The sequence below is a fragment of the Pristiophorus japonicus genome, chromosome 4 (assembly GCF_044704955.1).
Source record: "Pristiophorus japonicus isolate sPriJap1 chromosome 4, sPriJap1.hap1, whole genome shotgun sequence".
NCBI classification, from domain to species: Eukaryota; Metazoa; Chordata; class Chondrichthyes; family Pristiophoridae; genus Pristiophorus; species Pristiophorus japonicus.
In genome coordinates, this window is record NC_091980.1 from 95,107,710 (window position 1) to 95,251,888 (window position 144,179).

Here is a 144,179-nt window from a genome sequence, read left to right on the forward strand (position 1 = left end):
TCTCCTCCAAGGGTGTGAGTTTATGCAGGCAAGACTGTCCCCTGCCAGTTAAGCTCTGTAGCACCACCTTTTCCTGCAAGAGAAAGGGAAGTGTGTCAGTGAGTGTTGTGTGAGGTGTTTTGGTGATGTGCCTGTCATGGTTGAGTGTGTTCAAGCTGTGAGATGTGGGTGTGAGGCTTGCAGCAATGCTAAGTGTAAAACCTCGCTCCTGTCAAGCCCGTGTGGTAGCTGATAAGCAACAGACACCCCAGAATTCACGCACAGGCATCTTCCATCTGTTTAAATGAAGTTCGGGACCTGGAACATCAGGACCTTCATGGACAATCCCAACAGCGACAGACCGGAACACAGTACTGCTATAGTTTCCCGGGAACTCAGATGTTTCGACATGGACATCGTCACCTAAGCGAGACTCGGCAGGCAGAGGAAGGCCAGCTCAAGCAACAAGGTGGTGGTTACACCTTCTTCTGGAAAGGTAAATAAGAAGAAAAATTCCGTCTCCATGGGTAGGCTTCGCCATAAAAAATGAGCTAGTTGGGCATCTCAGAGACTCCCCTTGTAGGTTAAACGAATGCCCCATGACCTATCGGCTCAGCCTAGTCTGGAATCAGTGCGCTACGGTCATCAGTGCGCGTATACCCCGACACTGTAAGCTACAGACGAGACCAAAGAGGAATTCTACTCCAGCCTTGAACAATCCCTGTCCCAAGTTCCAACGGGTAACAAACTAATCCTCCTTGGCGACTTTAACGGCAGAGTTGGAAAGGACACAGACCTCTGGGGAGGTATGATCGGCAGAGAGGGGGCAGGGAAAATCAACTCCAATGGTACTCTCTTCCTGATGAAATGCTTAGAACATGGCCTTGTCATAACCAATACCTTGTTCCATCAAAGAGACAAGTACAAGGCTTCATGGCAACACCCTCACTCCAAGCACTGGCATCTGCTAGACTACGTCATTGTTCAAGCATTGACGTGCGCATTATCTGCGCCATGACAGGAGCTGATGACTGACTGCTAGACTGACCATTGCCTAATCCGCTCTGTCATCTCCTTCAATGTAGTCCCAAAACAGTGGTGGCAACAGAAACGATGCCGCAGGAAAATCAACACTGGAGCACTCAAAGACCCTGCTAAGAAAGCCCTATTCAGCCAGCGCCTCACAATTAACCTCAAGACTCCCAGTGATCCAGAGACTCAGAGTGTCCACAGCACCAGGTCTGCCGTCAAGGCCTCCATAATTAGCACCTGTGAAGAGACGCTCGGTCATTCGACCAGGAAACACCAAGACTGGTTCGACGAGAATGACCAGGAGATCCAGGAGCTAATAAGCCGCAAGCGCAAGGCATTCTTGAACTGGAAACAGCAACACAACTCGAGAGCAAGAAAGCAGCTCTATAGACGTCTGAAGGCCAAGTTCCAACAAAAAACTTGCAACCTAAAGAACAGATAGTGGGTGGAGAAAGCGCAGGAGATCCAGCAACTAGCCGACAACCACGACATGCGTGGATTCTTTAGCATAGTCAAGACCACCTATGGCCTAAGCTCCTACCCCACTGCGGGCCAAGAAAGGAGATGTATTCATCAAGGACAGGGAGGCAGTCAGTGCCCGCTGGAAGGAGCACTTCAAAGATCTCCTTAACCGAGACTCTGTCTTCGACATGAGTGTTCTCGACTCCATCCCGCAGCATGCTACCCGCCACCATCTCAGTACAACCCCAGCCCGGCATGAGGTAGAAAAGGCCATCCAACAACTGAAGAACAAGGAGTAGATGGAAACCCCGCCGAGGTTCTAAAGCATGGCGGAGAAGCACTATTGGCATGAGTATATGAACTCAATTGTCTTATTTGGAAGGAAGAGAGCATGCCAGGAGATCTCAGAAATGCCGTAATGGTGACCATCTTCAAGAAAGGTGACAAGTTCAATTGTGGTAGTTACAGAGAAGTATCCCTGCTGTCTGCCACAGGGAAAGTTATCGCAAGAATTCTCCTCAATTGACATCTCTCAGTGGCTGAAAAGCTCCTCCCAGAGTCGCAATGAAGATTCCGCCCACTTAGGGGAACAAAATGGATACTGCGCGTCAAATTCAAGAGAAATGCAGGGAGCAGCACCAACCTCTGTATATGGCCTTTTTTGACCTGACAAAAGCCTTCGACACTGTCAACCATGAGGGATTATGGAGTGTCCTCCTCAAATTCGGCTGTCCTCAAATGTTTGTCACCATCCTCCACCTACTTCATGATGACATGCAAGCCATGATCCTGACCAACAGATCCACCACAGACCAAATTCACGTATGGACCGGGGTCAAGCAAGACTGTGTCATCGCACCAACGTTCTTCTCGATCTTTCTTGCTGCAATGAGCTCCACGCTGGAGTGGAGCTAATGTACAGAACAAACTGGAAACTGTTCAACCTCCACCGCCTCCAATCCAGTTCCAAGTCGTCCCATCCTCGTTCATTGAATTACAGTGTTCAGACGATGCGTGCGTCATGCACACTCGGAGGTCGAACTCCAAATCATCATCAACACCTTCACTGAAGCGTACAGGAGCTTGGGCCTTACACAAAACATCAGTAAGACAAAGTCCTCTACCAACCTCATCCCTCTTTCTACAAATGTCGTTGATACTGATGTAGACTACGACCTCTGGCTGTCCACCCTCCTCCCTTAGGATGTTCTGCAGCTGCTCTGGGACATCCTTGACACTGGCACCAGGATCATAATTCTGTATAAGTGTACCGGTAATTAAAAATATTACTAAGACATGCAGTGAAGATATTTAAGAGTGAAGTGAAAGAGCTGAGTACTATTCAACTGTTCTCCCACGCCCCCCCGCCCCGCCCGGCCACCCCCTCCCCTAGTCAGCTGCTGGTAAGTGTCATTTTATAGGCTGCACCACTGCAATTGAGCTGACCCAGGAAACCAGGCTGTAACTGTCTCTGGAGACCACTGATGGGCACAAATTTCCTTTAAATGGACAACTGTGGTGTAACTCTCACTGTTGACCTGTCTGACTAGCTTTTTTCTCCCCAATCATTTAATCTGGACTAGGTTCCCTTTCATTAAACTGAAATTGGCTAATTTCCAGCCTACTATCTTTATCTTGAGCTCATCTTTTGCTTTATCTATTTCCAATGTGAATCTAATTAGATTTATAGAATTTGCACAATGTCGGTTAGTAATCAAGCTCCATTGTAGAAACTAATTACATTTCATTGCTATATTTCTGTAAATGAATGGAATATGCCACACTTCCTAACACATTCATTTATTTAAAAGAAGGCAAGTGAATTAGAGCATTATGTGGCCAACGTCAATAAGAAGATCTAAGTTGTTGATGGATTCTCCTTTACAAAGTACAAATGAACAGGATCCTTGATACTTATATCAATAGTAACCAGAATTCAAAAACAAGAGAATAAAGCAAAATCAAATATTTAAACATAGGTCTTCCTGTTACATGAATAACAAATGATTCTGTGTAATAATACCATTATCACCAGGAGTTTCTGTGTTCGATTTCCTGCACTGGTGGATTTATACCTGGAAATGTACTAAAAATGTTCTTAAATCTACTGATGTTACACAGTCAAGAGCCAATCTCACCATCCCTCCTCTAATGTTCATAACTATTAGCATCCTCTATAGACAATCCTACTGGAGGGAGGGAAATCCAATATTGCTACAACAGCTGTAATGATCATGGCAGCCAATATGTGTCTGCGACCATGTGGCTCAATACAATGTTCGAGACTGGTGCTTCTTCAGGGTACTGAGCCCACAGATTTAAAGTTAAGGTATTAGTGTCTGTGATCCACTAAAGGAGATTCTGAGGGGAATTATCCTCCATAATCCTGAACATAATCGAGCAGGATTGCAGCAAAGAATGTCAGACAATTGAGGCAACTTACTAAAGCCTCACTGCCCATCCGGTATTTCCTTCCTCACCCCAATCCTGGCAAGGACCATTGCTGTCTGCTCTTTCCCTGCCTGCCATATGTAAATACTGGCAGGGTGTAGGGCCTGGGGTGCCAACAGATTTTTCTGCTTCCTGCCACATTTAACACTATTTGTTGGGGCTGCCGTCTGGAGGCAGCTATAGGCCCCAGGAAGTGGTGGTAAATAACCAAATGGAGGGAGAGGGCCTTGGAGCTGCGTACTTACTGAAGGTTTCAGTGGGAGGCCTAATTCCAATCTTTGGGGCATTTCTGCCCCTTTAAGTTCCTTGTCTGATCCGGTGCTGCTGCAGCATTCTTGGCCAAAAGCCACTATACATATCTAATGAGTTTTGATCCAACAAAATGGGTTGGGACTAGGACAGGCATGGAGGGATGGTAGAAGTACCCTTCTGCTGAGAAAGTCTGCACCAAAGTGGTAAATCCAGGCCTATGAATGGAGACACAGTCTTTCCCGGTCCCACTCAAACTTCCATCTTAGTTAGGCCTCGTGCTAAACTTAGGAAAGTGGATTTTCGGCTTCTGTGACTGTACCTTCCCAATATCTAGGTAAATGATTGCAAGAGATCAAACAGAGCTCTTACATTGTTACCTTTCTAGAATATATCCATACAATCCAAGTTGCCCTGCAGTCTGTCCTCATCTTCCACCATATTAATCACTATTTTGGTATCATTAGCAAACTTTGAGATGAAGCTATTGACACTCTTCCAGAAAGTGTTGAAGAATATTGGTCCCAACATTGAAGCCTATGTCACAACCCTGCAGAATATTTTCCATTTTACACAAATCCTTTGTTTCCTATTATCCAGCCATAATGCAATCCACCTTAGCACACTACCACCAATACCATGCCCACTAATTCACTCAACTACTGTTCCACAAAGCACCTTATCCAAAGGCTTTATGAAAATCCAAACAAACCACATCCAAAGGGATCAAAATTCGGTACCGTCGTTTTTGAGGTAGTGACACCACCTGAGTGCTGATTTTACCGCCAGGCCTTAGGTGCAGGCTCCAACTACCAAATTCAGTTTTTAGGCCCAAAGATGCGAGACCAGCACTAAAAAGTGGCATTGCACACTCATCCTCGGGCTGGAGCTCAGGAGGCCGACTGAATTTCGCATTGGTAGGCTGCAGCCATGCTAGCTGGAAAATGGGAAGAAAAAGGAAGAAAGGAAAAAAACCTCAAACTTCTCCGACCCACACACAAACTTCCCCGTGGTTACAATTAATGAAAAAAGGAAGAAATAAATAAAGAAAAAAAACTAACCTTGATCGCTGGCCGATTCCGCCCAAGTTCTGCTGTTTGCTCACCAGTGTTTTCAGGCTGTATGGCCGCCTGCCGGTATGGCAGCTGTACAAAGTAAATAGCGCGACAGAGGCGTCAAAGTTGCATTGTATGCTAGATGACATCACCACGCGGGTGGCATTGCTTCTTGGCGCCTCTGCCAAAGAGCCGACTTCATTTCTACGCAGGCATGGATGCTGCTTACCGTTGAAGGTAGGCCTTTACTGCCCGTTTGTCACCTCCCACACACAGTAACAGGCAGAGTTTACGACCGAATTTTAACTCCATAGTCTTTTCCCAAACTTAATCCTCAGTTGCTATATGAATAAGTTCTATTAAGTTGGTCTGGCATAACTTCTATTTTGTAAATTCATGCTGGCTCTTGCAGTTTATAGATCCCTACGTGTTTAACAGGTTTCTCCTTCTCAATCAATTCTCGTATTTTCCCTTGTACCAACATGAGTCTAACTGGTCAAAAGTTACCCAGATTCTCCCTTGGATCCCCTTTTGAATAAGGCACTGCATCTGTCATTTACATGTTTCCTTATATTGGCTTTTATTCTCCTCTGTTGCAGAAAAAAAAATTATTTGAATGCTTTCACATTATTCCTAATAGCTGGAATGACCTTCCCTGCCATCCACCCTTTATTCTTCCGATAGCTTTGTGTTATACGTATTAGCACTGCCTTCCCAATTTCTCTTTGTTTGTTCCACTTAATTAATTACCACTCCAATCAATTTTTAACCCTGCCCTTTCACCTCTATCCATGTGTGCATCCTTCTAAAATCTGTCTTCCCAGATTAAATACTCCAACACTACTTTTACTTTTTTCCTTCCCTTTCTTTATCCTGAACCTTATGACCCTGGGATCACTATTCTCCAGCTACTCCCTGACTTAATTCCTGCTACAATGTCCTCATTATTGGTGATCTGCAAGTCAAGTACAGCCTCATTTCTCATCCCTTCTATAATACATTGTTTGGTGTAGCATTCCTTTACCCTCATCTTGTAATTCCTGACTTTTAACCCCGAACATAATCAAACAGCCACTCAATATCTTGGTCATTAAAATCACCTATCATTAAAACAATACCTTTGCAGGGTGCCCTGAAATAGATCATCAATGTTGGCTGTCTGGTCTGTGGCAAATTCCCATCAGTAGTTTTCCTCATTTAGTTCTATTCACAAAGATTAAGGGGCAAAATTTGGTAGTGCCGCATTTGGGGCGTTAAGTTTAATCTGTTTGAACATTTAGCCCCCGGCAAGATGGGCTGCAAAATTGTGGGAAATTGGGCACTTCCACCTCAGAAATGCAGGGAGGTGGTATCTGAAGTGCTAATGGCCTCAGTCGGGTGCTGCACCCGATTTCAACTGACATTCATTCAGCGATAATCAGCCTGCTCATTCCAGTTCTTAACAGGCCTGTCGTTTCAGGCAGCATCTGGTAATATTCATCATTGCTGGAGTTGACTGAGAGCTGAAAGGAAGGTGTACAATAGCTGCTCTAATATCTCTTAGAAGGGCCACCTGTTTCAATAACCTGGCATTGGAGACATTGGTGGGGGCAGTGGAGGGAATGAGGGATGCACTGTACCCATCTGTGAGAAGGCCAACACCACAGGTTTTTAGGGCACAAGCAGAAATATCATCTTGGTGCTGTAATGGATCAATGGTTGCTCGCATGGAAGCTCAGATTGCTCTCATACAGTCTTAGCTTCATGCCACTCAATGTCTTGGTGCTGTCATCAAATGTCAGCTGCTTGCCACGTAAGCTCTGACTGCTGCCATCTGTAAGATTTGGATCAAAGGCCACACACAGATTACCCATAGGGTCTTAGGAGTTGTAAGGCGTTTTATTAAACAGTAACAGTTTTAAGCATACGCAGATACTACATGCGATTGAGATAGATATTGTAGACATACAACCTGTGACAGATGAGAGTGATCTACGGCCCCGGAACGGAATGGCCGACGGACGGACGGTGAGGTTGAGCGGTAGTCTCAGATTGCTGGATCTCTGCAGCCTGCGGAAATGGTCACTTCTGTTGGGTCATCCCTCGAGCAGTTGGAGGTGTTAGGCCATTGACCAGCATTGATCCATCTCAGAGACTAGAACTTGACCAAGGTGTTCGGCTATTAGTCCGCATGCATCCACCTCGGGGAAGCCTTCGCCCCTAACTGCCTGCTTTTCCCTCTCGGTTGCCCGTTTTTATATTTTATTTCGATGGGCTGGTGGATGCCTGGTGTCAATCATTTTTACCCATCCCATGGTCCAAGTACAAAGGAGAGGGTACCTCTGACAGCCCCCTCCCATCTTCCTGAGGTCAGCTTTTTTCTTATCCCTGTTCTAAAATGTCTTGTTATATTTCTAAAGACATTTTGCATATCCTACTAGCTCTGTACTGTCTTCCTTATCAGTTTAGGTATGTCTGCTGGGAGGCCTGTCTTTGTGATAATCTGAGATCTCTGTGCCTGCTAAGCTGGCACAAGTACTTATTTTATAAAATAATTATTTATTTTATAATTCACAATTTCTTCGGATTCATGATTTCTTACACATCACTGCTGGGTCCACCACAGTCACAGCAGCTCAGCAATCTGTCCTGCAGCAGATTGGTAGGGATGCTGAGGTACTGCTCCAGGGGAGTATCAGTAGGTCAGTGGAGCAGGAACCTGCTGTCCTCTTTCAGGATGACATATTCCTGATTCCACCACTGCCACTCCACCATTGCACTTGTCACTGCTTGTCACCCAGCCAGCCCACACTGCCACTGCCAAGCCTAAGGTGGCACAGTCTACAGCTGGGTCTACCAGGCCCAGAGGTGGTCCTGCAAGGCCATCTGTAGTCTCTGGCCCTGACACACAACAGCTTTCCACCAGCCCTGCTGCAGCCACACGTGACACACTGCGGAGGAGTATTAGAATAGTTCACGAAAGAGGGGCTATAAGGAAATGCACAAGGTTGATGAATAAATACACAGTTATACATGTTGTTGTTATTTCATAAATGTTGATTGAAATTTTTAATGTTTGCTGCTGTCTCTCATTTCAGCCTTGGGGTTTTGGTATGGAAGGGCAAATTGATGTGGTGATGGGGACGCCCACAGGAACAAGGAAGTGGAATGGAAATCAGTGGAAACGACCTCTGATGAGAGGGTTAAGGATCTCCGTTGCAGGATCGGGATGGAGTTGCTGCCTCTTCCATCGTAGCTGTTGCTGCTCCTCCTCATCCTTGTGTTGTTGCTCCTCCTCCTCCTCCTGAGGTGGTGCGGCTATGCCTGGTAGCAATGGCTTTACTCTCATGATGGCCAGATTGTGCAGCATGCAGCAGACAATGACGAATAGGGACACCTGCTCAGACGAGAACCGGAGGACTCCTCACGAGCGGTCAAGACAGAGGAACTATTGTTTCAGCACTCTGATAGTCTGCTCAATGATGCTCCAGGTGGTGGCATGGTTCTGATTGAACAAGTGCAGGGCAAGAGTGCCGGAGTTGCAGAGGGGAGTCATGAGCCAGCTGGATAGCAGATAGCCCTTGTCTCCGAGCAGCCAGCCGCGAGCTTCATTTGGGGGCTGGACCAGAGCTGGGACACAGGTCTGGCACAGGATGAAGGCATCGTGGCTGCTGCCAGGATAGCGGGCATTCACAGTGAGTATTCTGCGTGTGTGGTCTCACACCAACTGAACATTCAGTGAGTGGTAGACTTTGCAGTTACAGAAGATCTCAGAATTGTGATGCGGTGCCCGCAAAGCGATGTGGGTGCAGTCAATGGCACCCTGCACCATGGGGAAGCCCACTATCCTGGCAAAGCCACATGCACGCTTGTGCTGCCTCTCTCTGCTCATGGGGAAGGAGATGTAGTTCCTCCTCCTTCTGTACAGAGCATTTGTGACCTCATGGATTGAGCGATGGACGGCAAAATGGAAGATGTTGGAGATGTCTCCTGTTGGTCCCTGGAAAGGTCCATTGGCATAGAAATTGAGAGCGATGGTGACCTTGACTGCCACTGAGTCGTGCTCACCCTGGTATAAGGTTTGAGGTCTGGTTACAGCAGATGGCAGAACTCTGTGACCACATCCTTGCTGAAACCCAGCCTTCGTACACAGTGTTTCTCAGTGAAATTGATAGAGGAGAACTACTGCCATAATACCCAGGGAGAGTAAGGCCTCCTGTTGACAGTCCAGTGGTGCCTTCTTCCTCTGGCAACATGTTGTTCTCCCTATGCTGCCGACTCTGGTTCTCCCTGTGATGCTGCCTCTGGTTCTCCATGTCCTGCCGCCTGTCTTTGTCTGTGCCTCTCCCTGTGCATCTCCCTGTGCCTTCTCTGTGGCCTGCTCCATGGGCCTCTCCCTGTGGTGCTCCCTCTAGTTTATTTTGCCTTTCTCTCTCCCTCTCTCGATGCCTTTCTCTCTGTAATTGGCGGTGCCTTTGTCTTCGTCTAAGCATCCTCTGACGGTGACGTCTGAGCAGGAGGTCGAGTGCCCGCACAGCCCCCATGAAGCGACAGAAATGTTTTAACTTCAAAGTTATACAGGGGGAAAGTTAGAAGACAGAAGAAACTTTGAGGTAAAAATCACTGCTATTGGTCCACAAGCCACTCTGCCTATCTGTTAGAAAACAGAAAAAAGTAATGGCCGACCAAAAATAGTTTCCAAGATGGCGCCTTTAAAGAGCGCTGCTCCATCTGGTTCCCGACTGCAACTCGACAGCTGAAGCTGTCATCAGCGCTCGGCTCTAAGGTAAGTTGCGCGGGTCAATTTAACATCCGGGGCAGAAAGGAGGCAATGTGCATGGCGATGATGTTATCATCACCACATGCAGTCCAGCGGGGCACTCCCAGCAGGAGCAGGACGCTACCTCATAGTGCCTCCATAAAACCCCCTTCCAATTCCACATGGGGCGATTTTTGCACCACGCCAGGGCAAAAACCATTTTGCGCCCCGTTAGCACCGGCGCTAACTCCCGTCAACAGGAGGGGTGATATTGCCCCCTAAATCTCTCCCTTGCCCCCTCAATGCCCTGGTTCTCCTACATCTATATGCTGTCCTTTATTTAAACTGTAACTCTTCACCCCTCCACCGACATTTCATCTTTCTTCTAAGCATTTTATAACCTTCCAGTATAATATCCCTTTTTTTTGCTCTGTTCCCCCACACCACGTTGCCAAGATAATTCGATCAAAGTAAAAATGAAGGTAGTGATGGTATCTGCCAAAGAACAAGCAAGCTTGCGAGCTACACATCAAATAGCATAGCCTTTAATCAGTTCAGCTGCATTTAGCTATTGATAACCATCAGCATAATTAGCTATTAAATATCCAGATGATATTTTGAAAACTGCCATTATAAATCATACTGTCATGTATTCAACTATTATTGTAACCCATGTATAAGCTGACCTACATTGTACACCTTGTGACCACAGGGGGCGAACTTGTGGGAGACACTCCTAACCTGGACTTTCCGGTAAAGTGGAAGCTCCACCCACACCATCTGTCTCTTGAGGTCTTGGTAATAAAGATAGCTGGTCACAGAGTGATCTTCTCTCAAGTATGGGCCTCGTGTGCATTTATACTGTATAGTAAGAACATATTATTGGTGACGAGTAACTGGGATTTGGCGAGCATGGCCACTAGCAGCACAGAAGAGAGGTACTGTGTTGGTGATGATTGGGACGATTTTATTGAGAGACTACACCAAAGTTTTGTCACTAAGGAATGGTTGGGACAGGATTTGGCCGACAAACGCAGGGCTCATCTCCTGACGGTTTGTGGATCCAGAACGTACTGCCTGATGAAGGACCTTCTAGCGCTAGAGAAGTTGACGGACAAGACGTTCGAAGAGCTCAGTAAGTTGATCGGGGAACACCTTAAACGGGCGAGCAGCATGCACATGGCGAGACACCGGATAGATACGCACCGGCGGAGAGCAGGGCAAAGCATTCCAGACTTCGTGGCAGATCTCCGGTGACTGGCGAGCCTATGTAAGCTCCCAGATGCATGCAGAGCGGAGATGCTGCGAGACTTTTTTATTGAGGGCATCGGGCAAGCTAGGATTTTCAGGAAACTGATTGAGACCAAAGTCTTGATCTTGGAAGCGGCAGCTCTGATAGCCCAGACAATTATCTCTGGAGAGGAAGAGACCAGAATGATTTATGGCAAAAACCTTGGCTCAAGTGCGGCAAACGACCAGGGAGTCAACATTGTTAACACAGCACACAGTTGGCTAGGCAGACAAGGGCAATCGGACATGCCCCAGCATGCAGTCGAACCCAAAGGGGGAATTCAACAGAGACAATGGCTAGCTGAACGGCGATTCATGCCATCGCAATGGACAATGCGGCCAGTAATGCAGCCATCAACACCTGTTAATGGTGCGTTTAAGGACAGTTACAGAGATAGTCAGAGACGATCGACTGGTAATGGACCTTTTGTTTCCAACAATGGGGCCTCTAGCTCATGCTGGAGGTGTGGAGGCAAACACCCAGCCAGAGCTCGCAAGTATCAGCAATATACCTGCAGAAATTGCAATGTCAGCGGTCACTTGGCGCGTATGTGCAGGAAGCCTGCAGCCATGTTGATGTACGAGGAAGACGGGCTCTACGAGGCCAAATGAATACTGGGGGAAATCACTGGAAGCTGAAGTTCAGCGAGTTCATGTGGAGCACATATACAGTTCATATACCAGGATGCCAGCGATAATGATGAAAGTGCTCCTCAATGGCATCCCAGTATTAATGGAGCTAGACACAGGGGCAGCCAGTCCCTGATGAGTATCAAACAGTTCAAAAGGTTGTGGGTGTCCAAGGCCAGGAGGGCAAAATTATTGCCGATTGACGCACTGCTACAGACATATACAAAGGAGATCATTCCGGTGCTAGGCAGTGCCACGGTAGTCGTGACCCACAAAGATTTGGATAACAGGTTGCCACTCTGGATTGTCCCGGGGGATGGTCCCACACTACTGGGGAAGAGTTGGCTTGCTGTCATGAACTGAAATGGGGCGATGTCAATGCAATTTCTTCTGTGGAGCAAGTATCATGCTCACAGGTCCTGGACAAATTTGACTCATTATTTCAACCCGGCATCGGCACTTTCATGGGGACCAAGGTAGTGATTCACAAACCTGGATGCCAGGCCAGTATGCCACAAGGCCAGAGCGGTGCCGTACGTGATGCGGGAAAAGATAGAATGCGAATTGGACCACCTGCTGAGGGAAGGCATCATCCCACCAGTCGAATTCAATGACTGGGCGAGCCCGATCATGTCGGTGCTCAAGGCAGATGGGTCGGTCAGGATATGTGGCGATTACAAGGCCACCATCAATCAGGTGTCACTCCAAGACCAGTACCCGCTACCGGGCGCGGAGGACCTCTTTGCGACGCTATCCGGTGGCAAACTTTTTTCAAAATTGGACCTGACCCCAGCTTACATGACCCAGGAGCTGGCGAGTGAATCGAAGAAGCTGACCACCATCATGACATACAAGGGGTTGTTTGAGTATAACAGATGTCCGTTCGGGATTGATTCAGCCACCGCGATCTTTCAGCGAAATATGGAAAGCCTCCTCAAGTCGATTCCAAGGACGGTGGTTTTTCAAGATGACATCCTCATCATGGGTCGCGATACTGAAGAACACCTCGACAACCTGGAGGAGGTGCTACGCAGACTGGACCGGGTAGGGCTGCGACTGAAAAAGGCGAAGTGCGTCTTCCTAGCTCCAGAGGTAGAATTCCTGGGGAGGAGGGTAGCAGCAGACAGGATCAGACTGACTACGTCCAAAACGGAAGTGATTCAGAGAGCACCCAGACCCCGTAACACGACGGAGCTGCATTCATTCCTGGGGCTCCTGAACTATTTTGGCAACTTTTTTCCCAAATTGAGCACGCTGTTAGAGCCGCTACACGTGCTCCTACGCAAAGGTTGCGATTGAGTTTGGGGGGACAGCCAGGAAAGGGCTTCTGATAGGGCACGCAATTTGTTATGCTCCAACAAACTGTTAACGTTATATGAACCGTGTAAGAAACTAGTTTTAACGTGTGATGCGTCATCCTATGGGGTCGGGTGTGTGTTGCAGCATGTGAATGCCAATGTTCAGTTACAGTCGGTAGCTTATGCCTCCAGAAGTCTGTCCCGGGCAGAAAGGGGCTCCGGGATGGTAGAAAAGGAAGCGCTAGCATGTGTATATGCAGTAAAAAAAATGCACCAGTACCTGTTTGGTAGGAAATTTGAGCTGGAGACAGATCACAAACCCCTAACCTCCCTTTTGGCCATCAACAAGGCCATAAATGCGAATGCATCGGCCCGCATACAGAGGTGGGCACTTACGTTAGCTGCCTATGACTACACAATTTGGCACAGACCGGGCACTGAAAACTGTGCCGATGCACTCAGCAGGCTATCACTAGCCACCACTGAGGAGGCAGCTGAGCAATGATGCTGAGATGGTCATGACTGTTGAAGCTTTCGAAAGCGAACACTCACCTGTGACAGCCCGTCAGCTAATGTCTGGACAGATAAAGACCTGCTACTGTCTTTAGTCAAGAAATGTGTCCTGAATGGGGACTAGGCAGCCACGTACGGGGCATGCCCTGAGAAGTTTAAACCGTTTCATAGGCGCAAGGGTATATTCTCGATTCAGGCCGATTGCCTACTGTGGGGAAACCGAGTAGTCATGCCCCAGAAGGGCAGAGAGGTGTTTATCAGAGAACTTCACAATGAGCACCCAGGCATTGTCATGATGAAGGCAATTGCCAGGTCACACATTTGGTGGCCAGGGATAGATGCAGACCTGGAACTTTGTGTTCGCAGGTGCAACACATGTGCTCAGCTGGACAACGCACCCACAGAAGCCCCCCTTAGCCCCTGGCCCGCCAAGCCATGGTCACGCATCTATGTGGACTGTGCAGGTCCTTGCATGGGAAAAATGTTTTTGGTTGTAGTAGACGCCTGCTCCAAATGGATTGAGTGTGCCATTTTAAATTCTAGCACATCCTCTGCCACGGTAGAAAGTCTAGGGGCAATGTTCGCCGCCCATGGTCTACCGGATGTCTTGGTCAGCGACAATGGCCCGTGCTTCACAAGCACTGAATTCCAAAACTTCATGGCAGGCAATGGAATCAACCATGCCAGAACGGCACCGTTCAAGCCGGCCTCAAACAGCCAGGCGGAACGAGCAGTGTAGATAATCAAACAGGGGATGCTCAGAATCCAAGGGGGTTCCCTACAAAGCCGCTTATCATGCCTCATGTTGGCCAATAGATCCCGACCACACTCGCTCACAGGGGTTCCACCCACAGAGCTGCTAATGAAAAGGATGCTCAAAACCAGGTTATCCCTTATACACCCTACTATGAAAGAAATTGTTGAGAGGAGGCATCAGTCACAATGTGACTATCATGATAGGAATGTGAGGGCGCAATGTATTGATGTCAATGACCCTGTTTTTGTCCTTAATTACGCTGCAGGGCCCAAATGGCTTGCAGGCACTGTGATTGCCAAAGAGGGGAATAGGGTTTTGGTAGTTCAACTTACCAATGGACAAATCTGCTGCAAACACGTGGATCAAACTAAAAGAAAGTTCAGCAACCCCATAGAAGAAGCAGAGGAAGAACACGACGTAGAGTTTACTCCACCACAGGTGACCGAGCACCGGAACCAAATGGAGGAGAGCCCAGTCACTGTGGGCAGTCCGGACAGGTCTGAGGCACTGCAAACAGCAGACACTCAGGCCAGCACCCAACAACCGGAGCCCCAACTCAGGCGTTCTCCAAGGGAGCGTAAACCACCAGAGAGACTTAACCTGTGATCCCAATAAGACTTTGGGGGTGGAGGTGATGTCATGTATTCAACTATCATTGTAACCCATGTATAAACTGACCTAAGTTGTACACCTTGTGACCACATGGGGCGAACTTGTGGGAGACACTCCTAACCTGGACTTTCCGGTATAAAAGGGGAAGCTCCACTCACCGTCTGTCTCCTGAGGTCTTGGTAATAAAGGTAACTGGTCACAGAGTGATCTTCTCTCAAGTATGTGCCTCGTGTGCATTTATACTGTATAGCAAGGACATATTACATACTAAATACAATTTAAAATGGCATGGTCTTAGAGTATGACATTGTGACAATATTGATGAATGATTGAAGAACACTGTATTTAATTGGAGTGTTTGAAATTGAGTTTGTGAAGGTTCTCTTAGGGGGTGCATATGAAGGACATGACATTTACAAGAGGGCACTCATGTACACCCCCCACCCCTCCAAGCTATGGTATCATATGTTACCTATTGGGCAGGAGGGGCACACCCTAGATCATAAGACATGGGGATCACTTATGGAAGTGATGAGTACCGCTGAACCCAAGAGATAATCTAAGGCAGACCCAACATTTGAAAGCGAGAGTAAGCAATTGCAAATTTGAGGCAAGAAGGTTTTTACACAATTGTAGCAGTTTTATAAAAAGAAATGACAATCAAAATTAATTATTCTGAAATATATAAAGTTATATACAAAATTGTTTATATTTGGTGTATGTAAATTATAGATTAACATTATTTTGAGAATTTTAAATTTGTGTGTCAGCTTCTTCGCTGATTGTCTTTTCTGAAAATGTTGTTTCAATCAGGGGGATAGTTAGAGGAGTGATGCCTCAATGTTGGAGAAGTACAAACAATAAACAGGGGAAAATGAAAATGTCAAGTTGTGCAGAGATTTGTGGTACAGTGCAAAAGAGGCTATGGTGGCAAGTAATAGCAAAAGATAAATAACAGAAAGTGTTGAAAAGTTTGAGAGAATCTTGTTGTGAGGATGTGGCCCATAAGCTGTCCAGAAAATGCGTCAACATAATTTAGCTGGTCCCTAGGGTTCCATACTGGGACTAGCCCACAAAAAAGGCCAGACTCAAAATTAGGAGCAGCACTGTGAGGTTGTGACTGTGAGAGGGAAAACAGCTGCAGGCTCTGAGAGAGGTTCAAGAGTCAATGCTCAGATAAGAAGGCTGCAGATTTCCCAGGAGAAAGCTAAGATATTGCTCCTGATGATTGCGTGAGATTGGCCGGAACAGTGCCCAACGCCAAAGGCGGAGAGTTCAGAGCAGGACTGGGAAGGGAAGATAAAGTGATTAGCCAGTAGAAGCTAATCTGACTGTGCAGCTATATATGGTTCAGAAGGTTCAGAAGGTGTAAATAAAAGATGATCCTGCTGACTTACATAAGTATTCATTTATTATGAACACATTATAACTTTATTGTAACAGATTCTACTGTATAGAATGCAAGATCATCAAATACTTGATTTAAAACATTCAGCATTTGATTAGTTGCCTTGTATCATCACTTTTGCCACGGGTTTTTCATAATTGAAATCCAATTTTTATTTGCTAGCCAGGTTAATAATTAAAGAATTTCTTATTGAAGTTAACTGCACAGCTATGATTTTCATTTAAATAAATTAGATAGATATGTAAGATGGTGCAGCTGCATCTATTACCTCTTATCCTTGGAGATACACATCCCAATCCAGTCTAGAGAATGTTTTTCTTCTTATCAATGACTTGCAAAAGGCACAATGTTGTTTTACAGTGACAGTTAGGAGAGGATGAGATGTTGGGCTAGAATTTCCCCAGCCAATCGCATGTTTTAGCGCAGTTTATTCATGTTAAAAGTGCTTTTTTGGTCCTTAAGATGAATTGCACAAAATTCTCCAAACCTTAAGAATGGCATTTTGAAAATATCGACAAAAAGCAGATCGCCCTGGTGCAACGTAAAATAAAAATACGTTGCACCAGGGCAATCCGCCTAAGTTTAGCCATTCGGCGAACCTGTTTTTGGCAGAAAAAAAACGCACGAGAAAAGCAGGCATTGCAGCCTCAGAAACGTCATTAAGTAGGAAAACCTACAAAAAAGGTAAGTTCAAGTTTGTCTTTTTTAATTCTTTTGCAGCAATTACTTAGTTAAGGGTCTTGTAAATGTTTTATCATTTTTGATTTTTTGTTTTATGCAATTTTTTTTGTGTTTTCTCCTCTCCCAAGGCCGGTATTTTTCACGTTGATAGGCCTCGGGCTAAAGTTGGCGACATCGCAGTTTTTAACATGAATCGCCTTGCAACGCCGTTTTTTAAGGACAGGTGTATTTTGTGGACGAATTTACCCCCATAAAAAATGGTGAAATTTGTTTTCTTATTTATTTATTTATCAAATAATGACAGGCTGGGGAATTTCTAGCCCCTAAGGTGTTGCCATAATAATGTTGGCTGAGTATTTTTTCCTTACCATTTCCCTTCCTATTCTATCACTTCTACCTTCCCAGGTGGCATTGTTTCATGTATAAGTCTGTATGATGAATGTTGGAAAGCTATTCATCATAAAATGAATCACAATTAAGCTCAGATCTGTTCATAAGTGCACTTTCAGCATTGGCCTGGGGACAGCACTCAAAATCATGAACCCTCAAAGCATGCACTCAGAGTGTTGCAGTACGTCATCAACCAGGTCAATTTGCAAACACTTTAAAACAAATGGAATTGTTACTTTGGGAGTGAGATATGTCAAAATAGGTTACATTTTAAAACTAAAATGAGTGACATTTGACAGGTTTGGAATCAAAAAAATATTGGAAATAAACAGCCGGTCCATGAGCATCTGTAAAGCAAAAAGACAGATTAATGTTTCAGCTAAAAACTTTCTCCAACATTCCTGTGCAATAAATCTGTGAGGGTACCTTTGAGATCTGGGAAGAACATTACATGGAATTGGCATCCAATAAGCCATTGCAAACACCTGTCTGCATGGAGCTGAGAAAAACTGCTGGATTGTACTGCACAGATAGAAGGCCTTGATCTGCATCAGCAAGGTAATGGAGCAGCAACAAGTATGAACTTTATTCTTCTTCAATTCCAAAAAGCTGCTCTAGGTCAGAAGAAGGGCAACAACAATGGGGCAGAAATTCCAATCTCCCGGGCCCGTATGAAGTTTCTACGGACCTGGGAAGGTATCGGAAAAGCCGGTTTTCAGTGTGTGCATGTGCTGAAAACCTGCTTTTCCGGTCTGTCAAGCTGGAGCTTGACAGATCATCCGCAGATCGGGAGCAAGGACATTTGCTTGGGCAAGATTGCAGGATTTACCCAGCAAATGTCCTCAAAAATCTTGCGCCTGATAAAAGCAGGCACATAACCTACTTTTACAGGTGCAAGTGTTTAAAAATACACAAAATCATTTTAAAATAAAGTTATAAAAACACATTTTATTGTTTAAAGACCCTCCCCACTATGGTAAGTTTATTTTAAAGCATAATTAAAAAAACTTTTTTAAAAATCGGAGTAATATTTTTTTATAAGACATTAAGAACTTTAATTTAAATGAATCTTAAATATGTAGTGTATGTTTTCTATTTTTTATTATTATTTTAGGTGTTTGGGGGGGGTTTCTCATTCATAATAATGGGAACTCCAACTTATGGAATTCCCATTATTATGAATGAGAAAATACTGTACCTTGATTGGCTGCCCAGAGCCATGTGACTTCAGCTTACGGACGTCCCTACGAGCATGCGCTGCAACGCGCAGGGAGTGAAGGCCTCAGGATCGGGATCTCAAGCGGGTGCAGCAGGAACAGGTAAGTGTGCATTTTAAAATCTTTTTTCAGTGGTTTGGCCGCGGGAAGACCTCAACCAGGATTTTTCGGCCAATAAGCTTGATGAACAGTGTCAGCAATCACCATCTCATCTTGAAGCTGCCCTTCTAAGGCTGAGGAATAAAATCCTCCTGAGGGAAACATAAGCTTGGTATTCCAGAGCATTATTGTCGACAAGAAAGGGGATCCCAGTGAGCATGGAAATTACCAAGAATCCTCTCTGATAAAAGTGACTTTTAACCAGGCTCTTTGAGTTTTCACTGCGCATACATTGAATGTTCTGGGGTCCTTCGAGTAAGGAACAGGCTAGATTACGCTCTTTTAAGTAATGTGTAGGACAGCTAGTGGCTTTATTTATATTACAGAGCATCTTAAGGCTTGAGAAGCCCATCTTCATTGCTTTCAGAAATTTGGAAAGACTTTTAACTTAGTCCCTCATACAGTCCTAATGGAGAAACTGGAAGCTATGGGAGTGCATAGCTACATCTTGGATTTTATCTGGGATGCATATTCCTGCTTCATGATCCAGGCAATGGTAGATGAAAGACATAAGAACATAAGAAATAGGAGCAGGAGTCAGCCATTCTGCCCTTCGAGTCTGTTTCGCCATTCAATAAGATCATGGCTGATCTATCTCCAGAACATAGTCGACGTATTTACTGAGATGTACGAAAGCATGGGCCTTATGCTAAACATCCGTAAGACAAAGGTCCTCCACCAGCCTGTCCTCACCACACAGCACTGCCCCCCCAGTCATCAAGATCCACGGCGTGGCCCTGGACACCGTGGACCGCTTCCCATATCTCGGGAGTCTCCTATCAGCAAGAGCAGGCATCAACGACGAGATGCAACACTGCCTCCAGTGCGCCAATGCAGCCTTCGGCCGCCTGAGGAAAAGAGAAGACCAGGCCCTCAAAACTGCCACCAAGCTCATGATCTACAGGGCTGTAGAAATACCTACCCTCCTGTATAGCTCAGAGACATGGACCATGTATCATAGATTTTTAACCAATAAGAGAATTAAGGGTTACGGGGAGCGGGCGGGTAAGTGGAGCTGAGTCCATGGCCAGATCAGCCATGATCTTGTGGAATGGCGGAGCAGGCTCGAGGGGCTAGATGGCATACTCCTGTTCCTAATTCTTATGTTCTTATGTACAGTAGACACCTCAAGTTGCTGGAGAAATATTACCAACGATGTCTCCGCAAGATCCTACAAATCCCCTTGGAGGACAGGCGCACCAACATCAGCGTCCTCATTCAGGCTAACATCCCCAGCATTGAAGCACTGACCACATTCGATCAGCTCCGCTGAGCATGCCACATAGTCCGCTTGCCAGACATGAGACTCCCAAAGCAAGTGCTCTACTCGGAGCTCCCTCACGGCAAACGAGCCAAAGGTGGGCAGCGGAAATGCTACAAGGACACGCTCAATGCCTCCCATATAAAGTGCGACATCCCCACTGACACCTGGGAGTCCCTGACCCAAGACCGCCCTAAGTGGAGGAAGTGCATCTGAGAGGGCGCTGAGCACTTCGAGTCTCAACGCCGAGAGCATGCAGAAATCAAGCGCAGATAGCGGAAAGAGCGTGCGGCAAACCAATCCCACCCACCCCTTCCCTCAACGACTATCTGTGCTACCTGTGACAATCTGTGGCTCTCTTATTAGACTGTTCAGCCACCAAAGAACTCACTTCAGGAGTGGAAGCAAGTCTTCCTCGATTCCGAGGGACTGCCTATGATGATGATGATGATGGCTGATCTACCTCAACTCCACTTTCCTGCACTATCCCCATATCTCTTGATTTCCTTAATATCCAAAAATCTATCGATCTCAATCTCAATATATCCAACAACTGAGCTTCCACAGCCCTCTTAGAATTCCTAAGATTCACCACCCTCTGAGTGAAGAAGTTTCTCCTCATCTCAATCCTAAATGGCTGAGCCCTTATTCTGAGACTGTAACCTCTGGTTCTAGTCTGCCCAGCCAGGGGAACATCCTCCCTGCATCTACCCTGTCAAGCCCTGTAATATTTTTGTCTTTTCAATGAGATCACCTCTCATTCTTCTAAACTCTGGAGAATAAAGGCCTAGTCTACTCAATCTCTCCTCATAGGACAATTCCCCCCATCCCAGGAATCACACTGGCGAACCTTCGTTGCACTCTCTCTATGGCAAGTACATCTTTCCTTATGAAAGAAGACCAAAACTGTCCACAATACTCCAGGTGTGGTCTCACCAGGACCCTATATAACTCAGTCCCTGAGGGAGGGAGGGGATTAGTAGCAACATGTGCTTGTGAGTGTGCTAGGCTCATGCAGCAGAGCCTGGTCTCCAATTGTCTTGGATCCCCTTGCCATTGGACCAAGACCTTGCTCTGTCAAGTTCATGTGGTACCTGGTGTACAACGGCCACCCAACGTTAAAAGAATTCACGCACAGGCATCTCCCACCCTTTAAAATGAAGTTCCAGACCTGGAACATCAGGACCCTAGTGGACAACCCCAACAGCGACAGACCGGAATATCATACTGCTATCATTGCCCGGGAACTTGGAAGCTGCAACATTAACCTCGCTGCCCCGAGCAAGACATGGCAGGCAGGAGAAGATCAGCTCAAGGCACAAGTTGGTGGATAGACCTTCTTCTGGAAAGGCAAACAAGAAGAAGAATGTCGTCTCCAGGGGGTTGGCTTTGCCATCAAAAATGAGCTAATTTGGCATCTTAGAGATTCCCCCTACTGGGTAAATGAACACCTCATGACCCATCGGCTCACTCTAACCCGGAATCAGTATGCTACGGCCATCAGTGCATACGCCCCAGCCCTGGAAGCTACAGACAAGGCCAAAGAGGAATTCTACTCCAGCCATGTCCCAAGTCCCAATGATTCTCCTTGGCGACTTTAATGCCAGAGATGGCAAGGACACAGACCTCTGGAGAGGGGTGATTGGCAGAGAAAGGGTAGGGCAAAACAACTTCAACTCGAAATGCTCAGACATGGTCCTGTCATAACCAACACCTTGTTTCATCAGAAAGATAAGTACAAGACTTCCTGGCAACACCCTTGCTCCAGGCACTGGCATCTGCTAGACTACGTCATCGTCCGAGCAAGGGATCATAAGTGTTGTGTCCTTACACACTACTATAAATTCACACGAGATACATTCTGCAGACAAAGTCACTCTGTGACCTGACTTTTATTCACAGGACCAAGAAGTGATGAAGGTGGGTGGAGCTTCCCCTTTTATACCTGAAAGACCAGGCTAGGAGTGTCTCCCACAAGTTCACCCCCTGTGGTCAAGGTGTGCATTTCTTAAGTGTATATAGTATGCAGTGTTGTTACATGAAGGTTACAGTTACATGAAGGTTACATACATGACATCACCTCCCTCCCCCCCCCCCCGCCCCCACGTCTTGTGGGATCAGAGATTTAGTCTTTCGGGCGGTCGGGCTCTGGTTGTTGAGCCTTGGCATGCATCTCTGTCCTGTGGTGATTCCGGCTCGTCCTGGCTGGCCGCAGGGACTGTGCATGCTGCTGAAAGTTCTTGTTGCTCATTCACTGGCGGTGGTGTGGGCAGCATCTCATGATCTTCCTCAGGTCCCTCAGTGTCCATGCTGAACCTTTTTTTTTACTTGGTCCAGATGCTTGCGGCATATCTGCCCATTGTTAAGTCTGACCACTATGACCCTATTCCCCTCTTTGCCAATTACTGTACCCTCAAGCCACTTGGATCCCAAAGCGTGATTAAGAACAAATACAGGGTCATCAGTTTCTATACATCTCCCCTTTGAGTTACGGTCATGGCACTCATTTTGGGACTGGTGCTTGCCCTCAACAATGTTTGACAGGACTGGATGAATGAGGGACAGCTGAGTTTTTAGTGTACGTTTCATGAGTAGTTCCGCGGGTGGGACTCCCGTGAGCGAATGCAGGAGGCGCGATAGGCGGCATTGAAGGGAGGGTCCTTGAATCCGGAGCATGCCTTGTTTTATGATTTGGACCGCATGTTCCGCCTGGCCATTGGAGGCCGGCTTGAACGGTGCTGTCCTGATATGTTTGATGCCATTACCCGACATGAACTCCCGGAATTCATAGCTAGTGAAACACGGGCCGCTGTCGCTAACCAGGATGTCCGGCAAGCCGTGGGTCGCAAAGACTGTATGCAGACTCACCACAGTGGTGGATGTCGTGCACGAATTCAATATGATGCATTCGATCCATTTCGAGTACACATCAACAACAATGAGGAACATTTTTCCCATGAACGGGCCCGTGTAGTCTACGTGAATACGTGACCATGGCCTGGTGGGCCAGGGCCACGGGCTGAGTGGGGCCTCCCTGGGGGCATTGCCCAGCTGGGCACACGTCGTGCACCTGCGAACACAGTGTTCCAGGTCTGAGTCAATTCCCGGCCACTATACATGTGACCGGGCAATGGGCTTCATTAGCACGATGCCTGGGTGCTCGCTGTGGAGTTCCCTGATGAATGCTTCCCTTCCCTTCTGGGGCATGACTACCCGGCTGCCCCATAGTAGGCAGTCGGCTTGGATGGAGAGCTCATCGATCCGTCTGTGAAACGGTCTGACCTCCTCAGGGCATGCTCTGTGTGCGGGCGCCCAATGCCCAGTCAGGACACATTTCTTAATCAAGGATAGGAGGGGATCTCTGTTGTTCCAGATTTTGATCTGGCGGGCTGTGATGGGGGAGCCTGCGCTGTCAAAAGCATCGACAGCCATGACCATCTCAGCACTTTGCTCCATTGCCCCTCAGTGGTGGCCAGTGGAAGCCTGCTGATCGTGTCAGCGCAATTTTCAGTGCTTGGTCGGTGCCGTATGGTGTAGTCATACGCAGCCAGCGTGAGAACCCATCACTGTATGCGAGCTGACACATTGGCATTGACAGTTTTGCTGCCTGACAACAGGGATGTTAACGACTTGTGGTCCGTTTCTAACTCGAACCTTCTGCCAAAAAGGTACTGGTGCATCTTTTTCACCCCGTAGACACATGCGAGTGTTTCCTTTTCAACCATCCCATATCCCCTTTCTGCTTGGGAGACCGACCTGGAGGCATAAGCCACAGGTTGGAGTTGGCCCTCATCATTACTCTGCTGCAACACACACCCAACCCCATAGGATGATGCATCACATTTCAAAACTAATTTCTTACAGGGGTTGTATAGGGTCAATAGCTTATTAGAACAAAGTAGGTTCCGCGCCCGATTGAACGCCCGTTCCTGACAGTCCCCCCAAAACCAATCGCAACCCTTACGCAGGAGCATGTGTAGCAGCTCCAACAATGTGCTTAAGTTCGGCAGAAAGTTGCCGAAATAGTTCAAGAGTCCCAGAAATGAACGCAACTCCGATGTGTTGCCGGGCCTGGGCGCACGACGAATCGCCTCCGTTTTGGATTCGGTAGGCCAGATCCCGTTTGCGGCAACCCTCCTGCCCAAAAACTCGACCTCTGGGGCCAAAAACACACACTTGCACTTCTTTAGTCGCAGGCCTACCCAGTCCAGTCGGCGTAGCACATCCTCCAGGTTGTGGAGGTGTTCCTCGGTGTCTCGACCCATGATAAGCAGGCTTTCCATTTTCCTTTGAAAGATAGCGGCTGCTGAACGAATGCCAAACAGACACCTGTTGTAGACAAACAGCTCCTTGTGCGTGGTGATGGTGGTCAGTAGCTTGGATTCTTCGGCCAGTTCCTGGGTCATGTAGGCTGAAGTGAGGTCCAACTTGGTGAACAGCTTGCCGCCTGCCAGCGTGGCACAAAGATCCTTCACTCTTGGAAGCGGGTATTGGTCTTGTAGTGACACTCAGTTGATAGTGGCCTTGTGGTTGCCACAGATCCTGACCGAGCCATCCGTTTTTAGGACAGGGACGATGGGGCTTGCCCAGTCGCTGAATTCAACAGGCAAAATTATGCCCTCACTTAGCAACCTGTCCAACTCACTCTCAATTTTCTCCAGCATCACATACGGCATAGCTCTGGCTTAATGGCGCAATTGGTCTGGCTTCCGGGATGTTGCGTATCACAACTTTGGTACCTTTTGAAAGTCCCGACACCAGGTTGAAATAGTGACTCAAATTTCTGTAGGACCTGAGAGCATGAACTTCTCTCCACAGATGAAATGGCATGCACATCCCCCCATTTTCAGTTCATCTCGGCTAGCCAGCTCCTCCCCAAAAGCGCGGGACCATTTCCCGGGACTTTAATATGCACATAGATTGGGCTAGCCAAACTGGAAGCAATACGGTGGAGGAGGATTTCCTGGAGTGCACAAGGGATGGTTTTCTAGACCAATATGTCAAGGAACCAACTAGGGGGGAGGCCATCTTAGACTGGGTGTTGTGTAATGAGAGAGGATTAATTAGCAATCTCATTGTGCGAGGCCCCTTGGGGAAGAGTGACCATAATATGGTGGAATTCTGCATTAGGATGGAGAATGAAACAGTTAATTCAGAGACCATGGTCCAGAACTTAAAGAAGGGTAACTTTGAAGGTATGAGGCGTGAATTGGCTAGGATAGATTGGCGAATGATACTTAAGGGGTTGACTGTGGATGGGCAATGGCAGACATTTAGAGACCGCATGGATGAACTGCAATTGTACATTCCTGTCTGGCATAAAAATAAAAAAGGGAAGGTGGCTCAACCGTGGCTATCAAGGGAAATCAGGGATAGTATTAAAGCCAAGGAAGTGGCATACAAATTGGCCAGAAATAGGAGCGAACCCGGGGACTGTGAGAAATTTAGAACTCAGCAGAGGAGGACAAAGGGTTTGATTAGGGAGGGAAAATGGAGTACGAGAAGAAGCTTGCAGGGAATATTAAGGCGGATTGCAAAAGTTTCTATAGATATGTAAAGAGAAAAAGGTTAGTAAAGACAAACGTAGGTCCCCTGCAGTCAGAATCAGGGGAAGTCATAATGGGGAACAAAGAAATGGCAGACCAATTAAACAAGTACTTTGGTTCGGTATTCATTAAGGAGGACACAAACAACCTTCCGGATATAAAAGGGGTCTGAGGGTCTAGTAAGGAGGAGGAACTGAGGGAAATCTTTATTAGTCGGGAAATTATGTTGGGGAAATTGATGGGATTGAAGGCCGATAAATCCCCAGGGCCTGATGGACTGCATCCCAGAGTACTTAAGGAGGTGGCCTTGGGGGAAATAGCGGATGCATTGACAGTCATTTTCCAACATTCCATTGACTCTGGATCAGTTCCTATCGAGTGGAGGGTAGCCAATGTAACCCCACTTTTTAAAAAAGGAGGGAGAGAGAAAACGGAATTATAGACCGGTCAGCCTAACCTCAGTAGTGGGTAAAATGATGGAATCAATTATTAAGGATGTCATAGCAGCGCATTTGGAAAGAGGTGACATGATAGGTCCAAGTCAGCATGGATTTGTGAAAGGGAAATCATGCATGACAAATCTTCTGGAATTTTTTGAGAATGTTTCCAGTAAAGTGGACAAGGGAGAACCAGTTGATGTGGTATATTTGGACTTTCAGAAGGCTTTCGACAAGATCCCATACAAGAGATTAATGTGCAAAGTTAAAGCACTTGGGATTGGGGGTAGTGTGCTGACATGGATTGAGAACTGGTTGTCAGACAGGAAGCAAAGAGTAGGAGTAAATGGGTACTTTTCAGAATGGCAGGCAGTGACTAGTGAGGTATCGCAAGGTTCTGTACTGGGGCCCCAGCTGTTTACACTGTACATTAATGATTTAGACGAGGGGATTAAATGTAGTATCTCTAAAATTGCGGATGACACTAAGTTGGGTGGCAGTGTGAGCTGCGAGGAGGTTGCTATGAGGCTGCAGAGTGAGTTGGATAGGTTAGGTGAGTGGGCAAATGCATGGCAGATGAAGTATAATGTGGATAAATGTGAAGTTATCTACTTTGGTGGTAAAAACAGAGAGACAGACTATTATCTGAATGGTGACAGATTAGGAAAAGGGGAGGTGCAGCGAGACCTGGGTGTCATGGTACATCAGTCATTGAAGGTTGGCATGCAGGTACAGCAGGCGGTTAAGAAAGCAAATGGCATGTTGGCCTTCATAGCGAGGGGATTTGAGTACAGGGGCAGGGAGGTGTTGCTACAGTTGTACAGGGCCTTGGTGAGGCCACACCTGGAGTATTGTGTACAGTTTTGGTCTCCTAACTTGAGGAAGGACATTCTTGCTATTGAGGGAGTGCAGCGAAGATTCACCAGACTGATTCCCGGGATGGTGGGACTGACCTATCAAGAAAGACTGGATCAACTGGGCTTGTATTCACTGGAGTTCAGAAGAATGAGAGGGGACCTCATAAAAACGTTTAAAATTCTGACGGGTTTAGACAGGTTAGATGCAGGAAGAATGTTCCCAATGTTGGGGAAGTCCAGAACCAGGGGTCACAGTCTGAGGATAAGGGGTAAGCCATTTAGGACCGAGATGAGGAGAAACTTCTTCACCCAGAGAGTGGTGAACCTGTGGAATTCTCTACCACAGAAAGTAGTTGAGGCCAATTCACTAAATATATTCAAAAGGGAGTTAGATGAAGTCCTTACTACTTGGGGGATCAAGGGGTATGGCGAGAAAGCAGGAAGGGGGTACTGAAGTTGCATGTTCAGCCATGAACTCATTGAATGGCAGTGCAGGCTAGAAGGGCTGAATGGCCTACTCATGCACCTATTTTCTATGTTTCTATGTTTCTATGTAATCCAGAGTGGCAGCCGGTTCTCTGATCCATTATATGTGACCACCAACATTGCACTGCTTAGCACTGGGATGATCTCTTTGGTGTACGTCCGTAATTGCGTGTCAATACGTTCTAGTTTGGGTCTACTAGCTGAGTGGCCATAGTTTCTCGAATTGTTGGACACTCATAAGTGGCCCCTGTGTCCAGCTCCATGCGTACCGGAATGCCGTTTAATAGGACTTTCATTATCATAGGTGGCGTTTTTGTATATGAGCTGTGGATGTTTGCCACCTGAACCCGCTGAATTTCAGCATCCATTGCTGTGTCCCACGCATCACCCTGTCTTGCAGACCCCTCTTGTGGTTCATCTGCCTCGTAAATTAGCCTCGCTGTGGGCTTCCTGCACATTCTGGCCAAATGTCCACTGAAGTTACAATTTCTACAGATAAATTGTTGAAACCTACAGGTTTTTGCAGCATGTCTGCCCCCACACCTCCAGCATGAGCTGAGATCATTGTGAACAAAAGGGCTGTTACCAGGCATTCCTCTCTGATTGTCTCTTTGATTACTCTTGAGCACTGTGTTAGTGGGTGTCAATGGCCCCATCCCGGGACGTATTGCCCTTGTGATGGTGTAACTGTCCATTCAACCTGCCATTGTCTCTGTTGATGACCCACTCTAGAGTCTGTTGCTGCCTGGGTGGTGTTGAATTGCCCTTGCCTGCCTGCGGGGTTCTGAATCGCATTTACAATGTTAACTCCCTGATTCATCGCCACGTTGGGAGCAGAGTTGCACGGGTATATTATCCTGGTTTCCTCCGCCCCCGCTATGAAGGTCTGAGCCATCAATGCCGCCACTTCCAAGGTCAAATCCTTGGTCTCAATTAGCTTTCTGAAAATCCCGGCATGCCCAAATGCCCTCAAAGAAGAAATCCCGCAACATCTCCCCCCTGCAGGCGTCTGTGAACTTACAGAGACTGGCTAAGCGCCGAAGGTCCGCAACAAAGTCCGGTATGCTCTGTCCTTCCCGACGTATAGAATCGGTGTCGGGCCATGTGTATACTGTTCACCAGTTTGAGGTGCTCACCGATCAGTTTGCTGAGCTCCTCGAAGGTTTTGTCCGCCAGCTTCTCGGGTGCAAGTAGGTCTTTCATCAGTGCATACGTCTTAGGTCCACAGCTGGTCAGTAAATGCAACCTTCGCTTGTCAGCCGCTGCCTCTCACAGCCAGTCCTTCGTGACAAAGCTCTGCTGGAGCCTCTCAATGAAATCGTCCCAGTCCTCACCAACACAACACCGGTCTTCTGTGCTACCGGTGGCCATTCTCGTGAGTCGTTGATTCCCGTTTCCTGTCGCCAAATGTTGTGTCCTTACGCACTACTATAAATTCACACGAGGCACATTCTGCAGACAAAATCACTCTGTGACCTGACCTTTATTCACAGGACCAAGAAGTGATGAAGATGGGTGGAGCTTCCCCTTTTATACCTGAAAGACCAGGCTAGGACTGGTCCTGCTGTGGTCAAGGTGTGCATTTCTTAGGTGTATATAGTGTGCAGTGTTGTTACATGAAGTTTACAGTTACATGAAGGTTACATACATGACAATAAGGACATCTACATCACTCGCGCCGTGACGAACTGAAGACTGCTGGACTGACCATCGCTTAATCCGCTCTGTTATCTCCATCAACGTAGCCTCAAACTGGCAGGGGAAACAGAAATACTGCCGCAAAAAAATCAGCATTGAAGCACCCAAAGATCCTGCAAAGAAAGCCGTCATCATCATAGGCACTCCCTCGAAATCGAGGAACACTCTAAAAGTGAGTTCTCTGGTGACTGTACAGTCCATTACAGGAATTACAGTCTCTGTCACAGGTGGGACAGACAGTCATTGAAGGAAAGGGTGGGTGGGGAGTCTGGATTGCCGTACACTCCTTCCACTGTCTGCGCTTGTTTTCTGCATGCTCTCGGTGACGAGACTCGAGATGCTCAGCATCTTCCCGGATGCTCTTCCTCCACTTAGGGCCATCTTTGGCCAGGGATTCCCAGGTGTCGATGGGGATGTTACACTTTATCAAGGAGGCATTGAGGGTGTCCTTGAAATGTTTGCTGCTGCCAACTTGGGGAACGCTTGCCGTGAAGGAGTTCCGAGTAGAGCACTTGCTTTAGGAGTCTTGTGACAGGCATGCGGACAATGCGGCCCGCCCAACGGAGCTGGTCAAGTGTGGTCAGTGCTTCGATGCTGGGGATATTGGCCTGATCGAGAACACTGACGTTGGTGCATCTATCCTCCCAGGGGATTTGCAGGATATTCAGCCAATGCCTCACAGCTAACCTGGTGACTTCCAATGAATTGGAACCACAGAGTGTCCACAGTGCTTTGTCAGCCCTCAAGTCCATCATAAATGCGAAGAGACTCTTGGTTACTCTACCAGAAAACATCAGGACTGGTTCGATGAGAATGACCAGGAGGTCCAGCAGCAAATAAACTGCAAACACAAGGCATTTTTGAATTGGAAACAACATCACAACTCAAATGAAAGCAAGCAGATCTACAAACAGAAGGCCGAGGTCCAACAAAAAACTCGGGACCTAAAGAACAGATAGTGCATGTAAAAAGCATAGGAGGTTCAACAACTATCACGACGTGCCTGGATTTTTTAGCACAGTCAAGATCACCTACGGCCCAAGCACTCAAGGTCCTATTCCACAGATAGCCAAGAACAGAGAGGTGCTCATCAAGGACAGAGAGGCAGTCAGTTCCCATTGGAAGGAGCGCTTTGAGAATTTTCTCAACCAAGACTCTGTCTTTGACATGAGTGATCCTCAACTCCATCCCACAACATGCTACCCGCCACCACCTCGGCAAAATCCCAGCCCGGCATGAGGTTGAAAAAGTCACCCGACAACTGAAAAACAACAAGGCCTCAGGAGCAGATGGAATCCGCGCCAAAGTACTAAAGCATGGCAGAGAAGTACTCTGTGTGAATCCATGACCTCATCTCTCTTATCTGGAAGGAGGAGAGCATGCCAGGAGACCTCAGAGACACCGTAATCGTGACCATCTTCAAAGGAAAATCATCGCAAGAATCCTCCTCAATCGTCTCCTCCTAGCAGCTGAAGAGCTCTTCCCAGAGTCGCAATGCGGATTCCGCCCACTTTTGGGCACTACGGACATGATCTTCACTGTGCGACAAACCCAAGAAAAATGTAGGGAGCAGTATCAACCTCTGTACATGGCTTTCTTTGACCTCACAAAGGCCTTCGACTCTTTCAACCGTGAGCGATTATGAAGTGTCCTTCTCAAATTTGGCTGCAAGTTTGTCACCATCCTCCGCCTGCTTCATGATGACATGCAAGCCGTGATCCTGACCAATGGATCCACCCACTGACCTAATTCATGTTTGGACCAGGGTCAAGCAAGGCTGTGTCGTTGCACCAAAGCTCTTCTCAATCTTCCTTACTGCATCGCTTTATCTCACCCATAACAAACTCCCCGCTGGAGTGGAGTTAATCTAAAGGACAAGTGGGAAATTGTTCAACCTCCGACACCTCCAATCCAGATCCAAAGTTGTTCCAACCTCTGTCATTGAATTACAATATGCAGATTTCGCTTGCGTTTGTGCACACTCGGAGTGTGAACGCCAAACCAACATTGACTCCTTCACTGAAGTGTACGAGAGTCTGGGCCTTACATTAAACATCAGCAAGACAAAGGTTCTCTACCAATCTGCCCCCACCACACAGTTCTGCTCCCTGATTATCGAGATCCAGGACGAGACCTTGGACAATGTGGACCACTTCCCATACCTTGGGAGTCTACTATGAGCCAGGAAAGACATCGATGATGAAGTCCAACACTGCCTTCAGTGTGCTAGTGCAACCTTCGGTCACCTGAGGAAAAGAGTGTTCGAAGACCAGGATCCCAAACCTACCACCAAGCTCATGGTCTACAGAGCAGTAGTGATACCCGCCCTCCTATATGCTTCAGAGACATGGACTATGTACAGTAGGCACCTCAAAGCACTGGAGAAGTACCACGAATGCTGCCTCCGCAAAATCCTGCAAATTCATTGGCAGGATAGGCGCACCAATGTCAGCATTCCCTCTCCTCTCAGGCCAACATCCTTAGCTTCGAGGCATTGACCATGCTCGATCAGCTCCAATGGACGGGCCACATTATCTGCATGCCGAATACTAGACTCCCGAAACAAGCACTCTACTCCGAGCTATGTTATGGCAGGCAAGCCCCAGGAGGGCAGAGGAAATATTTCAAGGACACCCTCAAAGCCACCATGAAAAAAATGTTACATCCCCACCGACTCTTGGGAATCCCTGGCCCAAGATCGTTCAAAGTGGAGGAGAAGCATCCGAGAAGGCACCGAACACTGCAAGGCTCTTCAACGGGAGCACGCGGAAGGCAAGTATAAACAGCGGAAGGCGCCTACGACAAATCAAGCACCCCATCCACCGGTCCCTCCAACCATCATCTACCCCATCTGTGACAGAGCTTGTACTTCCCGCATTGGTCTCATCAGTCATCTTAGAACTCATTTTAGTGTGGAAGCTGTTGTGTACGTAAATAACAGACTAACTGAACCTGGAGTAAAGTAATTTAATATTGTCCTTGGTGTTCCAAAACCAGCATGAACAAGAATGTTTACACCAACTGTGAATAGCTCCCGCAGGGTCCTAAGGCCTGTCTAGTGATAGTCCGTGTAACAAATAAATAGAGTATGAACACAACATATTTACCCCTTCTGAAAACACAGTCTATGAACAGACAAAGTCCTTGAGATAGCCAGGCCATGTTCTGATACACTGAGACCGGCGTTGAGCTTGCGGTGTTTGATCGAGGTTTTTGGTTTGGAAACAGAACGGTGCCTCTGTTCCATCCTGCTTGCCTGTTGGCCTGTGAATTGGAATCAGTGAGCGTTCCATCGAGTTCCATCATTGAGCTCGTAGGTGTGAGAGCTGAACTTTCGCCCGATCCGTTTTGGAGGCGAAAGTGAAGATGTGAGCTTATGACTCCAGTTTGGGCACTTAACTCGAACCCAATCTCCGTTCTTCAGTTGGGGCTTTTGAGCACGTCATTTTGTGTCAGTGTACGACTTCGCTTTTCGTTGGTGTTCCGAAATCTGGGATGCGAATGTGGTTATCTTCGCACTAGGTTTGGCTGGGGGGTTTGAGAATGTCCAGTAGCCAGCGAATCATGAGCTCAGCGGGTTTCTTCCCCATTAGCGAGTGCTTTGTTGAACGGTATGTGCGGAGAATGGTTTGAACCGGTTTGTCGAATGCTTGGCCTGCTGTGAAGTTGGTGTTCAAACCCTCTTTGATGACACGGTTAAATTGCTCAACTCTTCCGTTGCCTTGAGGATTGTACCGAACTTTAAGGCGATGCTCAATAGCATAACAAGTGAGGAAATCCGCAAACTGGTCAGACACAAACTGTGGTCCATTGTCAATGATTTTGACCTCTGGGAAGCCCCACTTCGTGAACATACATTGCAGAATAGTGACAATCGTTGATGAGGTCATTGAACTTCTTGTAGCGATTTCTGGTCATTTGGAATGGAGGTCATGTACTACAACAAGGAACCGCTGGTGCTGTGGAACTGCTTCAACTGGACCGAAGATATCCAACTGAAGTTGTTGCCATGGTCTTTGTGGCCATGGAATGGGCTTCATTGGTGCTGGTCGGATATTTATGGCCTTTTTGCTCAGACTGCATGCTTTGCAAAGTGAGACGAAATCCTCGCTGCAAGTGTCAATCCCAGGCCACCATACTGAATCGCGACATCTTTGCTTCATGCGGACAATGCCAGGGTGCCCATCATGTGCCAATGAAAGAACATGCTGTTGAAGCGACTTGGGAATTATTGCTCTACACCACGAGCGAAGTAGCCATCGTTCCAAATAAAAAATTCATCTCGAAGTCTGTTGAACGTTTTCAGCTCATCCGGAATTTTCTTCGGCCACTCAGTCTGGAGGAAGTGGCACATGTGCTGAAGCGTAGCTTCACTCTGTGATTCGGTTTTGCATTCGTCGCAGGAGACATGGATTGAGTGATGATTGACATGAGATATGTGTCGTCATCTGTGAACAAGTCAGCTCCAGAGTCCAAAGCAGGTGTTGAGCAAATGAGCATGTCAACAACGTGTTGTGACTGCCAGCGATGTACTGTACATCAAAGTTATACTGATGAAGGCGATCTGACCATTGCTGATTCATAATGGTCTGTGCCCAGATCCAGTTGTAGCGAGTAGTGTAGTTAGTGCTTGGTGATCTGTATGGAGGGTAAATTTCTTGCCATAGACGTAGATGTGCCAGCATTTACATGCGTAAATAGAAACATCGAAACATAGAAAATAGGTGCAGGAGTAGGCCATTCAGTCCTTCGAACCTGCACCGCCATTCAATGAGTTCATGGCTGAACATGCAACTTCAGTACCCCATTCCTGCTTTCTCGCCATACCCCTTGATCCCCCTAGTAGTAAGGACTGCATCTAACTCCTTTTTGAATATATTTAGTGAATTGGCCTCAACAACTTTCTGTGGTAGAGAATTCCACAGGTTCACCACTCTCTGGGTGAAGAAGTTTCTCCTCAACTCGGTCCTAAATGGCTTACCCCTTATCCTTAGACTATGACCCCTGGTTCTGGACTTCCCCAACATTGGGAACATTCTTCCTGCATCTAACCTGTCTAAACCCGTCAGAATTTTAAACGTTTCTATGAGATCCCCTCTCATTCTTCTGAACTCCAGTGAATACAAGCCCAGTTGATCCAGTCTTTCTTGATAGGTCAGTCCCACCATCCCGGGAATCAGTCTGGTGAACCTTCACTGCACTCCCTCAATAGCAAGAATGTCCTTCCTCAAGTTAGGAGACCAAAACTGTACACAATACTCCGGGTGTGGCCTCACCAAGGCCCTGTACAACTGTAGTAACACCTCCCTGCCCCTGTCCCAAATCCCCTCGCTATGAAGGCCAACATGCCATTTGCATTCTTAACCGCCTGCTGTACCTGCATGCCAACCTAGATGCAAGCGAGTGCTTCGCATTCCCCTTTAGAGTATTTACGTTCTGCAGACAAGAGCGTGCGAGAGGCAAAGGCTACTGAGCATTCCAGGCCGTCCATCCATTGCAAGGACACAGCACCCATGGAGGTGCCTGATGCATCCGTGGTGACGTACGTAGTGGCATTTGGATCAAAGTGTGCGAGGATCGGAGGTGATGTGATTTTTTCTTTAAGCGTGGCAAATGCCTGTGCCTGGAAATCTGTCCATTCCCAAGGGACATCTTTGCGCAGCAACTTGTGAAATGGTTCGGCTATGTGTGCGTAGTGTGGGATGAACAAAAGGAGCAAGAGAAATTAAAGGAAATGATTAATAGTAAGTAAATAGTGCTGGAGAAACTAATAGGACTGAAGGCAGATAAATTCCCAGGGCCTGATGATCTGCATCCCAGAGTACTAAAAGAGGTAGTCATGGAAATAGTAGAAGCATTGGTTGTCATCTTCCAAAATTCTATAGATTATGGAACAGTTCCTTCAGATTGGAGGGTGGCAAATGTAACCCCACTATTTTTAAAAAGGAGGGAGAGAGAAAACAGGGAACTACAGACCAGTTAGCCTGACATCAGTAATAGGGAAAATGCTGGAGTCTATTATAAAGGAAGTGATAACGGCACACTTAGATAATATCAACGAGATTAAACAAAGTCAACATGGATTTGTGAAAGGAAAATCATGTTTGACAAACCTACTGGAGTTTTTTGAGGATGTAACTGATAGAATAGAAAAGGGAGAACCAGTGGATGTAGTGTATTTGGATTTTCAGAAGGCCTTTGATAAAGTCCCACATAAGAGGTTAGTGTGCAAAATTAAAGCACATAGGATTGGGGGTAATGTACTGGCATGGATTGAAAATTGGTTAACTGACAGGAAACAGGGAGTAGGAATAAACGGGTTTTTTTCAGGGTGGCGGGCACTGACTAGTGGGGTACCACAGGGATCAGTGCTTGGGCCCCAGCTATTCATAATATATATAAATGATTTGGATGAGAAAACCAAATGTAATATTTCCAAGTTTGCTGATGATACAAAACTAGATGGGATTGTGAGTTGTGAGGAGAATGCAAAGATACTGCAAGGCGATTTAGATAGGTTGAGTGAGTGGGCAAACACATGGCAGATGCAGTATAACGTGGATAAATGTGAAGTTATCTACTTTGGTAGGAATAACATAAGGACAAAGTATTATTTAAATGGTGATGGCTTGGGAAGTGTCTATGTACAGAGGGACCTGGGTGTCCTTATACACCAGTCATTGAAAGCAAACATGCAGGTGCAGCAAGCAGTTAGGAAGGCAAATGGTGTATTGGTCTTCATTGCAAGAGGATTTGAGTACAGGATGTTTTACTACAGATATACAGGGCCTTGGTGAGACCGCACCTGGAGTATTGTGTGCAGTTTTGGTCTCCTTACCTAAGAAAGGATATACTTGCCATAGAGGGAGTGCAGCAAAGGTTCACTAGACTGAGAGATTGGGTCGACTCGGCCTGTATTCACTAGAGTTTAGAAGAATGAGAGGGGATCTCATTGAAACGTATAAAATTCTGACTGGGTTGGATAGACTGGATGCGGGGAAGGTGTTTCCCTTGGCTGGGAAGTCTAGAACAAGGGGTCACAATCTCAGGATACGGGGTAGGAAATTTAGGACTTAGATAAGGAGAAATATTTTCACTCAGAGGGTGGTGAACCTGTGGAATTCTCTAGCACAGAAGGCTGTAGATGCCAAGTCACTAAATATATTTAAGAGGGAGATAGATAGATTTCTAGACACAAAAGGCATCAGGACTTATGGGGAGAAAGCATGAATATGGTGTTGAGATAGAGGATCAGCCATGATCATATTGACTGGCGGTGCAAACTCAAAGGGCCCAATGGCCTACTACTGCTCCTATTTTCTATGTTTCTATGAACTTCGCGTAGAAGTTGCAAGTGCCGAGCAATATTGAAAGTTATTTAACATTGGTAGCCTCTTGCATTCGCTGGATCGCATCAATGTTGTCAAGTGCCAGCTTGACACCTTGTGCTGTGACTCTGTAGCCCAGAAAATGTATTCCTCCAACAGCGAATGTACACTTACCGACATTAAATGTAATGTTATGTGTCGCAAGTCTAGCCATAACTGCGTGAAGTCATTGGTCATTTTCTTCCATTGTCCGTCCATGGACGACGATATCGTCAAGCAGATTAAGGGCTCCCTCTATGCCTGCTAGCGTAGTAGTGCCAATCTTCTGAAATGCACTTGGTACAGAAGATAGTCCGTAGGGCATGCGTCAATACTGATATAGACCATCATGTGTCGTGAATGCCGTGAGCGGTTTGCTGTCTTCCACTAGGGGTATTGCAGGTAAGTGCAGTGCATATCGAGTTCTGTGAAAACTATTGAGCCGTGGAATTCTGAAGACAGTTCATCAATGGTAGGAAGAGGGTATTTGTTGGGGATGATGGCCTTATTGACCTCTTTCAGGTCAATGCATAGGCGGATCTCCCCATTTTTATGCCAAGCAATGACTAAGTTTGAGATCCAAGGTGAAGAGTCGATGATTCCCTGAGATTCGAGTTGCGTTAATTCTGTGCATACTTGGTCCTGAACCGCGAATGGGAAACGGCGAAGTCGCTGCATAACCGGTTTGATGGAAGGGTAAACATGGGGACTATGACAGAATGTTGTTGTCACTCCAAACCCTGTGAAGATTGAGGGATACTGCTTATCAAAGTCCACCATGTACACAGGTGTGCCGGTTGGGTCATAAACTTTGAACCCAAACTTGTCAAAAGGGAAATTGTGTTGGGGAAATTGATGGGATTGAAGGCTGATAAATCCCCAGGGCCTGATGGACTGCATCCCAGAGTACTTAAGGAGGTGGCCTTGGAAATAGTGGATGCATTGACAGTCATTTTCCAACATTCCATTGACTCTGGATCAGTTCCTATGGAGTGGAGGGTAGCCAATGTAACCCCACTTTTTAAAAAAGGAGGGAGAGATAATAGGGAATTATAGACCGGTCAGCCTGACATCGGTAGTGGGTAAAATGATGGAATCAATTATTAAGGATGTCATAGCAGTGCATTTGGAAAGAGGTGATATGATAGGTCCAAGTCAGCATGGATTTGTGGAAGGGAAATCATGCTTGACAAATCTTCTGGAATTTTTTGAGGATGTTTCCAGTAGAGTGGACAAGGGAGAACCAGTTGATGTGGTATATTTGGACTTTCAGAAGGCTTTCGACAAGGTCCCACACAAGAGATTAATGTGCAACGTTAAAGCACATGGGATTGGGGGTAGTGTGCTGACATGGATTGAGAACTGGTTGTCAGACAGGAAGCAAAGAGTAGGAGTAAATGGGTACTTTTCAGAATGGCAGGCAGTGACTAGTGGGGTACTGCAAGGTTCTGTGCTGGGGCCCCAGCTGTTTACACTGTATATTAATGATTTAGACAAGGGGATTAAATGTAGTATCTCCAAATTTGCGGATGACACGAAGTTGGGTGGCAGTGTGAGCTGCGAGGAGGATGCTATGAGGCTGCAGAGCGACTTGGATAGATTAGATGAGTGGGCAAATGCATGGCAGATGAAGTATAATGTGGATAAATGTGAGGTTATCCACTTTGGTGGTAAAAACAGAGAGACAGACTATTATCTGAATGGTGACAGATTAGGAAAAGGGGAGGTGCAACGAGACCTGGGTGCCATGGTACATCAGTCATTGAAGGTTGGCATGCAGGTACAGCAGGCGGTTAAGAAAGCAAATGGCATGTTGGCCTTCATAGCGAGGGGATTTGAGTACAGGGGCAGGGAGGTGTTGCTACAGTTGTACAGGGCCTTGGTGAGGCCACACCTGGAGTATTGTGTACAATTTTGGTCTCCTAACCTGAGGAAGGACATTCTTGCAATTGAGGGAGTGCAGCGAAGGTTCACCAGACTGATTTCCGGGATGGCGGGACTGACCTATCAAGAAAGACTGGATCAACTGGGCTTGTATTCACTGGAGTTCAGAAGAATGAGAGGGGACCTCATAGAAACATTTAAAATTCTGACGGGGTTAGACAGGTTAGATGCAGGAAGAATGTTCCCAATGTTGGTGATGTCCAGAACCAGGGGTCATAGTCTAAGGATAAGGGGTAAGCCATTTAGGACCGAGATGAGGAGAAACTTCTTCACCCAGAGAGTGGTGAACTTGTGGAATTCTCTACCACAGAAAGTTGTTGAGGCCAATTCACTAAATATATTCAAAAAGGAGTTAGATGAAGTCCTTACTGCTAGGGGAATCAAGGGGTATGGTGAGAAAGCAGGAATGGGGTACTGAAGTTGCATGTTCAGCCATGAACTCATTGAATGGCGGTGCAGGCTAGAAGGGCCGAATGGCCTACTCCTGCACCTATTTTCTATGTTTCTATGTTTCTATGTCAACACCCATGAGGCTTCATCTCTTTGCGACATGGAAAGAAAAGTTGTCTAATGTTATGTCCTTGTAGTATATCGGGACAGATATGACCCCAAGTACCTCAATTTTGGAGTCGGAGTAGCATGTAGAGTGGAAGTTGCGGGCTGCAGTTGACAGTGCGTGAAGTAAGTTTTGTACACAGCCTCGTTCAATATGGAGAATTTGGCTCCAAGGCCAATAAGGAGGCAGCAGGGCGTGCCGTCAATGTTTACATCATATTCCTTGAATTTGCCTGAACTTATGTGCGAAATGTCACTAATGATGTGAACCATAATGGGTTCATCACTATCGGGGTTGTCCACATGTCTCGAATATGCTGCGATGAGCGACAGACACTAGCAAAATGGTTCATTTTACCACATGCAGAGCATTTCTTCCCCATGCAGGGCAGTTAGGACTCTTTGCTGAATGTGATTTGCCCCACATTTAAAGCAGTGGAAGTTAGGCCCACGATCCATAGTGGGTGGCTTATTACTAGCCCTGGGTCGCTGCTGTGATTTCGGCTTTGGATGAACGCCTTGCACCTGGGCTGTAGCTGTAGTCTGCTGCACAGGGGGAGGAGGTGATCTGATCGCTTTCAAATCGGAAAGCACTGATTCGATTTGGATGACCAAATTAGTTGCTTTATACATTAGCAAGCTTTCCTGAATATGGGGGATCGTCGTTTTCTCAATAATTTGATCCCTGATCATTTCCTCTGTGAGTGCTCCAAAGTTACACGTAGCGGCCAGTTCAGTTAATGAAATGATGTACTGTTTGATTGGTTCAGCGTTCCCTTTCTCCCTTTGACAAAAATTGTATCTCTCCATTATGATATTTTTCTTTGGCCCAAAATATTTCTCTAGGGCGCTTACTGCTTTGTCGTAGGACTCCGTGTCTTCGATTTGGTCAAAGATGCATTGGCCTTCGGTGCCGAGGTAGTGGATAAATATTGCATAGCGGCGAGCTGGTGTTACGTTGTCGCCGTCTAAACCACTTGCCATGACATACATAGAAAAACTTTTTATCCATCTTGCCCACGGAATTAGAGGGTCCCCGGGTGTGGAGAGGAAAGGGAGATTCATTTGATTCATCCTCGTTGCCAAATTATGTTGACAGAAGCAAGTCATCCTTGACTCCGGGGGACTGCCTAAGAAGAAGATACAACTCAGTGAAGTGGTTACTTTTTTTAAAGATGACTGAGGTAAGGTTAACCACTGTCACCCATTCTATTTGGTATCATCATCAACAGCATGTATGTTGGATAGCATTGGAAGGGGATGGGGTTTGATTGTCTGTTTCAGGCTTTTCTGAAATTATTAAGGCATTCTTTTTCATAGATGATATTGTGTTGCTGCTTATTGCATTCTACCAGCTACAAAGGATTTTAACAAGTTTCTAACGAGCTTCACAGCTGTTCACTTTCCAATCTCACAAGCTGAAGCCTTCAGGATTTGGAAGACACTTTTGAGCTGTATGCAGTTTGAAGTGTTTGCAGTGAACTCTCTATCCACTATTAACTCCTTGGAGCAACCTCTCTCACCATTGACAAGGCGCTTCTGTTATCTCTGCTTCAGCTGCTATCTATTCCATCAGCATCGGTGCCTTTGAGAAAATCTCACCTTACTCCTCAGAATCCCACTACGATCAACTCCAACACCAACATCACTAAACACACCAGCATCACCACCAACAACATCAAACTTCTCCACGATCACCTGATGCTGCACAGGACACACGGCATCAGCGCCCGACCATATTGCTGCCAGGTATGCCAGGGATGACCTCATCATGGCCAGATTTACTTTTGTGAGGGGGTACCCTTATGTCTCACCATTCACAACAACTCACGAAGCTGCTTCCAAAGGTGCACAAGAATGCAAAGTGTTCAAAATAAAGATTTCAAATCACAATACATTAGCAGAAACTCCACATGAATATTGGCTAAAAGACCCAAGTGCCTACCCTTGTGTGTTGGTAGTTGGTATGATTGGACAAGGATAAGGGTGAGTGTCAATGGTTGCTAGTGAGATGGGGATGTGATAATGTAGACAGAGAGAGAGGGATGGGTGGAGGTTCAAGGTAAGTTGGTGTGAGTAAGGATGTGCAGGAGTAGGGTAGGGAAAAGTGATAGGGATATGATGATTGGCGCAGCAGGTTGGCTTTGTGATCTACTGAGATCATTGAAAGGTTTGTCCTACTGCAGCCAGCTCTTCCTGATGACATCCCTGCTTGTGCCCTCCTGTGCAATGTGCAACCAGGCTGTGTTGGTTTCCTGGGGAGGTCTCTTCTGCCATGGAAAGGGAAGAAAATCTCCTTGCGTTCTGTGACTCCCTCCATCAGCATCTGACAGAACAACTGTCAAAATCAATGTGCCCATGGTCCCTTTGGGGAAACCAGCTGATGACACTTCATCAACTTACGTCATCAGATCCGCTTCCTTCAATTGGCCGGGAACCTCACAGGACAGACTTAACAAGCCCCATTAACGGAAGATTCTTCATATAGTACGGATTGGAGCCAGGAGCGATATCACCATCTGTCACCGACCTCGGCCACCCTGGACTCGCCACGTTTGGTGAGATTGCGGCCCGTGTGATTCATGTACAAGGACACCCAAGTCTCTCTGAACACCAACATTTAATAGGTTCTCACCATTTAAATAGCATTCTATTTTTCGATTCTTCCTACCAAAGTGAATGATATCACATTTCCGCACATTATACATTATATGCCAATGCCTTGCCCACTTGCTTAAGCTGTCTATATCCCTTTGCAGGCTCTTTGGACTGATTTTCGGGCTTTTGCTGCCCCTGTTAGCATTCCGGAGGGGTGGCAATTGCAGCAGTAAGCACTTCCGGGCAGGTAGCCAGCTTCCAGCACCCTGCCGGGACTTTCAGTGCTGGTTTCGATGGGGCGCGGAGTATTACTGCCCAGAAAAGCAAGCCAGTGTGCAACGTCCCTGGTTGCGACACTGGCTTGATTTTTGGCTGCCAACTGATCCTTAGGGTTCCGTAGAGCGCCCTGCTGGGACTGCTTCTGAAAGCAGGCGGTCCGAGCTGTAGTGGCTGCAGGGAGGTAATTAATGTTGACGTCAGGTAAGTGTGATTGTTTTATATATATTTTTTGAAATTTATGAGTAATTTATTGGGAATTTTTTGGTAGTTTTTTTTTCAGGTTTGTTTTGCCCCCCAGGCCTCTCTTACAGCTGTTTAGCTCGGGATTTTCGCTTGCTCAGCCGGCCTAGTGCCCTAAGAGAGGTGTGTAATGCTTCCCTTAGTGCTTCACCCCACACTCAGGGCCCAGTTGATGAATTTTGCTGACTGAGGCGAGAATTATTCCTGGGTCCAAACTTTACTGCCCTGCTGCCATTACCGCCCCGAAATGAACAGAACTGAAAATCCTGCCCTTTCTGTTCTCCTCACAGCTTACTTTCCCACCTCGTTTTGTATTGTCAGAAAAGGTGGATACATTACACTCCATTCCTTCATCTAAGACACTAATATAGATTGCAAATAGCTGAGGCCCCAGCATTAATCCTTGCGGCACCACACGAGTAACAGCCTGCCAACCTGAACATGACCCGTTTATTCCTGCTCTTGTTTTTTGGCCTTTAACGAGTCTTCTATTCATACAAATATATTACCCTCAACCCCATAAACCCTTATCTTGTGTAACAATCTTTCGTGTGGCACTTTATAGAATGCCATTTGAAAATCCAAATATACTACATCCACTGATTCTCCATTATCTGCTCGTTACATTCTAGAAAACTCGAATAGATTTTTCAAACACTATTTCCCGTTCATAAAACCATGTTGACTCTACCTAATCATATGATTTTCTAAGTGCCCTGTTACTGATTCCTTGATAATGGTCTCCAACATTTTTCTGATGACTGATGTAAGGCTGTAGTTTCCTGTTTTCTCTCTTCCCTCCTTTCTTGAATAGCATTGTTATATTTGCTACCTTTCAATCCACTGAGACTGTTCCAGACTGTAGGGAATTTTGGAAGAACATAACCAATGTATCCACTCTCTCTGTAGTCACCTCTTTTAGAAACCTAGGATGAAGGCAATCAGGTTCAGGGGATTATTTGCTCTTTTAGACCCATTAATTTCTCCAGTACATTTTCTTCACTAATATTAATTGCTTTAAGTTCCTCACTCTCATTTGACCCTTGATTCACCATTATTTTTGATATATTATTTGTGTCTTCTACTATGAAGGCAGATACAAAATATTGGTTTAACATCTCTGCCATTTCATTGTCCCCATTATAATTTCTCCTGCCTCAGCCCCGAAGGGAGCTGCATTTATTTTTGCTATTCTCTTCCTTTTTACATTCTTGTAGAAGCTTTTACAATCTGTTTTTATATTTCTTGCTAGTTTACTCTCCCATTCTATTTGCTCCCTCTTTATCAATTTTTTGGTCATCCTTTGCTGGTTTCTAAAACTGTCCCTATCCTTAGGCTTACTCCTCATTTTGGCAACATTATAAACGTCTTTTTTTAATCTAATACTATCCTTAACTCCTTTAGATAGCCACAGATGGATCACTTTTCCCGTGGAGCTTTTAATTCTCAATGAAATGTATATTTGTTGACAATTAGGAAATATTTCTTTAAATGTTTGCCATTGCTTATCTACCCCAAATTCTGCTCCTGGCAAATTGGACACTTTGGCCTCAGTGAGGCACACTCCTGGAATGTCTGGGTTACTCACAGAGTGCACCATTGCTGAATCAATTCTTTAATATACTCGCACATATCTTTTAACAAGTATGGATGGTAATAGTTGTATTTGAGATTTTGCCTCTGAATTTTACATACTGTGGGGTCGAAATTCGGTACTGCCGTTTTTGAGGCGGTGTCACCGCCCAAGTTCTCTTTTTACCACCAGGCATTAGGTGCAGGCTCAAACTGGCAAATTCAGTTTTTCCGCCTAAAGATGAGAGAGCAGCACTAAAAAGTGGCGTTGCACACTCATCCTCTAGCGGGAGCTCGGGAGGCCGACTGAATTTTGCATCGTGAGGCCGCTGCCATGCTAGCTGGAAAACGCGAAGAAAAGGGAAGAAAGAAAAAAAACCTCAAACTTCTCCGACCCACACACAAACTTCCCCGTGGTTACAACTAATCAAAAAATGAAGAAATAAATAAAGAAAAAAACTTACCTTGCTCTCTGGCCGACTCCGCCTGAGTTCTGCTGTTTACTCACCACTTTTTCCAGTCTGTAAGAACGCCTGCCGGGAGGCCAACGTTCAAACTAAATATCACGATAGAGGCGTCAAGGAGGCATTGCATGCTGGATGACGTCACCACGTGGATGGAGTTAGCTAGTGCAGCGTTAGCTCTTGGCGCCTCTGCAAAAGAGTTGACTGAATCTCTGTGCAGGCGTGGACGCTGCTTACCATCGCAGGTAGGCATTTGCCGCTCATTAGCCACCTCCTGTCGGCAGTAATGGGTGGCGGTTGAAACTGAATTTCGACCCCTGTGTATTTACACCCGATCCAATCACCTGCTGTTCAAAACTTTAGAGGATAAATTTCATAATGGAAGCTTTCTGGCTCCAACACACACACTTTGATATATCCCTTTGGCAATGCTGATAAGCATTATTTAGAATGTGCAAAATATTGACAGATCCCATTATTTATACTGCCCTGGAAGCTTCTGGCTAAAATTCCAGCTTGCACATTGGAAAAGCTTTATAAAACTATAAATCTTGAGCAATTTGGTTATATTACAAATAGATTCTTGTCTGACAATGATGGATGGTTTACAAATACAAATACTTCTACCACGGACTCTCTTGTGGTTACCTTGCACCTGAGGCAAAGAAGATTTTTGATCAAGTTGAATGGCAACGCATCCTCTATTCCTTCCAGCAATTTTGGCTCTTCCTTCATTAAATAGATCTTTGTATTTTAACACAAACATTTAGCAGTGATTTTCATTAATGACGTTTTGTCCCATCAGTTTAGTATTTATCAAGGTATTAGACATTTCCTTACTATTGCCATTTGTATTAGTCTTTATAACACATCATGAAATCCCTTGTTTATTTTTAATGTATATTTTAAAAAGCAGCAGTATTTTCTCCAAACAAGGGTTGAAAGATGATTGTTCTTTTCTGATGTCAAAAGAGATTACTTGACTCCTCCTCCTCTGAAATCAGATCAGATAGAGCAGTTGAACCAAAAGAGGCTTATAACACTGTGCTTCAAGCCATTCAAACCATTGTGTTTCTGCTGGCTCCTAGAGCAATTTAAAACTAATCCCTCTGCCCTATACTCTCCCCCCATAAGCTCTGTATCTTTCCTTCTTCAAACATTTATCTACTATTCCCTATCTACTATTCGGTACTGCCACACTACCGAAATGACACTCATCAAAGTCACAAATGACGTTCATTCTGATTGTGACATAGGCAAACTATCTCTCCTCGTCCTTCTTGACTTGTCTGCAGCCTTTGACACAGTTGACCACTCTATCCTTCTCCAACACCTCTCCACCGTCGTCCAGCTGTGTGGGACAGCACTCGCCTGGTTCCATTCTTACCTATCTAATCGTAGCCAGAGAATCACCTGCAACGGCTTCCCTTCCTGCCCCTGCATCGTTACCTCTAGTGTCCCCCAAGGATCTATCCTTGGCCCCCCTACTATTTCTTATTGACATATTGCCCCTTGGCAACACCATCCGAAAACACAGCATCAGTTTCCACATGATACCCAGCTCTACATCAATACCACTTCTCTCAACCTCTCTACAGTCTCTAAATTGTCAGCCTGCTTGTCCGACATCCAGTTCTGGATGAGCAGAAATGTTCTCCAATTGAATATCGGGAAAACTGAGGCCATTGCTTTCGCACCCCGTCACAAACTCCGTTCTCTAGCCACCTACTCCATCCCTCTCCCCAACTTCTTTCTGATGCTGAGCCAAACTGTTCGCAACCTTGGTGTCATATTTGAACCTGAACTGAGCTATCGATCACATATCCACAGCATAACTAAGACCGCTTATTTCCACCATCGTAACATCATCTCTGCCCTTGCTTCAGCTCATCCGTTGCCGAAGTCTTCATCCATGCCTTTGTTAGCTCTAGACTTGACTATTCCAAAGCACTCCTGGCTGGCCTCTCACATTCTACCCTACAAAAACTAGAGGTGATCCAAAACTCGGATGCCTGTGTCCTAACTCACACCAAGTCCCATTCACCCATCATCATCATCATCCAAGGGGGTAAGTGATTGGCTGGCGATTGGTAAGTAGTTTTTCTTTTTCTTTTCCTTTATCAGTAATTAACCTTTTAGCATTGTTGTTGACAATTAAGTTAATCCAGGGGTTAAGTCATGGCAGGAGACCTCAGGCACGTGTTATGCTCCTCCTCTAATATGTGGGAAGTCAGGGACACTTCCAGTGTCCCTGACGACTACATATGCGGGAAGTGCATCCACCTGCAGCACCTGACAGACCGCATTACGGCACTAGAGCTGTGGGTAGATTTACTCAGGAGCATCCACGATGCTGAGGATGACGTGAATAGCACATTTAGCGATTTGGTCTTACCGCAGGTTAAAGGTACACAGCCAGATAGGGAATGGGTGACCATCAGTAAGAGCAGTGCAAGGAAGATAGTGCAGGGGTCCCCTGCGGTCATCCCCCTCCAAAACAGATACACCGCTTTGGGTACTGTTGAGGGGGATGACTCATCAGGGGAGAGCAGCAGCAGCCAAGTTCATGGCACCATGGGTGGCTCTGCTGCACAGGAGGGCAGGAAAAAGAGTGGGAGAGCTATAGTGATAGGGGATTCGATTGTAAGGGGAATAGATAGGCATTTCTGCAGCCGCAACTGAGGCTCCAGTGTGGTATGTTGCCTCCCTGGTGCAAGGGTCAAGGATGTCTCGGAGCGGGTGCAGAACATTTCGAAAAGGGAGGGTGAACAGCCAGCAGAACATTCTGAAAAGGGAGGGTGAACAGCCAGTTGTTGTGGTACATATAGGTACCAACGATATAGGTAAAAAATGGGATGAGGTCCTACGAGACGAATTTAGGGAGATAGGAACTAAATTAAAAAGTAGGACCTCAAAAGCAGTCACCTTAGGATTGCTACCAGTGCCACATGCTAGTCAGAGTAGGAATCACAGGATAGCTCAGATGAGTACATGGCTTGAGGAGTGATGCAAAAGGGAGGGATTCAAATTCCTGGGACATTGGAACCGGTTCTGGGGGAGGTGGGACCAGTACAAACCGGACGGTCTGCACCTGGGCAGGACCGGAACCAATGTCCTAGGGGGAGTGTTTGCTAGTGCTGTTGGGGAGCAGTTAAACTATTATGGCAGGGGGATGGGAATATATGCAGGGAGACAGAGCGAAATAAAATGGAGGCAGAAGCAAAAGATAGAAAGGAGAATAGTAAAAGTAGAGGGCAGAGAAACCCAAAGCAAAAAACAAAAAGGGCCACATTACAGCAACATTCTAAAGGGGCAAAATATGTTAAAAAGACAAGTCTAAAGGCTCTGTGCCTCAATGCGAGGAGTATTCGGAATAAGCTGGATGAATTAACTGCGCAGATAGCAGTTAACGGATATGTTATAATTCGCATCACGGTGATATGGTTCCAGGGTGACCAAGGCTGGGAACTCAACATCCAGGGGTATTCAACATTTAGGAAGGATAGACAGAAAGGCAAAGGAGGTGGGGTGGCATTACTGGTTAAAGAGGAAATTAATGCAATAGTAAGGAGGGACATTAGCTTGGATGATGTGGAATCGGTATGGGTGTTGCTGCGGAATACCAAAGGGCAGAAAACGCTAGTGGGAGTTGTGCACAGACCACCAAACAGTAGTAGTGAGGTTGGGGACAGCATCAAAGAAATAAGGGATGCATGCAATAAAGGTACAGCAGTTATCATGGGCGACTTTAATATACATATTGATTGGGCTAACCAAACTGGTAGCAATGCAGTGGAGGAGGATTTCCTGGAGTGTATTAGGGATGGTTTTCTAGACCAATATGTCAAGGAACCAACTAGAGAACTGGCCATCCTAGACTGCGTTATGTGTAATGAGAAGGGACTAATTAGCAATCTTGTTGTGCGAGGTCCCTTGCGGAAAAGTGATAATAATATGGTAGAATTCTTTATTAAGATGGAGAGTGACACAGTTAATTCAGAAACTAGGGTCCTGAACTTAAGGAAAGGTAATTTTGACGGTATGAGGCGTGAATTGGCTAGAATAGACTATCAAATGATACTTAAAGGATTGATGGTGGAAAGGCAATGGCAAACATTTAAAGATCACATGGATGAACTTCAACAATTGTATACCCTGTCTGGAGTAAAAATAAAACGGAGAAGTAGGCTCAACCGTGGCTAACAAGGGAAAATAAGGTTGTGTAAAATCCAAGGAAGGGGCATATAAATTGGCCAGAAAAAGCAGCAAACCTGAGGACTAGGAGAAATTTAGAATTCAGCAGAGGAGGACTAAGGGTTTAATTAAGAGGGGGAAAATAGAGTACAAGAGGAAGCTTGCTGGGAACATAAAAACTGACTGCAAAAGCTTCAATAGATATGTGAAGAGAAAAGATTAGTGAAGACAAACATAGACCCCTTGCAGTCGGATTCAGGTGAATTTACAATGGGGAACAAAGAAATGGCAGAACAATTGAACAAATACTTTGGTTCTGTCTTCACGAAGGAAGACACAAATAACCTTCTGGAGGTACTCGGGGACCGAGGGTCTAGTGAGAAGGAGAAACTGAAGGATATCCCTATTAGGCGGGAAATTGTGTTCGGGAAATTGATGGGAGTGAAGGCCGATAAATCCCCGGGGCCTGATAGTCTGCATCCCAGAGTACTTAACGAAGTGACCCTAGAAATAGTGGATGCATTGGTGGTCATTTTCCAACAGTCTATCGAATCCGGATCAGTTCCTATCGACTGGAGGGTAGCTAATGTAACTCCACTTTTGAAAAAAGGAGGGAGAGAGAAAACAGGTAATTATAGACCGGTTAGCCTGACATCACTAGTGGGGAAAATGTTGGAATCAATTATTAAGGATGAAATAGCAGTGCATTTGGAAAGCAGTGACAGGATCGGTCCAAGTCAGCATGGATTTGTGAAAGGGAAATCATGCTTGACAAATCTTCTGGAGTTTTTTGAGGGTGTAACTAGCAGAATGGACAAGGGAGAACCAGTGGATGTGGTGTATTTGGACTTTCAAAATACTTTTGACAATGTCCCACACAAGAGATTGGTGTGCAAAATCAAAGTACATGGTATTGGGGGTAATGTACTGACGTTGATAGAGAACTGGTTGGCAGATAGGAGGCAGAGAGTCGGGATAAATGGGTCCTTTTCAGAATGGCAGGCAGTGACTAGTGGAGTGCTGCAGGACTCAGTGCTGGGACCCCAGCTCTTTACAATATACATTAATTAATTAGATGAAGGAATTGAGTGTAATATCTCCAAGTGTGCAGATGACACTAAACTGGGTGGAGGTGTGAGCTGTGAGGAGGATGCTAAGAGGTTGCAGAGTGACTTGGACAGGTTAGATGAGTGGGCAAATGCATGGCAGATGCAGTATAATGTGGATAAATGTGAGGTTATCCACTTTGGGGGCAAAAACACGAAAGCAGAATATTATCTGAATGGTGGCAGATTAAGAAAAGGGGAGGTGCAACGAGATCTGGGTGTCATGGTTCATCAGTCATTGAAAGTTGGCATGCAGGTACAGCAGGCAATGAAGAAGGCAAATGGTATGTTGGCCTTCATAGCTAGGGGATTTGAGTATAGGAGCAGGAAAGTCTTACTACAGTTGTACAGGGCCTTGGCGAGACCTCACCTGGAATATTGTGTTCAGTTTTGGTCTCCTAATCTGCGGAAGTATGTTCTTGCTATTGAGGGAATGCAGCGAAGGTTCACCAGACTGATTCCAGGGATGGCTGGACTGACATATGAGGAGAGACTGGATCAACTGGGCCTTTATACACTGGAGTTTAGAAGGATGAGAGGGGATCTGATAGAAACGTATAAGATTCTGACGGGACTGGACAGGTTAGATGCGGGAAGAATGTTCCTGATGTTGGGGAAGTCCAGAATCAGTCTTAGGATAAGGGGTAGGCCATTTAGGACTGAGATGCAGAGAAACTTCTTCACTCAGAGTTGTTAACCTGTGGAATTCCCTGCCGCAGAGAGTTGTTGATGCCAGTTCATTGGAAATATTCAAGAGAGAGTTAGATATGGCCTTTACGGCTAAAGGGATCAAGGGGTATGGCGAGAAAGTGGATAAGTGGTACTGAGGGAATGATCAGCCATGATCTTATTGAATGGTGGTGCAGGCTCGAAGGGCCGAAAGGCCTACTCCTGCACCTATTTTCTATGTTTCTATGTTTCCATCATCATCGGCAGTCCCTCGAAGCGAGGATGACTTGCTTCCATGCCAAAAAGGGATGAGTTCACAGATGTTTCAATGAAGGACCTAATATTCCAGATCCCGAAATACATCATGAAGGGTGGAAGATGCCTGTGCTTGGATTTTTTTAATGTGTGATGGTCATTGCACACCAGCCACCACACGAGCTTGACAGAGCTAGGTCTTGGTCTAGTGGCAAGGATTAGCCAAACCTAACTGGAGATCAGCTCTGCTGCACAGACCGAGCGCGCACACATATCACAGTATGGGCTGGCCCATGCTGCCCCTGGGCCCTCGCCTCCCCTGAGCCCCGGTCACTTCCATCTACAAACTCTTGAGTTCCTTTGCCCCTCATACTGTGCCTGCCCGCAGTGCAATCAGCGACCTGGTTTCGTAGCCATCTCCTTCCTCCAGCAGCATGCGCTGCTCCCTGCAGTTTTATGCCACTGCACGCTGCTCCCTCCAGTGGCCCCGGCCTGCTGATAGTCTTGCAGGCCGTGACGGCGCCGATTTCCGGGCCGGGCCGCCGTATGCTGCTCTCGCTGTGCTTGCTGTCCTACATTGGCTTCTGATTAAACAATGCATCAATTTCAAAATTCTCATCCTTATTTTCAAATCCCTCTATGGTCTCACCCCTCCATATCTCTGTAATCTCCTCCAGCCCTGCAAACCCCCGAGATGTCAGCGCCCCTCTAATTCTGTCCTCTTGAGAATCCCTGACTATAATCGCACAACCATTGGTGGCCGTGCCTTCTGTTAACTAGGCCCCAAGCTCTGGAACTCCCTGCCTAAACCTTTCTGCCTCTCTACAACTCTTTCCTCCTTCAAGACGTTCCTTAAAACTTAACTCTTTGAGCAAGCTTTTGGTCACCTGCGCTAATTTCTACTTATGCGGTTCGGTGTCAAATTTTTTATCTCATAATGCTCCTGTGAAGCGCCTTGGGAGGTTTCACTATGTTGAATACAAGTTGTTGTTGTTGTTGTTGTTGCAAGATGCCTTAATCAAAGCATTCTGTGCTCCAACAACCTTTTGATGGAAGAAGATTCTCCCCTCTCCCCTCTCCTCTATTAGTGGCAATTTTAAATTGATGACCCAATTTGGTTAAAGTTAAGAAACAATAGAGGTGCCATTACACTACCAGATGTATTCTACAGGCCACCAACTAGTGGGAAGGTTATAGAGGAGCAAATTTGCAGGATAATTACAGAGGTACAAGAACTATAGAGCAGTGATAATGGGGACTATAAATATCCTAATATAGGGGCCAAGTTTCGGTCTGAGTTGCTCCTGTTTTTTTGGAGCAACTGGTTTAGAATGGAGTATCTTAGAAATTGCAATTCTTGGCATTTAGTTTGCTCCAGTTCTAGTCAATTAGAACAGTTTCAGTTTGGAACAGATTTTTTTTTCAAAAGGGGGCGTGTCCGGCCATTTACGCCTGTTTTGAAAGTTTAGGCAGTGAAAACATACTCCAAACTAACTTAGAATGGAGTAAGTGTAGATTTTTGTACGCTCAGAAAAACCTTGTCTACACTTAGAAAATCAGGCATAGGTTACAAATCAGATGTAGGGAATGGGGGGTGGGGTTTAAAGGGAAGTTTACAAACATTAAACACTTCAGTTTTACAAATAAAGAGCCATCATCAATAATAAATGATAAATACATCAATAAATCAACCAATAAATCAATCAAAAAAAATTAATAACAATTTTAAAAATTTTTAAAAATCAATAAATAAAACATTTTCTACTTACCAACTGCAGCACCGGAGTCCTCCAACAGTGTGCTGGGACAGACCCCCCCCCACCCCCAGTGTGTCTCTGTCAGTGTCTCTATCTCTCTGGCTCTGTGTGTGTGTGTGTCTCTCACTCTCTGTCTATCAGTGTCTGTGTTTCTGACAGCGAGGGGAGGGGGAGAAGGGGGGTGGGAAGGGGAGAGGGGGAGGAAGGAGGAGGGAGGAGGAGGGGGAGAGGGGAGGGGAGGAGGGGGAGGAGGAGGAGAAAGGGGGGAGGGGGGAGGGGGGAGAGGAGTAGGGGGAGGGGGGAGAGGAGTAAGGGGAGGGGGGAGAGGAGTAGGGGGAGGGGGGAAGAGGAGAAGGGGGGGAGGGGGGAGAGGAGAAGGGGGGGAGGGGGGAGAGGAGAAGGGGGGAAGGAGGTAGGAGGAGGGGGAGGCTGAACGGCCGGGCCTAAGACTTTCGGCGGGATTTACAGGTAGGTGGCGTCGGGTCTTGGGTCCCGGGTCCGGAGGGGGAGCGGGGGGCGCGGAGATCGGGGGGGGGGGGTCGCGGTGGTCGGGGGGAGGGAAGAGAGTCGCGGAGGTCGGCGGGGGGGAAGAGAGTTGCGGAGGTCGGGGGGGGAATGGGGGGGGAGAGAGTCGCGGAGGTCGAGGGGGGAGAGAGTCGCGGAGGTTGGGGGGGAGAGAGTCGCAGAGGTCGGTGGCGGGGGAGAGAGTCATGGAGGTTGGGGGGGGAGAGAGTCGCGGAGGTCAGGGGGGAGAGAGTTGCTGAGGTCGGGGGGGGGGAGAGAGTCGCGGAGGTCGGGTGGGGGGGTGAGGAGTGGATGTCGGGTCGGGGGGGGAGCAGAGGTCGGGTCGCTGGAGCGGGGTGGGGAGAGTGGGGATCGGGTCCGGTCCGGGGAGCGGGAGCGGGAGTCAAGTCGGGTCGGGTCCGGTCAGAGAGGGAGAAGAATTTCTGAAGTGTATTCAAGAAAACTTTCTTGATCAGTATGGTTCTGGCGCAATAAGTAAGGAGGCATTGCTGGGTCTGGTTCTACTGAATGAGGAGGGTTAAGTGGAGCAAGTGTCAGCAGGGGAACATTTAGGGAACAGTGATCATAGTATCATAAGGTTTAGATTAGCTATTGAAAAGGACAGGGAGCAATCTAGATTAAAAATGTTTAACTGGGGGAAAGCCAATTTCAGTCAGTTGAGAATGGATCTGGCCCAGGTAAATTGGAATAAAAGGGGTCAATTTTTTATGGTGGTATCGGGCACGATCGGTGGTGGGTCGGGTGCGAAAGTAGTTTTTTTTGATAGTGGGTTGGGAGCCTGCTGTCAACTCGCCCCCACACACTTTCCCACATCTGTTATCGTGGAGTTGACCCAATCTGCAGCGGTCGGGGACCCAATTGAAATCATTATGAGAAACTCTACAGGCACTTAAGAGCCTTTTCCCCCCTAATTTTAATTTCCCTGCATGGCCATGGGATTCACATAGCTCTGGAACCACTTCTGTCAACCTAATGCGCGAGTTTCGTGGCCATTGCTCCAGCTGATTACTTGGTAGCATGGAAAAAAAATAAAAATAAAAATATGTTGATTACATCAGCTAAACGATAGATGGAGATTCTGTTCTACTTGAAAATCGACTGGTAAATGTTCATTTTTCACTGACCATTCTCAGCTGTTGCTTTCCTACTGAACAGTTACTGCACTGTATTGATCTGCACTATAAAAAAATGACATACCATTTAAATAAATTCTTGTGTTGTTTCTGGTCAGGTTTTTCCTCACAGTACATGTGATTGTCTAGTGACACATTAAATCAAGTCATCAACCATAACAATTTCTTTCTCATCACTCATTCCATTGGTTCAATTTCCTTTCAGTCCCTGAATATGACAAATGTAACTTTTCAGTCTGAGACTTTAGGGTGAATTTCTGCAGAGGTTCTTTCACTTGTCCATTGTTAACTTCAATGGAATAGCTCCAGAAATTCAGAAGCACATTGTAAGTGCCACATACACTGTTTGTCAGAGATTCCACAGCTCTTCTGCTGAATTTGCATAAGATTGTAAATCCACCCCTTTACAATTACATTTAAAATCTGCTTAATTTTATTTATTACCTATAAACACACTTCTTTTATTTGTACGAGTTACTGATACAAAAGTCTATTGATTTGTGACTAAAACACCAATAACTTCCCAATTAATGTACTTTATAAATGATGTTCTTATCATATTTGTAAATGGAGTCATATTACTTAATAATTTTATTTACATATTTCTTTGTCACTCATATATAACTTATTATATTGTTGTACAGTAAAGATTCAACAACCACTATGTTAGATTGAACTTAAAATTTAATATGGTCAGGTTCCTTTTAAGGATCCTGGCTTAAAACGTGTCACGAATGATGTTACCAGACCAGCTCCAGCTAATTGGGCCAGGTAACGCACTAGGCGGGCTTAATAGGTCCCATGAAGGTAAGTTCATTTTGTAAAGCAGGATGGAGCCAGCAGCGGAGTCGGGACTCACCATGGACACTGGCCGCACTGGACCCACCAAGGTAAGGAAAATCCCGGCCAAAGATCGGCAGGTAAAACTGAAATCGAACAGTGAACTGCCTTTCAAGAAAAGATGGTTCGGGTAAAGTCAAGGTACATTCTCACGAGGGGGAAATGTAAGGCAATCAATGTCAGAACTCCCTGGATGATGAAGGAGATAGAGAATAAAATGAAGCAGAAAAAGGGGGTGTATGATAAATGTCAGGTTGAGAATACAAGTGAGAATCAGGCTGAATCCAAAAAGTTCAGAGGGTAAGTGAAAAAGGAAATAACAGGGGCAAAGAGGTTGCAGTATTGATTAAAGAAACAATTACAGCTATGAGGAGGGATGATATGTTGGAAGGATCATCAAATGAGGCTATATGGGTTGATATGAAGAACGAAAAAGGAGCAATCACACTGCTGGGAGTATACTATAGACCCCCAAATAGTCAGAGGGAGTTAGAAGAGCAATTTCTGAGAAGTGCAAAAACTATAGGACAATAGGAGTAGGGAATTAATACTAACTGGAATAAAATTAGTATGAAAGGTATAGAGGATGCAGAATTCATAAAATGCATTCAGGAGAACTTTTTAAGCCAGTACGCAGCAACCCCAACGAGAGAGGGGGGTGGAAGGTATACCAGGGGGAGAGCATATTGATGCTAGTGATCATAATTCAGTTAGAGTAAGGGTAGTTATGGAAAAGAACAATGATAGACCAGGAATAAAAGTTCTCAATTGGGGAAAAGTTAATTTCGATAAGCTGAGAGGTGATTTCGCCATAGTGGACTGGAAACAGCTACTTGAAGGTAAATCAGTATCAGAGCCATGGGAGGCATTCAAGGAGGAGATCCGAAGGGTTCAGAGCAAGTACGTTCCCTTAGAGAAAAAGTGTGGGACTAACAAATCTAAAGCCCCCTGGATGTCAAGGGACATACACAGATGGATAAAGAAAAAAAAGGAGGCTGAAGACAGATACCGAGGGCTCAATAATGTAGAAACTATAGAAAGTACAGGGTTGAAATTAAAAAGGAAATTAGGAAAGCAAAGAGAGAGCATGATAAAATGCTGGCAAGTAAAGTCAAGGAAAACACAAAGATATTTTATAAATACATTAAGAGCAAGAGGATAACAAAGGAAGAGTGGTGATTATTAGAGACCATAAAGGTAATCTGTGTGTGGAGGTGGAAGACGAAGTATGCTTCTTAATGAACACTTTATGTCTGTTTTCACAAAAGAGAGCGGCGATGCAGACATTGCAATCAGGGAAGAGGCGTGTGAAATATTAGATGAAATAAACATAGTGAGAGAGGAAGTATTAAGTGGTTTAGCAGCTTTGAAAGTGGATAAATCCCCAGGCGCGGATGAAATATATCCCGGGCTGTTAAGAGAAGCTAAAGAGGAAATAGCAGAGACTCTGACTATCATTTTCCAATCCTCTCTGGCTACAGGTGTGGTGCCAGAGGACTGGAGGACTGCTAACGTGGTACCTTTGTTTAAAAATGGAGAAAGGGGTAGACCGAGTAATTACAGGCCAATCAGCCTAACCTTGGTGGTTGGAAAATTATTGGAGAAAATTCTGAGGGACCAGATAAATCTTCATTTAGAAAGACACAGATTAGTCAAGGACAGTTGGCATAGATTTGTTAAGGGAAAGTCAAGTCTGACTAACTTGATTGAATTTTTTGAGGAGGTAACAAGGTGGGTCGATGAGGGTAGTACGTTTGATGTAATGTATATGGATTTTAGCAAGACTTTTGATAAGGTACTACATGGCAAGCTGGTCACGAAAGTAAAAGCCCATGGGATCCAGGGCAAAGTGGCAAGTTGGATCCAAAATTGGCTCAAAGGCAGGAAGCAAAGGGTATTGGTTGATGGGTGCTTTTGTGACTGGAAGACTGTTTCTGGTGTGGTTCTGCAGGGCTCAGTACCAGGTCCCTTGTTTTTTGTGGTATATATCAATGATTCAGACTTGAATGTAGGGGTTATGATTAAGAAGTTTGCAGATGCTACTAAAATCGGCTATGCAGTTGATAATGAAGAAGAAAGCTGTAGACTGCAGGAAGGTACCAATGAGCTGGTCAGGTGGGCAGAACAGTGGCAAATGGAATTCAATCCGGAGAAGTGTAACAAGGCAAGGGAATACACATTAAATGGTAAGACACTGAGAAGTGTAGAGGAACAAAGGGACCTCAGAGTGTATGTCCACAGATCCCTGAAGGTCGCAAGCTAGGTAGATAAAGTGTTTAAGAAGGCATACAAATTACTTGCTTTTATTAGCCAAGGCATAGAATACAAGAGCAGGGAGGTTATGCTTGAACTATACAAAACACTAGTTAGGCCACAGCTAGAGTACTGCGTGCAACTCTGCTCACCACATTACAGGAAAGATGTGATTGCACTAGAGAGTGCGTACAGAGGAGATTTACAAGGATGTTGCCAAGACTGGAGCAATTTAGCTATGAGGAAAGATTGGATAGGCCGGGGTTGTTTTCTTTGAAGGTTGAGGGGAGACTTGATTGAGGTGCATAAAATGATGAGGGGCCTAGGTAGAGTGGATAGGACAGATCTATTTCCCTTAGCAGATGGGTCAACAACCAGGGGTCATAGATTTAAAGTAATTGGTAGAAGGTTTAGAGGAGATTTATGGGGAAATTTCTTCACCCAGAGGGTGATGGAACTCACCGTTTGAAAGGATGGTAGAGGCAGAAACCCTCACCACATTTAAAAAGTACTTGGATGTGCACTTGAAGTGCCATAACCCACAGGGCTACGGACCAAGAGCTCGAAAGTGGGATTAGTCTGGATAGCTCTTTGTGGGCCGTCGCGGACACAATGGGCTGAAATGGCCTCCTTCCGTGCTGTAAATTTCTATGATTCTATGAAGAGAGAGTATGAGAATAGAATGGCAGCTAAGATAAAAGGGAATTCAAAAGTCTTCTATAGGCATATAAATAGTAAACGGGTAATAAGAGGAGGGGTGGAGCTGATTAGGGACCAAAATGGACACCTATGCATGGAAGCAGAGGGCTTGGCCGAGGTAGTAAATTAATACTTTGCATCTGTCTTTACCAAGTAAGACGATGCTGTAAAAATCATAGTGAAAGAGGAGGTAGTTAAGATTCAGGATGAGATAAAAATTGATAAAGAAGAGATACTAGAAAGGCTGACTGTACTTAAAGTAGATACATCACCAGGACCGGATGGATGCATCCTAGGATACCGAGGGAAATAAAGGAGCACATTGCGGAGTGGCCAAAATCTTCCAATCCTCCTTAGATATGGGGGGGTAGAGCCAGAGTACTGGAGAATTGCAAATGTGACACTCTTATTCACAAAAGAGTTTAAGGATAAACCCAGCAACTCCAGGCTAGTCAGTTTAACCTCAGTAGTGGGGAATCTTTTAGAAACAATAATCCGGGACAAAATTATCAGTCACTTGGACAAGTGTGGAATAATTAAGAAAAGCCAGCATGGATTTGTTAAAAGCAATTTGTTTTTAACTAACTTGATTGAGTTTATTGATGAGGTAACAGAGAGGGTTGATGAGGGCAAGGCAGTTGATGTGGTGCACATGGATTTCCAAAATTATAGAATCATAGAATTGCTAAAGCACAGAAGGAGGCCATTTGGCCTGTCGAGCCTGTGCTGGCTCTCTGCAAGAGCACTACAGCGAGTCCCACACTTTCACCATAGCCCTGATTTTTTTTTCCCTTCAGGTACTTATCCAATTCTCTTTTGAAAGCCACAATTGAGTCTGCTTCCACCACCCTCCTAGGCAGTGCATTCCAGATTCTAACCACTCGCTGCGTAAAAAAGATTTTCCTCGTGTCACTTTTGGGTCTTCTGCCAGTCACCTTAAATCTGTGTCCTCTGGTTCTGGACCCTTGGGACCGGTTTCTCTCTTTCTACTCTGTCTAGATCCCTCATGATTTTGAACACCTCTAACAAATCTCCTCTCAAACTTCTCTGCACTAAGGAGAACAACCCCAACTTCTCCAGTCTGATAAAGTGTCTCATAATAGGCTTGCCAGCAAAGTTGAAGCCCAAGGAATAAAGGGGACAGTGGTAACATGGATGTGAAATTGGTTAAGTGACAGGAAACAAAGAGCAGTGATGAATGATTATTTATTGGACTGGAGGAAGGTACACAGTGGTGTTCCCCAAGGGTCGGTACTAGGACCACTGCTTTTCTTGATTGATATTGAAGTCTTGGGGGTGGAAATTCAGTCACTCCTCAGTTGGGGCAGTGTCCCGGGTGGAGCGGTAAATTTTGCACCGGCAAATGGTTTGCGTCTGCCACCGCAAAATTCATCAGCTAGGCCCGGAGATTGTAGCAGGATGCTAAGGGAGGCGTTGCGCGTCCCTTTTAGGGCGCTAGGCCGGCTGAGCAAGGGAAAATCCCGAGCTAAAGAGCCAGCCTCAGAATGCCATAACGAAGGCCTGGATCAAAAAAAAACCTGAAAGAAAACCACCAAAAACATTCCCAATACATATCTCATTCCACCACAACATAAATCGCAAAATAATTTAAAAAAACAATCACACTTACCTCAGATCGGCAATACTTACCTCACTGTCACCGCTACAGCTTAGAATGCCTGCTTTCACAGATGTTCCAAGCAGGGCACGATCCAAAAATTGAGCCGGTGTCGCAACAGGGGCGTGGCACACTGGCTCGCCTCTCCCGGGCGGTACTGCTCCGCCCCTCGTCAATACCGGCACCGAATATACCAGCAGGCCATTGGAAGCTGGCCGTCCTGGCGCAATTGCATTCAGCTGCCATTGCCGCCACTCTGGGGCACTGAGACGGATGGCAGAAGACCGAATTTTCACCCCTTGGACTTGGGTATTCAGAGCACAATTGCAGATGACACAAAACTTGGAATTATAGTGAACAGTGAGGAGGATAATGATGGACTTCAATAGGACATAGGCTGGTGAAATGGGCGGACACGTGGCAGATAAAATTTAATGCAGAAAAGTGCGAAGTGATACATTTTGGTAGGAACATAATAACATAAGAACATAAGAAATAGGAGCAGGAGTACAGCCCCTCGAGCCTGCTCCGCCATTCAATAAGATCATGGCTGATCCGATCATGGACTCAGGTCCACTTCCCTGCCTGCTCTCCATAACCCCTTATTCTCTTTTCATTTAAGAAACTGTCTATTTCTGTCTTAAATTTATTCAATGTCCCAGCTTCCACATCTATCTGAGGCAGCGAATTCCACAGATTTACAACCCTCTTTCTCCTCATCTCAGTTTTAAATGGGCGGCCCCTTATTCTAAGATCATGCCCTCTAGTTCTAGTCTCCCCTATCAGTGGAAACATCTTCTCTGCATCCACCTTGTCAAGCCCCCTCATAATCTTATACGTTTCAATAAGATCACCTCTCATTCTTCTGAATTCCAATGAGCAGAAGCCCAACCTACTCAACTTTTTCTCATAAGTCTACCCCCTCATATCCGGAATCAACCTTGTGAACCTTCGCTGAACTGCCTCCAAAGCAAGTATATCCTTTCGTAAATATGGAAACCAAAACTGCATGCAGTATTCCAGGTGTGGCCTCACCAATACCTTATATAGCTGCAGCAAGACTTCCCTGCTTTTATACTCCATCCCCTTTACAATAAAGGCCAAGCTTCCATTGGCCTTCCTGATCACTTGCTGTACCTGCATACTAACCTTTTGTGTTTCATGCACAAGTACCCCCAGGTCCCGCTGTGCTGTAGCACTTTGTGATTTTTCTCCATTTAAATAATAACTTGCTCTTTGATTTTTTTCTGCCAAAGTGCATGACCTCACACTTTCCAACATTATATTGCACTGCCAAATTTTTGCCCACTCACTTAGTCTGCCTATGTCCTTTTGCAGATTTTTTGTGTCCTCCTCCCACATTGCTTTTCCTCCCATCTTTGTATCATCAGCAAACTTGGCTACTTTACACTCGGTCCCTTCCTCCAAGTCGTTAATATAGATTGTAAATAGAAGAATGAGGAGAGTCAATATAAACAAAAGAGTGAAATCCTAAAGGGGATGCTTGAACAGAAAGATCTGGGGGTATATGTGCACAAATTGTTGAAGGTGGTAGGGCAGGTTGAGAAAGTGGTTAAGACAGCATACGGGATCCTGGGCTTCATAAATAGAGGCATAGAGTACAAAAGCAAGGAAGTTATAATGAACCTTTATAAAACACTGGTTCAGCCTCAAATGGAGAATTGTGTCCAATTCTGGGCATCGCACTTTAGAGACGATGTGAAGGCCTTAGAGAGGGTGCAGAAAAGATTCACAAGAATGGTTCCATTCTTGTAAATGAGGGACTTCAGTTATATGGATAGACTGGAGAAGTTGAGGTTATTCTCCTTAGAGCAGAGAAGATTAAGAGGAGATTTGATAGAGGTGTAGACAGAGTAGATAGAGAGAAACTATCCCCATTGGTGGAAGGGTCAAGATCCAGAGGACACAGATTTAAGGAGATTGGCAGAAGAACCGAATTCAACATGAGAAAAACTTTTTTACGGAACGAGTGGTTAGAATCTGGAATGCACTGCCCGAGAGGTTGGTGGAGGCAGATTCAATCATGGCTTTCAAAGGGGATTGGCTTAGTACCTGAAGGAGAAAAACTTGCAGGACTACAGGGAAAGAGCGGGGGTGTGGGATTAGCTGAAGTACTCTTGCAGAGAGCCACATAGGCTCGACAGGCCGAATATCCTCCTTCTGTACTATAACCATTCTATGATTCTATGACCTCATCACTGGCTCCCTAACAACAGGAAATAGTTATTTCTTGTTTCACCTTAGAAAACCCTCGATAATTCTCGGAATATCTAGCCTTTTCCGCTCCAGTGGAAAAAGTGCCAGTCTCTCAAATTTTTCCTCATAACTATTTCCAATACCTGGCATCCTTAACTCAACAGGATTGATTATCAAATAAAATTTGACACCTAGCCACATAAGGAGACATTAAGATAGGTGATTAAATGCTTGTTTAACGAGGTAGGTTTTAAGGAGTGTCTTAAAGCAAGAAAAAGAGTTAGAGAGGTGGAGAGGCTTAAGAAGCAAATTCCAAACCTTAGGGCCTCAACAGCTGAAGACACAGCCGCCAATGGTGGAGCGATTAAAATAAGTGATGCGCAAAAGGCCAGAATTGGAAAAGTGCAGAGATCTCAGAGGGTTGTAGGGCAGGAAAAGGTTACAGATAGGAAGGGGCGAGGCCATGTAGGGATTTGAAAACAAGGGTGAGATTTTTAAAATTAGACCGGGAACTAATGTAAATCAGTGAGCACAGGGATGGTGGGTGAACAATATTTGGTGCGAGTTAGGATATGGCCAGCAAAGTTTTCGATCAGCCCAAATTTACAGAGGATGCAAGGTGGGAGGTCGGCCAGGAGTGCGTTGGAATAGTCGAGTCTAGAGGTAACAAAGGTATGGTTGAGGGTTCAGCAGCAGATGAGCTAAGACAGGGTAAGAGATGGGCAATGTTACGGAGCTGAAAGTAGGTGGTCTTGGTAATGGAGAGGATATGGGATTGGAAGCTCAGCTCAGGGTCCAATAGGACGCCACAGTTGCAAACAGTCTGGTTCAGCCTCAGACAGTGGCCAGGGAGAGGGGTGGAGTTGATGGCTAGGGAACAGAATTTGTGGTGGGGACAGATGCCATGGTTTTGGTTTTCTCAATATTTAATTAGAGGAAATTTCTGCTCATCCAACACTGGATATCAGACAATTCACGTGACAAATTAAAGGCAGGAAAGGAGTCGAGGAAGTGGTGGTGAGGTAAAGCTGGGTGTCGTCAGCGAACATGTGGAAGCTGATGTGATTTTGCATCATGTGACCGAGGGACAGCATGTAGATGAGAAATAGGAAGGGGCCAAGGATAGATCCTTGGGGGACACCAGAGTTAACAGTGCGGGAGTAGGAAGAGAGCCTCAGCCTCAACTACCTCTCCAACTACGTTTTAAAAGTATTCATGGATCCTGTCAACTCTGAGTGAAAATATATCTTCCCATCTTCCCTCTAGATCTTTTGCCAATGATTTTAAATCTATAAGATAGACGGGAACCAGATGTTGAAAATGTGTTCTAGTAAATAAATTATTTGCAATCCAGATTTTCCGTTAAATATTGTAATTCCCTTCTCATGTGGCATTGCATCAGTACTTCCAGAAAAATAACCCACGTTAAGGACATTTATCAAGACAGCCAATATATATTATAAATATACTTCTATCTATCTCTCTCCACCAGCTGTGTTTCTAAAGGGTTTCTTTCACTAAATAAGCCCATGACACAAAGAAGATACAATTGGACTAATTTTACTGTCAGCCATTTAATGAAAATTGTTTTGTTTTGGAGCCTAGATTTACTGCAGCAAAGTTCCAAACAAAACCTATTTGTCCAAGATTACTGTCATAATATTCTTAATCAATATCTATTATCCTTTAATTCAGTACATTGGTCATATATTATCATTGATACATTTAAGAGGCAACATATAAAGTGCAATTGTTTTATATATTTTAAAACCATCTGAAAAAAAAAACAAATGCCATAACAAAAGAATACAGCTGGTAATGTCTGTAACAAGCAATGGTCTCGGCTACACAAAGAAAATGGAATAAGTATCCCCAGGTACTAATCACATGAATATCACCCTCTTGTGTTCTCGGTGCAGGCTGGTTTAAGCACTAGCAATGACTAATGCTGTTCCAGTCTTAATATTAGGGAGGACTGAGGATCTGACAACATCCTTCAGATATTGTAAAGACAATAACCATCCTTTTGGAAATCAGCAGCTTCTATGGCTCAGACTTGTGCTTGAATGTAAGACAAGAGGGTTATCTCTGCAGCCTGTCAATTAGGGCTCTAATATTCCATCACTGGGCTGAAAAAGAACACCAATTGGTTATGACAAAAGGTAAGCGTTCTAAGGATTTCCATTAGTTTTTTCACCAATCTTTGTTTCCATGATTTTGTGTTCCCCAGTTTGAATCCAATGTGACGATTAAGCTAAGTGAGTGTATATCTTACAGCCAATCTTTCACAAAAGTGACTGACTTTTGTTTTTGTTGCATCTACTCACAGTCCTCCTCCCTTGTTCTCAGACACAGCTATTCTGTCTTTCCTCTCTCTACATTATGGTATCTTGTACAGCAGAGTGAGGTCACTGGCTTCAACCTTTCACATGGGACAAGAATGTATGATAAAGTTCTTGGGCTGGATTTTTCGGTCCTTTGTGCTCTGGGGTTCCCCCCCACGGAGCAGCGTGAAATGCAGCGGTGAGGTCCCCAGTGCCCCACCGCGATCCTCGGTTGGGTTTAGCGGCAGCGCTGAGCAGCACCGCCAGGAAGAGCTGCGCCGGTTGGGAAATGCCCCTGGTTGCGATACTGGTGCTAGTTGGAGCTCCAGCCCAATCCGTCCACCCAAAAGTGCGCCCGCAATGACAGCCTGGGAAATCAGTGTGGTCCAGCCATACTGGCGGCAGTGAGGAAGGTAAAGTACACCAAAAGTAATTGCGAGTGCTTTTTGTTTTAATTTTTTGTGCGATTTGTGTTGCGGTGATGTGTGTTTTAGGAATGTTTTTGTGTTTTTTTTTTTAGGTTCCCCCCAGGCCTCTTTCGGAGCACTCACAGCCCAGCTCTTTAGCTCGGGAGTTTCCCATCCTTGCGCCACAAGAGGTGTACAATGCCTCCCTTAGTGCTACACCCCCTGTCACAGAGTCCAGATGGCCAACTTACATACTAAAGTGCAAACTATTCCCGGCCACTAACTTTCCCGCCCCGCCGCCATTAACATCCCGAAAACAGAAACGCCGAAAATCCAGCATGTTTTCTCAAGTCATTGAACAAGAAAATTGCCTACAGAGTGGAAGGTCACATATTCTCATGAACATTTCATTATTCTATGGACTACGTGCTTGTGTTTACAAAAGTGCAAAGTTTAATAGGAGTTTGATTTAGTATATCTCTGTTACAATGTGTCACTTTAATGATTATGCTCTGCTATAGGTGAACCAAAAGAAAGGATAGAAATCATTGTAAAGCCAATCAGACTTCAAAAAGATATCATGGTATCAAATATCTAAATGTATATTTTATAATAACATTTGTTTTGCATTGTTCAAAATAACTGGAATCTATGTACTCTTCTTTGGATACCTTATTTTCTGATATGTGTTCATTAACCTTTAAGAAACACCTTGGCCTAGAAATTGGAACTCAGAGTTCCTGTGTTTGCACCACGTTTGCAGTGAAAGGACGGCTGAAAGATGTCCCCGGTGACCTCCTAAAACAGACATTAGTCCCTGCACATATGTAAATGAGTGAATTTTCCCTGTAAGCGACTCTTTGTTCTGCACGGTCTGTTTCTTTTAGTGCACAGTCCATTTAAATATCGGTGCATGCACAGTATTCACGATGGAGAAGCCGGTGAGCAGCCTGCGTGGGACCTTTCTCATTACTGCGCGGCCGCACTGCTTAGCGGGTACATTGCCCATCGCCTGTGTTGGGCCCTAGCTGCTAAATTTGATATTACAGAGCTGGCATGCAAATCATGCTGGCCATGCTGCGCTTTGGCTTTTTATGCGATCGTTGAGTGACTGCCACCAAACGGTAAGTTTTTTTTTGTAATTTTATTTTAAAAGTGGTTGCTGCGGAGCGAGGAGCACAAGTATTCACCTGACCTCACAGAATCCCAATTGCCCCACCACACTTATCTGCAGGCTGTTACCAGCGAGGCAAGGAACCCTTTGTGCTTATCTTACTGATACATGCTCAGACCAGAACTTTTCCCTGTTAATGGAGTCAAGTGTGAAAAAGTCAGAGATTGATTTTAACAGGAAACTGATGGCAGCAGCCAGTTTTACAACCCTCCAATTTCCCTTTCCATAAGTAGTCAAATCTGATACTACTGAACCACTTAAGTTTCCTAAACAGTGCCGTACGTGTAATGTATGTATGCCTGGGTTTACCTGCCACCAGGGGGAGCGACCGTTGGAGGTCATTGGGCCACAGACACACACGTGCAGTCCTTGTATATAAAGAAAGCCTCCATATTTAATCCTCACTTTGAGAGCCAATAAAGTAGAGTCAGGTCACACCTGATTGAGTTCACGGTACTAAGCCTATTGAGTTATTGCATACGCAACAGTACGTGAAACCTTTACTCGTGTAAAGTTTGGGAGACAACTGTTCGCTTGAATCTGCCTGCATTTAACTCTCTCACTACGTTGACCTGTGCTGAACGGATATTTTGAATCTCTTTTCGTATAATCCAGTTAGCAAATAAGAACATAAGAATTAGGAGCAGGAGTAGGCCATTTGGCCGCTCGAGCTTGCTTCGCCATTCAATGAGATCATGGCTAAATCTTCTACTTCAACTCCACTTGCTTGCATTATCTCCATATCCCTTGATTTCCTTAATATCCAAAAATCTATTGATCTCTGCCTTGAATATATTCAAAGACTGAGCTTCTACAACCCTCCTGGGGTAGAGAATTCCAAAGATTTGCCACCCTCTGAGTGAAGAAATTTCTGCTCATCTCAGTCTTAAATGACCAACCCCTTATTCTGAGACTGTGACTCCCGGTTCTAGACTACTCAGCCAGAGGAAACATCCCCCCTGCGTTTACCCTGTCAAGCCCTGTAAGAATTTTGTATGTTTCAATGAGATCACTTCTCAATTCTTCTAAACTCTAGAGAAGAACATAGGCCGAGTCTACTCAATTTCTCCTCACAGGATAATCCCCCATCCCAGGAATCAGTCTGCTGAACCTTCGTTGTACTCCCTCTACGACAAGTATATCCTTCCTTAGCTAAGGAGACCAAAATGTTACACAATACTTCAGATGTGGTCTCACCAGGGCCCTATATAATTGCAGTAAGACGTCTTTACTCTTATACGCAAATCCTCTTGTAATAAAGGCCAAGTACCATTTGCTTTCTTAATTGCTTGCTGTACCTGAATGTTAACTGTCAGTGATTTGTGTACAAGGACACCCAGGTCCCTCTGAACAACAACACTTGCCAATCTCTCACCATTTAAAAAATACCCTGCTTTTCTATTTTTCCTATCAAAGTGGAAAACGTCACATTTCTCCACAATATATTCCATTTGCCATGTACTTGCCCATTCACTTAACCTTGAAACCTCCTTGCATCTTCCTCACAACTTACATTCCCACCTAGCTTTGTACCATCAGCAAACATGCATATATTATATTTGGTCCCTCGGAGTCGAGGATGACTTGCTTCCACACTAATATGAGTTCTCAGGTGACTGATGAGTCCAATGCGGGACCTACAGTCTCTGTCACAGGTGGGGCAGATGGTGGTTGGAGGGATGGGTTGTTGTGCGCTCCTTCCGCTGTTTACGCTTGGCTTCCGCATGCTCCCAGCGAAAAGATTCGAGGTGTTTGGCGCCTTCCCGGGTGCTTCTCCTCTATTTTGAGCGATCTTGGGCCAGGGATTCCCAGGTGTCGGTGGGGATGTTGGATTTTATTAAGGAAGCTTTGAGAGTGTTCATGAGGATTTGAGATTGTGAATAGCTGAGGCCCAAGCATCGATCCTTGGGATATCCCACTAGTTACAGCCTGCCAACCTGAAAATGACCTGTTTATTCCTACTCTCTGTTTTCTGTCCGTTGACCAATCCTCAATCCATGCTAGTATATTACCCCCAATCCCATGAGCCCTAATGTTGTTTAATAACCTCTTGTGTGCCACCTTATCGAATGCCTTCTGAAAATCCAAACACACCATATCCACTGGTTCCCCCTTGTCTATTCTGCTAATTACAACCTCAAAAAACTTTAACAGATTTGTCAAACATGATTTCCCTTTCATAAATCCGTGTTGACTCTGTCCAATCTTACTATTTTCTAAGTGCCCTGTTACTACATCCTTCATAATAGATTCTAGCATTTTCCCTCCTACTGATAATCATTGGAGATTATGGGTTAGATTTCCACGCCAGGTGGTGTTTGGGTGGAACGATAGTCTCGATTATGTGGACGGATGGCCTGGACGATTTTGATGGTTGCACCTTATTTGCATTCCATTGGCGGGCTGCCCAGGCAATATTATTGCTGACAGGTAGCCCGCCCAATTCGGAGATGGGATTTCTTCCTGAGACCTCCGGGATTTATTTGGTGAATGGACCTCTTAAAGAGAGACATCAAATCAAAATGTGCCTTTCTGTTTTGTTGTGAGCAAGATGCCTTGTCAGTAGTGTGGAATCATAAAATGATCCCTTGTATTGTTGTCCTGTTCTAATATGAAGTAATTTTGATTGAATTATCAAACAAAACATACAGAGAATAATGAGCGTACAAAATTTAAGCAATAAAGAATGTAAATGCAATCATATATTTCACCAGATGAGAGATGGTTTATGTCATGTATTCAACTGTCATTGTAACCCATGTATAAACTGACCTAAGTTGTACATCATGAGAACATTGACCACTAGATGGTGAACTTGTGGGAGACACTCCTAACCTGGACTTTCAGGTATAAAAGGGGAAGCTCCACCCACCTTCATCACTTCAGTGCTGGCTAATAAAGGTTACTGGTCACAGAGTGACCTTCTCTCAAGTATGGGCCTCGTGTGCATTTATACTGTATAGTAAGGACATATTATTGGTGACGAGAAACTGGGATTTAAACCACGCAAGCATGGCCACTAGCAGCACAGACAAGAGTTACTGTGTTGGTGATGATTGGGACAATTTTATTGAGAGATTACAGCAAAGTTTCACAACTAAGGAATGGCTGGGACAGGATTCGGCCGACAAACGCAGGGCTCATCTCCTGACGGTTTGTGGATCCAGGACCTACTCCCTGATGAAGGACCTTCTAGTGCCAGAGAAGCCAACGGACAAGACTTTTGAAGAGCTCAGTAAGTTCATCGGGGAACACTTTAAACCGGCGAGCAGCATGCACATGGCAAGACACCGGATTTACACGTACCGGCGGCAAGAAGGGCAAAGCGTTCCAGACTTCGTGGCAGACCTCCAGAGACTGGCTAGCCTATGTAAGTTCCCAGATGCATGCAGAGCGGAGATGCTGCGAGACTTTTTTATTGAGGGCATCGGGATTTTCAGGAAACTGATTGAGACCAAAGACTTGACCCTGCAAACGGCGGCTTTGATGGCCCAGACATTTATTTCAGGGGAGGAAGAGACCAGAATGATGTTTGACAAAAATCTTGGTTTAAATGCAGCAAATGGACAGGGAGTCAACATTGTTAATGCGGCACACAGTTCTCCAGGCAGACAGGGGCAATCGGACATGCTCGAGCATGTAGTCGAACCCAAAGGGGGCATTCAACAGAGACAATGGCTAGCTGAACGGCGATTCATGCCATCGCAAGGGACAATGCGGCCAGTAATGAGGCCATCAACACCTGTCAATGGTGCGCTTAAGGACAGTTACAGAGACAGTCAGAGACGATCGACTGGTAATGGACTTATTGTTTCCAACAACGGCTCATGTTGGAGGTGTGGAGGCAAACACCCAGCCAGAGCTTGCAGGTATCAGCAATATACCTGCAGAAACTGCAACGTCATCGGTCACTTGGCGCGTATGTGCAGGAAGCCTGCAGCCAGGTTGATGTACGAGGAGGACGGGGACGATGTAAGTCCTACGAAGCCAAATGGACACTGGGGGAAATCGCTCAAAGTTAGAGTTCAGCGAGTTCATGTGGAGCACATATACAGTTCATACACCAGGACGCCACCGATAATGATGAATGTGCTCCTCAATGGCATCCCAGTATCAATGAGGCAAGACACAGGGGCCAGCCAGTCCCTGATGAGTATCAAACAGTTCGACAAGTTGTGGGCGTCCAAGGCCAGGAGGCCAAAATTATTGCCAATTGACGCACAGCTACGGACATACACAAAGGAGATCATTCCGGTGCTAGGCAGCGCCATGGTAGTCATGACCCACAAAGATTCGGAGAACAGGTTGTCACTCTGGATTGTCCCGGAGGACGGTCCCGCACTGCTGGGGAGGATTTGGCTGGCTGTCATGAACTGGAAATGGGACGATGTCAATGGAATTTCTTCTGTGGAACGAATATCCCGCTCACAGGTCCTGGACAAATTTGACTCACTATTTCAGCCCGGCATTGGCACTTTCATGGGGACCAAGGCAGTGATTTACATAAACCCGGATGCCAGGCCAGTGCACCACAAGGCCAGAGCACTGCCGTGCGTGATTCGGGAAAAGATAGAAGGTGAATTGGACCGCCTGCTGAGAGAAGGTCACTCTGTGACCAGTAACCTTTATTAGCCAGCACTGAAGTGATGAAGGTGGGTGGAGCTTCTCCTTTTATACCTGAAAGTCCAAGTTCACCCCCTTGTGGTCAATTTTCTCAAGGTATACAACTTAGGTCAACTTTAACATGGGTTACAATGATAGTTCAATACATTACATCACCTCCCCCCCCCACCTCCCCCCCCCCCAAAGTCTTATTGGGATCACAGGTTAAGTCTCTCTAGTGGTTTACGCTCCCTTGTAGAGCGCCTGAGTTGGGGCTCCGGTTGTTGGGCGCTGGCCTGAGTATCTGCTGTTTGCGGTGCCTCAGGCCTGTCCGGCCTGCCCACAGTGACTGGGCTCTCCTCCGCTTGGTTCCAGTGTTCGGTCACCTGTGGAGGAGCGTTCCTGGGGCTCCTGAACTATTTTGATAACTTTCTTCCCAAATTGAGCACGCTGTTAGAGCCGCTACACGTGCTCCTACGCAAAGGTCGTGAATGGGTCTGGGGGGACAGCCAGGAAAGGGCTTTTGATAGAGCACGAAATTTGTTATGCTCCAAAAATCTGTTAACGCTATATGGCACATGTAAGAAACTTGTTTTAACGTGCGACGCGTCGTCCTATGGAGTCGTGTGTGTGTTGCAGCATGTTAATGCCAAGGGTCAGTTACAGCCGGTAGCTTATGCCTCCAGAAGTCTGTCCCAGGCAGATGGGGCTATGGGATGGTAGAAAAGGAAGCGCTTGCATGTGTATATGCAGTAAAGAAAATGCAGCAGTACCTATTTTGCAGGAAATTTGAGCTGGAGACAGATCACAAACCCCTAACGTCCCTTTTGGCCAACAACAAGGCCATAAATGCAAATGCATCAGCCCGCATACAGAGCTGGGCACTCACGTTAGCCACCTATGACTATACTATTCGGCACAGACTGGGCACTGAAAACTGCGCCGATACACTCAGCAGGCTCCCACTAGCCACCACCGAGGGGGCAACCGAGCATGCTGCTGAAATGGTCATGGCTGTTGAAGCTTTCGAAAGTGAAGGCACACCCGTGACAACCCGTCAGATTAAAGTCTGGACAAATAGAGACCGGCTACTGTCTTTAGTCAAGAAATGTGCCTGAATGGGGACTGGGCAGCCACGTACGGGGCATGCCCTGAGAAATTCAAACCATTTCACAGGCGCAAGGATGAACTCTCGATTCAGGCCAATTGCCTACTATGGGGAAACCGAGTAGTCATGCCCCAGATGGGCAGAGAGGCTCTCATCCGAGAACTCCACAATGAGCACTCGGGCATTGTCATGATGAAGGCAATTGCCAGGTCACACATTTGGTGGCCAGGGATAGATGCAGACCTGGACCTTTGTGTTCGCAGGTGCAACATGTGTGCCCAGCTGGGCAATGCACCCAGGGAAGCCCCCCTTATCCCCTGGTCCTGGCCCGCATCCATGTGGACTATGCAGGTCCTTTCACGGGAAAAATGTTTTTGGTTGCAGTAAACGCCTACTCCAACTGATCGAGTGTGACATTCTCAATTCAAGCACATCCTCTGCCACAGTAGAAAGTCTACGGGCAATGTTCGGCGCCCATGGTCTACCGGATGTCTTGGTCAGCGACAATGGCCCATGCTTTACAAGCATTAAATTCCAGGACTTCATGGATGGAAATGGTATCAACCATGTCAGAACGGCACCGTTCAAGCCAGCCTCAAACGGCCAGGCGGAACGAGCAGTGCAGATAATCAAACAGGGGATGCTCAGAATCCAAGAGGGTTCCCTACAAAGCCGCTTATCACACCTCCTGTTGGCCAATAGATCCCGACTACACTCGCTCACAGGGATCCCACCCGCAGAGTTGCTAATGAAAAGGACGCTAAAAACCAGGTTATCCCTTATACACCTCCACCATGAAAGAAATTGTCGAGAGCAGGCGCCAGTCACAATGTGACTACCATGACGGGAATGCGAGGGCGCGACGTATTGATGTCAATGACCCTGTCTTTGTCCTCAACTACGCTGCAGGGCCTAAATGCTCACAGGCACTGTGATTACCAAAGAGGGGAATAGGATTCTGGTAGTTAAACTTACCAATGGACAAATCTGCCGCAAACACATGGATCAAACAAAAAGGAGGTTCAGCAAACCCACAGAAGAAGCAGAGGTGGAACACGATGTAGAGTTCACTCCTCCACAGGTGACCGAACACCAGAACCAAGCGGAGGAGAGCCCAGTCACTGTGGACAGTCCGGACAGGCCTGAGGCACACTCAGGCCAGCGCCCAACAACCGGAGCCCCAACTCAGGCGCTCTACAAGGGAGCGTAAACCATCAGAGAGACTTAACCTATGATCCCAATAAGACTTTGGGGGGAGGTGATGTCATGTATTCAACTGTCATTGTAACCCATGTATAAACTGACCTAAGTTGTACACCGTGAGAACATTGACCACTAGGTGGTGAACTTGTGGGAGACACTCCTAACCTGGACTTTCAGGTATAAAAGGGGAAGCTCCACCCACCTTCATCACTTCAGTGCTGGCTAATAAAGGTTACTGGTCACAGAGTGACCGTCTCTCAAGTATGGGCTTCGTATGCATTTATATTGTATAGTAAGGACATACTAGTTTAGACAAGCTGCCCCATGGCAACATAGAATGGTCACAGCCCAGATGGAGGCTATTCAGTCCATCGAGCCTAAGCTGGCTCTCTGTATGAGCACTTCAGAAAGTCTCACTCCCCCACACTTTCCCCATAGCCCTGCAATTTTTTTTCTTCAAGTACTTATCCAGTTCCCTTTTGAAAGCCACGATTGAATCTACCTCCACCACCATCTTAGGCAGTGCCTTCCAGATCCTAACCACTCACTGCATAAAAAGGTTTTTTTCTCATGTCGCCTTTGGTTCTTTTGCCAATCACCTTAAATCTGTGTCCTCTGGTTCGTGACCCTGTTTCTCTCTATCTACTCTGTCCAGACCCATCATGATTTTGAACACATCTATCAATCTCCTCTCAACCTTCTCTGCTCTAAGGAGAACAACCCCAGCTTCTCTAGTCTATCCAAGTAACTGAAGTTCCTCATCTCTGGAACCATTCTCGTAAATCTTCTCTGCAACCTCTCTGAGGCCTTCACATCCTTCCTAAAGTGCAGTGCCCAAAATTGGACACAATACTCCAGTTGAGGCTGAACCAGTATTTTATAAAGGTTCATCATAACTTTCATGCTTTTGTACTCTATGCCTCTATTTAGGAAACCCAAAATCCCGTATGCTTTTTGAACTGCTTTATCAACCTGCCCTGCCACCTTCAACGATTTGTGCATATATACCCACAGCTCTCTCTGTTCATGCATCCCCTTTAGAATTGTGCCATTTGGTTTATATTGCCTGTCATCGGTCTTCCTACCAAAATATATCACTTTGCGCTTTTCTGCGTTAATTTTAATCTGCCACGTGTCCGCCAATTCCACTATCCTCTTCACTGTTCACTATGCTTCCAAGTTTAGCGTCATCTGCAAATTTTGAAATTGTGCCCTGTACTCCCAAATCCAAGTGATTAATATATGTCAAGAAAAGCACTAGTCTTGGAACGGACGCCTGGGGAACACCACCGTTCATCATCCGGAGACACGACGTCAGGTTCTACATGTGCATTGACGATATCCAGCTGTTCCAACATCCAGTCTGAAAATGTCCTCCAAATAAACATTGGGAAGACCAAAGCCATTTTCTTCGGCTCCCGTCACAAATGCTATTCATCAGACACTGCTTCCAGCCCCTCTCTGACCACTGTCTCAGGCTGAACCAAACAGTTTGCACCATTAAAACTATTTGACATTGAGCTAAGCTACCGACCCTGTTATGTATGGAGAAAGAGTCAGACTGAACACTGTGAGCTCAAAGTAAAGTAGTCTTTTATTGCAGGTCTCCAGAGTGCCACTCCAACCTGTGAGGCCTCCTTAAATACCTGTGCTCCCAAGGGATTGTGGGATCCCTTGGGACTCCAGGGGATTAGCCCTCTGGTGGCTGTAGAGAGTAAATACAAGTTTACATATATAACAACATGCCAACCCCCAAAGTCAATAGTGTAACTATTTACAATGTGAGTCGATCTGGGGCCTTTATTGCCCTGGTTGACTGTGTCAGTGTGAAAGCTGGTGTTGTTGAATCATTTGCTGGGCTCTCGCTGGGCTGCTGTGCAGCTGGCCTTGCTGGGCTGCCTGGTGTGTTGGGCCCTGCTGGGCTGCTGTGGATGATGGGTTCTGCTTCGTGATCAACCGTGGTGCCGTTTGCCACTGGTGTGTATGTTGCGGGATCAAAAAAAGGTCAGGTCCAAGGTGGGTTGCTCAGAGTTCTGAGTTTGATTTGGTTCAAGTGTTTCAGATGAATGAGTCCATTTAACAGTTTGACCCACAACACCCTGCTCCCCTCTTTGGTCATGACAGTGCCAGGAAGCCACTTGGGACCTTGTCCATAATTCAATACAAATACAGGATCATTGATTTCAATCTCGCGTGATACATTCGCGCTATCACGATATTGACTGTTGGAGCTGCCTGCTCTCTACCTGTTCATGTAGATCAGGGTGAACAAACGAGAGCTTTGTCTTAAGTGCTCTTTTCATGAGCAGTTCAGCAGGTGGGATCCCAGTGAGTGAGTGGGGTCTCGTGCGGTAGCTAAGCAGGACTCGGGATAAGCGAGCCTTCAGTTACCCTAATCAAGCCTTGCTTGATGGTTTGCACTGCTCTCTCTGCCTGACCATTGAACGCTGGTTTAAACGGGGCAGATGTGACATGTTTCATCCCGTTACGGGTCATGAATTTTTTGAACTAAGCACTGGTAAAACATGGCTCATTGTCGCTCACCAGGACATCGGGTAAACGGTGAATGGAAAACATGGCCCGCAGGCTTTCAGTAGTGGCAGCGGACGTGCTCGCCAACATTATCTCACATTCAATCCACTTGGAATATGCGTCTACAACAACAAGGAACATTTTACCCAAGGATGGTTTGAAGGGCCAAGACCATAAACTTATCAGTGCCTCCCTGGGTACATTGCTTAACTGCGAGCATGTATGACAGCTGTGAATGCAGGACTCGAAGTCCGAATCGATATCGGGCCACCACACGAGGGATCTGGCTATCGCTTTCATCATTATGATGCCTGGGTGGGTACTGTGGAGGTCATTGATGAAGGTGTCTCTGCCCTTCTTGGGGACCACTACTCGATTGCCCCACAGAAGACAGTCTGCTTTTATAGACATTTCATCTTTGCACTGCTGGAACGGCTTTATCTCTTCCTGCATTTCAACTGGGACACTGGACCAGTTCCCGTGAAGCACACAGCTTTTGACTAAAGATAATAAGGGGTCCTGGCTTGTCCAGGTTTTGATCTGCTGGGCAATGACGGGTGATTGCTCACTCTCAAATGCTTCCATAACATTGGCTAGATCTGCGGGCTGCACCATTTCCACACACGTGGTGGCCAATGGCAGCCTGCTGAGAGCATCGGCGCAGTTTTCTGTGCCTGGCCTGTGTGCGTAGTTGTATGCGGACAATGTGAACGGCCATCTTTGGATGCGGGCCGATGCGTTGGTAATTATTCCTTTACTCTCGGAGAACAGGGATATAAGTGTTCAGTTTCCAATTCGAATTTTAGCTCAAACGGGTATTGACGCATTTTCTTTACCCCATGGACATACGCTAACGCTTCTTTCTCAATCATGCTGTAGGCTCTCTCAGCCTTAGACAGACTCCTGGATGCATAAGCAACCGGTTGCAGTTTCCCGAAATCATTAGCTTGTTGCAATACACACCCGACGTCATATGACGACGCATCACATGCTAGTACCAAACACTTACATGGATCATACAACACAAGCAATTTGTTTGAGCATAACAATTGTCTCGCTTTTACAAAGGCATTTTCTTGGCTTTTGCCCCAGACCCATTCGTCCCCTTTTCGTAGTAAGACATGCAGTGGTTCTAACGATAAGAAGTAACGCTGAGATCCGGTAAGAAGTTACCAAAGTACTTCAGGAGTCCCAGAAACGACCGCAGCTCCATCACGTTCTGTGGCCTTGGTGCATTCACGTTGGCTCCGTCTTCGCGTTGGTGGGCCTGATGCCGTCCGCCGTAATCCTGCTTCCCAGCAACTCCACTTCAGGTGCCAGGAAAACACACTTCGAGCGTTTTAACCTGAGCCCCATGCAGTTGAGTCGACTAAGAGCCTCCTCCAGGTTCTGCAGATGCTCGACTGTGTTCCAACCTGCGAGCAAGATGTCGTCCTGGAAGACCACAGTGTGCGGGACCGACTTCAGTAAGCTTTCCATGTTTCTCTGGAATATCGCTGCCGCCGATCGGATTCCAAGCGGGCATCTGTTATTAAAAAAAAGGCCTAGTGCGTGTTGATGCAGGTGAGGCCTTCGATGATTCCTCCAGTTCCTGCGTCATGTAGGCTGAAGTCATATCCAGCTTCGTGAACATCTTTCCTCCCGCCAGCATTGCAAAGGATCGTCGGCCTTTGGTAGTGGGTATTGGTCCTGCAGGGAGAAACAATTGATAGTTACTTTGTAATAGCCACAGATTCTGACGGTACCATCTCCCTTGAGGACTGGGATGATAGGACTGGCTCAATCTCTACCCTTTCTCTCATCATGTATGGTACTGCGCTCGCCTTGTGATGGATGGGTCGCGCCCCCGGAATTAGGTGGATCTGCACTTTTGCTCCGTGGAATTTCCCGACGCCTGGTTCAAACAGCAAAGGAAATTTGTTTAAGACCTGGACACACGAAGTGTCGTCAGCGGGCGATAGCGCTCGGATGTCATCCCAGTTCCAGCACAACTTTCCCAGCCAGCTCCTGTCGAGCAGGGTGGGACCATCGCCCGGTACCACCCAGAGTGGTAGGTTGTGCACTGCTCCAACGTAGGAGACCTTTATGGTACTACTGCCGATTACAGGAATCAGTTCTTTCGTGTATGTTCTTAGTTTCGTGCGAACTGGAGTTAAGACTGGCCTTGAGACCTTGTTGCACCGCAACCTTTCGAAAGTCTTTTTGCCCATGATGGACTGGCTTGCGCCCGCTTCCAGCTCCATTGAAACTGGGAGTCCATTTAGTTCAACATTCAGCATTATCGGGGGACAATTCGTGGTGAATGTGTGCATCCCTTGTACCTCTGCCTCCGCTATCTGAGGTTCTGGTTCATCGTGAACCTCCGTGGATCTGTCCTCCTCTGCAACATGGTGGTTTGCAGGTTTAACAAGCTTTGCAGCTCGCTTGCACACTCGTTGGAGGTGTCCCATTGTTCCACAGCCCTTATAAATGTACTCTTTGAATCGGCATGAATGAAAACGATGATCACCCCTGCAGCACCAACAAGGTGTTAATGGTCTTGCATTCATCACCCTTGGTGGTGGACTCTGAGACATCTGCGGACGTGTAGCTGCAGGTATGTGTGACATGCCCTGTACGCTATGATTCGAAAACAACATCACTTTGTTCACAGTACTTGTGTGCTGAGAGATTTGCTTGGTATTGTCACTGGTGGCAATGAACGCCTAGGCTGTCGCTATGGCCTTACTCAAGGTTGGGGTCTCCACAGTCAAATGTTTGCGAAGTATGGTTTTGTTGCCAATGCCAAGTACGAAAAAGTCTCTGAGCATGTGCTCCAAATGTCCTTCAAATTCGCAATGACCTGCAAGGCGTCTTAGCTCGGCGATATAACTCGCCACTTCCTGGTCTTCAGACCTTTTGTAGGTGTAGAACCGGTACCTCACCATCAGAACACTTTCCTTCAGGTTCAAATGCTCTCAGACCAGTGTGCACAAATCATCGTACGATTTCTCCGTGGGTTTCGCTGGAGTGAGCAGATTCTTCATGAGGCCATATGTTGGTGCTCCACAGACGGTGAGGAGGATTGCCCTTTGTTTGGCAGCGCTCTCTTCCCTATCAAGCTCGTTGGCCACGAATTATTGGTTGAGTCGCTCCACAAAAGTTTCCCAATCACCTCCCTCTGAGAATTTCTCCAGGATGCCCATTGTTCTCTGCATCTTTGGGTTCGCTATCTGTATCTTGTCGCAGGTTGTTGTGTATGGAGAAAGAGTCAGACTGAACACTGTGAGCTCAAAATAAAGTGTGACATTAGTCTTTTATTGCAGGTGCTCAGAGTACCTCTCCAACCTGTGAAGCCTCCTTAAATACCTGTGCTCCCAAGAGATTATGGGATCCCTTGGGACTCCAGGGGATGAGCCCTCTGGTGGCTGTACAGAGTAAGTACAAGTATACATATATAACAGATATTGTTTCCAGTAAAATGTAGAGATACAAGAAACACAAAAAGGGGCCCAATGCTAATAGGTTAAAAAACTTACAAAATGGAGTAAACAATTTACCCCACCCTTACATGAGTGGATGTCAGGCACCAGATGCTCCTTCTTCCCCTTCTCGTGTGCACTCAATTTGCGCCGATACTTTACAGGCATTCGCCAAACATATCTAAAAAAGGTGACCGTTCTCTGACTTAGGTACTCTGGCAGACTTATGGCAGTGGAAGGGATCCAGGGATTTTCGGCTCCACTCGTTTGAAAGCAATGTGTCATGGTTCAAAGTTTAGGATACTGATTATGCAATCAGTGCACAGGCAATGAATTCAAAGTCAAATAGCAAAATGTCAAAGGTTTAATGCAGGAGAAAATCATTTAAAAAAGTGTAATCGAGCAGTTATTAGAAGAGCCATTAATAAATAACCCATTCCACATAAACCGTTCGCTAACAGTCAGTGAAATTAATCAATGCTGAATTTGAAGTGATGGATAAAGATAGATTTTACTAAATGAGAATTGCCTGGAGAGAAAAATCCATCAAGCTTTAGAGTCTCACTTTCAAATCTAATTGTAGTTCCTCAAATGCTGTTTGCGTTAAAATGATACATAGAGTTAAAAGTGAGGACATGTTTGTAGCTCTCAGATGGATTACTGTTTCTGAAAGTAATCGAGTTAGATCATTTCTTAATAACAGCACAATGCTCAGCTCAGCAATGAAAATGCATGATTGGAAACAATTGATGTTAATTTAGTGCTTAACACTACACCATGTTTGCAGAATACACAAGTAAACGATGAGGTGCAATCTTACGCCTGTCAAAGGTTTATAGTTATCAGATGTAAACAACATTTCTGGAGATATATATTTGTACACACATCCACCATTTGTGCAGCTCTGCTCTAAATAATCCCATCATGGTCCTATTTGATCTATTTTCTTCTTATTTTTACCCAGCTTCATTAATCTGCTATGATCCATGGATTCCTTAGCCCAACTGTTAAAATGTTTTATATTTTGTCATCGTTGGTTCTTTCAAACACACTGGGGTGGATCTTAGCTTTGTGGAATAGTGTAAATTGGATCAGCAGCCCATTTTCAATCTCTCCTGATTTTTATTTCCACTGAATTTAGTTAGGTGCACCCTTTATTGTAACACAGCTCTGACAGGAAATTCTGTGTCTGCATTGCAAGCCTATTATTTTTCTCTTTTCAGGACTGGTGGACGAGCAGCGGGGAGTCCGGGAATGTCGGAGGCCTACAAACCAGCAGTTCATGAGGCGGGAGTGCGAGCAGCGGGGTGTCCGGGGACGTCGGAGGTCTACAAAAGGCCCAGAAGTTCGTGAGGCGGGAGTGCGAGCAGCGGGGTGTCCGGGGACGTCGGAGGCCTACAAAAGGCCCAGAAGTTCGTGAGGCGGGAGTGCGAGCAGCGGGGTGTCCGGGGACGTCAGAGGCCTACAAAAGGCCCAGCAGTTCGTGAGGCGGGAGTGTGAGTAGCGGGGAGTCCGGGGACATCTGAGGCCTACAAAAGGCCCAGCAGTTCGTGAGGCGGGAGTGCGAGTAGCGGGGAGTCCAGGGACGTCAGAGGCCTACAAAAGGCCCAGCAGTTCGTGAGGCGGGAGTGCGAGTAGCGGGGAGTCCAGGGACGTCGGAGGCCTACAAAAGTCCTACTGGTGCAGCTGCAGCAGGGACACGAAAAGAAGTAGAAAGAAATCGAAAGGTGACATCACAGCCAAGGGGGTAAGTGGTAAGTGATTGGCTGGTGATTGGTAAGTAGTTTTTCTTTTTCTTTTTCTTTTCTATATCAGTAAGTAACATTTAGCATTGTTGTTGCCAAATTAAGTTAATCTAGGGGTTAAGTCATGGCAGGAGAGCTCGGACACGAGTTATGCTCCTCCTGTACTATGTGGGAAGTCAGGGTCGCTTCCGATGTCCCTGACGACTACGTGTGTGGGAAGTGTATCTGCCTCCAGCTCCTGACGGACCGCATTATGGCACTGGAGCTGCGGGTGGATTCACTCTGGAGAATGCATGATGCTGAGAATGACGTGAATAGCACGTTTAGCAAGTTGGTCTCACCGCAGGTAAAGGGTACACAGCCAGATAGTAACTGGGTGACGAACAGGAAGAGCAGTGGAAGGAAGGTAGTGCAGGGGTCCCCTTCGGTCATCCCCCTGCAAAACAGGTACACCGCTTTGGGTACTGTTGAGGGGGATGACTCATCAGGGGAGAGCAGCAGCAGCCAAGTTCATGGCACCATGGGTGGCTCTGCTGCACAGTGGGAGAGCTATAGTGATAGGGGAATAGATAGGCGTTTCTGCGGCCGCAACTGAGACTCCAGGATGGTATGTTGCCTCCCTGGTGCAAGGGTCAAGGATGTCTCGGAGCGGGTGCAGGACATTGTGAAAAGGGAGGGTGAACAGCCAGTTATCGTGGTGCACATAGGTACCAACGATATAGGTAAAAAAAGGGATGAGGTCCTACGAAACGAATTTAGGGAGCTAGGAGCTAAATTAAAAAGTAGGACCTCAAAAGTAGTAATCTCAGGATTGCTACCAGTGCCACGTGCTAGTCAGAGTAGGAATCGCAGGATAGCTCAGATGAATATGTGGCTTGAGGAGTGGTGCAGAAGGGAGGGATTCAAATTCCTGGGACATTGGAACCGGTTCTGGGGGAGGTGGGACCAGTACAAACCGGATGATCTGCACCTGGGTAGGACCGTAACCAATGTCCTGGGGGGAGTGTTTGCTAGTGCTGTTGGGGAGGAGTTAAATTAACATGGCAGGGGGATGGAAACCTATGCAGGGTGACAGAGGGAAATAAAATGGGGGCAGAAGCAAAAGATAGAAAGGAGAATAGTAAAAATAGAAGGCAGAGAAACCCAAGGCAAAAACCAAAAAGGGCCACATTACAGCAAAATGTGTTAAAAAGACAAGCCTGAAGGCTCTGTGCCTCAATGCAAGGAGTATTCGGAATAAGGTGGACGAATTAACTGCGCAGACAGCAGTTAATGGGTATGATGTGATTGGCATCACGGAGACATGGCTCCAGGGTGACCAAGGCTGGGAATTCAACATCCAGGGGTATTCAACATTTAGGAAGGATAGGCAGAGAGGCAAAGGAGGCGGGGTGGCGTTACTGGTTAAAGAGGAAATTAATGCAATAGTAAGGAGGGACATTAGCTTGGATGATGTGGATTCGGTATGGGTGGAGCTGCGAAATACCAAAGGGCAGAAAATGCTAGTGGGAGTTGTGTACAGACCACCAAACAGTAGTAGTGAGGTTGGGGACAGCATCGAACAAGAAATAAGGGATGTGTGCAATAAAGGTACAGCAGTTATCATGGGCGACTTTAATCTGCATATTGATTGGGCTAATCAAACTGGTAGTAATGCGGTGGAGGAGGATTTCCTGGAGTGTATTAGGGATGGTTTTCTCGTCCAATATGTCGAGGAACCAACTAGAGAGCTGGCCATCCTAGACTGGGTGATGTGCAATGAGAAGGTACTAATTAGCAATTTTGTTGTGCGAGGCCCCTTGGGGAAGAGTGACCATAATATGGTAGAATTCTTTATTAAGATGGAGAGTGACATAGTTAATTCGGAAACTAGGGTCCTGAACTTAAGGAAAGGTAACTTCGACAGTATGAGGCGTGAATTGGCTAGAATAGACTGGTAAAGGATACTTAAAGGGTTGACGGTGGATAAGCAATGGCAAACATTTAAAGATCACATGGATGAACTTCAGCAATTGTACATCCCTGTCTGGAGTAAAAATAAAACAGGAAAGGTGGCTCAACCGTGGCGAACAAGGGAAATTAAGGACAGTGTTAAAACCAAGGAAGAGGCATATAAATTGGCTAGAAAAAGTAACAAACTTGAGGACTGGGAGAAATTTAGAATTCAACAGAGGAGGACTAGGGGTTTAATTAAGAGAGGGAAAATAGAGTACGAGAGGAAACTTGCAGGGAACATAAAAACTGACTGCAAAAGCTTCTATAAATATGTGAAGAGAAAAAGATTAGTGAAAACAAATGTAGGTCCCTTGCAATCGGATTCAGGTGAATTCATAATGGGGAACAAAGAAATAGCGGACCAGTTAAACAAATACTTCGGTTCTGTCTTCACGAAGGAAGACACGAATAACCTTTCGAATTTACTAGGGGACAGTGGGTCTCATGAGAAGGAGGAACTGAAGGATATCCTTATTAGGCGGGAAATTGTGTTCGGGAAATTGATGGGATTGAAGGCTGATAAAGCCCTGGGGCCTGATAGTCTGTATCCCAGAGTACTTAAGGAAGTGGCCCTAGAAATAGTGGATGCATTGGTGATCATTTTCCAACAGTTTATCGACTCTGGATCAGTTCCTATGGACTGGAGGGTAGCTAATGTAACACTACTTTTTCAAAAAGGAGGGAAAGAGAAAACAGGTAATTATAGACCAGTCAGCCTGACATCAGTACTGGGGAAAATGTTGAAATCAATCATTCAGGATGAAATAGCAGCGCATTTGGAAAGCAGTGACAGGATCAGTCAAAGTCAGCATGGATTTATGAAAGGGAAATCATGCTTGACGAATCTTCTGGAATTTTTTGAGGATATAACTAGCAGAGTGGACAAGGGAGAACCAGTGGATGTGGTGTATTTGGACTTTTAAAAGGCTTTTGACAAGGTCCCGCACAAGAGATTGGTGTGCAAAGTCAAAGCGCTTGGTATTCGGGGTAATGTGCTGACGTGGATAGAGAACTGGTTGCCAGACAGGAAGCAGAGAGTCGGGATAAACAGGTCCTTTTCAGAATGGCAGGCAGTGACTAGTGGAGTGCCGCAGGACTCAGTGCTGGGACCCCAGCTCTTTACAATATACATTAACGATTTGGATGAAGGAATTGAGTGTAATATATTCAAGTTTGCAGATGACACTAAACTGGGTGGAGGTGTGAGCTGTGAGGGGGACACTAAGAGGCTGCAGGGTGACTTGGATAGGTTAGGTGAGTGGGCAAATGCATGGCAGATGCAGTATAATGTGGATAATTGGGGGCAGAAACATGAAGGCAGAATATTATCTGAATGGTGGCAGATTAGGAAAAGGGGAGTTACAACGAGACCTGGGTGTCATGGTTCATCAGTCATTGAAGGTTGGCATGCAGGTACAACAGGCAGTGAAGAAGGAAAATGGTATGTTGGCCTTCATAGCTAGGGGATTTGAGTATAGGAGCAGGGAGGTCTTACTGCAGTTGTACAGGGCCTTAGTGAGGCCTCACCTGGAATATTGTATTCCGTTTTGGTCTCCTAATCTGAGGAAGGACGTTCTTGCTATTAAGGGAGTGCAGCGAAGGTTCACCAGACTAATTCCAGGGATTGCTGGATTGTCATATGAAGAGAGACTGGATCAACTGGGCTTTTATTCACTGGAGTTTAGAAGGATGAGAGGGGATCTCATAGAAACGTATAAGATTCTGATGGGACTGGACAGGTTAGATGAGGGAAGCATGTTCCCGATGTTAAGGAAGTCCAGAACCAGGGGACATAGTCTTAGGATAAGGGGTATGCCATTTAGGACTGAGATGAGGAGAAACTTCTTCACTCAGAGAGTTGTTAACCTGTGGAATTCCCTACCGCAGAGAGTTGTTGATGCCAGTTCATTGGATATATTCAAGAGGGAGTTCGATATGAGCCTTACGGCTGAAGGGATCAAGGGGAATGGAGAGAAAGCAGGAAAGGGGTACTGAGGGAATGATCAGCCATAATCTTATTGAATGACAGTGCAGGCTCGAAGGGCCGAATGGCCTACTCCTGCACCTATTTTCTATTTCTATGTTTCTATGTTTTCCAGTATTTTCTGTTTTGAGCCTGCGCTGGCTGTTTTTCTTACTCTTATCCCATGCCTCAAACAGTTCTAGAGTAAGGATATACCTTTAACCATGTTTCAGACTAGTCTCATATTGTTTAATAGGTTGAAAATGGAACTATTATTTTTACTGCTTGGGGAGTCAGTGATAAAGGGAATTAATTTCCATCGATGAAGTAAAAAATATTCATAGATTAAAAGTTAGGGTTGAGTATAACAGATAATATGATAATCTGTTATATGATAAAACTATTAAAGGCATCTAAAACAATTAACAAAAATTGTTTACATATTGCCAAATATATAAAGTTTAATTTGTAAAAAAAAAATTGCTTACTTTTAATAGCTTGGAGCTTATTAGGAACTACTTAAGTTGGTAGTGTTGAACAGTCATCAAGGGAGCTCAGTCTGTCTTGAGTTCTGTTGCTGCAGATATTGTGAAAGACAACACGTGCATGGAAGCTTTCATTCTATTAAAATTTTAGTCTGTATAATGATGAATCAAGCCAAATACATGGAAACCATAACCTACTACGAATTATACAATCTAGCCATTTCTGTTGAATGGAAATAAGGAAATTAAATTCCGTGTGTGATTTTCTCATTAAAAAAATTATAATCTCCTATAATGTGGACAAGTCTTTCACATTTGAAAATAATTTTGATCTCTGTCAGTATGTTGAGGAAATAAGCCCCATTCTAGAGACCTGAGCATATCATCTAGGCTGATGCTTCAGTACAGTACTGAGAGAGTGCTGTAATGTTGGACACTCAGTCTTTAAAATGAGATGATAAATGTGATTTCCCTCTCGGGCGGAGCCTCCTACCAACAAGAGCAGGCATCGACGACGAGATCCAACACCGCTTCCAGTGCGCCAGTGCAGTCTTCGGCCGCTTGAGGAAAAGAGTATTTGAAGACCAGGCTCTCAAATCTACCACCAAGCTCATTGTCTACAGGGCTGTAGTAATACCTGTCCTCCTGTACGGCTCAGAGACATGGACCATGTATAGTAGACACCTCAAGTTGCTGGAGAAATATCACCAATGATGTCTCCGCAAGATCCTACAAATCACCTGGGAAGATAGGCGCACCAACATCAGTCCTCCTTCAGGCTAACATCCCCAGCATCGAAGCACTGACTGCACTCGATCAGCTCCGTTGGGCAGGCCACATAGTCCGCATGCCAGACACGAGACTCCCAAAGCAAGTGCTCCACTCGGAGCTCCTTGACGGCAAACGAACCAAAGGTGGGCAACGGAAACGCTACAAGGACACCCTCAAAGCCTCCCTGATAAAGTGCAACATCCCCACTGACACCTGGGAGGTCCTGGCCCAAGACCACCCTAAGTGGAGGAAGTGCATCCGAGAGGGCGCTGAGCACCTCGAGTCTCATCGCCGAGAGCATGCAGAAATCAAGCACAGGCAGTGGAACGAGCATGCGGCAACGCAGTCCCACCTACCCTTTCCCTCAACGACTATCTGTCCCACCTGTGAGAGTTTGGGGCTCTTGTATTGGACTGTTCAGCCACCAAAGAACTCACTTTAGGAGTGGAAGAAAGTCTTTCTCGATTCCAAGGGACTGCCTGTGATGATGATGGATGTAAAAGATCCCACGGCAACATTAAAGAAGAGCAGCGCAAATCTCATGGTGTCCTGGCTAACATTTATTCCTCAATCAACATCACTAAAACATACTGGGCGAGAAATGAGGGCGCTAACGGGGCGCAAACCATTTTTCACCGGGAGGGGGATGGGGTTGCTACCAGCTTAGGAATTAGCGGAGGCGCAAAACTGGTAACATCCCGCTCCCGCCACTGCACTTCCGGCAATGAGGTCATCGCCGTGATCAGCGCCCCGTTTTCGCCCCGCACGCCCTGTTTTTGCCGCGTGCTCTGTGAGGCTGCCACGGGCGATATAGGTCACGAATCGGCCCACACTCCACTCACGGGGATAAATTTAGAGGGGAGGTGCGCGCCGCCATTTCGATTTTTCAGAAGACTTTTTGTGGGGTCTGCTTCAGTGCCGGGCAGTGACCACAGCTCCTTGCATCCCCGATAGCCTATTGGAGGCCCCTAAAAACCCCTGCAGAGCTCACAGCATGCCCTCCCCTTTAATAGAAGGGGAGGACCCTGTGATCATGTCAGCAGTGTGCAGAGTGGCTTTGCACCCCAGATCCGCCCTCAAGAGGAAATGGAGCGCTCGACATTGCGTTCCATTTCCTGTCAGGGGCAGTAACTCAAATTTAGATCATGGTGCAGGGAGTCCTGCCTCGAGATGGTTACCGCCCCCAAACGGGGTGATTTGCAATTTCGCCCCCTTTATTTGGTCAGTTGTCTCATTGCTGTGTGGGGGACGTTACTGTGTACTGATTGGCTGTTTTCTTTCCCTAAACTACAACAGCGAGTGCACTTCAAAAGTAATCCATTAATTGTGAAGCACTTTGAGGCATCCTGAGGTCATGAAAGGTACTATATAAGGTGTTATTTCTTTCCGTTGAGAGGTTGCAGCAAGTTGGTGAACGGAACACCGAAAATATGTTTTACAATCAGTGTGATACAATCAGGGGTTGCTCGGATGTTGTGTTAATACCATAACAAGACATCATTCCAGGTTGGGATACAGATTATAATGTATTGATTTTTGCAGTATGTAAACAGTTACTAACATATTGTCGATATCACCCTAGAAAATGAGTAAAAACTGATTAGCAGTTTGAAAATTAATTGACACAGGCCCAAAAGCTGATTATAAGCCTATATGACATGTAAACACATAGTTACATGATTTTGTAACTTAAGTTGTAAGTATAAGCAACATTCCTTCATTTGTAATGGAGGAAAATATATTACATGAAAGCCTAAAAGGGTGAAATACAAGTGTAGAATGTTTAAAATGGTGTACTCCATTTCTAGGGGGATCCAGAGGCATGTTCCACCAGAAATCTTTGAATTTTAATATTGAAGATTATGGATTTCAGTTCATTTTAAGCACTTTAAAACATCACTATTGATGGCTTTTTAAACTTAACAAAAAGGAAAAACAAAATGACATTTCAATTTTCAACAGACCATCACTTCTGCAAAGGTTACGTCAACGGTCATTCTCTCACAGTAACCAGCCCCCCACCCTAATTCACCGAGACACTCTCCATCTCCTCCTCTTTTCACAGACATAGAAACATAGAAAATAGGTGCAGGAATAGACCATTCGGTCCTTCGAGTCTGCACCACCATTCAATATGATCATGGCTGATCATGCAACTTCAATACCCGATTCCTGCTTTCTCTCCATACCCTTGATCCCTTTAGCCATAAGGGCCACATCTAACTCCCTTTTGAATATATCTAATGACCTGGCCTCAACAACTTTCTGTGGTAGAGAATTTCACAGGTTCACAATTCTCTGAGTGAAGAAGTTTCTCCTCATCTCGGTCCTAAATGGCTTACCCCTTATCCTTAGACTGTGACCCCTGGTTCTGGACTTCCCCAACATTGGGAACATTCTTACTGCATCTAATCTGTCCAATCCTGTCAGAATTTTATATGTTTCTATGAGATCCCCTCTCATTCTTCTAAATTCCAGTGAATATAAGTCTAGTTGATCCAATCTTTCTTCATATGTCAGTCCTGCTATCCTGGGAATCAGTCTGGTGAACCTTCGTTGCACTCCCTCAAGAGCAAGAATGTCCTTCCTCAGGTTAGGAGACCAAAACTGTACACAATATTCAAGGTGTGACCTCACCAAGGCCCTGTACAACTGCAGAAAAACCTTCCTGCTCCTAAACTCAAATCCCCTAGATATGAAGGCCAACATGCCATTTGCCTTCTTCACCGCCTGCTTTACCTACATGCCAACTTTCAATGACTGATGTACCATGACACCCAAATCTCGTTGCACCTCCCCTTTTCCTAATCTGTCACCATTCAGATAATATTCTGCCTTCCTGTTTTAGCCACCAAAGTGAATAACCTCACATTTATCTACATAATACTGCATCTGTCATGCATCTGCCCACTCACCTAACCTGTCCAAGTCACCCTGTAGCCTCTTAGCATCGTCCTCACAGCTCACACTGCCACCCAGCTTAGTGTCATCTGCAAACTTGGAGATATTACATTCAACTCCTTTGTCTAAATCATTAATGTATATTGTAAATAGCTAGGGTCCCAGCACTGAACCTTGCAGTACCCCACTAGACCTTTCTCCTCCTTCACACCTCCTAGTTCATACTGCCAATTTTCTTCTTCTCCCCACTCACTTCCACCTGCCATTCTTCTACAACTTGACAGCTCTTGTAGAACATTGTAGATAAGACCAAGATCACACAGGAACTCTCAGCTTACAAAGAAGACAACTGTTCCCTCATACTTATTTCTTTCATGTGGCTTCTTAATTGGTTCCTTTTAAGATTGCCATTTTATGTTTATTGAGAGACAGGGTAGGGACAGTGCTGTAGTGGCAGTTTTAGAACTAACTGTACATTTTAGGGACATGCCCCCGAGGCAAAGTTTTCAGTTTTGACTCTACATTTGATGCATTTTACAGCAGAAGTCACTACGTTCTTTCGTGGGAAATTTAGACGTTGATATACTGTACATTTAAAGAGTTTGAGGGGGGCGGGGTGAGGCGGAACATGTTTCCCCCAAGTTATTTTCAATTGGTGTTTTTTACAGAACTTTTCAATAGAATTTATTCTTCAAACACAGTAATACAAAGCACTGAGCTGAACAGAAAGTGGTAACAGTGATTGCAATAGAAGCACAATACATATTACTTTCTCAACTCTTGTTTTAAGTTGGTTCTTGCTGTAACATGATTTTCTTCTTGGTTTCAAAATAAGTCAGGGAAAAACTGCTCCCTCATCCATTCTGTGAAACAAACTATATATCTAAACAAATTTACCCTGTTCTTTTCTATAAATAACAATTGTCTATCCTATTTACTGCCAAATTCAGGTTGTGCAAGACATGACAAACCCACAGTGTCGATGATATTCATCCATGATGAAATGACCACTCACCGTCAAGATTAAAAATATAATATTTGCTGTTTTTGAGACCAGCAAAGCTAGTCGGAGATCTGTCACAAAATGAGGCTGAAAGCTCTGTCACATTTCACTGTGCTGCATAAAAGGGTTTTGAAGCACATCACGAAAGATTTCAAGTCACTGGACTCACTCCGTAGGTTCTCCATCAAAGCTCTTTATTCCATCCCACCCCTCCACCCCTTCCCCCCACCCCACGACGTCCAACTTACTTGACATCCGGTCCCTGGCTGCTTAACTGCCTGACAGGCAGCCTGATACGTCCTTACTACACAGTATAAATGCACATGGGGCCATGCTTGAGAGAAGATCAGTCTGTGACCTGGCCTTTATTCCTCAGCACTCAAGTCATGAAGGTGGGTGGAGCTTCCCCTTTTATACCTGAAGGTCCAGGTTAGGCGTGTCTCCCACCTAGTGGTCAGTGTTCTCACGGTGTACAACTTAGGTCAGTTTATACATGGGTTACAATGCTGGTTGAATATATGACATCACCTCCCCCCCCCCAAAGTCTTATTGGGATCACAGGTTGAGTCTCTCTGGTGGTTTACGCTCCCTTGTAGAGCGCCTGAGTTGGGGCTCCGGTTGTTGGGCGCTGGCCTGAGTGTCTGCTGTTTGCAGTGCCTCAGGCCTGTCCGGACTGCCCACAGTGACTGGGCTCTCCTCCCTTTGGTTCCGGTGTTCGGTCACCTGTGGTGGAGTGAACTCTATATTGTGTTCTTCCTCTGCTTCTTCTATGGGGTTGCTGAACCTCCTTTTTGTTTGATCCACATGTTTGCGGCAGATTTGTCCATTGGTAAGTTTAACTACCAGAATCCTATTTCCCTCTTTGGCAACCACAGTGCCTGCGAGCCATTTGGGCCCTGCAGTGTAGTTAAGGACAAAAACAGGTTCATTTACATCAATACATCGCGCCCTTGCATTCCTGTCATGGTAGTGATATTGTGACTGGCGCCTGCTCTCGACAATTTCTTTCATGGTGGGGTGTATAAGGGATAATCGGGTTTTGAGCGTCCTTTTCATTAGTAGCTCTGCGGGTGGAACCCCTGTGAGCGAGTGTGGTCGGGATCTATAGGCCAACAGGAGGCGTGATAAGCGGGTTTGTAGGGAATTCCCTTGGAATCTGAGCATCCCCTGTTTGATTATCTGCCTGCTCGTTCTGCCTGGCCGTTTGAGGCCGGCTTGAACGGTGCCGTTCTAACGTGGTTAACTCCATTGCCTGCCATGAAGTCCTGGAATTCAGTGCTTGTGAAGCACGGGCCATTGTCACAGACCAAGATGTCCGGTAGACCGTGGGCGGCGAACATTGCCCGTAGACTTTCTACCGTGGCAGAGGATGTGCTTGAATTTAAAATGTCACACTCGATCCATTTGGAGTAGGCGTCTACTACAACCAAAAACATTTTCCCCATGAAAGGACCTGCGTAGTCCACATGGATGCGTGACCAATGCTTTGCGGGCCATGGCCAGGGGAAAAGGGGGGCTTCCCTGGGCGCATGGCCCAGCTGGGCACACGTGTTGCACCTGCGAACACAAAGTTCCAGATCTGCATCTATTCTGGCCACCAAACGTGTGACCTGGCAGTTGCCTTCATCGTGACAATGCCCGGGTGCCCATTGTGGAGTTCTCTGATGAACACCTCTCTGCCCATCTGGGGCATGACTACGCGGTTTCCCCACAGTAGGCAATCGGCCTGAATCGAGAGTTCATCCTTGCGCCTGTGAAATGGTTTAAATTTCTCAGGGCATGCCCTGTACGTGGCTGCCCAGTTCCCATTCAGGACACATTTCTTGACTAGAGACAATAGCGGGTCTCTATTTGTCCAGACTTTAATCTGACGGGCTGTCACGGGTGAGCCTTCGCTTCTGAAAGCTTCAACAGCCATGACCATCTCAGCACCATGCTCGGTAGCCCCCTCAGTGGTGGCTAGTGGGAGCCTGCTGAGTGCATCGGCGCAGTTTTCGGTGCCCGGTCTGTGCCGAATTGTGTAGTCATAGGCAGCTAACGTGAGTGCCCACCTCTGTATGCGGGCCGATGCGTTTGCATTGATGGCCTTGTTGTCGGCCAAAAGGGACGTTAGGGGTTTGTGATCTGTCTCCAGCTCAAATTTCCTGCCAAACAGGTACTGGTGCATTTTTTTTACCGCATATACACATGCGAGCGCCTCCTTTTCTACCATCCCGTAGCCCCTTTCTGCCTGGGACAGACTCCTGGAGGCATAAGCTACCGGCTGTAACTGACCCTTGGCATTGACATGCTGCAACACACAGCCGACACCATAGGACGACGCATCGCACGTTAACACAAGTTTTTTACATGGATCATATAGCGTTAACAGATTGTTGGAACATAACAAATTGCGTGCTCTATTAAAAGCCCTTTCCTGGCTGTCCCCCCAGACCCATTCGCGACCTTTGCGTAGGAGCACGTGTAGCGGCTCTAGCAGCGTGCTCAATTTGGGAAGAAAGTTCCCAAAATAGTTCAGGAGCCCCAGGAACGAACGCAGCTCCGTCGTGTTACGGGGTCTGGGTGCTCTCTGGATCGCTTCCGTCTTGGATGCAGTAGGGCTGATCCCGTCTGCTGCTACCCTCATCCCCAGGAATTCTACCTCTGGAGCTAGGAAGACGCACTTCGCCTTTTTCAGTCGCAGACCTACCCGGTCCAGTCTGCGTAGCACCTCCTCCAGGTTGTGGAGGTGTTCTTCAGTATCGTAACCCGTAATGAGGATGTCGTCCTGAAAAACCACCATCCCTGGAATCGACTTGAGGAGGCTTTCCATATTTCGTTGGAAGATCGCGGCGGCCGAGCGAATCCCGAATGGACATCTGTTGTACTCAAACAACCCCTTGTGTGTCGTGATGGTGGTCAGCTTCTTCGACTCACTCGCCAGCTCCTGGGTCATGTAAGCTGAGGTCAGGTCCAATTCTGAAAAAAGTTTGCCACCGGATAGCGTCGCAAAGAGGTCCTCCGCTCTTGGTAGCGGTACTGGTCTTGGAGTGACACCCGATTGATGGTGGCCTTGTAATCGCCACATATCCTGACCGACCCATCTGCCTTGAGCACCGGCACAATCGGGCTCGCCCAGTCACTGAATTCGACTGGCGAGATGATGCCTTCCCTCAACAGGCGGTCCAATTCGCCTTCTATCTTTTCCCGCATCACGTACGGCACTGCTCTGGCCTTGTGGTGTACTGGTCTGGCGTCCGGGTTTATGTGAATCACTACCTTGGCCCCCATGAAAGTGCCAATGCCGGGTTGAAATAATGACTCAAATTTGTCCAGGACCTGTGAGCATGATACTCGCTCCACAGAGGAAATTGCATTGACATCGCCCCATTTCCAGTTCATGACAGCAAGCTAACTCCTCCCCAGTAGTGCGGGACAGTCCCCTGGGACAATCCAGAGTGGCAACCTGTTCTCCGAATCTTTGTGGGTCACGACTACCGTGGCGCTGCCTAACACCGGAATGATCTGCTTTGTGTAAGTCCGTAGCTGTGCATCAATCGGCGATAATTTTGGCCTCCTGGCCTTGGATGCCCACAACTTTTTGAACTGTTTGATACCCATCAGGGACTGGCTGGCACCTGTGTCTAGCTCCATTGATACTGGGATGCCATTGAGGAGCACTTTCATCATTATCGGTGGCGTCCTGGTGTATGAACTGTATACGTGCTCCACATGAACTCGCTGAACTTCAGCTTCCAGCAATTTCCCCCAGTGTCCATTTCTGCAATTTCTGCAGGTATTTTGCTCATCTCTGCAAACTCCAGCTGAATGTATGCCTCCACGCCTCCAGTTTGAAACAAAAGGTCCCTTGCCAGTCGATCGTCCCTGACTGCCCCTGTTATTGTCCTCAGGTGTTGATGGCCCCATTACTGGCCGCATTGTCCCTTGCAATGGTGTGAATCGTTGTTCAGCTTGCCATTGTCTCTGTCGAACTCCCCCTCTCGGTTCGACTACATGTTGGGGCATGCCTGACTGCCCTTGTCTGCCTGGAGAACTGTGTGCTGCTTTAACAATGTTGAATCTCTGTTCCAACCATTCCTTAACACAGTACCTCTCATCTGTTCTGCTAGTGGCCATGCTCGCGTGGTTTAAATCCCAGTTTCTTGTCGCCATTGATACGTCCTTACTACACAGTATAAATGCACACGAGGCCCATGCTTGAGAGAAGATCAGTCTGTGACCTGTCCTTTATTCCTTAGCACTCAAGTCATGAAGGTGGGTGGAGCTTCCCCTTTTATACCTGAAGGTCCAGGTTAGGAGTGTCTCCCACCTAGTGGTCAGTGTTCTCACGGTGTACAACTTAGGTCAGTTTATACATGAGTTACAATGCTGGTTGAATAAATGACACAGCCAGCCTATCAATCTTGCAGGCTGTTAGGTGAGAAACCGGTTGAAAAAATATAAATGACATTCTGTGGTTAATCTCTGCTGGATGTGCAGGAAACCCATACTTCTGTTTTTCTAGTCTGAAAAACCTCCCTGACACCTCCACTCTCTTCCCGACCCCAAGTAAATATCGGGGCATTAGTTGGAATGAGCAAAACAAAGCTAACTTCCCCTATGTCGTTGGCTTTCTAAACCTCCTGAAAATTTTCACTTGTGCTCTGCATGGGGTAAAGTCTTGGACAAGGTTGGAAGCTCAGCACTGCTCCTAAAGCACATCACAGAGCAGACCAAGTTCACAACAACTCTGGACTTACAAAGCAGATATCTTTAACCATAGAAGCTGTACATGTTGTCCAAAAAGACCTTGAAATGGTTAATGTTAAGAGTCTCATATACAGCATCAATCATTGCCAGCTCAAGCTAATGGTTCAGGCGGGTCTATATGAAGAGGATGTCTACAAAGCCATGGTGCCACTCTGGAATTTTTCTCAAGCATGATGCTTGCCCCATCACAGATGAATGAAATACAGGTGTTTTTTAAGCATATTTTTTGGTGAAACCAGCCTACTTCAAACCAGCCAATTTTAAGCACATCAACCAGAATTTACAACTTCAGCAGGGATGCATAACTGGGGATATCCATTGGCAGGATAGGGGCACCAACATCAGTGTTCTCGCTCAGGCCAACATCCCCAGTATCGAAGCATTGAGCATGCTCGATCAGCTCCGTTGGGCAAGCCACATCATCCGCATGTCCAATACTAGACTCACAAAACAAGCGCTCTATTCAGAGTTCCGACACGGCAAGCGAGCCCCAGGTGGGCAGAGGAAATGCTTCAAGGACACTCTCAAAGCCTCCTTGAAAATGTGCAACATCCCCACCGATACCTGGGAATCCCTGGCCCAAGACCACTCAAAGTGGAGGAGAAACATTCGGAAAGTTGACAAACACCTCGAGTCTCTTCGCCGGGAGCATGCTGAAACCAAGCGCAAACAGTGGAAGGACGCACAACAACCCAAGCACCCACCTATCTGCCCTTCCAGCCACTGTCTGTCCCACCTGTGACAGAGACTGTAGGTCCTGCATTGGACTCATTAGTCCCTTGAGAACTTACTTTTAGAGTGGAAGCAAGTCTTCCTTGATTTCAAGGGACTGCCTATAATGATGATTGTAATATGTGCACAGGACAAATCCTAGATTAACACCATTCAGCTGCTAGTGGCTCCACCTGTTTCTCATGGTCAATGAATGGTCTGTTGCACTTTGTGAGATTGTAAACAGCCTCAGTGACCGCAACGGTGGCCTCTTGCACTTCTTACATCTGCTCACAATTATCCTTGCCCTCCATTGTTCTGCCATTTCACATCAAATGTATGCATTCTGGATTCACCGTGTTTCTTGATTATTACACAAAGACAAAGTTAAATGTGTGTCTCTCTCTTCATAGTTCTGGTGACTATCACCTGATACTTACACCATGAAGAGGCCTTGCCTTTCACACAAACGTTAGAAGTGGTTATGCATGTTCCAGTAAAGACATTTTAGCAAACCAATTCTGTATTACAGGCAATCTGAGATGTCATATAGTCTACACTATAAAACCTTCTGTTCTTTTACTCCAGATAGAAGTATGTATCACTCCTTGAAGTAATCCCATTGTTTCCAAACATCAGGCCAATCATATTTGCCCACCCTGTTCCTATATCCTTTTAATCCCTTTTCCTTTATCCAACTATCCAATCTAATCTTGAATGTTGCATAGTTTCTGCATGAACCATTAACCCTCAAAGTGAATTCCATATCTTCAAAATTATCTGTGTAAAGACATTTCTCCTGCACTCTGTTCTAAATGTTGTTTTATGATGCTCGTATGAAGCACCTTGTGACCAATATTCTCTTTAAGCTAGGAGGCCACGCAGTGCTCTGCAGCTTCCGCCCAGCCGGCTCACCAGCTTTTAAATAGGAAACACCGCGCGTAGGTGGTATTTTGAATGGGTCGCACAGCCCCCTAAAAGGGCCATGCACACAAACAAAAGTAAAGGAAACATTACTTGGAATGTTTTACTATGTTAAAGGTGCTATAACCTTCTCTTGGCTAGTCCCTCAGAGTCAAGGATGACTTATAAATACAAGTTGTTGTAAATTTCTTACATTTAATATTGCATCTATGGCTCCTCCTTATTGACAACTGAACAACTTTAAACAGTCTGTTTTTTCTACCCTGTCTTATCCTTTTATAATTTTAAATATTTCTATCATCTCACCTTGTAATCTAAAAGAAATGACTGAATTTTCAAGTCTTTTTTTGTACTTGTAGTTCCTCATAACAAACAGCATCCGAGTGAATCTGTATTGTAACCTCTCTAACGGGTTTATGGGCTGAATTTAGCTGTAGAAATAATGGTGAGGCAAACAGTACACACGATTATTAAAGTGTAAATCGGACAGGACTGCACATGTGCAGTTAACTGCGGAAATCAGGAAGTTGCTGTCCGAGTTGCCCTGCTCCTCCAGAAGCTGCATTATAACAATGTCTCACCGAGAGTCTCGGCACTCAAATAAATGGAACAACATGAAGATGCTGTACTTATGTGATAGACACCCGCTAAGCATGCCAGAATAGGTTAGGGCTTGTCCATTCTAGTGTAAGTAAATTTTTAATGTTGTGATAAATCTTAATTATTGCCAAACAACATCTCTGGCACTGAAAATTAACTTTTACAAGTGTGAAGTCTCATTCCTTTAGATTTTAAGTTTTGCTGGAGATTCTTTTTTAACTTTTTCTTTCCGTCTTTCTTATCTCTCTCTTAATGCCATTTTTCTGTCCCTCTTTATTTTGCTTTCTTTACCTGATTTGACATTGAATTCACAATTCTAATCTACGTTTCCTGGTTCAGACTCTGCTCTGCATTATTGATTCTCCTTAACCAGTCTCCTTAATCTGACTGGTTAAGGAGATACACAGTTACTTGGCCTGTTCACACAGGTCCCAGCAGGGACTCTGACCATCGTTTTCCAATCCTCTCTGACTACAGGTGTTCTGCCAAAGGCCTGGAGGACTGCTAATTTTGTACCTTTGTTTAAAAAGGGAGAAAGGGATAGACCGAGTAATTACAGGCCTGTCAGCCTAACCTCAGTTGTGGGAAAATTATTGGAAAAACTCCTGAGTGACAAGATAGATCTTCATTTGGAAAGACATAGATTAATCAAGGACAGTCAGCATAGATTTGTTAAGGGAAGGTCGTTCTGACTAACTTGATTGAATTTTTTGAGGAGGTAACCAGGATGGTCGATCAATATGATGTAGTGTATATGGATTTTAGCAAAGCTTTTGATAAGGTCCCACATGGCAGACTGGTCACAAAAGTAAAAGCTCATGGGATCCAGGGCAAAGTGGAAAGTTGGATCCAAAATTGGCTCAGAGGCAGGAAGCAAAGGGTAAAAGTTGATGGGTGTTTTGATGACTGGAAGGCTGTATCCAGTGGGGTTCCGCAGGGCTCAGTGCTGTGTCCCTTGCTTTTGGTGGTATATAACAATGACTTGGACTTGAATGTTGGGAGTATGATTAAGAAGTTTGCAGATGACACAAAATAGGCTGTGTGGTTGATAATGAAGAAGAAAGCTGCGGACTGCAGGAAGATATCAATGTACTGGTCAGGTGGGCAGAACAGTGACAAATGGAATTCAATCTGGATAAATATGAGGTAATGCATTTGGGGAGGTCTAATAAGGCAAGGGAATACACATTAAATGGTACGACACTGAAAAATGTAGAGGAACAAAGGGATCGTGGAGTGCAGGTCCACAGATCCCTAAAGGTAGAAGGCCAGGAAATAAAGTGGTTAAGAAGGCATATGGAGTACTTGTCTTTATTAGTCGAGGCATGGAATACAAGAGCAAGTAATTTATGCTTGAACTGTATAAAACACTGGTTATTCTGCAGCTGGAGTACTGTGTGCAGTTCTGGTCACCACATTACAGGAAAGATGTAATTGCACTGGAGAGGGTGCAGAGGAGATTTACAAAAATGTTGCCTGGACTGGAAAAATTTGGCTATGAGGAAAGATTGGAGATGCTGGGTCTGTTTTCTTTAGAACAGAGGAGACTGAGGGGAGACCTGATTGAGGTGTATAAAATTATGAGGGGCCTGAATAGAGTGGATAGGAAGGACCTGTTTCCCTTGGCAGAGGGGTCAACATCCAGGGGGCATAGATTTAAAGTAATTGGGGGGAGGTTTAGAGGGAATATATGGGGAAATTTCTTCACCCAGAGGGTGGTGATGTCTGTACCTCACTGCCTGAAAGGGTGGTAGAGGCAGAAAGCCTCACCACATTTAAAAATAGCTACAGGGCTATGGACCAAGAGCTGGAAAGTGGGATTAAGCTGGATAGTTCTTGATCGGTCGGCGCGGACACGATGGGCTGAAATGGCCTCCTTCCGTATTTTAAATTTCTATGATTTTATAACTCCCCTGTGGAGAGCACCTCACTGAAATGGCTCTCTGATCACAGCAAATTCCAGTGACAAATTTCATGGAAAGTCTTTGGCAAGTGTAATTGTAATGAATAGTGAGCACCGCTCATTCACCACCGACCACGAATCCAGCTCAATATCTTTCACATAGGCCGTGATCTCACCAACTGTGACAATTCCGGGGTGGCCAGGGTCGGTGACGGGTGATGACCCTGCTCCTGGATCCCACCCGCACTGTGTGAAGAATCTTCCATTGATGGGGTTTGTTAAGCCCGCCTTGCGAGGTTCCCAGCCAATTAAAAGGAAGCTGATCTGACGACATCATTTGATGATGCTTCATTTGCCAGTTTCCTTAAAGGGACCGTGTCCACATTCATTTTGACAGTTGTTCTGTCAGTGTTCTTCAGCATTGAGGTGCTGAAACACTGGTGAGCACTGCACAAAGGTGCCGTCTGCACCCAGGCTCTCCCATGACTCCCCCAGATACTTATGGAGGGAGTCACAGCACGCAGGGAGATTCTCTTCCCTTCCAATAGGTGGAAGAGACCTTCCCAGGATACCAACCCTGCCTCATAGCACATTGTACATGAGGGCACAAGCAGGGATGTCGTCAGGAGAAACAGGCTGCAGTGGCACAAACCTTTCAATGATCTCCGTAGATCACTAAAGTCATGCTCAACCTCATTCTGTTGTGCCACTTATCACATCCCCATCACTATTCCCTACCCTACTCCTGCACATTCTTACTCACATCAACTTACCTTGCACCTCCACCCATTCCTCTCGCTCTATCTACATTATCACATCCCCATCTCACTAGCTACACCTCACACTCACCCTCATCCTTGTCCAATCATACCAACTACCAACACACAAGGGTGGGCACTTGAGTCATTTAGCCAATGTTCATGTAGAGTTTCCATTAATGTGTTGTCACGCATTAAAATATTTATTTTGAACAATTTGCATTCTTGGACAGATTTGTGTGAACCTTTGGAAGTAGCTTAGTGTGTTGTAGTGAATGGTGAGACATAAGGATACCACCCCCTCCCCCCGCAACCCCCGCAATGGTGATGAATGTGAAAGGAATGGCTTGGGCATTGCAGGGATGTTTCATGGTGCTGGTACCAACCTAGCACATCATGTGGCAGCCAGGGCGTACAGCATCAAGTGAAGTAAATCTGGCCATGGTGAGGCCATCCATGGCATCCCGGGCAGCAATGTTGTCGGGTGCTGCTGCCTGAGTCCTAAGCAGCATCAGGTGATTACGGAGATGTTTGGTGTTGTCGGTGGTAATGTTGGTGTGTTTAATAGTTTTGGTGTTGGGGCTGATCATGGTAGGATTCTGAGGACCCAAGATGAGATTTTCTCAAGAGCACCAATGCTGATGGAATAGATGGCAGCTGAAGTTGAGATGACAGAAACAATCTGTCAATGGTGAGAGAGGTTGCTCCAAGGAGGTGACAGTGAATAGAAAGTTCACTGCAGACACTTCCAAATAGCATACAGCTCAAAAGTTTCTTCCAAATCCTGAAGGTTTCAGCTTCTGAGATTGGAAAGTGAACAGCTGTGAAATGGTCGCTTTTATACCATTTCTGCAGTTGTCAACTTGTCAAAGCAATGGAGAGTCACTGAGAACCCAACACACTGACCTGACGTGAAGCCTGAGGGACAGGAAGCTCCTGAAAAGTTTTGAGAAATGTTAAGTATTTGGTAAAATTAATTTTCAATATCTTTAAAGTACCTCTTAGTGATGTTAATTGGCTGGCCCACCATTTGGTGTTGGGTCTGTGAACTGCAGCCAGACCCAGCACTTTGGAAACTGACAAGGAGGCGGGTTCAGAAGAGACTTCTGCCCTGCTGTCAATCACAGCCATTTTGACAGTGGGCCCGCCTCCAAACCTACACTCGCAGGGCTGGTATGATTCCGGTCAGTGTGGAACCCAATACTGCACACAATGGCCCCAAGTTTCCACTTGATTTGCTCCTGATTTTTAGGAGCAACTGGTGGAGAACGGAGTATCTTAGAAATCGGAATTCTCCACATTTAAGTTTTCTGCAGTTCTAGTCAGGTAGAACAGTTTCACTTTTGAACAGAATTTTTTTTTCAAAAGGGGGCGTGTCCGGCCACTGACGCCTGATTTGAAAGTTTCCACAGTGAAAACGTACTCCAAACTAACTTAGAATGGAGCAAGTGAAGATTTTTGTAGGCTTGAAAAAACCTTGTCTACACATTAAAAAATCAGGCGCAGGTTACAAATTAGGTGTCCGGAACAAGGTGGGGGGGGAGGGAGGGAGGGGGGGGAAGGGAAGTCATTACATTCTACAATAAATCCTTAGTTATACTTATACAAATATTATACAAATAAATCCAACCTGAATAAACATTTATAAGCAAAGAAAAGATTAAATAAACCATCTTCCTACCTGTGTGAAAGTGCTTCAGGCAGGCCTTTCAGGCAGCGGTTTCCCGACGGCAGGGGGAGGGAGGCAGCGAGAAGGCTGCAGGAATCCTCAGAAGTTGAGGCAGCTGTTCCCGATGGGCCCGACCGACGGCAGGGGGAGAAAGCTGCAAGAAGCCTCAGTGCTAATCATGGAAGGGCAATGTGGTTTTATTAAAAAATGTTAAAAATTGAACAGCTACAAAGAATTTGAATAGCCTCAAACAAGTGCATGTGTCCCGTTTATCACAGTCTATCTTTAATTACAGAATGCACTCCCTCACCCTCACACACAGAAATATCAAGAAAATTAAAATGCAAGCTTTTGCAAGGGTTCAATAAACAAATTTTCACTTTTTCTGCAGCACTTTTTAAAATGGCCGAGTGCCAATGTTTCCTTCAGACTGCGCGTGCGCGAACGCTCCAACACGCACGCGCAGGGTTGCCGGCACGAAAAAAACTCATTTAATTGGTAGCCGCCTCCTCCTACTTACAAAATCGGCGCGAGTGGTAGGCTCCGCCCCCTGGGCACCACGCCAAGCAGACATCAAGCTGCAAAGCGCTCGAGAATAGCGCGTTTTTTTTCAGGCACCGTTTTCGGCGCGAAAAATGGGCGCCCAGCTCGGAGGGGCGCCTGTTTTGCCGCGTGTGGAAACTTGGGGCCAAAAACTCTAACTGAGGTTTTATTAAGATTTGATATGGGCACATCACATCTTAGCTCTACATCTGTGCAACAACATTCTATTAGCCTTTTTTATAGCAGTTTCAAGCTGAGTTGCAGCCTTTAATCTCCTGTCAACATTTACCCCCAAATCTCTGCACTTCTACAGCATCGAGCTGACTTCCATTCCAAGTGTATTAAATGCTATAATTTTTTAACTGAAATGCAATAGCTCACACTTACGGATATTGAATTCCATCTGCCACTTTTTATCCCATTCTACCATCTTATCAATATCCCTTTCCTTGGTCTTCTGAAGAACTAACTATTCTTCCTATTTTGGTATCAACTGCAAATTACTGTCACAAAATCACATACTTTGAATTTTATCAAAACTGTACTCATCAGCTATTATCTGCTTTTGAACACACAGACCGAATGTGTAGGTTATCAGAACTATTCTGCAAAGTGCAGTTTGCTAACTTTCCCTGAATACAACTGTGATGCTACAATTTGGAATCGAGGAACATTCAACACTGAGGACAAGACCTGCAAAATGTGGTTTAAAATTTAGGGTCTTTTTAAAGTTTAATCAATAATGAACAGTTTTTAACATGGCATGTGCACATGATTGATAGAATTCCATTTCAAAAATCGTAACTGTTATATATGTAAGCTTGTATTTACTGTGTACAGCCACCAGAGGCCTCATCCCCTAGAGTCCCAAGGGATCCCATGATCCCTTGGGAGCAAAAGTATTTAAGGAGGCTTCACAGGTTGGAGAGGCATTCTGGAGACCTGCAATAAAAGACTAAGGTCACACTTTACTTTGAGCTCACAGTGTTCAGTCTGACTCTTTCTCCATACACAACAACTGGTGACGAGATACAGATAGCGAACCCAAAGATGCAGAGAAGAGTGGGCATCCTGGAGAAATTCTCGGAGGGAGATGATTGGGAAATATTTGTGGAGCGACTCAACCAATACTTCGTGACCAACGAGCTAGATGGGGAAGAGAGCGCTGCCAAACAAAGGGCGATCCTCCTCACCATCTGTGGGGCACCAATGTATGGCCTTATGAAGAATCTGCTCACTCCAGTGAAACCCATAGAGAAATCATACGACAATTTGTGCACACTGGTCCGAGAGCATTTGAACCCGAAGGAAAGCGTTCTGATGGCGAGGTACCGGTTCTACACCTACAAAAGGTCTGAAGGCCAGGAAGTGGCGAGTTATGTTGCCAAGCTAAGACGCCTTGCAGTACATTGCGAATTTGAAGGACATTTGGAGCACATGCTCAGAGACTTTTTTGTACTTGGCATTGGTCATGAAACTTTACTTCGCAAACTTTTGACTGTAGAGACCCCAACCTTGAGTAAGGCCAAAGGATAGCCCAGGCTTTCATTGCCACCAGTGACAATACTAAGCAAATCTCTTAGCACACAAGTGCTGCTACAAGTACTGTGAACAAAGTGATGTTGTTTTCGAATTGTAACGTACAGGGCAGGTCACACATACCTGCAGCTGCACGTCCGCAGATGACTCAGAGACCACCATCAAGGGTGATGAATGCAAGGCCATTAACACCTTGTTAGTGCTGCGGGGGTGATTATCATTTCCATTCATGCCGATTCAAAGAGTACGTTTGCAAGTGCTGTGGAACAATGGGACACCTCCAACGAGTGTGCAGGTGAGCTGCAAAGGCTGTTAAACCTGCAAACCACCATGTTGCAGAGGAGGACAGATCCACGGAGGATCACGACGAACCAGAGTCTCAGATCGAGGAGGCAGAGGTACATGAAGTGCACACATTCACCACGAATTGTCCCCTGATAATGCTGAATGTTGAACTAAATGGACTTCTGGTGTCAATGGTGCTCGACACGGGCGCGAGCCAATCCATCATGGGCAAAAAGACTTTCGAAAGGTTGTGGTGCAACAAGGCCTCAAGTCCAGTCTTGCACAAAACTAAGAACTTACACAAAAGAACTGATTCCTGTAATCGGCAGTACTACCATAAAGATCTCCTACGATGGATCAGTGCACAAGCTACCACTCTTGGTGGTACCGGACGATAGTCCCACGCTGCTCTGCAGGAGCTGGCTGGGAAAGATACGCTGGAACTTGGACGACGTCCGAGCGCTTTCGCCCGCTGACAAAACTTCGTGTGCCCAGGTCTTAAACAAATTTCCTTCGCTGTTCGAACCAGGCATCGGGAAATTCCAAGGAGCAAAAGTGCAGATCCACCTAATTCCAGGGGTGCGACCGATCCATCACAAGGTGAGAGCAGTACTGTACATGATAAGAGAAAGGGTAGAGATCAAGCTAGACAAGCGGCAAAGAGAGGGCAACAAGTGGGCCAGTCCTATTGTCCCAGTCCTCAAGGGAGACAGCACAATCTGTGGCGATTACAAAGTAACTATCAATCGTTTCTCCCTGCAGGACCAATACACTCTACCAAAGGACCTCGACCTCTTTGCAACACTGGCGGGAGAAAAGACATTCACGAAACTGGATCTGACTTCAGCCTGTATGAAGCAGGAACTGGAGGAATCATCGAAGGCCCTCACCTGCATCAATATGCACAAATGTCTTTTTGTTTATAACAGATGCCCGTTTGGAATCCGATCGGCGGTGATACTCCAGAGAAACATGGAAAGCTTACCGTGGTCTTCCAGGATGACATCTTGGTCACAGGTCGGAACACAGTCGAGCATCTGCAGAATGTGGAGGAGGTTCTTAGTCAGCTCAACCGCGTGGGGCTTAGGTTAAAACGCTCGAAATGCGTTTTCCTGGCGCCTGAAGTGGAGTTCCTGGGAAGGAGGATTCGGGCAGACCGCATCAGGCCCACCAATGTGAAGACAATCGAGAAGGCACCGAGGCCACAGAACGTGACGGAACTGCGGTCGTTTCTGGGACTCCTGAACTACTTTGGTAACATCTTACCGGGTCTCAGCACACTGCTAGAACCACTACATGTCTTACTACGAAAAGGGGATGAATGGGTTTGGGGCAAAAGCCAAGAAAATGCCTTGGTAAAAGCGAGAAAATTGTTATGCACAAACAAATGGCTTGTGTTGTATGATCCATGTAAGCGTTTGGTACGAGCATATGATGCGTCGTCATATGGCGTCGGGTGTATATTGCAACAAGCTAATGATTTCGGGAAACTACAACCAGTTGCTTATGCATCCAGGAGACTGTCTAAGGCTGAGAGAGCCTTCAGCATGATTGAGAAAGAAGTGTTAGCATGTGTCTATGGGGTAAAGAAAATGCATCAATACCTGTTTGGGCTAAAATTCGAATTGGAAACTGACCATAAGCCATTTATCTCCTTGTTTTCCGAGAGTAAAGGGATAAATACCAACGCATCCAGAGATGGGCGCTCACAATGTCCGCATACAACTATGCCATCCACCACAGGCCAGCCACAGAAAACTGCGCCGATGCTCTCAGTAGGCCGCCATTGCTCACCACGGGGGTGGGAACGGCGCAGCCCGCAGATCTAGCCATGGTTATGGAAGCATTTGAGAGTGAGTAATCACCCGTCACTGCCCGGCAGATCAAAACCTGGACAAGCTAGGATCCCTTATTATCTCTAATCTAAAGCTGTGTGCTTCACAGGAGCTGGTCCAGTGGCCCAGTGGAAATGCAGGAAGAGATAAAGCCGTTCCAGCGGGGCAAAAATGAAATATCTATACAGGCAGACTGCCTTCTGTGGGGCAATTGAGTATTGGTCCCCAAGAAGGGCAGAGACACCTTCATCAATGACCTCCACAGTACCCACCCAGGCATCGTAATGATGAAAGTGATAGCCAGATCCCTCGTGTGGTGGCCCGATATCGATGCGGACTTAGAGTCCTGCGTTCACAGATGTAATACATGCTCACAGTTAAGCAACGTACCCAGGGAGGCGCTGCTAAGTTTATGGTCTTGGCCCTCCAAACCGTGGTCTAGGGTACACGTCGACTATGCAGGCCCGTTCCTGGGTAAAATGTTCCTTGTGGTTGTAGACGCGTACTCCAAGTGGATTGAATGTGAGATAATGTTGGCTAGCACGTCCGCTGCCACCACTGATAGCCTGCGGGCACGTTTGCCACTCACGGCTTACCCGATGTCCTGGCAAGCGACAACGGACCATGTTTTACCAGTGCTGAGTTCAAAGAATTCATGACCCGTAACGGGATCAAACATGTCACATCTGCCCCGTTAAAGCAGCGTCCAATGGTCAGGCAGAGAGAGCAGTGCAAACCATCAAGCAAGGCTTGAAAAGAGTAACTGAAGGCTCACTGCTGACTCACCTATCCCAAGTCCTGCTTAGCTGCCGCATGAGACCCCACTCACTCACTGGGATCCCACCTGCTGAACTGCTCATGAAAAGAGCACTTAAGACAAGGCTCTCGTTAGTTCACCCTGATCTACATGAACAGGTAGAGAGCAGGCAGCTTCAACAAAGTACATACCATGATAGCACAAATGTGTCACACGAGATTGAAATCGCCGATCCTGTATTTGTAGTAAATTATGGACGAGGTCCCAAGTGGCTTCCCGACACTATTGTGGCCAAAGAGGGGAGCAGGGTGTTTCGGGTCAAACTTTCAAATGGACTCATTCACCGGAAACACTTGGACCAAATCAAACTCAGATTCACGGACTATCCTGAGCAACCCACCTTGGACCCTACCATTTTTGATCCCCCAATATACACACCAGTGGCAACCGACACCACAGTTGACCACGAAGCAGAACCCATCATCCACAGCAGCCCAGCAGGGCCCAACACACCAGGCAGCACAGCAAGGCCAACTGCACAGCAGCCCAGCGAGGACCCAACAAATGATTCAACAACACCAGCTTTCACACCGAGACGATCAAACAGGGCCCCAGATCGACTCACATTGTAAATAGTTACTCTATTGACTTTGGCGGGGAGGAGTGTTGTTATCTATGTAAACTTGTATTTACTCTATACAGCCACCAGAGGGCTCGTCCCTTGCAGTCCCAAGGGATCCCATAATCACTTGGGAGCACAGGTATTTAAGGAGGCTTCACAAGTTGGATAGGCACTGTGGAGACCTGCAATAAAAGACTAAGGTCACACTTTACTTTGAGCTCACAGTGTTCAGTCTGACTCTTTCTCCATGTACAACATTAACCATCAAGACCGTTAAACTTGCATACCAAGCTTGGTGAAAATATGACTAACATTCCACTCATAGGCTAAACAGATGACAACACTTATTACTCCTAATCCCCTTTGCAAATAAACAGATTGCAGAACAATTCTCCCAGTTTTTAAATAGCAATTAGTGCAGCTGGGTTGAAAGGCTGTTCTCTGATGGTTGTTAAGTAGCCGAAGTGAAATGAGTTTGTGCAGTTTCAACCTAGCTCCCTGTGGATGTAAATCCCTAATACTAAACTGCCTGTAATTTAGCTGTAATTGGAACTAATTTGATAGACTGAAGCAGCTCGGCTCTAAGGATGGTTGATGTGAAAATGGAATCGCACTGATTTTGTTCGGGTTAAAACATATTGAACTCCTCCTGTGGCATAAACACCATGCTTAGTGCAAAGACTACGTATTTCCACTGAATTTACACTATCGCACAACATTGTAATTTTCCAACTTAAGTTTGGCAGTAATAATTGGTTTTGAGAAGCTAATTGACCAGTAAATATGCAAGTCCTGTCTTTGTAAAATAGAAATATATTACAACTGGATATTATCTTAATAGCCTATTTTAGTTTTCCCCAAAGGGAACACTTCAAAATTGCAAGAAAATGTAAGTGAAACAAGGTTTTTGTGATCCTGAAGTAAACATTCTAACGAAGAAACCCATCAGCATGAAAGATTGCCTCTGACTGCTTACGATGCACCAGTTTTCAAGGAAAGAAATAAGGCTTATGAGCACATTGTCAGTAACCACATAGCAGCCTGATTTTCCCAAAAGTATTACATAGAATTTACAGCACAGAAACAGGCCATTCAGCCCAACTGGTCCATGCTGATGTTTATGCCCCATATGAAACTCCTCCCACCATACTTCATCTCACCCTATCAGGATACCCTTCTATCCCTTTCTCCCTCATGTACATACATAGCTTCCCCTTAAATTCATCTATGCTATTTGCCTCAACTATTCGATGCGGAAGCAAATTCCATATTCCATCCACTCTTAGTTGAAGAAGTTTCTCCTGAATTCCTTATTGGATTTATTAGTGACTATCTTATATTTATAACACATAGTTTTAGATTCCCCCACAAGTGGAAACATTTTCTCTATGTCTACTCTATCAAACCACTTCATAATTTTAAGGACATTACTTAAGGCTGGGTTTCAAAACAATGATTCTCCAATTGGCCAAAACACGACAATAAGTACACAATACTTTGTAATAACCTAAAGCTCCGATTGGGTCCCCTTGATTACAAGACTTGATTGCTAATTGGTCCCCTTGGAGGATAAGGCACACCCAGCAGTTTCGCAGAAATGTGTAATTAGAACCATCCTGCGTATGTAATCAGTGACATTTCAAAATATAATTCCAGCCATTCCGACTGCCATTCCAGACAGAACAGAGCTCACTTGGAACAGACAGGGCTCACTCTCATGGGTTAAGACCTTCTCCCATCCCCCCAAGCAAGTTCTTGTCCCCACCTCCCCCACTGCCCAAGTGCCTGACCTTCCGCCCAGCCCAAGTTTCTGATCTATTCCTCCCAACTTTTGGCCATTCTCCCCCTGCCCAAGTTCCTGACCACCTTCCCCCTCCACCCGAGTTCCTGATCTTCTCCCCCTGCCCAAGTTCCCACCCCCAATGGATTCATTACCTTCTCCACCCAACAAGTTCCTGACCTTACCCCCGCCCCCCTGCCCCGACACCCCCATCATAGATGTGGCATTGTGTGTGGCTCACAGATTGTTAACAGGATTGTTGAGTATGAAGTGAATAGTGACAGTGTCGTGACCTCCAGATTGTGTCAAGTCCAAAGAGATCACGCCACACACGCACCGAGCTATCCGAGAAATCAACCAGATCTAGGGGGAGGAGAGGGAGAATGTGGTGCGGGTGTAAAGGGAGTGGAGTTGGAAGAACGTGATCCGTCTTACCATCTGGATCACGCTCTCGCTCTCAATCCCCCCTTTAGACCTGGATCACATTCTTCCCCCATTCCCACTGTGCTCCCCCCACCACTACTGAGTTCCTATCCTCCTCTCCCATTCCCTCTCTCTCTCTCTCCCTTCCGACCCCTTCTCCTCCATCCCCTCTCTCTCTGCCTCCCCACTCTCTGCCTCCTCCCAGTCTCTCTCTCCGCCACTCTCGCTCTCTCTAACCCAGTCTGTCTCTCTCCCTACCCACTCTCTCTCTCTGTCACTCTCCCTCACTCTCTCTTTGCCCTACTCTTTCTCTCTCTACCTCTCTCTCGCCCTCACTCTCACTCTCTCTGCTCCAGTCTCTCTCTTCAGACTCTCACTCTTTCTCTGCCCAGTCTCTCTCTCTCTTTCCCATCTCTGATTTCCTCTCTCAACTGTCCGCGAAAATGTCTGTGTAGATAATCACAGTGATATTCTAGGCAAAAGTCCTGGAGGCTCCTTTAGTATAGTCATTGATTTTCGATAGATAACCCAAAAGCCCCAGTAGCAGGCTCAGGATCAAGCCCCAAGCTCGGCAACCTGTTTCAAAACCACTTCCGACTTTCTCATAGATCGTCCATATTGATTGGACAAATCAAATTGGTCAGGGTAGCCTTGAGGAGGAGTTCATAGAGTGCGTAAGGGATGGGTTCCTTGAGCAGTATGTAACGGAACCAACCAGGGGGCAGGCTATCTTAGATCTGGTCCTGTGTAATGAGACAGGATTAATAAACAATCTCCTAGTAAAGGATCCCCTTGGAATGAGTGATCATAGCATGATTAAATTTCAAATTCAATCATGGAGGGTGAGAAAGTTGGATCTCTAACTAGCGTACTAAGCTTAAATAAAAGAGACTATGAAGGTATGAGGGCAGAGTTGGGTAAAGTGGTCTGGGAAAATAGATTAAAGTGTAGGACGGTTGCTGAACAGTGATGCACATTTAAGGAGATATTTCACAACTCTCAAGAAAAATATATTCCAGTGAGGAGGAAAAGGTATGAGAAAAGATAGCCATCCGTGGCTAACTAAAGAAATAAAAACAGGGGCATACAAAGTGGCCAAAACTAGTGGGAGGACAGAAGACTGGGAAGCTTTTAAAAGCCAGCAAAGATGACTAAAAAAATGATTAAGAAAGGGAAGCTAGAAATGAAAGTAAACTAGCACAAAATATAAAAACAGATAGCAAGAGTTTCTATAGGTATATAAAAAGGAAAAGAGTAGCTAAAGTAAATGTTGGTCCCTTAGAGGACGACACTGGGGAATTAGTAATGGGGAACATGGAAATGGCAGGAACTCTGAACAAATATTTTGTATCAGTCTTTACCATAGAGGACACTAACAATATTCCGACAGTGAATAGTCAAGGGGCTATGGGGGGGCGAGGAACTTAACACAATCACAATCACTAAGGAGGTGGTACTCAGTAAGATAATGGGACTATAGGCAGGTAAATCCCCTGGTCCTAATGGCTTGCATCCTAGGGTCTTAAGAGAAGTAAAGGCAGGGATAGTGGATGCATTGGTTGTATTTTTGCAAAATTCCCTGGATTATGGGAAGGTCCCAGCAGATTGGAAAACTGCAAATGTAACGCCCCTATTTAAAAAAGGAGGCAGACAAAAAGCAGGAAATTATAGACCAGTTAGTCGAACATCTGTGGTTGGGAAAATGTTGGCATCCATTACTAAAGAAGCAGCAGCAGGACATTTGGAAAAGCAAAATTCAGTCAGGCAGAGTCAGCATGGATTTATGAAGGGGAAGGCATGTTTGACAAATTTGCTGCAGTTCTTTGAGGATGCAACGAACAGGATGGATTAGGGGAACCAGTGGATGTGGTGTATTTGAACCTCCAGAAGGCATTTGACAAGGTGCCACATAAAAGGTTACTGCACAAGATAAAAGTTCACGTGGTTGGGAGTAATATATAAGCATGGCTAGGGGATTGGCTAACTAACAGTGAACAGAGATTTGGGACAAATGGTTCATTCTCTGTTTGGCAACCAGTAAATAGTGGGGTGCCACAGGGATCAGTGCTGGGACCCCAACTATTTATAATCTATATTAATGAATTGGAAGAAGGGACTGAGTGTAACGTAGCCAAGTTTGCTGACAATACAAAGATGGGAAAAAAAGCAATGTGTGAGGAGGACACAAAAAATCTGCAAAAGGATATACACAGGCTAAAATTTGGCAGATGTAGTATAATGTTGGAAAGTGTGAGGTCATGCATTTTGGCAGAAAAAAATCAAAGAGCAAGTTATTATTTAAATGGAGAAAAATTGCAAACTGCCGCAGTACAGCGGGACCTGGGGGTACTTGTGTACGAAACATAAAAGGATAGCATACAGGTGCAGCAAGTGATCAGGAAGGCCAATGGAATCTTGGCCTTTATTGCAAAGGGGATGGAGTATAAAAGCAGGGAAGTCTTGCTACAGCTATATAAGGTATTGGTGAGGCCACACCTAGAATACTACGTGGAGTTATGGTTTCCATATTTACGAAAGAATGTTCTTGCTTTGGAGGCAGTTCAGAGAAGGTTCACTAGGTTGATTCCAGGGATGAGGGGGTTGACTTATGAGGAAAGGTTGAGTAGGTTGGGCCTCTACTCATTGGAATTCAGAAGAATGAGAGGTGATCTTATCGAAACATGTAAGATTATGAGGGGGCTGGACAAGGTGGATGCAGAGAGGATATTTCCATTGATGGGGGAGTTTAGAACTAGAGGGCATGAGCTTAGAATAAGGGCCACCCATTTAAAACAGAGATGAGGAGAAATTTCTTCTCTCAGGGGGTTAAAAATCTGTGGAATTCGCTGCCTCAGCGAGCTGTGGAAGCTGGGACATTGAATAAATTTAAGACAGAAATAGACAGTTTCTTAAATAATAAGGGGATAAGGGGTTATGGGGAGCGGGTGGGGAAGTGGAGCTGAGTCCATGATCAGATCAGCCATGATCTTATTGAATGGCGGAGCAGTCTCGGGGGGCCGTATGGCCTACACCTGTTCCTATTATTATGTTCATATGTTCTTATGTACTGCGCATGCATGACCGGATCGAGTGCGCATAGAAACAAAGAAACATAGAAACATAGAAAATAGGTGCAGGAGTAGGCCATTCGGCCCTTCGAGCCTGCAGCACCATTCAATAAGATCATGGCTGATCATTCTCTCAGTATCCCTGTCCTGCTTTCTCTCCATACCCCTTGATCCCCTTAGCTGTAAGGGCCATATCTAATTTCCTCTTGAATATATCCAATGAACTGGCAGCACAACTCTCTGCGGCAGGGAATTCCACAGGTTAACAACTCTGAGTGAAGAAGTTTCTCCTCATCTCAGTCCTAAATGGCTCGCCCCTTATCCTTAGACTGTGTCCCCAGTTCTGGAGTTCCCCAACATCGGAAACATTCTACCCGCATCTAACCTGTCCAGTCCCGTCAGAATCTTATATTTTTCTATGAGATCCCCTCTCATCCTTTTGAACTCCAATGTATAAAGGCCCAGTTGATCCAGTCTCTCCTCAAATGTCAGTCCTGCCATCCCGGGAATCAGTCTGGTGAACCTTCACTGAACTCCCTCAATAGCAAGAATGTCCTTCCTCAGATTAGGAGACCAAAACTGAACACAATATTCCAGGTAAGGCCTCACCAAGGCCCTGTACAACAGCAGTAAGACCTCCCTGCTCCTATATTCAAATCCTCTAGCTATGAAGGCCAACATACCATTTGCCTTCTTCACCGCCTGCTGTACCTGTATGCCAACTTTCAATGACTGATGAACCATGACACCCAGGTCTCATTGCACCTCCCCTTTTCCTAATCTGCTGCCATTCAGATAATATTCTGTCTTTGCGTTTTTGCCGCCAAAGTGGATAACCTCATATTTATCCACATTATACTGCATCTGCCATGCATTTGCCCATTCACCTAATCTATCCAAGTCCCTGCAGCCTCCTAGCGTCCCCCTCACAGCTCACACCACCACCCAGTTTAGTCATTTGCAAATTTGGAGATGTTACACTCAATTCCTTCATCCAAATCATTGATGTATATTGTAAATAGCTGGGGTCTCAGCACTGAGCCCTGTGGCACTCCACTAGTCACTGCCTGCCATTCTGAAAAGGACCTGTTAATCCCGACTCTCTGCTTCCTGCCTGCCAACCAGTTCTCTATCCAGGTCAGTATATTACACCCAATACCATGTGCTTTGATTTTGCACAACAATCTCTTGTGTGGGACCTTGTCAAAAGCCTTTTGAAAGTCCAAATACACCACATCCACTGGTTCTCCCTTGTCCACTCTACATCCTCAAAAAATTCCAGAAGATTTGTCAAGCATGATTTCCCCTTCGTAAATCCATGCTGACTTGGACCGATCCTGTCACTGCTTTCCAAATGCGTTGCTATTTTATTCTTAATAATTGATTCCAACATTTTCCCCACTACTGATGTCAGGCTAACCGGTCTATAATTACCCGCTTTCTCTCTCCATTCCTTTTTAAAAAGTGGTGTTACATTAGCTACCCTCCAGTCCATAGAAACTGATCCAGAGTCGATAGACTGTTGGAAAATGATCACCAATGCATCCACTATTTGTAGGGCCACTTCCTAAAGTACTCTGGGATGCAGACTATCAGGCCCCGGGGATTTATCGGCCTTTAATCCCATCAATTTCCCTAACACAATTTCCTGCCTCATAAGGATATCCTTCAGTTCCTCCTTCTCACTAGACCCTTGGTCCCCTAGTACTTCTATGCGCTAAAAGGGGCAGGGTCCATCATGCGCATGGGCAGAAGGACACAAAAATATTCATGCAGATAATCATTCTGTTTAAGGACAGACTAGATCATTTGAACCTGAGGAAAATGCAGGGTGGTATGCAGAAAGCAGGACAGTGCCATTGGTTTTGGATTTCTCTAGCAAAGTGTTGGTGCAGATACAATCGGCTGAATGATCTCATTCCGTGTTGTCAATTTCAGCTGGTTCTGAACAAATTTTAATAATTTGCAATATAAACTCACCTACACTAGACATTCAATAAGTCTTTTCTTCCTCTATAATGAGCTAAATAGGCAGAACTGGGAGCACTGTACCTCCAAATAACGAAGATCAAAAGATAGAGAATGACTGCTATTTAAGGACCATTTACTATATAATGTCTGGCACTTTTTATAATGCCATATCAATACTATTTCAACAGAATGGAGTTACTTCTCTATATGTTTCTTTGGTTTATCTCTTCCTTACACAGGTAGATTATTTTTGTGAGTAATCGAATATTTTTTCAATGTTATAAATTAAGAGATTGTAACCCAATTTAATTTACAGATATCAACAAGAACATTAAAGAAAGCTGGCATTGTCAGTCTCTAATGAAGCATGTATGTCTGTTGACATGATGAGGTTGGAAGGCATTCCTTGTTCGCACCTTTCTCCACCCCACATTTACAATTTGAGTTGAAAATAGACTTGCATAACAATATTTGATTTGCAAAGAATTATTTATTGTAGCACTTAAATATGAACAGGGGGTGCAATCAGGAGCATGGCTGAGGTGGAAGAGGAGCCTGGGTAATAGCCAAATATGGAGCCATGAGAATTATGTTTTTTTTAGAAACAGGAGATGAGCACATTTAAAATGTGAGCAAGGCAGGTCTGCCACAAGTGCAGCAAATGCAGGAGGTTTGGAGGATTATTGTAGCATTTTTTTAAATCGAAATCCTCTGAAAATTGAATATCATTTATTTTCATTTATCACTACCACATCTTATCAGGATGAATAGCATTGAAATACACTGTTAATAGACTCAGTGAGTGACATGCAAAAGGAACAAATTATATGTATTAATAATATACTTGAAGAAACAACTTGATACAGCAGAAAATTAGACATTTTAGTGGCAATCGAAGCTGCTGTACACGTTGATGGAATGAACAACCTTATTCAAGTACTACAACACAAAAGCAAAATACTGCGGATGCTGGAATCTGAAATAAAAACAGAAAATACTGGAAATCTCAGCGGGTCAGGCAGCATCTGTGGAGAGAAAAGCAGAGTTAACGTTTCAGGTCAATGGCCCTTCATCAGAACTGGCGAATGTTCAAAAAGAACAGATCTTAAGGACTACTGAAAGGGGGAGGGGAAGAAAGAACAAAAGAGAAGGTCTGTGATATGGTGGAAGGCAGGAGAGATTAGAGAGACTAAAGGGATGATGGCCCAAATTGAAATGGTAATGACAGAAGTCAGGAAAAGTTAGTCTAAATAGGATGTGAATGGCAGAATAATGACCAGCCGCCATTCGAGACAAAGAGAGAAAAAGAGAAAAATAACATAAGATCCTGTTGGGTGACGGGGGGGTGGGGGAGAGCCAAAAATGGGCAGATGTTATGTTCTGAAACTGTTGAACTCGATATTGAGTCCAGAAGGCTGTAAAATGCCTAAACAAAAGATGAGGTGCTGTTCCTCGAGCTTACGTTGAGCTTCATTGGAACAGTTTAGGAGGCCGAAGACGGAGATATCAGAGTGAGAGTGGAGCGGGGAATTAAAGTGACAGGTGACCGGAAGCTCAGGGTCATGCTTATGGACTGAATGGAGGTGTTCCGCAAAGCGGTCACCCAATCTGCATTTGGTCTCCCCAATGTAGAGGTGACCACATCATGAGCAGCGAATACAATATACTAAATTGAAAGAAGTACAAATAAATCGCTGTTTCATCTAGAAGGAGTATTTGGGGCCCTGGATAGTGGGCAGGGAGGAGGTAAAAGGGCAGGTATTGCATCTCCTGCGCTTGCACGGAAAGGTGCCATGGGAAGGGGAGGGGGTGCTGAGGGTGACTGCAGAATGGATCAGGGTGTCGCGGTCCCTTCGGAATGCTGAGAGGGGAGGGGAAGATGTGATTGGTGGTGGGATCATGCTGGAGGATGATCCATTGAATGTGGAGGCTGGTGGGTGAAAGGTGAGGACAAGGGGAACCCTGTCATGGTTTTGAGAGGAAGGGGAAGGCGTGACAGCTCTCCAGCCTCCATGTTGAATGGATCATCCTCTGCCATTTCCGTTACATTGGGGAGAACAAAAGCAGATTGGGTGACTGCTTTGCGGAACACTTCCATTCAGTCCGTAAGTGTGACCCTGAGCTTCCGGTCGTCTGTCACTTTAATTCTCCGCTCTACTCCTACTCCAACCTCTCCGTCCTCAGCCTCCTACACTGTTCCAATGAAGTTCAATGCACCTCATCTTTCGTTTAGGCACTTTACAGCCTTCTGGACTCAACATCGAGTTCAACGATTTCAGAACATAACCTCTGCCCATTTTTGGCTCCCTTACTCCACCGCCCCCCCATCTTGTTTTTTTTCTCTTTTTTTCTCTTTGTCTCCAATGGCAGCTAGCCATTATTCCACTATTCACACCCTATCTAGACAACCTTTTTCTAACTTCTGTCATTATCATTTCAATTTGACCCATCATCCCGTTTGCCTCTCTAATCTCTCCTGCCTTCCACCCTATCACAGACCTTCCCTTTTGTTCTTTCTTCCCCTCCCCCTTTCAGTGCTCTTTAACATTTCAAACATTTTCCAGTTCTGATGAAGGATCATCGACCTGAAACGTTAACTCTGTTTTTCTCTCCACTTATTCAAGTACTACTCAGTCAATAACATCTCCAAAAAATCATAAAATCACACACAAAACAAAATGGCCCAAAAATTGCTGTCAAAATAATTGCCGTTATTTATGTGCAAATGTCACAGCAATTTCAACTGAGGGCAAATGCCTGATTAAACACGGAAATTCAAAAGTTGCCATCAAAGCTGTGCTGATCTGCCGTTAGCTTCACAAAAATGACATCTCACCGTTTGGCTCCCCATTCAAATGCATTGACAGAGTAAAGTTCCTGTACATGCACGATTGATATGAAGTAAAGTTAAATCAAGTCATTTCAAGTTTAATACCATTTTAACAGCATGACAGGTGTTAATTACTGTCATTCAACCTTTCTGGCAGTGAAAATTAACTTTTATAAGTGTGGAGTCTCATTCTTTCATGGTTTTAATTGTTAGAGATTTAAAGAAAAATTATTTTTACTTTTTCTTTGTCTCTTTTTCTCTCTCTCTTAATCCCATTTAACCCTTTCTTTATTTCTCCTTCTGTACCTGATTTGACATTGAATTTACTGTTCTAAATTGCACTTCCTTCTCAGTCTTTGCGCCGTTTAATCTCAGAATCCTTCAATATGATTGGTTAAGGAGATACTCAGTTGATTGTCCTGTTCATTCAGGTCCCAGATGCCCTGTAGAGGGCGCCACGCTGTTTCCATCTCTCACTTCTAGCAACATTAAACTGGCAAGGACAAGTCGAAGAAACAGCAGGCACCAATCAGTATTTGAGCCAATGTTGTTTTTTTTAAAGTATGTCATTGCCCATGTTCTGGACTCTTGCACAAAATTTTTACTTTCCCTTGTGTATGTGCAATTCTAGAAGTGAATAGAATTTCAGTCCGAATTGATATGGAAATCCACATTTAAGTCTGTATGAAATGAAAGGTGAACAAAGGTAGGATAATTGGGGAAGAGGTCCAGGTAAGTACAGTTCAAAGGTAGAGAGGTGGATTTGTCAGTTGTTGGATCATTGAAAGGAGAATGCTTCACGCAAAAGCAAGACAGACCCCTAGCAAAAGAGATGTCTAGCATGGTAAACGACACCTACATGATTCCTGTTGGCTCCTGTAAGAGGGCCATGGAGGACTGCAAAAGATACACGGACAAGGAAGAGAAGATCTCTGAAAGAGTATGTTCAAAATGGTAATCAAAGGAAATCTTTTCATGATTTTTATGATGTCACGAACACATAGCAACCATAGGAAATCCTCGCCTGAGATTGAACATCAAGAGAAAAAATTAACGTGGTGGGAAGATTTTCTTTGCATATACGAAAATAGACATTTTTTGCAAGATGGTTTTTTTGAGCATTGGATCAAATTTCATAATCTCTTATTGATAATCACTGGTCTAACAATTGGCAAATCCACCTCCCTACCATTGAACAGTATTGTTCTTTTCCCACTTTTTGTCAGTAGTTTCACCTCTTGTATTCCAGGAATGAATTTTGTTAGTGTTAGATCTCTTAATTTCCAATGAAATACGAACTCCGGTTGTAGTTTTAATGTAACTTTATTTTGGCCGCAGTAACAAGCTCTTTGTCCTTCTGATATCACATGGCCAAAATGGCTGTATTTACATTGGGTTCAATTTACAGAAAAGAACTCGCCTTCTTTGACCTTATTGGCTCAATTAATAGTCTTTCAACCTTTTAATTGGCTCACTACCCAAGGTCCTAAAATGTCAAGTTGATTGATGATTTAATGCAACATGCTGAACTGCACAGAGCAGCATTGACTTGGGAGTCTGTGAATTTTCACAGCCTGTCTAAATGCAGCCTGTTTGAATTCTCTATCAATCCCCCCTTTGATTCTTTCACAAACTGAATTATAAAACATCAGGTATCACTGATTAAACATTCTACAAAATAATTTCATACAATGTTAATAGAGTTTCCTTCTAAAATTGTTGATGTGTTTCACCACATGTCCGGACGAGTAGCTTCCACACAAATTTACGCCAACCCGAGTTCCATCGTGATCACAATGGAACTCTGGTTTTCGTAGGTTAATTAACCTTATTCCAATTTAATCCAAATCAATATCTTAATTCAACCAGTAAACAACCTTACCTTAAGCATAACATACCCCTGTGCCACGTACAGATGGTCTGCTGGGACCTGCAAGGTGTCTCACCTGCAGGACAGTAGCTACAGCCGCCTGGTCGCAACAACATTTAATTAACATAAAAAAACAATATAAAAGTAAAATAATTACAACAAATAGAATTAAACCTTCCACCAATGAAGTTCCTATTGAACCTAGCCATTCAGTGGCTCCACTCCACAAAGTGAATGATGGGGGTTGCTTAAGTTTTTCTACCTCCTTTTGGATATGCTCCGCTAAGTGGGTAATTTCTTCGGAGCTATCTGGGATATATGTGCAACACTCAGTTCCGAGTAGGGCGCAAGTACCTCCCTTTTCAGCCAGGATGTAATCAAGGGCCAGTCTATTCTGTAGGGCTACTGTGCGGATTGCTACCATTTCTGCATTGATTTTAACTAGGGCCTCTGAAGTATCATTGGCTACCCGTTCCACAACGGATGCCATGTTAATGGATTTGCTTGCCAGTCTGGTGGTCCCATACCTGGGGATCAGAATGGCAAAGAACCTCTCTGTTTCTGTGATAGCACTCTTAGGACGGTGTAAATATTCCGACAGTGACTTTATATGATACATATAAGGCACAATGTAGGCTAAATAGCAGGATCCCGTCCAATTCTGGGGCAGCCAAGGTTAGGCCTTGTGGCCACACACCCAATAGGCGCCATTATATGCAATGAATGTTAGCTGTTTCTTTGTCAGCAACACTCCGGGCCTGTCCAGGCTTTTCCATCTGTTTTATTCAGAATCCCCGTTACGTTAAAAATTCCCACATCGGCCCAGTTTGGATGGTTCCGTGGCTTGATTATATTATAATTCTGGGAGCAGTTACTATACCCCATATTTTGCCCTCCTTTGATGTTTCTAATCAGACAGACCGATTTCCCTCGGTCTTCCTATTCCCGTTGTATTAGTGATAACAAAAAATGGGGGCCGTTTGGAATTATTGTAGCACGGTTGGTATTCCCCTTCAAAGGTAGTCAGATTGTAACCTGCTGACTTCTATTTACGTGCCCAGTTTTCCGTATCCTGAAATGCATTGCCTGTTTTGTTTTGATTAATTATCCACTCAGCCATTTCCGAGATATTCAAGGGAACTGGCCTCAAGGGAATCCCTCCCTTTGAGTGAATAGGAATATGCGCACATACCCAACAACTAGAAATGTTACCTTGTTTGGCATAAATGTATGACATACATAAAAAGGTATTTACATGTAATTCCCTTGCTACCCTACTATTTCCCTTTGGTGCAGAGGGTCGGCTAGTAAGAAGTAGGCAAATGCCTAGAATACCTACAATCAGTAATCCAGTAAATTTATACATTTTGGCAAAAAGTAATTGTCCTTATTAGATTTCAGCTTCAGTTACGGGTGCTCGTTTAACGTGTGAAGCGTGGATCCAGGCTTTCTTTCCTTGGACTTTAACAGCTGCCTGGGTGGTCAGTGACACTTGATATGGTCCCTCCCACTTGGCACCCAAAGGTTCTTTATGCAACTTTTTCACAGACACCCAAACTCCCGGGATGATGTCGTGTCCTCCTTTGGGTGGATTACCCCAAGTTGCCGATACCTGTCGGGAAACAGAACTAATAGCATTGGTTAGGTTCTGACAGTATAATAACAAAGTGTAACTCATTAAGTGAACATCAGCTTTCCGTAAATCGATAGTTCCTGGCAGCGACATGGGTCTTCCTGTTCTAATTTAAAATGGGCTTAGACCTGTAGTTCTGTCCGGGGTTGCCCTAATGCTACATAGCACTATTGGTAGTGCCTGGGGCCATGGTGTTCCTTCTTGGTGATATTTGGCAAGCCGTTGTTTCAGAGTTCGATTCATTCGTTCTACTTGTCCTGATGATTGTGGATGATAAGGACAGTGTAAATCCCACGTAATGTTCAGTAACCTGCAGACTTCTTGGCAGACAGCACCTGTGAAGTGTGTTCCCTGATCTGAGTCAATGCTACTCGGGACTCCCCATAGGGGAATGTAATCCTTACACAAAACCTTTGCAGTGTGATTGGCTGTGGCTCTTTTAGTTGGGATAACTTCTACCCATCTAGAGAATCTGTCAACCATGACAAGAATGTTAGTGTATCCTTGGCATGAAGGAAGAGATATATAATCAACCTGCAGATGCTGGAATGGTCCGACAGGGGCAGGGGGCCTCAGTTGGGGCATTACCGTGATGGATCCAGAATTGTTTTTCTGGCAGACCACACAGCGGTCTGTTACCAGTTGGGCATGTTTTTTAAATCCCCGACCCCACCAGCTTTTCTGGAACCGTGCCGTCATTTGTTGTGAGGCCAAGTGTCCCCACGAGTGGATCTGTTGGGCTAAAAATGGCATAAGCGCTTGTGGCGCGACTGGCTTGTCAGTAACTCTTTGTCTCCAGACACCATCTTCACATAGCTTAATTCCTGCCTCAATCCATGTCCATTTTTCCTCTCGGGAGCACTCGCCTTGCATTGTTTGAAGGTCTCGTGTCAGAGTCCTGAGTGCTTTCAATCTGCACATCTGTGTTGGTTCTTCTGGGGGAACGCCCTGTGAGGCGGCATCTTTAGCTGCCTGCTTGGCTAGGGCATTTCCCTGTGCTTCTGTGGTATTTTCCTTGGTATGGGCCTTACACTTCAGGATGGACACTTCCTGAGGTAATTGTACGGCCTCCAGTAAGTCTCGGACTTCTTTTCCATTTCGGATAGGTGTACCAGCAGCAGTGAGGAATCCTCTTTTCCGCCATGAACGACTCCAAAAGCATAACACGAATCTGTGTGGACATTAGCTGTCTGTCCTTCTGCTATTCGACATGCTTCTGACAGGGCCCGTAACTCGGCCTGTTGTGCTGACGTTCCTGAGGGTAAACATCCTTTTGCCACTACCTCATATAAGGCTGAAACTGCCCATCCTGCTTTTCTGGTACCATTGTCCACAAAGGAGGAACAATCTGTAAACAGGATGAGGTCTGGGTTGTGCAGAGGCTCCTCTGCTGCTAAGGCTGCTTCTTCTGTTTCTTTTAAAATCTCCACGCAGTCATGCTCTTCACATTCTCCCCCCTCTTGCTCCCTCAATTCTGACATCGGGAACATAGTTGCGGGATTAACTGGGCTGGCCCGGACGATATGGAGATTAGGAGCTTCCAAAACTGCTGTCCAGCAGGTCCATCTAGCTGCCGTCACCTGAGACATTCTAGTCATAGACAGCAAAGCATGTACGGTGTGGGGACACTTGACAAACAGCTTTTGGTCGAGGACTAGACCCGCAGTGATCATTACCGCTCAACATGTAGCTTCCATAGCCCTTAGGCAACTTCCCCATCCGAGGGCTACCACATCCAGTTTTGCCGAATAATAGCCAATAGGTCTTTGCCGATCCCCATGTTCTTGTGTCAGTATAGCTGTCATATATCCTTCTTTCTCATGGACAAACAGGGTAAATGGCTTACCACTGTCAGGGATTCCCAGAGCCGGTGCCGAACACAAAGCCTTTTTCAAACTCAGGAAGACCTCTTGCTGTTCCTTAGTGAGGGTGATGGCTTCTTTAGAGGCACGTTTCCCCTTTAAAATATCATTCAATGGCTGAGCAAGCTGTGTGAAGGAGTCAATTCAATTTCTGTTAAAGTTACACAATCCCAAAAAAGACCTTCGTTCCTGAATAGTGGTGGGTTTTTTAGCAGCCCGAATGGCTACAGTTCTATCCTGGGTAAGTTCTCTCTTTCCTTGTGAAATCTTTTGTCCCAGGTGTACAACCTCTTCTTGGGATATTTGTGCTTTGTCGATGCTGGCTTTATGTCCTTTCAGCCAAAGCTGGTCCAGCAAAGCTCGTAAATCTTGTTCATGCTGGTCTTCCGTGTTTAAAGCTAGCAGGATATCGTCTACATATTGGATGACTGTGGATGACAGGGGAAGTAATTCTCGCAAATGGCTTTGTAAAGCCATGTGGAATACCGTAGGGCTGTTGTGGAAACCCTGCAGTAACCGGGTCCAAGTATACTGTTGTCCTTGGACCGTGAAAGCAAACCACTGTCGAACCTCCGGTGCCAGAGGCACCGACCAAAATCCGTTGGCCATATCTATAACCGAGAAATATTTATGTTCCGGTTTGAGGGCATTAAAAATGGTGGAGGGATCTGCGACCAAAGGAGCTTTTTGATCAATACACTGGTTAGCTTTCCTATAATCGACAGTCAAACGGCAGGTCTCATTAGATTTCTGTACCGGCCACACAGGGCTATTGGAGGAGCTATGCGTTTTAATAAGCACCCCTTGTTTCTCCAATTGCTGAATAACCGGTAAGATTCCCGCGATGGCAGTTGGACTGATGGGATACTGTTTAGTGCATGGAGGCTTGGTCCCGGTAAATGACGCAGGCTCCATCTGGAGTAGGCCACAATCATTCTTATCTTTAGCCCATATCGGGTGTTCCTTCAATTCTTCTTTCTTCAAAGTTCTAATTGACCATGTCACCTGACCATCCTCGAAATGCAACGATGAATCTATTTGGATTAGAACGTCCATTCCCAAAAGGGGTTGATCTACTGGGACTATCCATACTGGCGTGGTTAGTTCATGTGGACCCAGCCCTATAAGTACCAGTGTTGTCCTTTTAATTTCCATTTTATGGCCCCCAACTCCCTAGGCTGTATGTGCCCTACCATCCAACGGCAAAAAGTCTCCATATTGTAGGGGTAAGCATGCTAATTCCGCCCCAGTGTCTAAAAGACAGTCCACATCCTTATCGCCCACCCTCACAGTTATATATAGCCCATCTCCCCTTTGTTGTATTAGTGCGAGGAGGGGGGCCAGGGTGGGCTCTAATCGTTTTTTGCTATCCCCAGTAACTCCTTCTGTTGTTGTATTGTCAGTCGCTTAAATGCTTCTATGAGGTCGTTGTCTTATGACAAGCCTGGTTTGTTGGCTGAATTGTATCCCTGGCTGCGTCCTCTTTCCCGGCCATGACCTTGCTGTTTCGCCCTGCACGTCTTGGCCCAGTGACCTTCTTTCCCACAATAATGACATTTTCCGGGTAATTTTCCTAATAACTGTTTATCGGAATCCTGGGATTTCCATCCCATAGCCTGTACAGCTCAGACTTTAGCTCCCATATCACGATCTAATTGGTTACATCGATCCACCAATGCTGCAAAGGTAGTTCCTCTACCTTCCCAGTCCGGTAACACTACTTTAAGCATTTTGGACAGTTCTGGCTTTAGACCTGCCACGAAAGCTGCTTTCAGGGGTCCAAACACTTGTTCATCCATTTCCTCATCCATATTATTCATACCCGAATGTTCTAGCCACGTGCATCTAAACCGCTCGTCATACTCCAGGACCTCCTCTGTTCCTTTCTGTTGGCAGGCTGCAATTTTTCCCTAGTCTGTCTTAGCTGGACTGAAGGCTTGCAGCCAGCGTTTAATCGCCTCCCATCCTGCGTCTAATTCTTGCTCATCCTGCCCCAAAGCTTCTTCTACCTTGTCGTGCAATTTTCTTCCCTGTGTTTTTGGCACCATTATGGTCAAATTTTGACCTCCGTCCCAGGGATGAAGTTGATATATATTTCTTAAGCGGTCCAATTGGTCCCACATTTTTACTCCCCCTTTCTTTGGATTGGGCAACTCCTTGGACCATTTATCAATGTTCTCTGGGTCTGCCGGATCATGAAATAAGTATTTTTTTATACAGCCTTTTCTTTGGTTCCATCTGCAGTCTCTTCTGATTTGACTACAACTCATCTTTTTTTAAACGGGGCAAAGCGCACCCCTAATTCTTCATCCTCCGACCCTGTATCGTCGGAGGATTCAGAATCCGTATCTATTCCTCGGTCGTGTCTTCGGGTTTGCACTTTTAATTTATCCAAACATGGGTACCCTGGGAATTGACCGATACATTTTCCTTTTCCTATTACTGTCTCTTGACCTAATGATTTTTTCCATTCTTTAATTTCACCTTTAAGATCTTTAACTTCCGCTTCCAGCTTTTCAAGTTCAAGCTTTTTCTGTCGCAGCTGTGCACAAACAGCTTGCAATTGATCCTTTGTGCTGGTCAGTTCTTGATCATTTTGGGAACGCATTATAATTTCATTCCGCTTTCGAATCTGTCCCATAACTGCTCGGGACCATCTGATTCGCTCTTTATTTCTCATACAGGTCGTTTTTCCCCAGACCCTTTTAATCTCGTCTAAGGACCATTATCCTTTGGAGGTACCGTATTTTTGTTCGATCTTAATACAGGTTTTAGATAAGTTGAATTGTTGCTCTATGTATTCTTTCAATTGTTCGAGAATTTCATCGAGCGAAACCTCAGGTGGTGCCTGCCCACCTTTAATAGTTGTAGGCAATTCTTTGCTCTTATCTCCTGCTGCCATAATACTGATTTCTTTACTGGGGTCTTGAGTCGTAGGCTTTCCAGCCGATCAGTGGGTCGGTGATTAATTAACTAACACACCGCCGAAGTTAGACTTCTATGGGACCTCGAGCCGACTACCAACCGGAGGGCTCGCAAACCGGAGGCTTTCGGAATCGCGTAGAAGGAGAGGCGAATTTAGACTTTTGACCGAGGACTTTTAGAAAGAGGAGTCCTTACCTCAGTATGCAGGTTCGATGTCCAAAATTCAGTTTCTTTCCTCAGCGATCGTGTTCGTGACGCCAAAATTGTTAGATCTCTTAATTTCCAATGAAATACGAACTCTGGTTGTCGTTTTAATGTAACTTTATTTTGGCCACAGTAACAAGCTCTTGGCTTCAAGCCAGGTCTTTGTCCTTCTGATATCACATGGCCAAAATGGTTGTATTTATACCAGGTTCAATTTACAGAAAAGAACTCGCCTTCTTTGACCTTATTGGCTCAATTAATAGTTTTTTAACCTTTTAATTGGCTCGCTAACCAAGGTCCTAAAATGTCAAGTTGATTGATGATTTAATACAACATGCTGAACTGCACATGGCAGCCTTGACTTGGGGGTCTGTGAATTTTCACAGCCTGTCTAAATGCAGCCTGTTTGAATTCTCTATCAGTTAGTGGGCCCTTAATTACTCTCATGTTAAAATAAATTTCAGCCCCTCTCTCTCCCAGCCATTAAGTATTCATTCAAAATCAGCTGAGGTGTTTCAAATTTCCAGAGCAGCTAATGCCCATGGGAAAGGTAGCTCCCTAGATTCTTCCAACATGTGCTTCATTGAATGCATGCTAAAGATAATGGGCCTGAATTTGCGGTTGGAGACTTCTCGCAGGTGGCTGCCTCTGAACCGCAATAAATCAACACACCGACCCGATGGTCCTGGCTGCATGGAGACTCGCACTCCTGGACCTCTCTGCGTAGGCCTACATAGAGTCCCACGTATCCCAGGGGTGCATGCGGTTCGCAAGCGTCCCTGGGATCATGTGGGCCAGCCCAACCAATCAGAAAGGGGCTTCCCATTATGCTTAAGGGGATTCCATTTATAGAAACATAGAAACATAGAAAATAGGTGCAGGAGTAGGCCATTCGGCCCTTCTAGCCTGCACCGCCATTCAATGAGTTCATGGCTGAACATTCAACTTCAGTACCCCATTCCTGCTTTCTCACCATACCCCTTGATCCCCCTAGCAGTAAGGACTTCATCTAACTCCTTTTTGAATATATTTAGTGAATTGGCCTCAACAACTTTCTGTGGTAGAGAATTCCACAGGTTCACCACTCTCTGGGTGAAGAAGTTCCTCCGCATCTCGGTCCTAAATGGCTTACCCCTTATCCTTAGACTGTGACCCCTGGTTCTGGACTTCCCCAACATTGGGAACATTCTTCCTGCATCTAACCTGTCTAACCCCGTCAGAATTTTATATGTTTCTATGAGGTCCCCTCTCATTCTTCTGAACTCCAGTGAATACAAGCCCAGTTGATCCAGTCTTTCTTGATAGGTCAGTCCCGCCATCCCGGGAATCAGTCTGGTGAACCTTCGCTGCACTCCCTCAATAGCAAGAATGTCCTTCCTCAGGTTAGGAGACCAAAACTGTACACAATACTCCAGGTGTGGCCTCACCAATGCCCTGTACAACTGTAGCAACACCTCCCTGCCCCTGTACTCAAATCCCCTTGCTATGAAGGCCAACATGCCATTTGCTTTCTTAACCGCCTGCTGCACCTGCATGCCAACCTTCAATGACTGATGTACCATGACACCCAGGTCTCTTTGCACCTCCCCTTTTCCTAATCTGTCACCATTCAGATAATAGTCTGTCTCTCTGTTTTTACCACCAAAGTGGATAACCTCACATTTATCCACATTATACTTCATCTGCCATGCATTTGCCCACTCACCTAACCTATCCAAGTCGCTCTGCAGCCTTACAGCATCCTCCTCGCAGCTCACACTGCCACCCAACTTAGTGTCATCCGCAAATTTGGAGATACTACATTTAATCCCCTCATCTAAATCATTAATGTACAGTGTAAACAGCTGGGGCCCCAGCACAGAACCTTGCGGTACCCCACTAGTCACTGCCTGCCATTCTGAAAAGTACCCATTTACTCCTACTCTTTGCTTCCTGTCTGACAACCAGTTCTCAATCCATGTCAGTACACTGCCCCCAATCCCATGTGCTCTAACTTTGCACATCAATCTCTTGTGTGGGACCTTGTCGAACGCCTTCTGAAAGTCCAAATATACCACATCAACTGGTTCTCCCTTATCCACTCTACTGGAAACATCCTCAAAAAATTCCAGAAGATTTGTCAAGCATGATTTCCCTTTCACAAATCCATGCTGACTTGGACCCATCATGTCACCTCTTTCCAAATGCACTGCTATGACATCCTTAATAATTGATTCCATCATTTTACCCACTACCGATGTCAGGCTGACCGGTCTATAATTCCCTGTTTTCTCTCTCCCTCCTTTTTTAAAAAGTGGGGTTACATTGGCTACCCTCCACTCCATAGGAACTGATCCAGAGTCAATGGAATGTTGGAAAATGACTGTCAACGCATCCACTATTTCCAAGGCCACCTCCTTAAGTACTCTGGGATGCAGTCCATCAGGCCCTGGGGATTTATCGGCCTTCAATCCCATCAATTTCCCCAACACAATTTCCCGGCTAATAAGGATTTCCCTCAGTTCCTCCTCCTTACTAGACCCCCCGACCCCTTTTATAACCGGAAGGTTGTTCGTGTCCTCCTTCGTGAATACCGAACCAAAGTACTTGTTCAATTGGTCCGCCATTTCTTTGTTCCCCGTTATGACTTCCCCTGATTCTGACTGCAGGGGACCTACGTTTGTCTTTACTAACCTTTTTCTCTTTACATATCTATAGAAACTTTTGCAATCCGTCTTAATGTTCCCTGCAAGCTTCTTCTCATACTCCATTTTCCCTGCCCTAATCAAACCCTTTGTCCTCCTCTGCTGAGTTCTAAATTTCTCCCAGTCCCCAGGTTCGCTGCTATTTCTGGCCAATTTGTATGCCACTTCCTTGGCTTTAATACTATCCCTGATTTCCCTTGATAGCCACGGTTGAGCCACCTTCCCTTTTTTATTTCTATGCCAGACAGGAATGTACAATTGTTGTAGTTCATCCATGCGGTCTCTAAATGTCTGCCATTGCCCATCCACAGTCAACCCCTTAAGTATCATTCGCCAATCCATCTCAGCCAATTCACGCCTCATACCTTCAAAGTTAGCCTTCTTTAAGTTCTGGACCATGGTCTCTGAATTAACTGTTTCATTCTCCATCCTAATGCAGAATTCCACCATATTATGGTCACTCTTCCCCAAGGGGCCTCGCACAACGAGATTGCTAATTAATCCTTTCTCATTACATAACACCCAGTCTAAGATGGCCTCCCCCCTAGTTGGTTCCTTGACATATTGGTCTAAAAAACCATCCCTTATGCACTCCAGAAAATCCTCCTCCACCGTATTGCTTCCAGTTTGGTTAGCCCAATCTATGTGCATATTAAAGTCACCCATTATAACTGCTGCACCTTTATTGCACGCACCCCTAATTTCCTGTTTGATGCCCTCCCCAACATCACTACTACTGTTTGGAGGTCTGTACACAACTCCCACTAACGTTTTTTGCCCTTTGGTGTTCTGCAGCTCTACCCATATAGATTCCACATCATCCAAGCTAATGTCCTTCCTAACTATTGCCTTAATCTCCTCCTTAACCAGCAATGCTACCCCACCTCCTTTTCCTTTTATTCTATCCTTCCTGAATGTTGAATACCCCTGGATGTTGAGTTCCCAGCCCTGCTCATCCTGGAGCCACGTCTCCGTAATCCCAATCACATCATATTTGTTAACATCTATTTGCACAGTTAATTCATCCACCTTATTGTGGATACTCCTTGCATTAAGACACAAAGCCTTTAGGCTTGTTTTTTTAACACCCTCTGTCCTTTTAGAATTTTGCTGTACAATGGCCCTTTTTGTTCTTTGCCTTGGGTTTCTCTGCCCTCCACTTTTCCTCATCTCCTTTCTGTCTTTTGTTTTTGCCTCCTTTTTGTTTCCCTCTATCTCCCTGCATTGGTTCCCATCCCCCTGCCATATTAGTTTAACTCCTCCCCAACAGCACTAGCAAACACTCCCCCGAGGACATTGGTTCCGATTCTGCCCAGGTGCAGACCGTCCGGATTGTACTGGTCCCACCTCCCCCAGAACCGGTTCCAATGCCCCAGGAATTTGAATCCCTCCCTGCTGCACCATTGCTCAAGCCACGTATTCATCTGAGCTATCCTGCGATTCCTACTCTGACTAGCACGTGGCACTGGTAGCAATCCCGAGATTACTACTTTTGAGGTCCTACTTTTTAATTTAGCTCCTAGCTCCTTAAATTCATTTCGTAGGAACTCATCCCTTTTTTTACCTATGTCATTGGTACCAACGTGCACCACGACAACTGGCTGTTCTCCCTCCCTTTTTAGAATGTCCTGCACCCGCTCCGAGACATCCTTGACCCTTGCACCAGGGAGGCAACACACCATCCTGGAGTCTCGGTTGCGGCCGCAGAAACGCCTATCTATTCCCCTTACAATTGAATCCCCTATCACTATCGCTCGCCCACTCTTTTTCCTGCCCTCCTGTGCAACAGAGCCAGCCACGGTGCCATGCACGGAATCCCCCATAAGCATAAATAGGAGTCACCCTATCAATGCACACAACACTGAAATTTAAAAAAATAATTACAGCTTGAAAATTAATTGAAATACAATTTCATTAAACATTTAAAACAAAAATTAAATTTTTTGAAAAATAAATGTAAACATTTTTTAAGTGGCCAACAATAACACAAGCTTATTTTACAGGTTCTTGAATGTTAAAATGATTTTTTTAAATGTACTTTAATATTTATTTTCACTCTTAAACTGGTAAAAGAAGGCCTTACGCCTACTTTTACCTGGCATAAGAGTTTCATGGGCATTCGCTGGATAAGAGTTAGGCAAATAGCCAAACACTGCACCAACAAATGTCCATTTCCTGCGCAGGTGAAGGAGCTGTCAAGAAGATTCTTGATCGATCGCACGTTCCGGATTTTCGTACATGTTGTCGTAGGCACCGGAAAATCCTGGCCAATATCAACTTTGTTCAAGACCTCAGTTATTTTTAATGCAATACATTTTCCTTGTATGAGAGTCTAATGAATATGCACCCATTCTTGCTAATTATAAATTACAAATCTCCATTTGTATAATTGTCATTTTAAAAATCAAGTAAAGTGGTGCAGCTTCCATGTACACAGTTAGTGTACCCTGTACATCTGTGATGCAAAGTAACCTTCCCCACAGAAAATAAACTGGAGTGAAGTGTAGCAAAGGGAGGTATTGAGAATATGGTGGAGGAGGATGTTTCCAGAGAATGAGGTTCAAATGTGGTCAGTACACCCATCAGAGAAGTGTATTCTGCAATGTCATGACATGGGAAAATGCATTAATATAACTTATGATTAAAGATGAGGTAGATATTTTAATATTCCCAACCCTCAGATGCATTAGCCTGATTATTTTTAATGAGTTAATGCCTCTGTTAAAATAGCAGATACAAATGCATTAAGCAGTTTGTACAATAACATCACTCACAATAATTTGCAGGTTTTAATCTGGTAAATATTCAGCAGGCAGACATGGAGCAATTAAACAGAAAGATAGATTATATCACAGATCGCAGCTACTCTAGTGTTTGTGTGCATGCTCCTTAAACTTCTAGAAAGTCAAAGTTTATTTCAACATAAACCTTAGCACTTGCACTCAGTTTAATAAATTCCGGAATTAATGTTAGGTAATATGTATTATGCAAACAATTTGATTAAAACATTTAAAAAATCCAATTTTTGCATTGAAAAGATTCAACTAAACTTTACCATTTGATGGTTGATTTTAACATTAGGGGGAGAAATTAGGTCGCACCTCAGTTCGGGCGGAAACCCAAGCAGAGTGAAATTTTTAGAGCCTTGAAAAAGTTTGCACCTTCCGTCGAGAAATTCAGCAAAATCATTCGAAGAGCTGACAGGGGCGTTAAATCAGCCATTGCACACTACAGCTAGAGGGACCATAACAAAAGTTTGGTCGGTAAATTTGGCGGACCCATTGCGCTTGCGCAGAACTCCGAATCAGACCCCGGGAACAGTCGAGTCTTAAAGGCACAGAAACTCAAGTTTGTGCATGCGCAGTTCCAGCCCCACAGTATCTTCAGAGCTTGAAAATGGAGGAGCAAGGAGGATGCACTTCTCACCCACCACCCTTGCTGCCTTGCTGGAGGCAGTGGCGAGTCGCTGGAGTGTCCTCCAGCTTGGAGGGGGATGAAAGCCACCGCCTAGGGTTTTGATAAGGCTGTGGAGGGAGGTGGTTGAGCATGTTACAGCACGATGCCCACAACAGCGACCCAATGTCGCAATAGATTCAACGACCTTACTAGGGTCATCAGGGTGAGTACCCTTTCTATTCATCTTTCAATACCTTAATTTGAACCTCACTGTCTCACACAATGTATAGACTTTGCAGTACCTACTCCTTCTCTATGTCTACCAGGCCATGCTCCTCCTTGCTGAAGCCAGCCTGAGACCTCTCCATCGCCTCACCAGATATGCTCTGCCCATTGCAAGTATCTCTCACCTTCTAGCTCCCTACTCAGCCTGAGCCCACCTACCAACACGTTTTAACTCTTTATATGCGGTTTCATTTCTGAGCCTCATACTTACTGGTAGTTGCTTGTGCCCCAGACCCACCATTCACACATCCACTATGCGATGCCACGCAGGATAAAATGCAGATCTGCATACTTCGCCATATTACTCGGGAGCACCCTACTGCACACACATGTGGCACATCAGCATCTACAATCTTTTGCTTTTGTCATTGCAGGTCAAACTTGCACACAATATGCGCAAGCTGCATCGTTGGGGAGAGGGCCAGCCTTATCTCCAGGACCTGACTGATGAGGAGGAGCAAGTGTCCGCCCCCATGGGTGCTGCAGTCATGGCGGTGAAGGCTGGGGAGGCAGAGCCCCTGCGCGACAGTGATGGTATGTGAATGAGATGGGTATTTTGTCTGAGTCTCCTTAGCCTTGAGGCCACATGCTTTGCAAGATGTTGCAACCAAAATAACGGTGCCCTCGTCCTACATGCAGCTGCTCACCGCACTTCCGTTGCTTTATGCTTGCAGATGATGAGCCAGAAATGCGCCGGTCTGCCCATCAGCGGACGTCTTCAGACGACGGGGAAGATGAGGACGTAGAGAACAGTGTGCCGGGACAGGTCGAGACGTCCACATTTGCATCACATGGGGAGAGCACCTCGGTGGAAGAGACCATCTTCCTGGGGTTGGCTGAACCTGAGGTTCCTGACCCCAGTGGCCTGCAGCAACGCCCAGCACGAGGGGAAGCTCTGGGGCCAGCTCTCCGGAGGGTAAGTCGGCCGATGAGTCCTGCTCACAGACATGCAGATGAGGACCTGGACTTGAAGGTTATGTCCAGGGAGTCAATGCAGATGCACCACGAGCTCATGGGTGCATTGGCGGGGATCCTGCTACGCGTGGATGCAGTAGCGTCAAATGTGGCGGAGGCCACCTCAACCTTGGCACTTGTGTTTCAGGGGCCCATTGAGCCCATCCTTGGCAGATTACAATGGATGATGGAAGCCACAAGTGACCATGGGGTCCCAGACATGATGGCGCGGGCCATGGCTGTCATGGCAGGAGCCCTTGAGCGGCAGGCCGAGATCACGCAACACCTGCATTCTGCCATGTCGTCAGTGGCATCAATACGCTGACTGCTCTGATGCAAGGTCGAATTGATGCCACACAAGCACTAACTGTTGCCATCGTGTCCCAGGCCCCATCAGTTCAACAGGGAGCTAACAGTGCTGAAGTAGGCCAGCAATCTGCGATCCACCAGATTGCTCCAGATGCTGAGGCTCTGCCCCAGGGAAGTGGCAGGCCGTCGGTCAAGATGGAATGTGATATCGTCTCTCAGGAGGACATCAGTCGGCCTCCCAACACAGCCATTCCGCCATTGCACTTGCCGCGGTCTGCACCCCAGCCATCCCACACAGCTGCCGCCAATTCTCAGGCGGTGCCGTCAGCAGCTGGGCCTTCCAGGCCCAGAACTGGTCCAGGATATCGTGCTGCCATCTGTCCTATCTCCCTCAGACATACAGCAGACCTCAGACGGTCTTGCTGCAGGCATTGAGGACCCATTGAGGAGGAGCAGTAGGCAAGGGAGGAGAGTGAGGCAGAGAGGTGGGAAATGTCGATGTAAAACCCATTGATGTAAGGTGTGGCCATGGGTCCTATGTAGAAAAGGTGTAAATGTTATTCATCTGTTGTATTATTTGAAGGGGCGGGTGCCCCATTATGTTTTCTTTGAAGAGGGTGGAGATTTTTGGGTTGTTTGAAGGATGTGTTTCCAATAAAATGTAACGTTGAACATTTCCTTCAGCCTCAGGTGTATGACTGTTGACTTGTATCAGAGAGGTGGCATTATCGTGCCACAATACACACTCATTATTAGCTACATCCCTCAGCTCACTACATTTAAGCGAAGCGTTCCCATATGAGCTGCAGCCGATTACCACTGCGGCCGCCAGCATTGGCATGCTGCCTCCTCCATGGCTGCTGCTGGTCCTCGTCATGTTGCCGCTCCTTCAGGGCATCAGCATGCTCCTGCTCCTCCTCCCCCTCCTCTTCGGTCCCCTGAGGTGGGCCTGTGATCCCCACTGGCAAGGCCTGGGCCCTCATGATGGCTGTAGGATGTTTTGTGTGTCCCGTGTCTCTATGATTCTCCCTTGAGTCGACCCCTACTTTAAAACGCCCCAGTTTGAGTTGTTTCCCTTTGGACGGCAGGAGCTTTTGCCAATAGTTCCTGAGTAGCCCATCGATTAGCAGGTGATCCCACAGAGAGAGAGAGAGAGATCAAGGTCAGATAGGTCTTCTCCTGTGCCCAATGCGCAACGTCCCCAGTGGGATTACTGTGTAACCCGGCCATGAGCGGATGCACCCGGTTAGTCTTCCGAATTATACCGCGAACCACAAGCCCCACAACCCCCAAGTTCAGACCCAAAAAGTTACTATGGATAGATTATAATTGACTCAGACAAAACAAAATGGTTCAGGTTGGTTAAAGATCGATTCCTTTTATTACACTCACAAAACGACAACTCCTACTCCTCTCGCTTATGGCTTAAAGTGTAGGTGACTGTGGACACTAACTTAAAACCTTAGACTAAATACCCACCCTGTCAGTTACGCCGAACCAACCCCATTCCCAGAATCTAAGCCTAGATAATGGAAACCCTTCAAACTAAACCCCTCTCCCGGTTTGGTCAGAACCCACACTTGGAAGCCTCCTCACACACGCCCATGTTAGCCTGCGTCTTGGACACTTGCAGTTCCTCAGCAGCCAAACACGCTGGCGGTCTTGGGGATTTCCAGAGGTGTATGCTGGATATAATTACCAGTTCTTGTCATTGATTCATGCGATCTCAGATCCGTTCAACTCTAAAGACAAAACCATGCCTAACAGAGGCATGCGATAAGGCCTAGAGAGTTACATTCAGGCGATATGGCAAGGCACGCACTTCGAGCATTCCTGGAGAATTGACGGATGCATAGCCACACGGGGAAAATCCATTCCAGATGGTAAAGAAAAGTAAGCACTTATTCCTCCAAAGTTCAGCATCTTTATACCCCGTATAATACACAAAACTGGCTGGGCGATTCCTGGTTACCATAGTCGCAGAGATGCTAATTGGTCTTCCTGGTGACTTCTCTGTCCTGGATTGGTCATCTTGATGAAAACAATGGTAGGCCATTTCTGTAGATGAGCAGTTCTCGAAGTGCTAACTGTTTGTTGAGTTCTTGACTGCTCCTTCATTGAAAGAGTCCAGAGGTGTTACATTTGGCCTGCAATCCTCATTGTCCATCCAGACATCCCGGCTCCATGGACAAAAGTTGCTTTTCCACAAATCATACAAAGTTCGAAATGAAAAGGAAATGACGTCAGCGTTGAGACTGGTCCCATGGCAACCCAAAAGGATAGACAGCTCCTGCTATACGTCACAGAAACCAAAAATCAGTCATTTTAAAGTCCAAAAGTCCAAACTCCATTTTGAAACGCAGCCCATGTGCGTCTTCATTTTAAAAGTGTAGAGAAGTAAAAGAGGAAATAGCAGAGGCCTTGACCATCATGTTCCAGTCCTCTTTGGATTTGTACATGGAGGATTGGAGGACTGCTAATGTAGTACCCTTGTTTAAGAAGGGAGAAAGGGATAGGCCGAGTAATTGCAGGCCTGTCAGCCAAACCTCAGTGGTGGGAAAATTATTGGAAAAAATCCTGAAAGACAGGATAAATCTACATTTGGAAAGGCAGGGATTAATTAGGTACAGTCAGCCCAGATTTGTTAAGGGAAGATCATATTTGACTAACCTGATTGAATTTTTTGAGGAGGTAACTAAAAGGGCAGATGAGGATAGTGCATATGGACTTTAGCAAAGCTTTTGATAAGGTCCCACATGGTAGACTGGTCAAGAAGGTTAAAACCCATGGGATCCAGGGCAAAATGGCAAGTTGGATCCAAAATTAGCTTGGAGGTAGGAAGCAAATGGTAATGGTTGATGGATGTTTTTGTGACTTGAAGGATGTTTCCAGGGCTTTTTTATGGTATATATTAACGATTTAGATTTGAATATAGGGAGTATGATTAAGAAGTTTGCAGACAACACTAAAATTGGCTGTGTGGTTGATAATGAAGAAGAAAGTCATGGGCTGCAGGAGGATATCAATCTACTGGTCAGGTGAGCAAATAGAATTTAATTCAGAGAAGTGTGAGGTGATGCACTTTGGGAGCGCTAATAAGGAAAAGGTATACACATTATTAGGTCACTTAATAGTGTAGATGAACAAAGGGACATTGGAGTGCTTGTCCACAGATCCCTGAAAGTAGCAGGCCAGGTGAATAATGTGGTTAAGAAGACATATGGAATGCTTGCCTTTATTGGCCAAGGCATAGAATATAAGAGCAGAGAGTTTATGCTTAAATTGTATAATACTTTGGTTAGGCCACAGCTGGAGTACTGCGTGCAGTTCTGGTCACCGTATTATAGGAAGGACGTGATTGCACGAGAGAGAGTACAAAGGAGATTTACTAGGATGCTGCCCGGAATAGAGAATCTTAGTTATGAGGAAAGATTGGATAGGCTGGGTTTGTTCTCATTGGAACAGCGGAGGTTGAGAGGAGACCTCATTAAGGTGTACAAAATATTGAGGGACCTGGACATAGTGGATAGTAAGGACCTATTTCCATGAGTGGAGGGGTCTATTACGAGGGGGCATAGTTTTAAGGTGGTTGGTGGAAGGTTTAGAGGGGATTTGAGGTGGGAGGGGGGGCTTCTTTTCACAGAGGGTTGAGGGGATCTGGAACCTGCTGCCTGGAAGAGTGGTGGATGCAGAAACCTTCACCGCTTTTAAGAGATGGTTGGATGGGCACTTAAAGTGCTGTAACCTGCAGGGTTACGGACCTTGAGCTGCTAATTGGGATTAGACTGGATGACCTGTTGTTGGCCGACGCAATATTAATGGTAAGTACTGCAAGGAATCGAATACGGCCAGGGTGATCTCCTGGACTAGTTTTGATCACCTGGATGGGTCGGAGAGGAATTTTCCCAGATTTCTTCTCCCTAAATTGGCCTGGGTTTTTATCTGGTTTTTGCATCTCCCAGGAGATCACATGGCCCCGGTTGTGGTGGAGTGCAGAATGTTTCAGTATAAGGGGTGTCACAGTTGTGGGAGGCAGACTGGTTGGGCTGGGGGCTCCTTGCCTTTCCATCATTGTTCATAAGTTTATATGTAACCTTCAGGGCTGTTGACCAAGGGCCGTGCAGCTCTTTGTCGTCCGGCGTGGACATGATGGGTCGAAATGGCCTCCTTCTGCGCTGTAAATTTCTATGTTTCTATGGGCTAGATTTTCCACTTTTGCGCTTATCGCCCAAAAATGGGGGTTATTTCTGGCGTGGGTGGTAAAAAAGGGTTTTCAGATCGGTGGCTTCTCGCCCATTCACAAAGCACTAAGTCTCCATTTTTTTAAATAGGCGTTACCGCGAACTATATGAAATGGGCGATAGCATTAAATCTCGCTGACTTTCTGCCATAAAGTGTTGCAGTCCTTAGCAATGGCATGGCAATGCTCAATTCCGTGATTCAGGAGGTCAAGGTTCATCATGACATGCGCAGAAGAGGAGACACAGAGGGAGAGAGCTGAGAGGGACTGAAGGCGTGTCTGGGTGTTGTATGGCTGCTTTGGGAGGAAGGAGGGAGATTTTGGAGCTTCACAACAAGTAGGGAAAGAAAAATTAGCGGTTACCAGCCACATATTTGCCTGAATTTGGCCGAAAATGGAGGGAGAGAAGGAGGCATCACAGCATGCTGTGAAGACTGAAGCTGAAGAGAGCAGTGAGGTGGGAGGGCACAAAAGAACCAGGAGATTCTCAGACGAGACAAATGCTTCCCTCCTGCAGGAGGTCGAGTTATGCTGGGGTGATTTGAAACAGGGAGGGTATGGGAAGCCCACCCCAACAGGCTACCAGAAGATATGGACCGAGATAGCAGAGGTGGTCTCGTCGGCAACCAACAAGGTGCATGAGGGCAACCAATGCCGCAAATGATGGAAAGACCTTGTGGGATCCGCAGGAGTAAATATTACATAGATTTACATATACTTATGTAATTATATAATTTGATTTGTAACAGTGATGAGTGACTAGCAGCAGAGGTGAGGTCTTGCACCTTTACCGGGAATGTTTTGCTCAAAGCCTGCGGTCACAGTGCAAATTTGAGGCCAAACAGGTACTGATGCATTTTCTTTATCCCGACCACACACGCTAATGCCTCTTTCTCAATCATGCTGTAGGTTCTCTCGGCCTTAGACAAGCTCCTGGAGGTATAGGTGACAGGTTGCAACTTCCCCGCAACGTTAGCTTGTTGTAATACACACCCGACTCCGTACGACGATGCATCACATGCTAGCACGAGTCTTTTACATGGGTTATACAATACAAGCAGCTTGTTACAGCATAAAATGTTTCTGGCTTTCTCAAAAGCAATTACTTGCTTTTTCCCCATACCCAGTTCTCACCTTTTACGCAATAACACATGTAGGGGCTCTAAGGGGGTGCTTAACCCCGGTAGAAAGTTACAAAATTAGTTGAGGAGTCCCAGGAACGACCGCAGCTCCGTGACGTTCTGTGGCCTGGGCGCGTTCCTGATAGCCTCTGTCTTGGCATCTGTGGGCCGAATGCCGTCCACCGCGATCTTTCTCCCCAAAAACTCCACTTCTGTTGCCATGAAGACGCATTTCGACCTCTTCAGCCGCAGCCCTATGTGATCCAGTCGCTGGACGACCTCCTCCAGGTTTTGTAGGTGCTCGACAGTGTCCCGACCCGTGACCAATATGTCGTCCTGAAAAACCACCGTGCGTGGTATCGACTTGAGTAGGCTCTCCATATTTCTCTGGAAGATCGCTGCAGCCGACCGAATTCCAAACGGGCATCTATTATGGATGAACAGTCCCTTGTGCGTGTTGATGCAGGTGAGGCACTTCGAAGACTGCTCCACCTCCTGCGTCATGCAGGTCGAAGTCAAGTCAAGCTTGGTGAACGTTTTGCCTCCTGCCAGCATCGCAAATAGGTCGTCTGCCTTAGGTAGCGGGTATTGGTCCTGTAGCGAGAAACGATTAATAGTTACTTTATAATCGCCGCAAATTCTGATGTGCCATCACTTTTGAGTACTGGAACAATCGGGCTGGCCCACTCGCTGAATTCCATTGGGGAGATGATGCCCTCGCGTTGCAGCCTGTCCAGCTCGATTTCCACTCTCGCCCTCATCATGTGAGGTACCACTCGCGCCTTGTGGTGAACAGGTCGTGCCTCTAGGAGCAAATGGATCCGCACCTTCGCCCCGGAAAAGTTTCCAATGCCTGGCTCAAAAAGGGAAGGAAATTTGTTAAGAACCTGGGTACATGAGGCCTCATCGACATGTGATAGTGCTCGGATGTCATCCCAGTTCCAGCGGATTTTGCCCAGCCAGCTTCTTCCAAGCAATGTGGGGCCATCGCCCGGTACAATCCAGAGTGGCAGTTCGTGCACCGTGCCCTCGTAGGTGACCTTGACCATGGTGCTGCCCAGTACAGTGATAAGCTCTTTAATGTACTTTCTCAGTTTCGTGTGGATGGGGCTCAGGGCTGGTCTGAGTGCCTTGTTGCATCACAGTCTCTCAAACATCTTTTTACTCATGATGGATTGGCTAGCACCAGTGTTCAGTTCCATGGCTACGGGTAAGCCATTCAATTTTATGTTTAGCATTATAGGTGGCCATTTCATTGAAAATGTGTGCACCCCATGTACTTCAGCATCTGCCTCCTCTCTCTGAGGCTTGAAATTGCTTTGATCCACCATGGACCGATCTTCCTCTGCCACATGGTGGTTAGCAGGTTTTGCAGAACTTGCAGCTTGTCTGCAAGCTCGTTGGAGGTGCCCCATTGTTCCACAGCTTTTGCAAACATACCCTTTGAAGCAGCATGAATAGTCTGAATGGAATCCTCCACAACAGCAACAAGGTGTGAATTGCCTTGCATTCATCCTTTGTTGCAAACTCTGATTCATTTGGGTCACCTGAGGCCTGCTGGCAGTTGCAAACTCGTGAGTTCTGCCCTGTACATTTCTGCTCGCAAACACAGTTCCAATTAATTTATGAACGTTGCTAGCACTTGGGTGCTGAGAGATTTGTTTGGTGTTATCACTGGTGGACATAAACGCCTGTGCTATCGCAATGGCCTTACTGAGGGTCAGTGTCTCTACATTCAAAAGTTTTTGTAGGATGGTCTCGTGGCCAATGCGCAGTACAAAAAAGTCTCTGCGCATTTGCTCCAGGTAGCCATCAAACTCACATTGTCCTGCAAGTTGCCTTAGCTCGGCGACGTAGCTCGCCACTTCCTGACCTTCAGATCGCTGCATGTGTAGAACCGATACCTCACCATCAGCACGCTCTCCCTTGGGTTAAGATGCTCCCGAACCAGTGTACACAGCTCCTCATATGACTTATCTGTGGGTTTCACCAGAGCCAGAAGATTCCTCATGAGGCTGTAGGTCGGTGCCCCGCCGACCATGAGGAGGACGGCTCTCCTTTTTGCAGCGCTCCCTTCTCCGTCCAGCTCGTTGGCTACAAAGTACTGGTCTAGCCATTTGATGTCGGCTTCCCAGTCTTCACCCTCTGATAACTTCTCCAGGATGCCCACAGTTTGCTGTATCTTTGCGTTGGATTCGTATACTCGTCGCCAGTTATTGTGTTCCTAACACAGATGAGACTGCACACAGGGAGGTTAAAGTAACAGTGACCTCAGTCTTTATTAAGACATTCCAGAGTGAGGAACAGGCCTTCGGGGCCAGCTTATATACAGTGTTTCCAAGGGATGCTGGGATCTCTTGGGACTTCAGGGGATGCACTCCCTGGTGGCGGAACATGGGAGTGAATGCTTTACAGATACATAACAAACCTTTAAGTATCATTTGCCAGTCTATTCTAGCCAATTCACATCTCATACCATCTAGCACCCCCTTCTCCTCTAATAACCTCATTTGTGTTTTGCAGCTCAGCCAGCAGCACGGCCCCAGGCAAGACCACAGAGGCCAGAAGGTGGGGGCATAGGGCCCGACTCTCTGGATTCTACATGTGGTGCTGAGGAGCTCCGGTTCTCACCCATCATTCCGCTGCGTCTGTTCTCCATGGATGAGAGCGCAGACTTCGAGGAACCTGCATCGCCACGCTCCAGAAGCCATTCTATCCCAAGGCCATCTAGTGGTCCTCCAGTCATTCCCGACTCCATTCTGGAAGTACCAGTCCCAAGCACCTTGCCACATGGCACCCCATTTGTCCCTAGGACAGCGCCGACCCCGCGGAGGCATCGTGGACGCAGCAGGTCTGTTCCACGAGCGCCACATGAGAGCGGAGAGATGGTACAGTTGTCCAGGAGGACTGTAGACATTGTTGACCAGCTCATTGAAGCATTGGGGGCCATATCCATACAGCTAGTCACCATGACTGAGTACATTCCACGGATGGCGGAGGCCCTGGATGCGATAGCCAGGAACACTGCAGGCATTGGCCTCCCAGTGGTCCCAGAGCGCAGCAGTCCACCCCTAGGTTCCACACCACCACTGCGAACGACAGATGAGAGCCATGACCAAGATCCTGATTCTGCATCAGAGAATGTTGCCCCCTCAGCACCTGCACTCCCATAATCTTACAACCACCGCATCTGCCTTCATCCCCCACAATGAGGCACCGCCTGAGGAACTCCTCGGCCAGATGCCATGGAGCGAGATGGGGAAGGGGTAGAGGTGGGGAGAAGAAGGAGAGTGGGGAAGGAAAGTGAGGTGCATGTTCGCAGGTGATGGCTGTGTTATATCTCCATCTGGGTGTATGCAATTTTTTGTAATGTATGGGGGCTGGGAACCACCCTCCTGCTTTGCCTTTGTATTGTGTGTTGCTGTTCATGTTGAACATTTGATTGATGTCAATAGTGGGAAAAGTTGGGTGTGGGCAGGGTTTGGGTGTTATTGCATGTGACACTTATGATTTCAGACCAATATTGATATAAAAAAATGTTTATTGAACATAACCTTGTTGCGCACTGTCTCAGATAGCTGGACCATTACACACTGGTGATTCCTTAACATGAAAGGGTTAAATACAACTTAACTTCAATCAACGTAAACTTTAACTGGCAGCAAGGTGATGGGCACCATTGATGTCTGAGCTGCACACACATAGAAGTGTGTCAGCGTTGTCACTCGCCTCAACGTTCTTTCAGGCAAATCGTTCAGATATCAGTTCCTCACGTAAGAGTCTTGCAGCTATGTAGCCACCACGGGCCCTTTCCTGCGGTCTGGAGGGGGTCGTGGGCATGCTTGCTTAGTCAGCCTGTTTGTCTGGCCCTAGGTGAGCGTCCAGCCCCTCGCCATCCTCTTCCTCTCTCTCCTGAGGTGGAGCATTAGTGCCTTCTGACAATTCTTGGCCCCTCCCGATAGCCAGGTTGTGCAGCATCGAGCACACGACCACGTATTTACCTACTTGCTCAGTGTTGTATTATAGCTCCCCTCCTGAGGGGTCCAGACATCTGAAGCACTGCTTAAGCACAGTTATTATTTTCTGGACCACATTGCATGTGTCTCTGTCGTTCCGATTGTATCACTTCTCGGCCTCGGTGTGGGTGTCACGCAGGGGAAGTCATCAGCCAGGTGGCTAGGCCACATCGGTTATCACCAAGCATCCAGCATTGTCCTTGTGGCTGACTCTTAAAGATGTCAGAGACAGCGCTCTCACGCAGGATGTGAGCCTCATCGAAGGTGCCCGGACATTTGGCATTCACTGCCAGTATGATCTGGTTGTGGTCGACAATTCGTTGAACCTTCAGGGAGTGAAATCCTTTTGTGTCACAAAAATGCTCCGGGTTCTGAGAAGGTAGCCACATGGTGATGTGAGTGCTCTGTATTGCTCCCCGCACCCTGGGGAACTTAGCAGTGTGGTAGAATGCTCCAGCTCTTCAGTCTGAGTCTCCATGGTCATGGGGAAGCTGATAAAGTCCAGCCTTCATGTGTACAGGGCCTCCGTGACCTTTCTAATGCAGCGATGGGTGGCATGGTGAGACAGAAGGCAAATCTCGACCACGGAGGCCCGAAAGGAACCGGACGCATAGAAAGACAGTGCCTTGGTGACCTTGACCTCGACCGACACTGATGTCCTGATGGCAGGCTTCATATGTGGCCTGATGAGCTCACATATTTCACTGGTCACCACCTTGTGGAAGCGTAGCCTCCGAAGGCAGGTGTGGTCGGAGACATCGAGGTAAGACCTCTTTTCCTTGCACGTGCAGAGTCTGTATGGTCTGGCCCTCCTCTTCATTCTTGCACGTCTTAAATTGGGGACATAATGATGTGCATCACACATTGAGCCATCTGCACTCTGCAGTATCTGCGTGTTAATCGATGCAGGCTGAGAAGTGGCTGGCTCCATTGCAAAAGTATAATAGCGATTGATCAAAAGCCATGATTTCCTCATTAACATACACCTAAAGTAAACCCCCAATAGTCCAGCGTCTGAAAATATGTCTGTTGAGATGGTCACTTCACCTGAGAAGAACTCCAGAGTCAATGCAAACTCCTCCAAATTTGAAGCAGCCTTTTGAATGAAGCGACCTGCGATTTTAAAAATGGCAGCCACACCACTGGCATTAGTTCAGAACAGTTCCACTTTTTAAGGGTGTTTTTTTGGATGAGCAATATTGTGGGTGATTATGTGTTTAAGGTGGTGAAAATGATGGTGAGCGATCTCCTGTCCGTTAGTTACGCCAAATGTGCTCTTTACGACAAAAAAAAGTGGCCGGGCGGTATTATTGAATCTCACCGTTAATTCCATGCGGAAAATAATGCTGAACGATATTATGGGTGTTGATTTTGCCCATTCTGATGATTCCGCCCAAAAAAAGTGGGCAGGCGGTATTATTTTTTCCTGGTGTTAAGCACATGGGGAACGTAACCCTCGGCGATAAGTTCCCGAAAAATGCCCGTCAGTTTCCATTTTGTGGCTAAATGGGTGATATATGGGCATTATATGTCATTTCAGCGGTAAAGTGGGCATTAAGCATGCAAAAAAAGTGGAAAATCTAGCCCCATATTTCTATCCATTTTAAAAGTCTAAAATTCCTACCGGCCCATACACATATTGATGTTGGCACCGGCCAAATCCTACATGGCCAAGTTGTGCACGATGCAGCACACCACAATGACTAGTGAGACCTGTTGAGAGGAATATTGAAGGCTGCCTCCAGTATGGTCCAGGCATCAGAATTGCTGCTTCAGCAGCCCTATTGTCTGTTCTATGGTGTTGTGGGTGGCGGCATGGCTCTCATTGTAGAGTTCCTCTGGCTCTGTGGTGGGGTTGCGGAGGGAGTCATTAGCCACGTGGCCAGGCCATATCCCTTGACCCTGAGCAGCCAGCCTCAGCCTTGCCGTGGTGGCTGAAACAGTCGTGGCACAGTACTCTCTCGGAAAATAAATGCATCATGCGCGCTTCCATAATAGCAAGCATTGTGAGCGAAGATGCGTTGTATGTGATTGCACACGAGCTACACATTTAGGAACTGGTATCCATTTCTGTTTCTGAAAACTTCTGCATTCAGCAATGGTGCTCACAAGACCATGTGCGTGCAGTCAATTGTTCCTTGCACACTCAGGAAGCGCACTATCCTGGCAAACTCACATGCGTGCTCATCCTGTTTCTCCCTGGTCATCGGGAAGGTAATGAAATCCATTTGATGGGTGTAGAGAGCCTGTGTGATGTTGCGGATGCAGTGACGTGCTGCGAATTGTGAAACACTGCATATGTCCCCTGATACAGCCTAGAATGAACCAGGGGCATAGAAGGTGTTTATATCTTCTGTACGACCTCACAAACACACAAACTTCCAAAGATGGTTGCTCACTCAGGAACTCGTCAGGTGATCTGTCTCTGAAGCTTTATTGTGAATAAAGAAATGACTGCATTACCATAGTAGGTGGTGCTATATATATATTACACTTCTCCCTCCTTAATGAAGAAGTAATTATAACAAACAATCATCATACTTAACTT